The 144,179-nt window shown below is 37.1% G+C and overlaps 5 protein-coding genes and 1 long non-coding RNA gene across 6 annotated transcripts in view; 5 read left to right on the forward strand and 1 right to left on the reverse strand.

The window, feature by feature from the left end:
* Positions 1–2,729: 2,729 nt before the first annotated feature.
* Positions 2,730–13,259, forward strand: LOC141435070 (carboxypeptidase B-like). The gene is made up of 7 exons (XM_074097611.1): positions 2,730–2,863; positions 8,015–8,066; positions 9,293–9,505; positions 10,346–10,427; positions 11,318–11,468; positions 11,989–12,152; positions 12,530–13,259. Exons 1-7 carry the CDS (start codon positions 2,836–2,838, stop codon positions 13,100–13,102), a joined length of 1,263 nt encoding a protein of 420 aa, XP_073953712.1. The 5' UTR covers positions 2,730–2,835; the 3' UTR covers positions 13,103–13,259.
* A 1,051-nt stretch (positions 13,260–14,310) lies between these two features.
* On the forward strand, positions 14,311–21,596 carry LOC141434628 (carboxypeptidase B-like). Its single transcript, XM_074097054.1, has 7 exons — positions 14,311–14,417; positions 14,724–14,775; positions 15,770–15,982; positions 16,286–16,358; positions 17,498–17,648; positions 19,291–19,454; positions 20,607–21,596. Exons 1-7 carry the CDS (start codon positions 14,390–14,392, stop codon positions 21,177–21,179), a joined length of 1,254 nt encoding a protein of 417 aa, XP_073953155.1. The 5' UTR covers positions 14,311–14,389; the 3' UTR covers positions 21,180–21,596.
* Positions 21,597–22,444: 848 nt separating this feature from the next.
* On the forward strand, positions 22,445–29,821 carry LOC141435079 (carboxypeptidase B-like). The gene is made up of 7 exons (XM_074097626.1): positions 22,445–22,508; positions 22,987–23,038; positions 25,201–25,413; positions 26,456–26,531; positions 27,117–27,267; positions 27,595–27,758; positions 29,084–29,821. Exons 1-7 carry the CDS (start codon positions 22,481–22,483, stop codon positions 29,654–29,656), a joined length of 1,257 nt encoding a protein of 418 aa, XP_073953727.1. The 5' UTR covers positions 22,445–22,480; the 3' UTR covers positions 29,657–29,821.
* A 36-nt stretch (positions 29,822–29,857) lies between these two features.
* Positions 29,858–35,884, forward strand: LOC141435080 (carboxypeptidase B1-like). Its single transcript, XM_074097627.1, has 6 exons — positions 29,858–29,946; positions 30,033–30,066; positions 33,173–33,272; positions 33,915–34,010; positions 34,555–34,770; positions 35,245–35,884. The coding sequence occupies exons 1-6, from the start codon at positions 29,907–29,909 to the stop codon at positions 35,863–35,865; spliced, it is 1,107 nt and encodes a 368-aa protein (XP_073953728.1). The 5' UTR covers positions 29,858–29,906; the 3' UTR covers positions 35,866–35,884.
* A 288-nt stretch (positions 35,885–36,172) lies between these two features.
* LOC141435086 (uncharacterized) lies at positions 36,173–109,646 on the forward strand. Its single transcript, XR_012452111.1, has 3 exons — positions 36,173–36,535; positions 76,192–76,259; positions 109,554–109,646. It is a non-coding gene; the product is annotated as an uncharacterized lncRNA (long non-coding RNA).
* Positions 109,647–124,248: 14,602 nt separating this feature from the next.
* Positions 124,249–144,179, reverse strand: part of LOC141434980 (membralin-like) — a 131,127-nt gene continuing 111,196 nt past the window's right edge. Inside the window, exons 7-8 of the mRNA XM_074097475.1 lie at positions 134,241–134,340; positions 124,249–126,094 (exon numbers count right to left, since the gene is read on the reverse strand). Of these exons, the coding sequence (XP_073953576.1) occupies positions 125,354–126,094; positions 134,241–134,340 (841 nt within the window). The 3' untranslated portion in view covers positions 124,249–125,353. The remainder of the gene's footprint in view (positions 126,095–134,240; positions 134,341–144,179) is intronic.

Consider the following 144,179-nt stretch of genomic DNA (forward strand, 5'->3'; position numbering starts at 1 on the left):
GTAAAGAAATAAAGAAATCATTTATTCTTGACAACATATAAAAAATAATAAGTAAATATTTATGTATGTCACGAAATGGTCCCAAATGACCGTTTGATCATCATACATACCCATGTTGTCCTTCACCGTACAGCTCGTGGTAAATTTCAATCTAATATCGCATAAGAATTTTTAAAAATTTAAAGGTGCGTGCCCGGATTAGATAGAGCCCATAATCCACTGGTTGAGAGGCCATAGGTTAAACCACGACGCTGCCACGGCTTTTTCATCAAAGCTAACATAAAAGCTGGTAAAATCTTTAATGAATACAAGTGTCATATTGTATCGCACTGCGCTATATGGCCCTAAGTCACGTGGTAAGAAAGTAGGTGAAGATTACCAATGACTCAGTAGTTCTACATACAAACAAAGACGAAATCTTCCGCGACTTAATTTCAAATGACATTGACCCAGAGACGTTTCGATAACGGCTCTAGGAGGCTTATTCTCAGTTTGGAGGTATCGTTAGCTTGAGATATTTACATTGCTATAAATGTAAGATTTACCGTCTCTATTTTAATGAACACGCTCTCAGTGGTGTGAGACAAGCCAGTATGAAGACGAGACTTTGGCGATATATCGCCATTGGGCGTCATATCGATATAGGGCTATAGCCTTCTGTGGTTAGAGAACCTGACTATGAAACTTGATGTCCCGGGTCCAAACCCCAGTCGTGGCAGACATTACACGTAAAAAAATACGAATGTTTGTTCTTGTTCTTAAGTCTTGAGTGTTTAATATGTATTTAAGTATGTTTATCCGTTGCCCACCCATAACATGCTTTGCTTGCTTTGGGACTAGCTCAATTTATGTGAAGTGTCCCATGGTATTTATTATTTATGCGTATTAATCGTGAGATACAGTTTGTCATGTTTTACAAAAACAAAAAGTTACATTTTGAGGTAAAAATAAAAAATCAATCGGAATCGGCATGAGCTGCTTTTATATTTTCAACCGACTTCAAAAAAGGAGACAATTCGTCTATGTTTTTTTTTGTGTGTTTGTTACGCGATAACTCGCCAATTGCGGGCCAAATTTCAAAATTCTTTTTGTTCTAAAGGATATAGGTACTTCCGAGGTGGTCCTATTGACACCAAGTTAGGATCTGATGATGGGATCTTAGAAAAATCGAGGACAACCCTCGAATTCTTTAAGCACACTTACAGCGATTTTGGCATTTTTAACACCAAGTCAAGTATTCAGAAAGTATCATTTAGTGAACTGGGAAAAGAAGACCGTAGAAACCGGTACTCTGTTATGAAATAATATAACTATGCCATGTTTGAGCTTAATGGAATCCTTGTGGGATGTACTTTGGCTACAAATTACTAAAAACCAAGAATAACAAATTTAAACTAAAACATGGACCCGACTTCGAAAAACCTTGAAAATAATTTTCTACTAGTTTGAAGTCGGTGCCTCAGCACGAGCCAGCAGGAGTGATTGAAGCCCAATATACTCGTATAGTTGTAGGTGAGGTGGACGATTATAGGTCCACTCCTGCTAGGTCGTGCTAAGGCACCGACTTCAGACTGGTAGAAAATTATTTTCATGGTTTTTGTAGTCGGTTCTATTATTTGTTATAGTTTTTTTTTGTTTTAAAGAAGTCGAAAAGTAAAGTACCGTAACCATTTAGGTTACATTACTATTTGCTTGCCTTTCTGACCATACTAGTACAAGAATATTCCGCTATCATAATACCAACTTGAAAAATTGGCAACGGAATCCTTTGACCCGACTTTGACCTAAATGTATCAAAGTAAATGCGATGATAACTATCAAAGTCAAGATTTCTATGATACAAGTACAGTCACCGTTAATCGTTATCATACATGCCATTAGCGATAAATAAATAAGTCCCATTTAACCGAGTCGAACCCATAAAAGTGCAAGGCTATTAAAAAATTGCATGCTAATTACCTAAACATGGAAACCAAAGTCGATAAAAATATGATTTCGGTTTCTTCGGTTTAATTAAACGATTTGCTACGCATTTTAACACGATATGCCCTGAACTACGTTCTGACTATCGAACAACTTGTTCCTACCTTGTATTTAATTTGTCTGAACATTTTCGGATCGAGAAACAGACGATAAACGTGTGAACGTTGATGACTTTGTTCTTTAGAAAATGATAATGCATGCTCTAAATTTACTATGGACGTTTCTGTCATTATGGCAATGGCTGAGGTTGACGTTATTTTTTTCAACCTGATCTTTCAGACAAGCCAGGAGATGCGAGACAAATTAGAAAAAGTTAAAGACTTGTAGGCGCATCTATTGATGCCCGTTCCAATCTTTATCATTGGGAATGAAGTTATTGCCGGCATTAATTCCGGAAGTCAATTCAAAACCACAGAGAATCACCGCAACATAAAAACTGGCGAAATAATTGCATCAAAAGACTTTTAATCGGATAAATTTAAGGTCTGGGCAAATCCAGGAAACGTTAGGCTCATACCACTATATTTTCTTAGGTCTGCCTTTATTCGTTTGGTCATCCCCCGAAACCCACTGGGCAACATGGGCCAATACTTGGCCTATAAAAAAAAAAACGAAATCAATTCATAATTGGAACATAGGCTCGTCTACAGATTATCCGATCCGAGTGATCCGACAACCGTCCTCGTTCGTTCCTTACGGTTGTTTGTGGGCCGGTTGCGTGCGCTCGCGCAGTCCGCACCGGTACTGCGCGCGCGCCGCACGCCTCTCCTGCGCACGTAATCGACTATAAACGGTTAATTCGATTTTTAAATCGATTTACGTGCATTTGGCGGTTTAATTGGCAAATTTGTAATGGCGAGGTGGCTCGTGATCGCGATTGGTGAGTGTGTATGAATTGATTGCTTTAAATTTAAATAGGTGTTGTAAATACTTACATTAACTTTTCAACAAGCTCAAGAGATAGAGCAACGAGCATGTAGATATCTCACTGTTTGTAAGTTTTGTTTGTTTATTTATTTTTATACAAAAGTTTACATCCATACGTGTACACTCACCAGCACGAATATGTGACACAATAAAGAGTGAATAAATATCTGATACGATTCAATTACGGTAGATCGTGTCAGATATTTTGGCACTCTTCGTAGTGTCAGATGTTAATGCAAGTGACTGTAAATAGCAATGCAAAAACGCGACCACAAGGGATGTGGTCTAATTTAATTTGTATTATATACGAGGAGTGTGAAATTAATACTGGAATAAAAATATCACCCTTGATAGTATTAATAAGTAAACAAAACAAGAAGTGTACGGTCACAAAAGAAGTTGGAAAACTTTGCTTGCGTATTTTTGGCACTATTTATAAGGGTTTTACCAGAAGAAAAACATTAAGAGCATATTTTACCATAAATTTTACCATTACCATTAATTCCAACTATTATTGTTTTATAGGATTACCGCAGTTTTGAAATTTTAAAAACCTAAATGCAATCATTATTTCCTCGTATACCACTGTGTACTTTATAAAGTTATATGCCTCGAATGGAATAAATAAATCAAAAGTGTTATTTTTTGAGATACCTATTACCTTAAGTGGACAGTGTCGTCAATATTTGTACATATTCTTAACAAATATCATTTTATGTGAGTGAGTCTCACGGTAGTTTTATGTTCAAAATTCTTAACAAAGTCTAAAGACTCTATAACGAAATCACTTTATCAATTAGTCCAATGAATTTTTGTACTTATTGTGTATGCAGTATGTTGGTTGACTTATGCTCATCCAGCAAGGAAGTACGGTCAGTATAACCAACACTGGTAAGGCAACACCATGGATTAGCGTTTATTTATGCTCTCTGATTCAGCCACATTGAGTCAGGGTGTTTACACCAACAACATCCTGCTTTCACTACGTACAGACTTGGAAGAAGTTCTCAGAATTTTAAGAAATGACTCTCGCTGTTTGTCTTTTAATTTTAAGTTTTCACTGTATTTGTTAGTGTAATTTATCTACTGGATTTTGTACTGGAAATTATCGTACCGCATTGTAGTACAGATGTTTGAATAAATATATACCTATGCATATAATTAATCAAGTGGATGCTAGTGGCGAGTTGTCTTTCACGTAGAGTTTGTGCGGATTGGCCTTTCACAACATGGAATTTCCGGCTGATGATGATGATGAAATTAATGAAGTGAAAATCCTTGGAATTTTTGTAATTCGCCGATTCAAAAAAGAGTGGAGTGTTTGTGCTTGATGACGATTATAACATTTTTTATCAATATGTTAAATTTTAATATGGAACTTAGTGGAAGTGTCAAGTTTGGGGGGGGTTCCCGACTTTTAGTGGTTGGTTATTTACTTTTTTATTGCAAGTTTGACGCTATGTGTATCGCGATGGTTCTTAGAGACATAGGTGCTTTGGTGGCATAAGTGCTTTGGTGTCAGCCGTGGTGGCCGAGTGGTTTGACCTATGGCCTCTCAAGCAGAGGATCGTGGGTTCAAACCCCGGCCAACCTCTGAGTTTCTTCGAAATTCATGTGCGAAATTACATTTGAAATTTACCACGAGCTTTACGGTGAAGGAAAACATCGTGAGGAAACCTGCACAAACCTGCGAAGCAATTCAATGGTGTGTGTGAAGTTCCCAATCCGCACTGAGCCGCGTGGGAACTACGGCCCAAGCCCTCTCATTCGGAGAGGAGGCCTGTGCCCAGCAGTGGGACGTATATAGGCTGGGAATGAGGTGCTTAGATTAATTTGGAATGTAGAACCACCAAAAATGTTGTGTTGAAAAATAAAATTTATTTCAAGCTTGATTTTTATAATGTTAATAACAGTACACTTCTAATATTTAAATAGATTATAGTGTTTACTAGCCTATTACCCGCGACTCCGTCCGCGTACAATTCGGTTTTCACTATCCGCTGGAACTATGAAATTTTCCGGGATAAAAGCTATCCTTTGTCCTCCCCCGGGACTCAAACTATCTGGTATACTAAATTTCATCTAAATCAGTTCAGCGGTTTAGACGTGATAAAGTAAAGAACAAACAAACAAACAAACAAACAGACTTACAAACTTTCGCATTTATTATATTTGTGGGATTATAAATTACAACAGCAGTATTCCATCTAGTTAGTATCTAGTTTCTTGCGGCGCATTTTCTTAGTAATTTTATTAATATGAAGACGTATGTTTTGAGTTTTCAATTAGATTATTAGACGAAGAAATCCGACACGGACTATGACACCATATGCCGTAACGGCCATAGGAAATATATAGCTATTACATTTCTCTAGAAAAGACATGGAACGCAAACTTTATTTTTCAACAGATATTGATGATTATTACGTTTTTTTTTTCTAGTTTTGAATCACGTTAAAGTATATAAAAGGAAATTTCAGTTTGAGTGGAAACTTAGTAAACGATAGTATCTAAGTCATTCATAAAGCAGAACTGTCACAATCATCGTATATAATGAGTACCGACGCATAACTGCGTGTTTATAGTCGACAAATGATTACCTACTAATAACAATTCAGTTCATGATGTAAAACGATTATGATGACAATAATGTGAACATTTCAATGCCTCCTCTCTCATCAATTTCATCATACGCTATGGAAAGTGTGAATTCAGTAGCACTTTCGAAATATCACTCAAAAAAGTATGAAAATAGCACTTGTGCTTATTTTGCGGCAAAACGAAGTTAATTGTGACTTAGGTATCTCATGCTTTAGTGATCATGATTTGAACTATATTTGTCAGCTGCATTGATGATTTAGAATTTTGCAAGGAATTTTAACTAAAGACCTGGGAGACGTATTTTCAATTTTTTTTCTTACTTTCCTTATCCAAAAATTTTAAGACCATGATTCCGCGTTTGAGCCACAACTAATATCTATTGAAAACATTTCGATATTATGATTAAATAATCATAAATCCGTTTGAGATGGGTCGATCAAAGGGAGTTGTAACATCAATCACGGAATTGGTCCAGAGTGAAGCCGCATCCAGATTGCGTTGGCTGTAAAAGAGCTTGGGCTGTGTCACAGTGTTACGAGTGCAGTAGAACCGTCTGTTTTTGTTAATATTATTAACAACGGATGTTAATATATAAACTGTATTCGAAAACGTGCGCAATCAGTGACAGTAACTATTTAAGGACACTATCAACGTAATTTTATTACTTGGTTTATTAATATGGGGACCCTGACTTTTCGCCGAAAATATTTTTCCCAAATGATTGAAATGGACGAACGTTTTTTTCTAAAACTGTAAACTATTCAAGATTTACTTGAGGACTATCCTGCAGAATCCTATAGGTTAGGTTTGGTTAGTTTCATAAAATGCCTCGTTGAGTTTCTTGCCGGATTCTTCTCAGCAGAGGTTTTTCCAAACCGGTGGTAGATTTTTTTTTGACATTCATAAGTGCTTGTTATAGCCTAAATTGAATAAAGATATTTTGACTTTGACTTTGACTTTGAAAAATCCTCAAGTACTTTACAATTTCAAAAAAAATAATCTTTCATATGAAACAGTTGGGATTTTTTTTTGACAATTCTCAGCCCGGACTCCGGTCGTTCAGTTCATCTTAATTCAGTTATTATATTTTTTTGTATCTTCTTACTTGCCTAGTCTTGACCATAGGATAATGTTTATAAATCCCAATACGATGCTTGAGATCTCGGCTTCGATCCGTGGTTGTGGCAGATGTTATGTATAGTAATACAGGATATTATATCCTTTCTATGGTACCTATATTAGTACAAACTTTGCTTGCTTTGAAACTAGTCCGATGGGTGTCTCAACTGTCTCAAAATACCTATTTTGTATGTAATTAGGTATAATAAATCTAAACATGCAATCCAACGAGTAGATATGATAGGAAATGTAATAAAATTAAATTTTAAGTAGGTACTGTCTTTGCTTAAAACAAATCTGTGAGAAAATACTGAAGCTCTCAGTATGTATGTAAGTAAGGAGCATTGGTTGGTTGAATAATAGGTAAAGGTATACCGTAGGTGACAGGCTAGCAACCTGTCACTATTGTACCGTTTTTGTCAAACTTAAAACCTTAAATAGCTAAAAGTGGCTCCGAAACGCAAACGTTTCGTGTGCTCTGCCTACCCCATTTGGGAATACAGGCGTGATGTTTGTGTGTGTGTGTAAGAAGCATTGGTGAGCGTTTTTAAAGAAAGATGGGGAAATAATTACATCAATAAACTTTCCTTCACTATTATTTTTTCCCTTCAAATGAAGTCGAACGCGTCACTCAAGAGCGCCGCCATAACCAATTACAAACCTAACCCTCTGCTTTATTTGCCTTACGGCAGGGCTGTTCAATTACGTGAAGCCAGGCAAACACGATGAATGTCGCCACAAATTAAAAACTCGTTTGCCACAAACAATCTGTCCCGGCTGCGGCACAAATATCGTGGCTCGACGTTTAATGGAAGCCCTTAAATGTTACTACCCCGCTTCTTAGCCGAGCAATGCTGGTCGCCAATCAAACATGGTTTTAGGGTATCAGTGGCAAAAGTTAGGTACTTGAGAGACGGACTCTTCAAAATCAATTTGTTGCCCAATCGCGGTTGTCTGTCAATTTAAAGTTATAAGAAAATATCGAACTTATATAAGGGAATTTACGGGATTGTCACAAGAAGAGAGCAGCTTAGTAAACGACTGTTATTAAGCAATCTATAGGTGTGAATGGTGTGATAGATACACATGGCGATCCGAGTAAAAAATGTTGTACGTTATGTGCGTAATTTTTATGTTTAAATACCGTATAATGGGGTACTAGATGACATGACATGGGATAACACGTTTCTTTTTTTTCTACTTTTACTAATATATTTTTTTTCTCATCTACATATACGGAACCCATTTATATACATCGTCATTTTTCCAGTAATTTTATAATAGGAAAAAATACTGCCTCACCATTTCATCTCCATACTTTACTTTACTTAAGTAGGCTTTTTTTTTGTATAAATTGCTCAATTGAATTGTTATTATTTTTTAGGTCTTCTTGGACTGTGCTGGCCAATTGGTTGCGGGGACAGCAAATATGATAAGTAAGTGTATGACATCATTACACGAGTTTGTGAGTACGAGTACAAAACCAACGCCACGTGGAAAAGACACTTTTTCTTTTATTCTGAGTGATCGATTTGTAACTAAAGATTACCCTTTTTTGTGAAATACCTAAGGTGAAAAAATCAATATTTACAGAAATATACTTAAGTAATAGTTGCAGTATAGGTAGAATTGTGCGTTGTGAATCTCCTGAATAATAACATTCGCACCTTTGATAGTACAAGGGCATAATTGTCTTCCTTTTTTATTATTAGAGGGAGGAAAACGAGCAAGTGGGTCATCTGATGGGAGAGTCATTGGTCCGTTGCCGGCCCTTAAGAAAGCATAAGCTCTTTTCTTGAAAGCCCCGATGTCATAGATGTCAGGAAACACTGCTGACGGAACTGTCTCGAAATTGAACTATATTATAGCGTCAGAATCATTTACTATGATGATGATGACGTTTGTTTCTTCGTGTCAAATCTGACAAGTCGAATTCCACCCATAATAAGCTGATCAGATCTTGAAATTAAGCACAATTATGTAGTTTGGATGACAATACAAGTACTGTCAACAAAAAGCTTGTTTATTTTTTTTTCAGTTTCAGTCATTCTGCATACTTACTTACGTATTATTCTAAATTTAAAATGACGTTTCCTTTAGTCCTATTATCATCGTGGCCTTGCATATAAGTACCTACCTGTACGATATTCCTACGGCTCCAAACGACTTACCGCTACTGTCCATCCACCGCCTCGGGTTCTAAGGGCTTAGCAAAAGGTCCAGGGGCTGTCTTCGGGCTGAATATAGCGTACACAGGGGTCCAAGGGCTCTGGTAAACGTATCGTCCAAGGGGAAAGAGTCCTCACAACGCACACACGGCACAGGAATATTTTTTATGTGTTTGCCACGCTTGCAGCCATTACTTTCGAAGCAAAAACACAACTCTCTCCGTATATTCGCCGGGGGGCGCTGAAGGCGCGCTGGTATTGCCATCCCCAGAGGAATGACGGCTTCCGAAAGGAAGCAGAAAATCGCTAAAAGACCGTAGGGATACCATACACAAAAAAAAGAACGATCTTCCAACTTGTGTTGTTTCATCACATAAACTTATACATACATAAAAATACTAACAAAAAAAATTGTGTTCCGGTACGGAACAGTACCTATCTGATTGTTGAACACGGGTGTACTTAATGTATTAAGCTTTTGTTTTTTCTTACAGCTACACTCTTATGCGAATCGTTCCACACAACACACAGCATTTAGAAGAATTAGCTAGATTACATGATGACCCTGAAGGTGTCGAGATCTTGAAGAGGAGTCATGGCTTGAACGACACTACAGATGTGTTGGTGTCGCCGAACAAAAGCGTGTTCCTGGAGGAACTAGTGGCCAAAAGTGGGATGCCAGTTCAATATAAATATAATTATGGCAGGTATGAAAATAACAATAATAAAATATAAATTTTTGTCACCAATACGTGATAGTTTAGCGTTCAAAAGTGAATGAACATTTAAAACAATGCAGTGCTGTAAGCACTTGATTTTGAGCCATCTCTTGCCAGTTCACTCACTCACAACTTTTACTCCAGATTAGGGAAGAGAATCGTTAGTATAAGTACTCAACTCACTAAGGTAGAGCATTTACAATTAACATTTTTACAAGGATTATAGCTTCGTCACTGGTAATGAAAAGAGGGAATGTGGGAGGAAACATAAAATTACAAGAGCGTGTATTTGTGAAATAGAAACTAAAGTGGTTTTAAAAAAATAAGTGATTGTTCTTAATTCTTACTTGGAATTTAATTTTTCCTTATAATTAATTACATCGAATCACTTATTGTATTGTACTAAGTAGCATTTTAGATCCTCTTGAAATTATATTAATGAGCTTTCAAAATTCGACTGGCATTAAAACATTAAGTCGGTACCTACCAAAAACAATGTTGAGAATGCTTATTTTCGCTGATATAATTTTATATGTTTGAAAAGCAATACTTAATTGAAGACTCTTACGGGAAAAGTAGATTTTATGTAGGTTTCTCGCGAAATTTGATAATTGTTTTCAAGAATACATAATCCTTATTCTACAAATACTTGATTATTTTATAAGTAGTAAGAGTTTTTAAGTTTTATTCGATAAATAATTATCTAAACAAAGATACGGGCTACAGTCTATATTAATATTATTATGTTTATAGTTTGACTGAAGCTAGGAATATCATGCATGTTTAACTGAATTAAGTTCTAAAACAGCATCAAATTAATATTTTCAGAGCCTTTGAATCTGTGGAACGCGTGCCCAGAAGACGGACAATGCGTGGCTTCAACCTTTATGGATTTAACTCCTTTGATACTGTACGTATAATAAAATTCATCATCATCATCATGTCAGCCGAAAGACGTCCACTGCTGGACATAGGCCTCCCCCAAGGCTCTCCACTCAGACCGGTCTTGTGCTTTCCGCATCCAACGCCATAAAATTGCTCGACTATATTTTTAAGACGCCCATTACTATTTAACAAGACCCTGTTTTTTTTATTCGACTGGATGGCAAACGAGCAAGTGGGTCTCCTGATGGTAAGAGATCACCACCGCCCATAAACATCTGCAACACCAGGGGGTTACTACTTAACAAGAGTTTACCGGCAGCCTAAAATGAGTTTTTATTATAAAAGTTACATAATTATTTTTTTCTGACTGTACTTGCACGTCATCTTACTTACGTACCAACAATGTTTTTTTTCGTTCTTCCTTTTTACTCTATAATATTGTTTAAGGTTATCTTATTGTTGTGTGTAGGTAGGTACTACCCGTGTGGTGTCGGGTTAGAATTACACCTCTCCATTTCTTCCGTGGATGTCGTTAGAGGCGACTGAGGATATAGGTTTAGGCATATCGTAGGCGATAGGCTAGCAACCTGTCACTATTGTACCGTTTTTGTCAAACTTAAAACCTAAAATTGCTAAAAGTGGCTCCGAAGCGGTAACGATTCGTGTGCTCTGCCTACCCCATTTGGGAATACAGGCATGATGTTTGTGTTGTGTGTGTATCTTATTGTTTTTAATATTGTAATTTATTTTTCTTCGTGTGCTGAATTTTGGCATTTCATTTATTTATTTAATTTTTTTTTTCATTCTTCCTTTTCAAATGTCAAATCAGTTCAGGCACTGAAAATGGGGCGATGTTTGGAATTAGCTGAAGCACTCAGTTTCGATAAGTTTAAAGTGATATACTTATTTTTTTAGATAACAAATTATATAAATGAATTAGGCACGAGAGCGCCCGACATGGTGACAGTTCAAAATGTGGGACAAAGCTACAACGGTCGAAAAATGCAACTTGTTAAGATCTCCACCAACCCGAGAGGTCGGAACCCAGTTATTTTTATAGATGCAGGTAAAGTATTACAAAATGGAAATAATTTATTCCTCATATTATTGAATAAAAATTACTAGACACAAATTAGCCTACTGTCTCATACAATAATATTCAATGAATCGATCCGGACTGACTAAAAAGAACACTTTCTACAGATTGCCTAAGTATTCGAGAAAGCTAGGCATTTAAGTGTAACTAATGACATATGAATTACTAATGGCAAATACCTAATAGTAACTGAAATATACTCAGCGGGAATTTGGCCCTCTCTTCATATAAAATTACCTACAGGTACTGCATACATTTGAGGACTAGATTTTTTGCCGCTCAGTATATTTGATGCATACCGACTAAATGAACGTAAGGATGTTTTTTAAGTTCCCATAGATATCTTAAAATGTTACGTAATTGTGTAATATTTATATTATGCAATGCGCAACAGGCCTCGCCAAAATGCTTAAATGAATTTACTAATTATCATATCTGCGACTGTGTTGTTGCATAAGTATTATATTTACAATTAGCTTTAAATCTTAAGGTATCCACGCACGAGAATGGGTGGCGCCTGCCATGGCGATGTACCTCATCCACAGACTAACGAATGACCCGAAGGCTCGGCAGAGAGAGCTCAACGGCGTCGACTGGTACATATTACCCGTAGTCAACCCTGATGGCTACGAATTCTCGCGCTCTGGAGGATCGGTGAGTATGATCGAACTCCCATTGTTTAAAAAAAAGTAGGTAAGTATAGATAAAAAGCTTAAGAAGATACCTAACCTGCTGTATTTAGTAGTGCACAGAATTGGTATCGGACTGAAGCCATTTTTCGAATATGGGACGTCGACTTATCTATACAGACACGTTACTACTACATAGAACAGGTGATTTTCTCAAGTTTTGTACCTATATATGTGCCTAAAGAGTGCGTCAAGAGGTATTATACCTACAAAAGTAGTTTGTTTTATCGTAGCGAAAATTCTAACCAAATAAATGCTATCTTAATTTTTATTTTCAAATATGTTGAAATTGTAAAGTGGGAACCGTAGATTCGGTGATTGGTCAATGTCTCTGTGTTACAGAACCGTCTTTGGAGAAAAACCAGATCAAAATCTTCACCAAATAATTGCTTTGGAGTTGACGGGAATCGTAATTATGGCTTCAAGTGGGGTGTGAGCGGAGTCTCCAATAATCCTTGCGACCCAGAGACCTATGCAGGATCCCAGCCGTTTTCTGAAGTAGAAACACAGATAGTTCGAAATATAATGATGGAAAACCAACAACGATTAAAACTGTACGTGTCTCTACATTCTTACGGGCAGTACTTGGTATACCCTTGGGGTTACACCGCTGATGTTTTGCCGAGAGATTGGAAGAAGCTACATAATCTCGCGCGTATGGTTTCTGACTCTGTGGTGAGAGCAGGAGGACGCCCGTTTAACGTGATGAGTGCAGGACAGTGGTATCCCGCGGCGGGAGGTAGTGACGACTTTGCATTCGGTGTCGTGGGAGTCCCGTACTCTTATACCATGGAGTTGACGGACGGTTACGAATTCACCTTCCCGGACAAACTTCTACGCGTTGTTCTGCCTCAGTTTTACGACGGTTTTATAACATTTTCTGCACAGATTAAGCGGGAATTTGGTCAATCATGACAAGCCACACAATCCAGCAAGCAAGCGTAGTTGCCGTGATCAGTTAAGAATTAGTGTGCATTTAAATTCAAAAGTCAGACATTTTTTTTTAAATCGTCATAATTCTGAACTGATACGAACAGCAAAGTGAAATCCGAAATAAATGAAAGACTCGAAACATTTTTGTTTTAATTATTAGTATTAAGTCATCCCTTAAATTACCATTGCGAGGTTCGCTTTTGCGAGGTTTTGGCAATAAACAGAAAATGGTGTGAAAACCCCGGACACCCAGTTTTCCTTAGCTTCCAAAATTAGACTTGTAGGTTCGCCCTTCGTGATCATATATTTTTTTATATTCAACTGGATGGCAAACGAGCAAGTGGGTCTCCTGATGGTAAGAGATCTTCACATCCCATAAACATCTGCAGATGCGAGCCAACCTAGAAGCCTAAGATGGGATACCTCAAGTGCCAGTAATTTCACCGGCTGTCTTACTCTCCACGCCATCATATGTCATATGTCATCTGTGTGTAAATATGATCATATGTCTGCAAAACAACCTTATTTTATTTATAATTTGCAACAAATGTTTGCTCCCAACGTCATCCGCGTTGAACAAGAACTTTACATTGTTCTGGAATAAAAAGAAGCTATGCCCGAAGTCGAATTGATTAGATGCTATTAAGACAAAATAGGTTGATGAAATTAAAATGCAAGCAGCTTGAGTTAATGCTATATTAGACTTTAAAATATTGTGAGGACATAATTTATATTTTTCTTTTATGCTACATACTTTTCGTAATATACCAATTAAATCAAGTTTTTTTTTAAATTATGACTATGATGAAAAAGAGGCGGCCAAGAGCGTGCCCGACACGCCTAGTATATGGTTCCGCAACCGAATCACTGTATCAAAAAAAAGTATTCCAACCCCGTAATAAGACCATATCAATGAAATGTATATATGAATAATAATACATATGTACCTATGTATTTATTATTATTAATTTTGCTACAAAAGGTGTAAGTCAATAACAGGTAACTTAATATATTATAGTCGTTCTTTGGTTTTTGCCAATAGGTATTACCTGATAGATGATATTATGGTGTCACTTCGATTGCTAAAATAAAATTGAAGTTGACAAAGAACTGCTGAAAATATTGTAATATTGAATAATAGCTACCTACCTATGAAATTACTTTTCATTATTGGAGTCAGATAACTCTTTGTGGTTATCGTATAAGCTGTTAATTCGACATTTTAATTGATTTACGCACATATTTGGTCTTTTAATAAGCAAATTTGGGATGGCGAGGTGGCTGGTGATCGTATTTTGTAAGTGCGATTGTTTTTTTCCTAATTTCTTAATACAAATATACAAATAACTACAAAACAACAACATATAACATGTATAATAGGTGGGTATATTAAAATCTTACTTGCTGAATTGATTGAACCTTTCAACTGATCAATGATCATTTGTGTTGCTTATGTCAGGATTTATGGATGTACCTACTTACATACCTACACATAATTGCACTTATTTGACGTATAATATAAATATTATTAGTATTATATTATATATCTTTTTAAAATAATAGTTTTAGTGACAGTAAGTTTACCAATTGATTTATTTTTTAGGTTTTGTTGGGATCTATCGGACAATTAATTGCGAGGACAATAAATATGATAAGTATGTTTTTGAAAGTTTACTACAAGACAGTGCAAATTTGGTGAAGTTTGGTATTTCGATGGGTTCTACGTATAAGGGCTTAAGTGTAAAATCGTTACTTTACAGGACGGCCTTTCAAAGTCAAAAACTGTCGTAACTCAGAGATGGTGTATCCGAGACTTAAAATTTGCCACACTTACTAATAGTACTCTGTCCTTCAATCACAAAGAATAAATTTTAATAAAATATTTCTTCATTAAAAGTTATTGTACAAACGCCCATATACGTGAATTTCCGGGAAAATAAACTTGTGTACAAAAATACAGTAAAAAGATCTATGTGGTACTTTGGCTCATATACGTGTACAACTTTAAAATCTTTGGTAAAAAATACGTTACCCAAGATACTTGGGGAAATAAAAAAAAGGAATACAATCACATTAAGATGTAGCATTGAAGTAGCCGCGTTCCGCTTGACGTAAAAGTACCTAAAAATGGTAGTTATGCCCACGAATTAAAAAAAAACACCCGGGGTTTACCGCGTAAAAGTATCAAACGTACGTTTAGCCCTTTTACGTTAAAATTGCATCTAGTTCGGCCGTTTTACTTCAATGATAACACGAAAAATAATTGAATAACATTTTTTTTTAATCCACTATATAAATATATATAGTTTATAGATACCGATAACGCACAAAACCCAAAATTGAAAAAAAACACTGGCCCTTATACATAGGACCCATCGATTTCATGATCTTGATTGGTATTTCATAACCTTCTTGGCTGGCGACCCAGATTATAAATATAATTGAAGCCCTAACCCTAAAACTACCGCTGAAATTGGCGTCATTATAAGATATATATAAAAAAAGCTTTTATTAACATATTTTATAACTAGAGGATTCTCGCGATCTATCTAATACCGCCAGCGACCCGAATTTGGGAACTGGAAAGTTGTAAAGTTTTTTAAAATTCATCACAGTGGCAGAATTCTTAATGCTTTGATTTGTTTTAAGCTACACACTCATGAAAATCGCTCCGCAAAGCTATCATCAACTGGCGAAGTTGGTCAAATTAAAACATGACCCTGAAGGAATTGAGATTCTAAAGAGGAGTCGTGGGCTAAATCGCACTACGGACGTACTGGTTGCCCCGCACAAGCGACGGTTTCTGGAACAATTTGTTAGCAAGCATGGCATGCCAGTGCAATATAAATATAATTATGGCAGGTAATTTAGTTTTTGTAGCAATTTAGTATTTACAAAGAAACTTACTGCATTGCTCGATGTCACTTAGATATCGAAATACGCTCATTCTGGCGTCAGTTCAGTTCATAATTCTGGTATTCTGTCATTCAAAATGAATTGTCTTGTCTGCACTTCAATATCATGTGAGAATCATCTACATTGCTGGTCAATTTTGAATACAAATTACACTTCTTTTGTCATTCTTTTTTTAGATATACCTACTTGAAATCTGTAGTCTGTTTAGAGTTTGATTTTAAATTAATCAAAACTATTAAAAACTTTCAGACATTTTGAGTCTGTACCCAAAAGTAGCCTAAGGAGTGGCTTCAACGTTTATGGCTTCAATTCCTACGATGACGTACGTATTTTATGCATAACTACTACCATTCACGGGATTTAATCATACAGCAAAATACGTTCTAAAATTAGCTCTACGTTTCAGTCATACTGTAGCGGCCGGTATCAAGTTCGTTTAGCCGTGCAAACTACCCGCACTTAATCTGGATTTTGTACCGACATCCTATCATCACGATTTTATTTAAACAGTATTAAGTTGTGTGATTAAGTCCCTTTTTAACTCTTTCAATTAACCTTTGTCTAAGTCACCGCAATAAAGCAGGTACCTACTTAATCGGGAGGAGCTCGGATTGGAATAGAGTCGGACTGGCGGCGCACTGAGGAAAAATAAATATAAATACCCATATACATATGTATTTATATCCATATACATTTATAAATGTACCAATTAAAATATACACTACAAATTAGCTGAGCCCTGATTAAGCAAAAAGTGTGAAGTGTGAGGGCATTTTATATTGATTGGTTCTTGATTACACATTTTCCATAAATTTCGGCTGTCTTCTGTTCTCGAGGTACCTAATAGCCCTGTGATAGACAGATAGATAGACGGACAGTGTATTGACATTAATAGGTTTCCGTTTATTAAACTTCGGGTACAGAACCATGAAAACATATTGTCCTGTAAATTACAGTTCTAAGACTACAAATATCCTCCTCTTTTATAAAGGACTTATTGTAATTTTAAATCAAACTCTATTATAAATGACTAAGTTTTATGATCATAAATAGAAAATTTGAGTTGGGCGTTAGGAGGATCCTTCGTGATAATGATACGTATCCTTAGTGATAAGGAAAAAATAATCCTTTGTACATATATTTCTAATTCACTATGGCTACTTTAATGCATAGGTACACATTGTACTAAGAGTAAGAATAATTTTTATTTATCTAAAAATGATCACTATTACTATATACCAGATGTATCTGGTGAGTACCAAACTAGGCTGAGCCAGTATCTTGGCACAAAACTGAGTTAGTTTACAATTTTCTCAATTTTATTTATATACACATATATAGCCATCTATAAGTCTTAAAACTTACTTGCAAACATTACTAATGTAAATAAAACAAAAAGTAAAGAAACGCAAGCAGACGAACATTACAAGTAACTGATAGTTAATTCTTTTGATTTTCAAGATAACGTCCCGTATTCATATGTTGGCCGCTAAGATGCCCCAGCTCATCTCGATCCAGTTCGTGGGACATTCCTACGAGAAACGAAAGATGAACCTCGTCAAGATCTCGACTAACCCAAGTGGTCGTAACCCTATCATTTTCATTGACGCAGGTTTGTAAATAACGATATGACATATAACATGGGCAATATAAAGTTTGAGGCCAAAAGAAGACCTCAAAGCTAATTTTTGTACATAAACGTTCCTTGGAGTCACAGAAGTCTCTTGTCTGTTCGCGTCTTCCTCTACCCCCTCAAATACATAGTTTTTTTTTATTTAAAAGATTAGCATTACATAAAAATAGTTAAATACGAATATAGAAGTGGTTAATTAAATGATACGAGGCCAATTAGAGGCATGTAGAAGACAGTGGACAATGAACCGAAAGTAAGATAACTCTTGTCTTGCTAGAAGTGAAAAAAAAACAAATCGTCTCCGAAGATACTCGAAATGTCTAAAAAACTAATCTACTGACAGATTTTACATTACATTACAACGTTTTCAAAAGAGTTATATAAGTACCTTTACAAAGTCGTTTAAGATTCCTTTAGCACAATTTTTTCCACCAATTGAATTATCTAAGTACTAGAATTGAGTGCATACCGTATTTAATACTCAATCATTTACAATAATTTCATCTTTTAAACTTTCGTGATTCTCACTCATAGTCAAAAATACCATAAACGGAACATATCACGCTATTTTTCACGAGTAATATTTACCTCGACGTTTCGGCAACATTACAGTTGCCGTGGTCACGAGTAGACTGAAGTGTGGGGTGTCAAGTCTGCCTAGCAGCGCGAGTTCTTCGAACTACCCGCACTTGATCACTAATAGTACCGGCACTCGTATCACGAACTACCCGCACTTGGTCACTTTTATCCCACACTTCAGTCTACTCGTGACCACGGCAACTGTAACGTTGCTGAAACGTCGAGGTAAATATTACTCGTGTAAAAATAGCGTGATAAGTTCCGTTTATGGTATTTTTGACTATGAATATTAATTTCATCATTGAAATGATGGATGATAGTTAGGTAGCGTTACCACCAGAGATGTGCGAGGATACTTTACGAGGAATTTTGTCATGAACCAGTTGAATTGCATCATTTACATTTACTTAGGTATTCTCGCTCCACCGACGTGTTTCCATTAGAGATGCGCTGAGCGAATAAATTAAGCGTTTCTATTGGTTCACATCAAACGAAATGCAGCCTTAAACATTTTTTTGTAGAATGTTCATGGCTTGATTATTCCAGTTTATATAATAGTAGGAAAGATTAGGAATAACAGTTCAGAGAGGTAATGCTGCCAGTGTCTTGGGGTCAATGCCTGTTCACGTCGCAATAAAATAACAAATCAACTAATTAACAAGATTTAAGTAGTTATAAGAAAACTAACCCAAACATAAACCTAATGAGATAATTCTCAACAACTAGTTGCACAGTGATCCGATAGATGGCGCTGTGCGTCAGTTAAATCGCGCAAGTGTTATGCTAACCTGCAATCTATAAGTGGTTCGCCTGTTGTTGAATAAATTGTACTCTGGCAAGCAACCTTTCTAGTGGTTTGATTTACACCCAAACACTACGAGGCCGCCTTATGAAGAGTACGAACGTGTACAATGCCTGAGGCAGAAAATTTGGATGACGTTTTTATTGTGTAACATAGTTTAGTTTATAAATAGTTTTAGTTTTGGATGTTAGATAGTATTTATTGTTTATATAATTACCTTGTATTCATTGTATCCGGTAGGTATCCACGCTCGAGAATGGGTGGCACCAGCCATGGCTGTCTACATTATCCATAGGCTCATAAAAGATCCCAAGGCTTTGAAGAGAGAGCTCAACGGCGTCGACTGGTACATCTTACCCGTAGTCAATCCTGATGGCTACGAGTTTTCTCGTGGTAAAAAATCTGTAAGTATGAACATTACAAAGTTCTTACTGTGATTTATCTCTTTATATTTATTTACCTAGAATGATAGGTAGGTATTGTAATCCCAGCAAAACTGTTGATAGGTTGCTAGCATGTAATAATTTGAAGTATTGAATTAAGCTATTGCTCCATATAAAATCAATAACATTAGGAGCCTCACCTACCCTTTCCTTTAATAAACACCAGACACTTAAGGGATAGTGGCAAATATGTTGCTATCTTCATTTTTTTTAATTATCAAATAACTACTAATAATTCTCAAGCAAACTTAGCAGTTATAGTTTTCCTTAGAAAGTTTGATATACTTACTTTTTAATTTTTAAACTCACTTTTTGTCTGTCCCTGACTGAATGCTCCTCTCATCCACTCAAAGGTTGACTGGTAGAGATCCCTTAAAGGGATAAGTTCGCCTTTGTACATGTATTTCATTGTTTGTCATCTGTGTTTGTTTACTTATTTTGTACAATAAAGAGTTTACATACATACTTACTAACATCCTGATTTCAATGATTTTAATGAAAATTTGCACTTTAAAGTTGAATATTTCGCAAAAAACAATAAATCGAAAAATCGTCTTAGCGAACCCCTAATGGTTTTAAAAGACCTATCCAACGATACCCCACACTATAGGGTTGGATGAGAAAAAAAAACACCCCGCTTTACGTCTATGGTAGCCTAAAAACATTTTTTTAAATTTTTTATTGTACCATTTTGTTGGCATAGTTTACATATATATCCGTGCAAAATTACAGCTTTCTAGCATTGATAGTCCCTGAGCAAAGCCGCGGACGGACGGACAGACAGACAGACAGACATGGCGAAACTATAGGGGTTCCGTTTTTGCCATTATGGCGCCGGAACCCTAAAAATAAAATGTCTGAGTGGTACGGCGGCAAATATCTTGCCGTTACCCACTAAAGGGTTAAAGAGTATGATTAAAACTCCGTTTTTAGGGTATGATAGTCCCAAATAGTAATGTTCTAACCATTGGCGTGCAGAGAGGGTGGGCAGCGCTAACAGCTGCCCCCGCACGGCACGCACCCGCCTCCATTAGCTGCCCCAGATTTGAAGTAACGTCCACCTACGTTATGGTCTCCTTGAACACCAATGCAACTAAAAATATTTGTCTTTAGAACCGTCTATGGAGAAAAACGAGATCAAAACATACAAAAAAAGATTGCTATGGAGTGGACGGCAACCGCAACTACGGATTTGAGTGGGGCGGCAAAGGGACATCCAAAGATCCTTGTGACCAGGAAATCTACGCAGGGCCCAAAGCTTTCTCTGAAAACGAAACGCAGGCAGTAGCAAAAATTATGAACGCGTACAAAGAACGGATCAAACTCTACGTGTCCATACATTCATATGGGGCTTACTTGGTGTACCCTTGGGGTTTCACGGCTGATATTTTGCCAGAAAATTGGATAAGGATGCATAACTTAGCGCGTATGGTATCTGACTCTGTGGTGAGAGCGGGAGGTCCCGCGTTCGAAGTTATGAGCGCTGGTCAGTGGTACCCCGCAGCAGGAGGTAGTGACGATTACGCGTTGGCTGTGATGGGGATCCCCTACTCCTATACCATGGAGTTGACAAAAAATTTCGAGTTCACCTTCCCAGAGGAACTACTAGAAACCGTCCTGCCTCAATACTACGACGGTTTCATTACATTCTCCATACAAATCAAAAGGGAATTTGGTTCAAATTAAGAGTACAAAACAGTTTAACACGGTCAATAAGTCACAGTTGCGGAGAGAATTAAATTTATGGTTGTTTAAATTTATTTATGTTTTGATATTAAATCAAAATTTGACAGCCTTTCTATAACATTAAAATTAAATGTAAAATTTTAGTTTTGATTAAAATATGGTACAATTCACAACGTAAAAAATATTTCTCACTATTCATGGTTATGAACCACAATACAAATAAAAATTAAGATATTTTGACAGTTAAAGTTCCTAATTTAACTAGTAGCTTAAAGTAAATGATTTCATTTCACATATAAAAATAGTTCTATTTCATATTCGACCTACTTTAAGCTTTTTACGTTAACGCCATAGACAAAGCAACAACGTGTTCTGATGATACATGAAAACGCAATAAATAAATAAATAATCTTGATGTAATTATCAAACAACAAAGCATGTCAACAATTATAATTATAATATTATAATATCTATTACAGCAATCAATTGTCCTTTGTTTTTTTTTTGTCATGTGGTCTTCAATTCAAAGTACTCGTATTTTTGGTGATGTTAAGTAACACTATATGTTTGAAGGTTTAAAAAATCAACTTAATCCCAATAGCAGCGACTTGGGTGATATTTGTAAATATAGATTTTTAGGATTAGAGTAAGTTAGTTTTAGTTCTATTTTTATTTATTTTTGTTAATTATTGGATATATTACGTGTTATTTATTAAATTTGGTAAGTATATCATCACTTAATAGAAAACAGCATAAAATCATAGCAGGCATTAAAATAATAAGCATAAATTAAAATCTCGAGGAGGTCACTTTGGTCTAACTGTCGTATTTTTGACGGAAAATGGTTCAAAATTACCAAAAATGTAAAATTTGAGTTTCTTTTTCTTTAGTTTCACTGAGCTGACTTATCTACATAGTAAAATGATAAAAATCAAACCACTAAACAAATCCGGTGAAATTAAAATCGAGTTGCCTTTTTTGGCCAATTGCGTCATTTCACTAAACAGATTCAGGGATTTGATCAAATTACTGATTTTTCTAGGCAAATGACAAAAGTATTCGCCTTTTTAACATCCCGCGTGATTTAGTCACATCCCTTAGAGATTTGTTCATGTTTTGGTCATTATAAAAAAAAACAATGATACCTATTTCTTGGTCTTACAAATTAATTATGATTTTCGAGTTGTTTTGATTTTCCAGAAAATGAGCTGTTACCTACTTGGTGTTGTTGCCGTCTAAGATTTTAATTCGACTTGTTAATTGATTCAAATTCATTTAGAGGTTTAATAAGCAGATTTGGAATGGCGAGGTGGGTTGTAATCGTGTTCGGTAAGTGTAAATTATTACAAAGTACATCTATTTTTTGAATAATTTAAGTTACTCGTAGATAATTTAGAAACTTACATTTTAAAGTAGGTACTCGTACTTAATCGGGATATATGGATTTTATAAATTCTATCACGTTTAATTAAATGCATAAAATAAGTCTTTATTTGATAGAAGGTAGGTATTGAATAAATTATTATCTGATTTTGTTAAGAATGAAACTAAAAAAAATCATTCCGCATAATGTCCAAACAAAAGAGAGTGAAATAAAATTAGTTTCCTAAGTAATCATCAATCTCGTTTTTTAATTGTTTGAGAACGAAGTACCTATTGTCACTATTTAATTTCAAACGTTCAAAGGTATAAACAATAAAATTAACGGAAATTCCTTCGAAACAATTATGTACAAATTTCCTCGTAACATAAAATTTTGACGCAGTTAGGATTTGAAAATGGAAGTTTAAAATTATGCTTTTTTTAGGTCTTCTTCAAATCTGTTGGCCAGCTGCTTGCGAGGAAAACAAATATGCCAAGTTCGTACCTACAGTAAACATTTTTTTTTATTTTTTTTTCAGTAAAAGCAAGTTAAGGTTAAATTATATTTGTTTACCTACTCTTTTTATAATATTATCAATAAAATTGGAATACATACGTGAAAAAAAGAACTCACTATAACTTATCCTAAACAAAAAAAACTTATATTTAATAGTAGGTACGATCTGATTGCAAATCGTTTTTTTTTTCTTTTTCCCTGCGTACTCGTACCTACGAAGATTAGGTAAATTAAATAACATAAAAAAATAAAACAGCTGCATTGCCTCAATCTTTAAGACGACGTCTGACGAAAAAGTATTTAACATGCACCTCTTAGATTAATGATGGTCTCGCGCGCTCGCTCGACTAGATACCGCCGGCGTACTTGTCAAATGCGGCAACAAATAGTACGCCGAATTCGGCGTACCCGATAGACATGGGTAATCTCAACTCCGCGAAGTGATCTGACTCACTAGATCCAGCTCCGGTGTCGGTACCGAATCCGCTTATTGAATCCGACTCCTTTATTGACTCCGGTTCTTTCGAGCGATTATTAATTTATCTATGGCCGATCCGCCCCGGCTCGGTTCGGTCGGTCGGTGTCGGTACGGTACTGCGGTGACCGAACTGAAGTACAGATTCGTGAGAGAGAAAGATTCGTTCGTTAGTCCAAGTCCGAGTACCGAACCGAACCGACCAACCAAACATAGATAATAAGATCCAAGTCCAAGATCCGATCCGCAGGGCTACTACGAACCGAACCGAACCGAACCGGCCAACCAAACATAGATAATAAGATCTAGGGGTGGGTAAATCCGGATCTGAAGATTCAAAAGAGTCAGATCCTCAAGCGGATCCGAATCCCTTAATGACTCCTTTCAAATCTTATTGACTCCGGAGTTACTAACTCCGACTGGATCGAGCGGCTCGCCTCGCTCGTGATCGCCGTCACGCTCACTCACACTGACTCGCTCCGTCCGCCTGCTTTCGCTCTCGCTCGGCTCGGATCGGATCGGCAGGGCTACTACGAAACTCGAAGTTCGTATCGTACCGTCCCTCTCGCTCTCGTATTAAATAGTATAAGTGTCAGAGGGACCGCACGACACGAACTTCGATTTTGGAGTTTCGTAGTAGCCCTGCGGATCGGATCTTGGACTAGAGATGCACCTCTTCAAAAAAATTTGCTCCATCTCAGTCCACACCTTTGCTTTACTATCAGGCACGACGCAAGCCTATTTTTGTATCAAAAATATTGTTAATTGTCCCCTGTGGCATTCGATGACATAAGAAAACTTGCAATCAGATCCGGTACTACATATAATACTTTTCGAGTAGCTTGGGTACGGTGACATTTGCTTTTTTTCCATTCCACGCCATGAATGTTTCAGGCCAATATTTTATAATACTTGAATCTCGAAAGAACAAAAAAATAAATATCTCCATGTACCTAGCTTAAAAAATTTCGTAGGTAATAATACGAGTAAACACAAATCACTTAAAAATATATTATTTTGTTGTAAAACTAATAAGATACAATATTGTAATCTCGTTAAAAAATATCGTCGCGTAAAACGGAACTCAATTACAATAGAGCTTGACTTTGCTTATCGACCGAATCGATTCTACAATCTTGTCAAATCGTTTGACTCGCGTCATCTGTCAATTAGTACGAGAGCTACTTAAGCTTTTCTCTTCTTTGTTTTGAGTGTTTCGTATTGTTTGATGTTATGAACTGTTACTTTGTTATTCAATTTTGTTGTTACGGTTTTTGTTAATTTTTTTACCGTTATTAGTTTAGATATAGTGCCAAAAAAGACCGCATGGTTTGTGAGATCCCGATAGACAAGCAAAAACACTTGCTACGCGGGTGAAGCTGAGGGCAAAAACTGGTTAAAAATATAAACTATCACTACTAAAATCCATTACACACCTTTAGCATATTTAATCGAAAATCGCAAAAAATCGATTCGAATTTACATTGTCACAACCCTTTAATTGCTTAATGACATGTATCACCGTACCCAAGCTATTTGGAAAGGATTATAAAAATATATAAGACTGGCTGCGTTTACTCATCGAATGTCATCGTTGCCTAAGGAAAGGACAAGCGGTGTGGGCCGGATTTAGTATTTTTTATACATATTATTCGCTTCGGTTTCAGCTATACGCTTATGAAGATCACTCCACAAAACGGGGAACATTTAGAAGAACTGTCCAAATTACAACATGTTCCCGAAAGCATTGAAATCCTTAAGCGGAGTCGTGGTCTAAACCGCTCCACGGACATTTTGGTGGCCCCACACAAACGAGCGTTTCTAGACGAGTTTGTTAGCCGACTTCGGATACCAGTGCAGTACAAATTAAACTATGGCTGGTTTGTCTAGATAATTATGCTTTATTTTTATACTAGACTAGTGTATAGCCGTGGCTTCGTAAGCGTAAACCACCAGAACTAGCAGTTGAATCGAACTCCCAGGATTTTCAGCTGCATCAGCAGTTAATAATAATAATAATCATTTTTATTTTCGACCAACTTGGATCATTGAGTTAGTAATACAGTTGAAAAAACTTACGCTGGTGTAACATACAGAAGGACAACTACAAAACAAAACATCACTAACACAACATTTAGGTATTGTGTCGCACGTGAAGTTGATAACAGTGGTTCACGTACGGACAATCCAGTCTGTCCGCTATCATGCGCAGGACACTGTTGGCGCTAGCCCGGACTCTATGCGGCCAGTTCTGCGTTAGTTAAGTTTTCAGGATTTTATTCCCATCCCATAGGAATGTCGGGATAAAAAGTAGCCTAAGTGTTATTCCAGATGTCCAGCTATCTACTTACCAAATTTCATCCAAATCCGTCGAGTCGTTTGAGTGTGAAGGAGTAACAAACATACAAACACATTCTTCTTCTTCTGAAAGTGCCACTCCATTACTGGAGGTTGGCCGTTAGCTCTGAAAATTTCTCCCTATCCTATACAAACACACATACTCACAAACTATCGCATTTTTTATATATGTAGGATAATAGCGGCTCCATCCTCATCAGCTAGTTCCTTTATCTCATGGGAGTTTCGAAAAATCCCTTCTTACTTAGAGCATCTCTCAGTAGGAACTCAAAGCGTCGTACGCACGCGAACCTGTGCTGGCTTCATAAGTTAAACGCACTTCATATTACAATCGCTTTCACCTCTTTTTTTCCTTGAAACAGTACATTATAAGGGGAGAAAGAGACAGTGAATGCGAACGTGAGGTCTCACGGGGTTCCACCTACCTATCTAAACTTAAGGAGATCGTTTTCTCGACCGATCGTTTCTATATAGTTTCAAGTTAGCCTGAGTTCCTCAGAAGCTTGCCATTTCTGCCTCCTTCAGCACTTTATTGATGTGAACTAAAACCTATGCCATTTTCAGGTTCTTTCAGGAGGCGTCGAGCCAAGCAATCAAAAAAGATGACTACAATGTTTTTGCGTACAATGCCTACGAAGACGTATGTATTGTAGAAATATGATTTCAAAATTCAAATTCAAATCATTTATTCTATAAATAGGCCGCAATGGGCACTTTTACACGTCATTTTTTTTTAACTACCAGCGCTATCGGAAATACCATCATTGCCAAGAACAATGCGCCGCAAAAAACTTGGCAGAAAGTCATTATTTCAAAATAAATAATTACAAATAAAATACTTAAAAACTACAGTATAAAATTTAAGAAAAAAATACATGAAATAAATAATAATACAGGGATGTATTAGGTATTATTTTATGGGTAAAGGCGCCGCCATACATTCAATTCTCGTCTCGCCTCGCCGGTGGAAAGTCGCCTTAACGCACTTGGAGTCATAATCGTATTCACCACTTCTTTCTGTCACACGATATGGAATGATGGCAGAAAGAGATAATTAATGCAATCGCGGAGCTCGCGAGTTAGACAATACGGCTTCATGCTACATTTTCATTGACAGAAAAGCGTTGTAAAACTACAATTAAGTAGTCTTTTAAACGAGGCAATTTTTTCCACGTCACAAATGTGGTTAATGCTATAACTTTGTTACACTTAATTCTGATTCTAGATGCTGGCTTTTATAAATAATTTGACTATACAATTTTCCAACGTGGTAACGGTGCAGAATGTGGGACAAAGTTACGAAGGTCGCAAGATGGTGCTTGTTAAACTGTCAACTAACCCGAATGGTAGCAATCCTATCATTTTTATTGACGCAGGTAAATCCAAATACTCATGGGACTTCATTTTATATCAAAAACTAGTACATTGTTCACTTGGTGATGTAGTCTAGCAAGGGTTAGTTTATCTAGCAAGGGTTAGTATATCTAGCAAATGTTAATTTATCTAAAAATAGAGTCGTATCGGATCGCAATCGGCGGGATCGCGGTGGATGCGGAAAGCATAAGACCGGTTTGAGTGGAGAGCCATGGGGGGCCTTCAGCAGTGGACGTCGATGAGAGTCGCATCAGATATTTATATATGTAGGTACGCTTTGTTGTATCAGATATTGGTGATGGTAATTATAACTATTGGTTTCTTACAAGGTGTCCATGCACGGGAATGGGCAGCGTCTGCAATGGCGATGTACCTCATACGCAGGCTAGGGAGAAGCCCTAGGGCTCGGAAGAGAGAACTTAGAGGTATCGACTGGTACATCCTACCCTTGGTCAACCCTGATGGCTACGAATTCTCTCGGTCTGGAAAATCGGTATGGTCATTTAGCTAAAGTGTTCTTGAATTCTGAAACTGGCCGCCTTTTTGACTCGGAGAACAGACGGAGCCACAATCTGTCTGCTTTTACAAAAAGTGAATAAATTACTTAACTGATAGATACCTAATAGTAACTATATATTTTTGTCAAAAAACTACGTAAAATTTCAAGTCGATGCCATTAACTGTTCAAAAGTTCCGTCCTGCGGAGACGATCCTGGCCGGACTACCAGGATGTCACTTTCAGATTATTGTATTGTCATGCAACTTACATAAGTATGCCAAATTTCAAGTCAATCCGACTACTGGAAGTTGGTCGAACTTATACTTGCAAGATTTGGCTACAGACAGTCAGGCAGACAACGGGACAGATTAATCTAAATAAAAGCTTGTTAAATAGTAGGTACCTATGTTGTATATAACAAAAGCGATACTGGCATTTGGCAGCCGCTATTTCATTTCGTCACTACTCGTAAAAATTGACCTTTGAAATAATGTTCATTCATTAAGTTCACTCAGAAAATTATCGATTTTGAGGTACGAGTTTTTTTAAAGTAGTGATGATCTACCAGCCGGCTCACCGCCAACGGTGTTAAAAACAAGACACGGCATATCACGACAAGACGCGACACACCACAACAGTCTGACAGTATGCCAAGACCAAGTAGAAAACGTGTAATCTGATACAGATTTTTCATCACATAAACAGTGTCGTAACATGCAGGCTACCTTGGTTGCAACCCCCCAAATAAAACCCTCGGCCGTAATGTGCTTCTCATGAAACCCGTGGTCGGTAAATGAGTCATTGCCTGTACTAATTTTCATGTCATGAAGCCCAAGGTCGGTAAATGAGTTTGTTACTGCATGGCGTGCTGCTGCTCCGTGCGCGCGCTGCACACGCACGCCATGCACATGCTGCGGAGGGGGAGGGCAGCGGGGAGCTGGCGCTGCCAAGAGCGCAATTCAGCGGTATTGGCAATTTTGTTTGTTTGTTTGTTTGTTTATACTCTTTATTGTACAAAAAGGAAAAACAAAAAGGTTACATAAATAAAAGTTGTGTTAAGTACAAAGGCGGACTTATTAGGCGGAATTTTTGTAAAAATATTTGTTTTTCTTTCACACATACACAATTTTACTCGCAAATATGATGAAAAACATTGTTTGTCGCACGGGCGGTACTATAATTACGAACATCGATCGTAATTCCTTATTTACCGCCCTTAAGACACAATGTACTATTACATACTTATATATAAATCTGTAGGTTTTTTTATATATTTGTTTGATTATGTGTATATTTTAGCTGAGTTCTTTGTACTACAGAATCGTTTATGGAGGAAAACAAGATCAAAACATACAGGACATGATTGCTACGGCGTCGATGGGAATCGCAACTACGGCTTTCGGTGGGGCGAAAAAGGAATCTCTAAAGATCCTTGCAACCCTGAAATCTATGCTGGGCCCAAAGAATTCTCTGAACCAGAAACACAGATAGTCGCTACAATTATGCAAACGTATAAGGATCGGATTAAACTTTACGTGTCTTTGCACACTTACGGGCCCTATATGGTGTACCCTTGGGGTTTCACTGACTATATAGCCCCAGAAAAATGGGAGAGGTTACATAATCTCGCGCGTATGGTATCTGATTCTGTGGTAAGAGCTGGTGGACATAGATTCGAGGTTATGAGCTCTGGGCAGTGGTACCCAGCAGCAGGAGGTAGCTGCGACTACGCTTACGGTGTTATAGGGATCCCATATGCATACTCCATGGAACTGACGGAGAACTTCGAGTTCATCTTCCCAGAGGAACTGTTAGAAGTTGTTTTGCCACAATTCTTTGAAGGTTTTACAACATTTTCTATACATATCAGAAGAGAATTTGGTAAAAAATAAAGCCAGTGAAATAATTCAAAAATTTGCAAAAAAAGGTTACAAAAAGATACTAGAAGTACAAGTTCCAATTTTTAATTTTTAATTTTAGGAGTTTTTGCAACATTGTGGCTAAATTCTGATCGCAACAACAATACTAAGTTCAAAATAAATAGAAAATGTGTTAAATTTATTGTTTTATTTTATGGCTAGACTGTTAAAAACATGGCGCGTAATCGAATTGTTAACATTGTTCGATGTAGCATAACACGAAATGAAAGTGTATTTTAAGTTATTTAGTCTACTTTTTATAGGTAAATGGGTGTTTATTTTTAAAATATGTTACGTCTACGTCTACGCAATTAGACTAACAATAATAAACGTTGTTAATTACTTACAGTTCAAACACGTCATGTCAGTGCTGCAGAGTGCGGGTGAGATCTTAATGTGAAGTAAAAATTAACATTGAACATTGAAAAAAAAAACGATTAGCTATTGATTTTCTTTTTGAGGTCTACCTATTCTAACTATAGGTGTGTAACTAGGCAAATTCATGACAAATACAGAAAAATAGATTTTATATTAAAAAAAACATTTTTAGTACAATTATTTTTGAGAACTTTTTTTTCTCCTTACTAAGCCAATCCGATTACTAAAAGTAGATGAGTTTTGACGTGCAAAATTTAATTTTAATCTAAGCTAACTAAGGTAACGGCGCCTATTACCGTGGTACTTAAGGAAGTTTTCAAATGAGTCCCAAAAATTAAGGGTATCAAAGCTCCTTAACAAACGAGAATATTTTTTTTATTTAAGAGCGTTTATTGAACTTTCAGTGTCTTGACTTTTTGGGCTCGTTTTAGTTATTAGTATTTGATAAAATAATTATTGAAATCAAAATACCCAAATCTTCTATTACCGTGGTAATGGACAGGCTGTGATTCCATTACCGCGAATTGAGCTTCTATTATCGAGGGTATAAAAAAACGGCAATTTTCTACATCGGTAAAAGGAACCCGACACATGTTTTGGAACTTAATACCGAGGATTAAAAAAAGGGTAATGGCTTTGGTTCTGTATAATATATTGTACATCAATATTTTTTTGAGAAAATTTAAATAAAAACTAAAGTATGATTCGAATAGTGTATCCAGCTATTGTATTTTATTATGCTCATGCCACCAGTTATAGTTTGATGTATGCATGCTGAGTAAAAGTCACAACTTTATCAAAAAATCTGCACTTACGGTACCCCAAATGTGAATTATTTTAACAGAAAAATAAAATGTCACTCGGTAATAGGGACTTCTTTAAGAACCTATTACCGACCCAAAGACAATTGAATGGGTCGGCAATAGATTCCCAAACATTCTATTACCGGGGTTATGCGATCATACCATCGTTAATTGGCTTAATTTGGAGTATTGCAAAATCTAATTCCGACCTATAAAAACTATAGGATAGAGTTGTGTTTGAATTACAAATCAAATATACTTATTACATTCTTGGCATATAACCAAAATTACATAACTGGTAAGTAAATATAAATTTCATCGCAATATTTAAAACAACTTGGCAAAATAACGGTTTCTATAGAAACTACAAATTCAGTATTGAAGTTTTTGCTAAAAATTAAGAGTTTGTTAATACTTTTCATACCACGGAAATAGTTTTTTAAAAGCGTGAATAGATCAAGATTGGAATAACTGTAACAAATTATATAAACGATAATTTATACCAAAAATAAAGCTTGAAGAACCAAAACTACCACTTTAACTATTACCGTGATATACCACGGTATTACAATCAAAAGTTAAAAATGGCGCCTATCGCCGCTGTATTTTATTTTCCATTTTAATCGTATTTCCGGGCCCAAAAATGTACAAAAAGTATTCAGAACTTGTACAAAAATCTATAAAAAGCCATTTAAAAACCATAACATTAGTTCAATTGCCATAAATATTTTGTAAAACACTAAATAAGATTCGAGTCTGCTTGTATGTGGTGTCACGCGTTAGTATGGCAAATCCTCTTCCGTCGGTGCCATTTCGGAAAATCACGAATTGCGAGATGTTTGATTCATTCACATACACTAGCGCTAATAGATACGTGAGTCGACTAAATAAGCAAATACAGTAAAATAGATTTTTTATTAAGAAATCTATCGGTTTGGTATAAAATGCGTATTTTAAATTGCCCGGTGATGGCCGTCGATTTCGATACCCCCGGTAATAGGTGCCGTTACCTTAACATACATCCGTGACAGTCGCAAAACCATTTTGCTATCGACCTCCAATGAGCGTTTTAAATTAAGCATTAATATGCATGGAGTACTGTTCTCACCTCTGGGCTGGGGCACCCAAGTACCAAATTCTTCCATTTGACCGCATCCAACGTAGAGCTGCTCGATTTGTCGATAATCAGGCGCTCTCTGGCCTACTCGTTCCTTTGGCTTTGCGGAGGGATGTGGCGTCTCTCTGCATATTATACCATATCTATCATGGGGAGTGTTCTGACGAACTTTTCTTTGCGGCAACATTCCCGTAGCGTTATAACTTAGGGATCTTTAAAAAACGAGCCTACCAATTCCTACAAAAGGGTCGGCAACGCACCTGTGATTCCCCTCGTGTTGCGGGTGTCCATGGGCGACGGTGATCGCTCTCCATCAGGTGAGCCGTCTGCTCGTTTGCCCCCTCTTATATAAAAAAAAACGAAATTTTAATCGATTAAAAAAGGAGAAGCTTCTGAATTTGGGTGAAGTTTTTTACCTATGAATTCCGATAGCGATATATTCGATATGGTCTAATTTAAATTTAAATAATAAACACCACACCCAAGGCATTTCTATGAAATTAGTTGTTCGTTTAAATTATTATTATTGTTGGTATGGAATCCATATCGAGCCATATGGAGACCAAAGCCAACACGATAAGCCTTTGTTAAAATATAAAATCAAAATAGGCGCAGTTATCCCTTCTCTATATATCCCTTAATACTCGTACCCCATGAGGATGTGCTAGCAGACAATCGTCCACAGTTGCCAATGAGGATGTACTAGCAAACAATCATCCGAAATTGCCTATTGCTAGGCAGGAAGCTACATGGTATTCTACTAAGTAGGAGGTGAATGGGCCCCTTAAACGAGGTGGCACCATTGGTGTGAAAAGCTAAAGGTGGAGAGGTGTTCCTAGACTTTAAACTTCGAAGTGCCAACTCGCCACTTACGGAGACTCTTCTATCGTTCGAGAATTTACGGGCAAACTAGAGCCGGGGTGGGTGCGTTGTAGTGTGTGCATGTGTAACCCGGAGGTCTCAGGTTCGTGTGTTGCTACTAACCAATGGCTCACCATAAGCCGCCCCGCGATGACTGACTGCGCTGGTGCCACTACAACACAAAAACAACAGTGATGGGATCGTATTATTGTTGTACTTGAGATTTGTTGTGTTTAAATCTTTCTTCCTTTCTTATTTAAGATGGAGATGGGATTAAAACTACAAAAAATATTTTAGTTAAACTTGTTTTTATTTTCTACATGTGGCCAGATGCAAAACATTCAGGACATGCTACAAGGAGATGGTTAACGCTCTTCAGGATAAAGACGAAGAGACGTGCATAGAAAATGCTTCTGTGGGCGCCAGTACTGTAAGACATCACAACTCAGACAATATACTACATCGTCGTCATCATCAGTAGTCATCATTCCAGCCTATATGTCCCACTGCTAGGCACAGGCCTCCTCTCAGAATTAAAGTCGTTTCCTTGCGGGCGCACTTCAGATTGGTAACTTCACACACATCATTGAATTGTTTCCAACCAATTTGGAACGTAATCGAAACGTATGATAGTTGTGATGGATGGCAACACATGCTAGGTTCATCCAAGTGATCAAGATTTCGGATGATTGGTGGAGTTCCCAGTTGGTGTAGTTGGTACGACACCTTATAGAGGTTTGGGTTCGGATCTGCTACTTTTGCTTTTTTTAACACAACACAAACAAAAACATTGCTTTTTTTCTATTGTTCTTTTGTGTGTTTGTAGAGTCGCAGTGCAAGTTAAAACTTGTATTGTATTTGTTGTATGTGTAGCATTCTTTTGTTTATAAATAAAGATTTTTTTACTTACTTTTACTCACTTACTAAAAAATAAATGATCGTTTTCTACTTAAATACTACAAACAAATGCGTAGTGACAATTGGCATTTGCTACAGTTCAAGGTCGGACTCACTATTGCGAATAGTTCAAATAGTCCTGAGTATCTACGTAAATGATCTTATATTCTTTCAGATGATAGTCTACTTTACAGCACTGAAGCAGTACTGCTCCGATGTGGTTGAAGTTATTAACGGGGGTGTAACTTATGATGGAAGACATCTTTATGAAGTGAGAGCTCGTTTATTTTTATAATTACTAATTAATTTATCGTCTAAAAATTGCACCACGCACACAAGTTTGGGATAAAATCTTATAATTTTTCATCATGAGTACGAATATCCTCTTAATTAGTAAATAAATGATTTTGATTCAGATGGTCATAACGAAATCCAATATTTTTTACCTCTACACTCCTTTCGAGTACACTCGTACAATGCGTAATTATTGGTAAAATTAACAATAGTACCGTTATATTATTTAATATATAGATTGCATTCTTTGTAAATATTCATGTTTCCCTAGTCCATCAAAGAATTTACTTCATGATCCTTCAATCAAGATGCATAAAGTAGTTAGTGTAATTTAGCAATTAAAAATATTGTGCCTTTTAAACTTTTGTTAACCTTTCAAAATCAATTAAAACATGTATCAGGCTGCCTCTCAAGTTAACACCTCGGTTTGAATGAAATAAGTTTCAAACGAAATAGATACTGAATTTTGAGTTCTACGAGCTTGTTAGACTACAGTTTTATTAATGAAAAGAGATTTACAGGTAATCATTCATAGTCAAGCTGTTGGGAGAGAAGATGAAGTTGTACCAGTGATGATGCTGGAGGCAGGGCAAGAGGCAGGACAGCAGTCAGTAGAACTAGCATTGTTCATCATAGAACAACTAGTGGCTTGCCAGGAACATAATGAAATGATCGAGAAGATCCGATGGGTGATCCTGCCCTGTACTAACCCTGATGGGATGGAGTATAGCCGTTATGTGAGTAATGGTTCATGAGATCACAAGTGCCTTGATACTAACTTTGATTTACCAGATATTATACGTATAATATATGACGTTACTACTAGGACTAATGGGATTAATGATAAAGTTTTTAAAGTTGTTGTTGAAAATCACAAACCCACAGATAGTTTATAATCAAGATTACCCCATAGGGCATATTTTATCTAAGAAAATTAGTAGTGTTGTTCCCGTAGAATAGCGGTAAGTGAATCAACAGTTAAAGTCGCTGGTAACAGCTAGTACTTAGTCTTGTAGGTACAGTTTTGGTGTGAATGAAAAAAATCACATACTGTAAGTACTAAAATAAATATGCACATTATAAAGTTCTTACTTTTCTATATTTAAAATGCAAATGATAAGACGTAAACACATTAGTAATATTACATGTAATGACGATGCACACATAACAGGCAGTTTGAGTAATTTACGCTAACAAGTCGTCAATTACAGGATCGACCCCTGTGGAGGAAGAACACCAAAGCAGCACAAGATGGGTTAAGTTTCGGCGTAGACGTGTCAAGAAATTTCGAAACGCAATGGGGCGCGTGTGAAAGAGTCACTAACGGCTATTCCGCAGTCTATCCTGGAGTGGCGGCCGTCTCCGAGAACGAAACGATATTTGTAAAGAACGCGTTATTAAAATACAAAAAAGATATGAAGGCTTATTTATCAATCAGACGAAACGGCCATGCCATAATGTACCCATACGCTTATGCTGAGACAGGTGGGCCTCCTCAGACTGCGAGGATAGTTCAAGTTGCAGGGAATATTGCCAAGAAAATCAATCAGCGTGGATCAAGTATCCAAGTGTTCCTAAATGATAGTATATACAACGTCAACGGAGAGGCCCGATGTGGGCACAGTGTAGACTACACGTTTGACCTGGGCGTCCCACTAACATTCGAAATGCGGGTGTACCACGGTGCGGATCTCGACATTATTTCCAAGTTCCAGCCTCTGCCGACCGGATATCTATATTCTCTCAGGCACAGTTACTTCAGCGGAATCAGGGAACTATACAGCGCCGTCATTGAAGAATTGAAGACCATAAAAGAGAATAAAATATTCTAAACAGAATAAAATCATTTTCATGCTAGCAAACAGGCCCATTTTCATAAATATTTTAGTGTGTTTTCAAAACGAAATTAAAGAGATTGAGCGACGAATCACGACCCGCAATCTCAGTTAGGCTCTAAGGAATTCTGTTTTTCAAATCGAGCATAACATCATAAATTGAGCTAATATTATTTACTTAGTCCAACATCTATTACGGTACAATATTTATTTAGTACATAATGGTGTATCTACGTTGGAGGAGTCACTTTTCCACTTTTGGGTAGGATGTCGGTCATGCGCCTTGGGCGGCGGACAGCGCGCCTGCGCCAGGGGTGGGGCCCGTGGCCGTTCGGCCCGCTGCCACTCTGTAGTCGGCAGCGGCAGCGGCGCCGCGCGCGGCTACCTCGCACCTTCACCTTCAGTACCACTCTCGATAACTTAGCCGCCCGCGCCGATCGCGCAAACAAACTCCTTTTACTCCTTCGTTCCTTCATTTCCATTTCGACTATGATTTCTGGTTGAACATTTATTTGCGTAGTGATTTTATATTTTTAAGTTGATTTTCTAAAAAAAAACGCAAAATGAAAAACCAGTTACGATTGTTTTTTGTAATTAATTTTGTGTACATTAAAAACGAAGCTGTCGTCGCTTGCGCAGAGCATCGGCAGAGAGAGGAAATCACTGGGTGAGTATGGGTCTCGTAGTTAGTCCTGGAGTCGCCGAAGGAAGTGAGAGTGGAGCAGTCGGGTGAGTCGTTTCCGGAAAGCTGGCGCGGCGATGGGCGGAAGGCGTTCCGTCGGCAACAGGTTGGCGCGGAGAGCCGCCCGCCGGCTCCGCGATTCTATTAACTGCTAATAAACACCTCAGATACCAGCCTTTCTCGTTAATTACCCAGAGGAGCTTAAATTATCAAATTTTCTTACCTCCTTCAGCGAAAATCCCGCTGAAAATGACATTTTTACTCGACAAGGACGTAAATTTAAATTTATAAGGTAAATCATGGTTAGGTGGGCTCATAACTTTTTATTTGCGTAATTAAAATGTCGGGGGATCGTTCTTTTTAAACACACCTAAGTAATAAATATTGCTCTCCAGTCTGTTTAATAAAATACAAGGTAACAAAATTAGTTATTGAACTCCAGAAGAGATCTTTAAGTTCTTTCTTTAGAAAGGCTTCAATTGTAAAACAGTAAATATTACCTTCAAACAAAACCTCTCATTTTCCGGTTAATTGCAAACTATTCTCTTTCTATTTTTTTTAAAAGGCAAATCAAGCTCTCTTAGTGAAATATTCAAGGCCATCATCTAATTTTACTTTACATTAAAAAATAGCAGTTAGGGATTAGAATAATGCAAAGGTTTAATGTTTATAGAACCTAATAAACGAAAGTAGAATTGAAAACTTTGAATTGAAGTTTTTTCGTTTATTTTCGATTCCGTGGCGTCTTTTTATGCCTGGGTTATTACTTTTGCAAACAGTTGAAGTATTTTTTTAAATCTTTATGGTCTTATTTGAAATAAATATTGAGACTTCATGAATAAGGTAAATAAAAAATACAATAAAAAAAAGAGAAAGATATTTGAGAATGGTTTGTTGTAACCAAAAAATACTTTCATTACATGGAAAAATTGTGGAACAATTTTTGTTTTCCAATCCAATACTCATAGTAGACATATTTCGTCTCACATTTTGCTTTGAGTCATAGGTACTTTGGCCGAACAGTCTTTGTCCTCTCATCAGAAATCCGATTGTGCAGGCCATTTTTTCCTATTTCTTAAGAAGTAGTTCTCTATGTTATTCTGTGGTATTATAATTTAACAGGACGGACCGAAACTTAGTCTTTTTGGGCATAATTGAATTTTCCGAAAACCAATCAGTCGAATATAGCCACGAAGTTGGATTTAATAGAAAGCGAAAATGATGAAAATGATGAGTTCTTTCAATTTCCATTAATTCAGTCAGATATGGCGGCAGACAAAATGTAGTATTTTCGACAAAATTGTGCTAAAGAAGTTTTCAGAAAATGATACACTCGGTACTTGCGTCATCCAAGAGTACTTTAAAAAAGGCTGTGTTTAATAATTTCTGTCCCAAAAACCAACCCACCGTTTCATACGCAAAATAATCGCAGGAGGTTACCTTCATAAGTAAAGTTTGGAGTACTGATAACGGTATCGATCGTTCTCATTACTAGTCGCATATCGTTGCGATAAGCACTATGCGGGTGCTTAGGGTTCGCCCACATCACGGAAAACTGTTTAGGGGACGCCGTTGCAAACTTTATTATAACTAACCCGGTAGATCCACCGCTGTTATTTTAAGGTGTCACAGCAAGATAAGTAATTCAGGAAGTAGAGAACCGTGTAATATGTTAAATTCAGTTATAACGCTGTCCTTCGCCATGCCTGGTTTTTTTTTCAAATTAACCACGGTTAAAACATTCGGAACAGTAAATATTATAAAGAGAAAAAATACGTACTTATTTTTTTTATGTATATGTTTTTCTGCTAATAGTTTATGTAATTTTACTTAGAATTAATAAAAACTCTAATAGGTACTGAGGCTTTTTCATGATACGGCTCATAATTTTTTGCGACGCTTTTACATTGTATAAATAAAGAAATGCTTTAAGAATATATAAGGTTCAGTAATAAATTTAGGATAATATTGATCGGCATTAATACTTTTTTTTTCAAATAATTGATGCATTTTCTTTTGTTTTTTCTTATAAATTTTAATTTTACTTATTCTTACCTACATCAAGCGCCATTTATATTGGTCCCAGTTTGGGCGCCACCTATAGTAGTTAACTTGGATGTCGATAACTGTACATATTTACAATTGATTCAATGAGTAAACCAAAAAGACTTGAATATTATATTTTTTAATTCATTGATTCCTATTGGAACTTTCTTATTTGTATAGGGGGTATTGAGAATATGCAAGATTTATATGTCTCCGGATATTCTTCAAATTCAAATAAGGCTTCGAAATTGGTTCGCCAAAGTTTGAAATACTTCAGTTAATTATAATATACGGCTACCTTTCTAACAGTACAGTTCCTAATAAAGTGGAAATTAAGTTTTCAAATATAGATCACGACCACTATATCGATTATGGGGGTCTCGGTTCGGCCGGGAAAAGTTTAGAGGAATTAATTGAGTGCCACTTTTGCTATTTAAGCTTGATATTAGAAGCTACTTGTTACAATGAATTTTGTGTTAAAGCTTACTATTTTACCTATCTTCTTAGCAAATCTCTTCACGTCTAGTTAATTTGATGGTCAAGTACGAAATTACGACTGGAGAATTATGATACCTATTTTATATTTATTTTATTAAGTATACATATTTTATTTCACGAGAGGTGGGGGCTTAAATCTTGTCAAGTAATCTGGAAAACTTTTTTGTCTTAACAAAATCTAATTACTTAATTATTTTATTTTACACATTATCATCTGAAATATTATGGAATGAGTTACTAAGAACAAGTTTTTTTCTTAATTTAAAGGGGCTTAGGCGTAATAAGCACCTTTTGGGCCCCATGTCGATCAGACATCTCATATACCAAGACATATTTATAAATGTAAGTGTGTAAAGCGAGTGGTAGCTAAAAAAATATAATTCAGAAAAACTTCAGTCTGTTTCAGCTCCGGTTTCATTGCGACCTATTATTTTTGGGAGACCCTGTAGAAGAGTAAATATGTAGGTAGTTTTAAGAATAAGAGCCTGCTGTTTGCGAGCGTCCAGTTTCGATTTCGAGAGTAGGGACACAAATTTGAATAGGAAATTGAACTTTCATTTATTCAAATACTTTAACTGTTAGATCTTATGTAGCTATCTCGCGTCTATGCTAAGATGAAAAATAAAGATATCAAAACCAATCAGCTTCAAAAAAAATGTTAACCGACTGGCGGTTATGTTTTTCGAACGTATATAATGCATAGGTATATAGTTATGTACTCGTATGTCCATTTCTTTGGTCCTCGCTGCAGCCTAAATAGCTGGACGGATTTTAACAATGAATGCCAATTTTTAGATTCGTCATAACTGTCGGAGTTCCATAGAATATAATAATAATACTTCTATATGGCTTCCGCAAGAAAAAATATGACGGGGGAGTTAAAAAACATTATGTATTATAACAATATGGGTATCCTTCTTTAGATCTTTGGCCAGGGTTTTCTTTTAGAACTTTCACATACGCGCGTATAGATCAAATGACTGTAAAAGTGTGTAGAAGTGGTCATTACAATAAGTTCTCACACTGACCAATAAACCTGAACAATTGGAGTATAACAAATGAGTTTCCCGCCTCACCAATGAATAGACACGACTCACGGCACTCGTATTATGAGGACAGTTCAAAAGCCAGACAAACAGCAATCGGAGTTCATTTTACGTGAAGTTAGAACGGATATTGGATTTCTAACTCCACAGGTACGTACTGTTACGAATTCCATACGGCCAATTTAGTATTAAGCCGTGTCCGCGGCGAACCGGGAAAGGGGAGTATTAAAATTTGAAGCGCTCAAACTTGCCTCCTTTTAGTGTTCATTACGTCGGAAAGTTGGTGAAAATTCATACAAGTCTAAGTTCTAATGAACACCCGGCGGTGAAGTTGTGCGGTGTAGCGATCGCTCATGCCGCGCTCGTGTGCCTTTTTGTACGCCGCAAAGTGCTGGACGCTTTGTTTCGCCAAATTAAAATAATTAGAGAGTTCGGAGCGTGTATCGATTTTGTTCAGTTATCTGCGTTAGCTATCGGTGCGATTACGGTTTGAGTCGGTTGAGCGTTGGTGATTGTTGCACTCTAAGTTACTTTAAAGGTTAATAAAACACTCGCCTCGATTAAGAGATTGTGTATTTAGGTATAATTTAACCAAACTGTCTTTTATTTAAGACAAAGAACGGAGCCTGATTAAAGCAACATAAACACTAAAATATTACTCAATCCTTTCCGTATGCACACGACGACATAACTTTTAATAGCACTAAATGCAATCCTCCCTCGGTTTGCGGCAGACGCAGACTGAAATTCACACTTAGCTCAAACAGAATCCGGAGTTCAATCAAAACTTGTAAAACTTATTTTCGTGTTGAAGTTTTGAATGCCTTTTATCCAAGGATGTTAAATGCACGGCTCTAAAACAACTCGCACGTACGTCTCCTGGGACATCAACAATTTGCCAACTTAAAGGCACTCCAAACTAATTTCACTCCATAAGCCGGGAAAATTTGTTTTTGCCAACATCGCGTTTAACTTCGTCAAGTGTTTTGAGGACAGTTTGAGATGTTTAATTTCTTTAGTGTAAATACAGGTTGATAAAAACGTGGAATAGGTACAAAAAAACGTATGCATGACGAGCATTGCCTTCAGTTGATTTTAACAATACAATTTTTGTCATAAATATCTTAGGGACTGAAGAGTACCTTTAGATACGTAGGTAAGAACGACTAATTTTTATTCAGTTTTTCACAAAAATTTGTAGTGTTGTTGTTTCATCTAGTCATTATACTGGAATAAGATGAAAATAAATAAATATACCAGAATTGCACATTAAAAAGTATCTTTTAGATACACGTTTTACGTAAATACTTAGGATTGCGTCAAAAATACGATAGTTCGGTACGATTAAGTGACGCTCATACCTTATTTATTTCTGCTCTTTATTGTTGACATGTTTTACGACTATAATTGTATGAACCAGATGTCATAACTAACAAACATCAATACCAAAGAGTAGTGTAGGCATTATCTTTCTAAAATAACAAAGGGAAACAAGTTTCTTTAGATTAAAATTCTACAAATCTGTTTCTACTTGCTATTACTAACCACCAATTAAAACTTTCACATCCAAAAGCACTTAAGCGAATCTTGGCAATACTTCAGAGCTGCGGTGCCTTGCTATGCCTAGGGAATGTCTAAAGGGTGTCTTCATGCTGTGGTACGTGGAGAGAGAATTTACAATAATAACTATAGATATTTACACTGTGTAATAATTGACGATTATTCTCTATTCTTATAAATGTTCGCAAGAAATAAACAATTTTTTTGCTTCACGATTTTAATATTTTTAAAGATAAATAAATATACAATAAATAAAATAACCTACTACGAAAGAAATTGCGCTTTGACAAATAAGAGTGGCATAATATTTACGACTTTGGGCGCATGTAACACCATAGAATACAATAAAATACAAATATTCTTTATTGCACACCACAAATCAGTAGTTTTGACCAAAAAACTAATAATTTTGAAGCCATTTCTAATGAGACCTCATATGAATTGTTAAGGTAGGCCAGCATCAGTTAAAAATATGATAATAGGTAGGTATAATGATTTTATTCGCAAAAAAAATCTTTGTCACCGTAATGACTCTCAATTTATCAATCAAATTGGATTTCCTTTATCAAAACGAATGAGTAATTTCAATGCTACGTTGAAATAATGAACAGAAAAATAACATACGTAAACTTCTATAATACTTCTACCCCCCTCCCCCTAACTCATTGCTTTTTGAATACAGAAAAAACCTTGGAACATGCAAAACGATTGCTTATTTATCGATATCCTTATGCCGTAGCGCCAGGACACCCCGTAACATGCCTCCGCGAGACAATAAGAAGCTTCCTCTCCAGACATTAGCCCCGTTGTTATTCTAAGTGGATTAGGGGCAGCGCATTTCAGATCTGGTTAAGCCTGAAACCAGCATTAAGTCTGACAGAAAGCTTTCTCAGCAGCGGTTGCACTTTGTACCGCAATCCGGTTTTAAGCATTTTTTTAAGTCCCATTTTCACGAGCTACTTACCTAAATGGAAGTGTCACTCTGAAATCTTTGTGACCCTGTAAAGGCTGATGACATACTTGCTAACTCACGATGTAAAAGAAGTACTGTGTCTACTCTTTAATAATAGTAGATTGCATAACAAGTGCATGAAACGCGTCATTTTAGCCAGTATACGACATCGCCTGTCATTCGACTAATTTATAAAATGTTGTAGAAATATAACAAAAACGAATTATTTTAAAAGTCGCTAAATTAATGTCACTCAAATTGATAAATATACGATGTTGTTATGTTTTATTTTTTTACTTCTATTGAAGGCCGCAAACTGTATAGGCCAATATGATCAACATGGAACCCGTGCATTTAACGATGATTATTAAATTAAATAGCGCAATAATGGACTTTGATAAATTTTGTAGGTTAAGCACTTCTCCTACACAACACGTGGGTGGGCGTTAATTTCCGGGTAACTCATGCGTGGTACCGGTGACGAATATTTGACTGGGTCATTTCAGCTTCCAGATAATATTTCATGTAGGAAGAAGATATCGGACTGAATGTCTTCAAATTATAATTTAATCCACCTCTAGTGATCGAATTGTCTAAATAGGAATTTGGTAACGATTAAACCATTAACGATTTAACGACAATGCACGTAGAGTCAGTAAAAAATCTTCAACTAAAAATGAAATTAGTATGACTCAGAATTTAAATAATTAAAGAAAATCGGTCGTCTATACCCTACGCATAAAGTGTGAATGATTTTTTCCTTATCTTGTATAGTGTCATTCGATAGCTTTTTCAAAAATATTGCAAGAAAGTCATCTTTGGAACCCGGAATTGTCTTGCAAAATACCTATTAAACTTTTAAGTTACTCGTACTAGTACATACCGGAGGCTTCGTCCCCTTACAGAAATAAAAATAAAAGTCCCCATTACGTGGAAATTTTGAAAATTCCTTTAAGAAGGGATGCGCTAAGGCGCAACTTAACGATCCTCAAGGAACATGCTGCAACTCTAAGCTCCAGTAGTTTAGGCGTTGTGTGTCATTCAGTCAACCAGTTAGTCTAGTCAACCTGCCAGCCACATTATTATTCAATAAGTATAGATTACCCATATATTACCCGTGCCACGAACCCTCGTAATTAATTAACAGCCAGTATTACGAGACTTTAAAAGAGTTGTAAAGCGACACCATAACCCTTGCTGTCGTTGACAAACGTTGTGATGCCTTGTTACGTCGGCAGCGGATAAGGGGAATATTGGAGGGAACGAAAAAATTCCAATCAAAACTCCATTAGACCATTTCTTAATAACGATACATTATAACTTCTTGGTGCGCCCGATTAATTCATCAAGAGTTGTCGAAGAGCCGCGCCCCGCAAACACCTCATCAATACGTTGGGGCGCGTTCCACAAACTCATTAGATAAATGAAAGAGTTCACAAAACACGATCATCGGCCGCTGTCACGCCGGCGCCGCGCTGTGATGGATCGACCCACGAATATAACTTTGCGAGGGTAGTTATTGAATCAGGGTAGGACGGATATAGAATACTAGTATGCTATACCGCGACTACATCTGCGAAGAATTGGTTTATCGCTATCTCGCGGGAACAATGCAATTATTCGGGATTATTAATACTATCTTGCGTCCTTTCTAGGGTCTTAAACTAGCTTTAATACCCAGTTTCATTTAAATCAGTGAAACGGCTTAAGGTTGAAGAGGTAACAAACAGGCAGACAGGGAGAGTCGCTTTCGCGATTATAATTCTAGCAAGCATAGATTTGTTGAGTCCTTCGTCTATGTTGCCATATCGGCTGCTGACTGTACAGTCACCTGCATTAATATCTGTCACAGCGGAACGTGCAAAAATATCTGACACGTCCGTCTATGCCGGCTCTATGTCTAGACATAGAGTTGTATCGCATATTTATGCACGGTTTGTTGTGTCAGATATTGGTGCTGCTGACTGTACGCACGCACAAGGCGTCAGTGTCATATTACCCATTTATTCACTTACGATGAGTGTTTGAGTAGAAACGGGATCTCGATGAACAAAATTAGTCGCTCGCTGTTCGAAAGTGTCAGGTGGCGCCGGATTCGCTCGCTGATCGAGAGCCGCTCGATTTTAAAAGACGGCTGTGGAGATATTTCGTTACATTCAGTTTGATTATTGATTTGTTTTGTCGCCTTTTATCAAGTTTTTAGGGTTCTCTAGGACCCCTTAGACGTAGACCCCTTAGGAGGACAAGGGACCGGTGGTAGATTTTTTTTGACATTCATAAGTGCTTGTTATAGCCTAAATTGAATAAAGATATTTTGACTTTGACTTTGACACTTTGAAGGAACCCGCATAGATACGCCATGTCCGTCTGTCCATGGCTTAACTTAACTCTGAGATTATTAGTAAGTAGGTAGTAGAATATTTAACTTTGACATGGATGTACCATCAGCCAAATAAGTGGTCTATCAATTTTTAAACAAGTTCCTATCAAATGAATATGTCGCTAAAGTCGAATTTTCAAGTTGACAGACACGTCTATTGGCATTATTGTTTTATGACATGCAGACGATTATCAACTTTAGGTTGGTAGACCATATATTTAGCTGATGGCACATATATTGAACTAGCTTTTACCCTTGATTTTGCCTACCAAGTATTACGTTTATCGCGCGTTCGCGGGAACTATGCAATATTCAGGGATTAAAAATAATCTGTTTCTTTCCCTGGGCGTCAAACTATCCCATACGTGAAGATTAACTGATAATAGATAGACAGGTAGACAGACCGGCCGACAGACACTACTTATAAAAGGGTTAAGCTAGGTTTATAGGAAAAAATATTTCAGACTAATTAAATATGTTCATCGTGAGGAACCTGCACAAACCTGCGAAGCAATTCAATGGTGCGTGTGAAGTTCCAAATCCGCAATGGGCCCGCGTGGGAACCATGGCCCAAACCCTGTTCTGAGAGGCCTGTGCCCAGCAGTGGGACGTATATAGGCTGGGAAGGAAGGAGGAAGGAAATATGTCAAGTCATGAATCAGATTTATAGGAATTAAATTTTATCACAGCATAAATTACATTGATATAAAAAATCCTGTAGCGTTCCATCCTTCAGCTTTCCTTAAAACAATCTATAATCAGGGTAAATTTAAAAGTGACTTACCCTTTAAAAAAACACAGGCTGATCCGAAAACACGTTACTTTCATATTTAAATTATTTGGTCCCGCGTTAGCATGTTCATAGGGGCCCGTCGCCATTGTCGACGACGTATTCTATGTTATCGTAGCGTGTTGTTACAAAACCCTTGTAGGCATGGATACATTATCAAAATACATTCTGGTTACGCCAAGAAACGTACATTTTTTCGATACTTTATTTTTTCAACTTAAAAAATATAAGACCACGATGTCAACCACGCCACTAACTGAAAACGAATATTTTTTTTAAATTCACTCAAACTCAAGAACTATGTTTCGAGCTCAATTATTACGATGAGCAGACCGACGGTACCCTAAACTACCTCTTAATAAAATGTCAAGAATGTCCATCGTATCCCAATAATGCGTGTATCTTGAGATTTCATTTTTTACCCCGAAACGTGGGGTAAAACTACGCTTCACTCATGTCCTCGGGCTCTTGTGTTGCCCGCTCACAATAAAACTTGAACCTCTCGAAAACAAAGTCAACAGGCATACAGATCTATTTCGAAATAACGTCGTGGGCAATTCGGGACGGGAATAGACATATATTTTAAAGCAAAAATTCTGGAATTCGATTCCGGGAACCTGCCCACGATTTTTTGCTTTATAGTAAATATGTAAGCAGTATTTAATTAGGATGTTAAATATTTTCTAATTTTGTTGAACTCACACACATTCGCCAAAGAAATCTAGGTACTCTGAACGTAATTAATTCATAATCAACGCATTATATAGTTTTCAGCCAGTATGATTCGTCTAGTACGGAAATAACTATAAATAGATGGAATACCTCAATCATGATCTAGAACTTTATTTTTTTTTCATTCTAATTTTTTATTTAAAAGTTTTTGTTTTTATTTGGCCCAAATATTTTTGGATAAAGAATGAAATAAGTTGAGCTACAACCTTAAGCCACACAAGACTTTAAAAATGAATAATATTGGCATTAAAATTCACTCTCACAAAACCAACTATGTGGAAGAGTACACATACAAGTATGTATCATTGTAGAATCTGGTATGTTGTACGGCGTAGCACCGAGTATCTTGATCGTTACTTTGGATGCAAGAAGATACGTGTTCATGATCATACAACAAACTGTTTCTGATTTAAGCGTTCCAACTCACTATCATTATAATAAATATTATACCAAACTTAATAAAACTTGAATTATAGGCACTAGAGAACAGATAATCGTAGGTTCTTATATAGGTGAATACATACTTAGATACATATTCGTTTTTAAAGATTCACAATTATTCACCCGTAAATTGAGTCTACCGTCATTATCAGAGAGCGGAATTTTGATGGCATTTTTGAGTGTGGTAAGCATTAGACGACCTTAAGTTAAAGAGCGATCTCTACCAATTAACTTTCGAGCAGTTGAAAATGTGAAATAGATATATGAACAATGAATGGATAACAATTTTTAATGAAAAAAATCTGTTCAGTTTTTTTTTTCAATTTTATGTTGAAATTCATCTGTTTTAATGTTATCAAGTGTTTTATTAATGTCTCTATAAAAGAAATAGATGTTTTTTTTCATATTTTCTGGTTTTAAACTACTTCTTTTACAGTCCATTTGTATGCGGGAAAAAAACGCCATAACATGATAAATTTACGACAATCTAATTTAAAGTCTAATATATCGACATCATTTAGGTAGAGTCAATAAGTGAGATGTCACTATGACAGGTCAAAAAATGCCATGAAAATTCCGCTCTCTGGTCATTAAGGTTCATAAGCATCCTTTAAAAAACATATCAAGTATAGAAAAAGAAGAAGTTAACAAAAACAAACCTTGATGCTACGGGGCGTTATGATACGCTAAAATTATACAAAATTTGAACCAACCTAAGGTTGCATTTCCACCAGAGATATGCGAGGATGTACTGCGAGAAATGTGTTTTTTATGAAACAATAGAAACACTTTATTAACCTGTCCTCAACTCCTCACACAGCACAGTTCTAGTGAAAACAGATGAGCGGAGCGAGGAGAGGTAAATGAAGCGTTTCTATTGGTTCATGAAAAACACATTCCTCGCAGTACAACCTCGCACATCTCTGGTGGAAACGCAGCCTAAGACTTTCAAATATCAAAAACTCTCAGCAGGGCTACTACGAAACTTGAAACTCGAAGTTCGTGAAGTGCGGTCCCTCTCGCTCTCGTATTGAATAGTATAAGTGTCAGAGGGACCGCACGACATGAAGTTCGAGTTTCGAGATTCGTAGTAGCCCTGCAGGCACTGAGACAGTACTTATATACGGGCGTCGGAAATGGAGTGCGCGCGACCGGATATCGGCAGGCCGTGTCCCGTCCTCGGTCGGCAACAGGCAATATTCGCAACAAGATTGCAACAAGATGGATTCGGGTGTATTCAGCTGTTTAATACGGAAAGTGGTTCCAATTCTAGATTGTTCGGGGAATAACTAGTGTTTTGTATTACGTGGACCGGCTTTGAACTGATTATACTACTAAACCAGACTTTCCTAAGATGAAAAATAGTTATATATGTACTATATCCATGTATAAATAAAAATTAATTGACGAAATGTTTGTTTACGCATCGCTTTAGAATAGCTACACTTATTTATTTAATTACTAGCTCCGCCCGCGTGGAATTCGGTTATCGCGAGCTGTTCCCTCGGGAACCGTGTATTTTTCCGGGATAAAAAGTAGCCCATGTCACTTCCTGGCCCATAAACTACCTCTATGCCAAAAATCACGTCGATCCATTGCTCCGTTTCGACGTAAAAGACGGGCAAACATACAAACACACGAACACGCACTTTCGCATTTATAATATTAGTATGGATTTTTTGTTTTGTTTGTTAATTATTAGGAAAAATGAAAATATTGGATTGAATTGCATATAAAAATTGAGCGAGTGGGACGGAAGCTTTGGTCTCATTATCTTCACTAGTACATACCGCTAGTTTTAATGAATGAGACTTGTAACCAAGAAACACATTTTGACATCTTTATTATTGTTTACTTCTTACAAACTAACGAAAACCCAGTGGTAAGTTTCTCCAAACGTGTCCCGTAAAGAAACTCTTACTGGAATTGACATAAAACTTGTAAATAAACCAGTAACGTCTGTAAGCAATAAAAGCAAGCGGCAATCTGCACTACCGACGGCTTTAAAAAGCCGTGAAATAATTCAAAAGAGCACTCGTTAAAGCGCTGCAGCTGCTGGAATTTACTAACCAAGGCTTTATCACCTGGACTCAGCTGCTTTATAGCGTATCTGCGGGCGCGGGCATAAACTCAGCTCCGCATAAACGCGCACTTTCGCTGACATGGAAAATAGTTTACAGGCCGCCTCTATACGTTACAGACACTGTTTATCTCTTTTACTACCCGATACCACCGCTCTTCTAATCTCACGAATAAAACTTTATACTTCATTTTTAGGGAGCTTTTTATGACTAATACTTTGTAGACAGAATTAAATCTTAAATGTTTAATGAGTTGTTTGCGAACGAAGCTATTAAAAAGTTTTAAGACTGGTTTTTGTTAATCGCCAACTGGAATCAATGCTAACGGTGCAAACAGTACTCTTCAACTCCTCACGTAAAAGCACACGTCTCTGTTTTTCCATTGCAAAGATAAAACAATTTAAACAGAACACGTCTTCGTAACTGAAACAGATGACTGATAGTTAGAAGTAATTTTCTGTGAGGAGTCCATGATACGAGGTACAATATCGCTAAAATAACAATAGAGCGGGTACATAGGTACGATATGAGTTTATTCGCCCTCGGTAGAACTCAATAATCGCAGTTTCTAAGTGACTTAACGTGAACGAGGCGGTACGCCGCGCTGAGAGCCGCCGACAGTTTGCCTCACGCGGATTCCAATCGCATGATACCGAATAAACGTTCGATATAAGCAATATCGGCCGTTTATGCTCCCCTGTCGGCGGAAACCCCTTATTGTACAATAAAAATGTTATGAGGTAACTCTATTCAATGAACTCGTCTGTTATTGAAATCGGCGTTTTGGTTAAAGTAGACTTTCTTATGGAACGCGAATAATAAACAGCGGAGTTTCGTCTGTATCGTCCTTTGTTGCTGGTTTGATTGCTTTTATGGCGCTTTTTGAGACGGAACACAATGCGGTTCCGCTCGCCATTTGTGCGGCTACGGCTGCGGCAGGCCAATCGATATCTACGAATTAGACTTTCAATGTTGGAAAAACGTTTCGGTTGAGCTCCGTAATGTGATCACCACGGGTGCAATGAACTACGTTAAACAAGCTCTTCGTGATCAAAAGTCATAAAGACGGGATACCTCGTAGCTACTTTTCCAACCGGCGATATTGAAAACATTTTTCTTTCTAAGTAACTTATTAAAATTGTTGCTAAGACACACATCAAATATCTTTATATAATTTACTGAATTTAACGTCACTTTGGGTAAATAAAAACAAATTTCAAAGTCATTCTAGTACTCTAAGCCAGCAAAATATACCTACTAACGTCGCTATCTCATGTGTGTCGCTGAGTAGCAAGGCAGTCGGTTTTAGTTCATAAATACTTTAAGGTCAAATTTTAAAAGCAATTACGTGCCGTCAAAGCTGTAGTCCCCTCCAGAACGTAAACTATGTGTATCGGCGCTATTCCCGAAAGGCTGCGTGCCTCTATTTCCCTGTCTGTGTGCGGAGTCAATATGTCGTCGGAGATGAGTTATTTTTCCATAATTCTGACGCGTCGGCCGACGGCGGCGCGCCCGGAGAATTTCCCAAATAAATAATAAATACATCAACCTGCGCGAACATAGAGCACAGAGTAGCTGATACATGCTTTTATTTGTTTTGAGTCTATTCTACTCAGGTTAGTTTCAATATGGGTTTAGGATAAATTTATTTCAATAAACAAAATATACACTGAATTTGGCTAGTTATTTCTGCTTGTTTATAAAACAGAAAGTGTATAAGAAACGTGAAGATTTTAGACCCAAAATCTCCATGTAAGAAAGTGAGTAATTGAGAACTACAGAGACTTGTTCTGATTTTGTTCATTGGTAACATACAGTCTGAAGCCACGCCGCGGACAGATAGTTTTTGAGTAAAAGTTTTTTCCGAAAATTTTACTTCATGAAAATTTAATGTTTGTATTGTACCAAGAAACTTAACCCGGCCACTGGATTACACTTATAATAAGAAATATAGACAACGTATTCAAATACACACTAACCTCGTGAGTAAAAGCTTGTAAAACAAATGTGCCAATCTACAGGTTCTCCTAGTGGTTGTGTAACTATATTGAAAATTTGGCCGATCGATAGGTAGTCGATTACTTTTTTTTTCGCTTGCAGCATATCTATAACAAATACACACTAATTACTAACAGTTTAGAAGTGACTTATCACATATCTCCTAATTATAAACTAAGCCTTCTTTTAGTTTCTGAATTCAATTCATAGGTACATGATGTTAAAAGAGTCCTGTTCAATATTTTAACCAACATTTAAGGCTACTGGTTACTATAATACGATACAAATAAAAAACTATTTTAATAAAAGAAATGTATGGGAGTTGAGTCACAAGCAAATTAACATCATATATTTTATTTATTTTGGAATTTCAATGTTTTTCACTTCTATCGTAGTCAGGTGGGGTAAACGTACACAGTGGGTAAGTGTACGCAATAACATACATTTCGGAATGAAATGTATGGGATTGCGTACATTTATCCACGCCGTACCTACTTTTACCCCACATGACTCTATTAATAATGTATAGCAGTGTAAATGTAGGTTAAATTATTGTATAGGATTTTCTAAATACCATGTAGTTATAAAAAAAAAACTAAAGATGTTTTTTACTGGTGCAGTGGCACGCTCTGTGCGTTTAAGCTCTTGGGAGGCCTCACATAACTCCAGTCGATGAAGATAACCGGCCACACGTCGCACCCGCCTTCTGGGAGCGCACTTCGCTCCAAACTTTCACATTTTAAGATGTTATTTAGTTTCGCGGTGAATCCAGGGGGAGAATGCTGTTAAATTATTAAATTTGCTCACAGAGCAGGGAAGCCCAAGTTTGTGGATGCGCTCGTTTGTTGCCGTTTTGGTTTCCCGAAGCAAAGGTTTTATTGACTTAGTTATTTATAGAAAACTTTGAAGTCTTAACGTATTTATATTATTATGATGACATGGTTTTCAGTGTTATTAGGACTTTTCGAATACGTCCATAGATCTCGTTCTTTGCAAAATGGTTTTAGAATCAATTCTCAAAAAGTTTGTGCATTTCATTTTCGAGTACGATTTGCAAAAATATGCAGGCAGGCTGGTATTGAAACTGGGCCTACTTAACATAATAATATATTATGTAGACTTAAGATTTAACATAATTATCTAAGTGTCTTAACCACTCACATGCTTTGAATTTTGAGTTGAACTCAGGCAACTAGAGTTGCCAAAGGCATGTGAGTGGTTTTTGTTTTTATGAAAACTTAATTTTTTGTTATGAAAATTCTTTAATTTTTCATAGTAAATTATCCATAGAATAATAGTTGTAAAATCTGAGTTATCTTATCAATTGATATATCAAAGTAGTATATGAAAACATAAAGTTCCTCATCAAGAAATCAAGTTGTTTCTCCTAATTAAAATATACAGATTTTTATAGAGAATAAATTTCTTACAGTACCTAAGCAAGTACCTATTAAACGGGTAATAGTTTGGCGATAACAAAATTTATTGTATAAGCATGTGCCGTTTGATTAAATAAATAATAAATAAATAAATATAATAACTTTATCATTGTTTGACACATTATACTCGTAGTAGTCATAGTTGACATACCTATTTACATGCGATTAAAAATAAACCGGAGCTTGATTATACAAATAAATATTTAACTTGACACTTGAATGAACAAAAATAATGTCTAGTCTTCACAAAGTTCATGTTTTCCGTTCGGAAATAGTTATCTTCTTTCTCTACATGTACTTCATTCGAGGAAACCGATTCTGTAGCTAGCACAGTGTTCCATTGAATGGCCGGCCACTAAGCCTGCCCAGGCTAATGGTGATTGTGTCTGCTCCCTTTGCCGCATGCCGTGCTGTGACACCGAGGGCTTCCAAATTTTTGTTGTTGTTGATGGAAAAACTAATTATTAAAAGTTGACTTTATAACAGAGGGTAAGTTGATAACATGTTTTTTTATTAAAGTTAGGTAACTATTTGTGATTAAAAGTACTATTGCAGAGCGAGACAAATGGGACTTTTACTCATAATTAAATACCATAAACGGAACTTTATCACATTAAACACACGAGTAATATTTACCTCGTTTCGACCATATTACAGTGGCCGTGGTCATGAGGAGATTCGTCAACTCGTAGTGATCTAAACGTGACCACGGTCAATGTAATGTGTTCGAAACGTCGAGGTAAATATTACTGGTGTGTTTTCAAAATTCAAATTCAAATTCAAAATGTTTAGCGAGATAAGTCTCGTTTATGGTACTATAGAGGATGCCTTCATATTATTCCAGAATATTAAGTAGGTCTGTAGGTCATAGGGTTACCTTGACTGCATACCCCTGTAAAATCACCTGTTCCAGAAAATTTTGAATACACCTTGTACTCGTATTTAACCTTGTTATTTTTTTAATTCTGTATTTCCCAAACAGAAACCAGATTTCGTGGCCTTCATACATAAACGCCTGTCAATAATTGAGTCAATATTTGTGGTTTGTCTTCCTCACAACCGTTACTCTCACCTATAAAACCCAACAAAAAGCAGAAGAAAATGCCGGCCCCAAATGAGTGAATGATATAAATTAACCACGAATTCCCGTGCCATTCCTTGGCAGTGCAAATTACAGCGCCCCATTCACCCGCCTACCCGCATTCAGCGCGTACAATTTGGGCCGGACGCGCTCATTCGTGAACGGGTGCCCGGCGCGGCACCACGTGTACTTTAGTGCTCTGCGTTTTATATGGCATTATTAGCCTAGTTGTCGGGATAATAGTTTCGGACAGGCTGCTTGAATGGTGGCATTTGCTTTCATTTGATTGTCGTCGGCTTACTGGATTGGATTGGGCTTACTTAATGGGCTTGTGAATCGCCTGAATGTATAGATAGCAGACCACAGGTTTAAATTGGTCTAATAACTAATAAAATTAAGTTTCAAAACGACTGTTTACCTCAATCAGTAGCTATTAAACCAACAGAATTATGAGCTACTCCGGAACCTTTCCAGAGTAAAAGTCATAGTGACTTACATTGCTTGACAAGAGAATTCGTCTTGAACTTGACTTGACTGTGAACTGGATCAGTTGTCTTATTGTCTAAAGTAGTTGGAATCGTAATCGTTTTCATCACTTCTTTCTGTCAATAGGTATAGGATGAGGTCAGGAAGAGATAGTGAATGCGATCACAAGTACCTGGGCGTATCCAGGTACAGCTACAGGAATCGAATGCAAATTAATCCGTAAAGTAACGTCAGAATCAGCAATTTTTAATTATTAAAGTTTTATTTTAAAGCAAGTCATCTCCTAAGTTCTCAAAGTCAAAGTCAAAATATCTTTATTCAATTTAGGCTATAACGAGCACTTATGAATGTAAAAAAAAATCTACCACACCGGTTCGGAAAAACCTCTATTGAGAAGAATCCGGCAAGAAACTCAACGAGGTATATTTTTTTAAACAGATTTACAATATTATTAAATGATATCTAGTTCCTGCTTAGTTTTGCTACAAAACAATTGACCAATCCCTAATGAAATCACAAGACTTATTCTTACACCAATTACAGTATGGCTCGAGGCAACATATTTTTTATGAAGTCTCATCCCGGGTGGGGGGAATTAAAGATTGTCAACAAGTTTATTATTCGCTCCAGCGAGCACGGCCCCTCGAGGAGAGATATTATCGAGCACATAAACTGGCGAGTAGTTCTTACGATATCGAGGCGAACCTTGACTTGGGCTGTTTCATTAATCGTGACCCTTTGGCATTTCGGTCACTTCTGATTTAGTACAACCCTGTCCTTTAATGAAAAAGACGTAAAGGTTTAAAATAAGATTAATCTAGTTTTAATTTTTGTGCACTTAAATGTTTAGTTAAGTCCAAATGTAAGGACCTTTTAAGCTTTACCAGGTCACATGACTAATTTTTATTGGTTTACCAGGCCAAATTACTATGACTAAGCCACAACCATTGCATTCTGATTTTATGATTGTTTTCATGAAATGTATAAATAATATCTTGTTTGAAATTGGCACACGGCACTGAATAATAAATTCTTACAGATAAAAATTAAATAATTAGAATGATTATGAGTGATGGGTTTTTAATCATTAGACTTAATTATCTTCTTGGAGTTAATACAGATACATTTTACGTTTATGTGTTCCTTACTTTTCAAAAGCATGGCCCAAATCCTAATCAACTTTTAACACGTAATTAAATAAATAATGTATCTCTAATAAAATCCGAGTGTTCATCAAACAAATTAAAAATGCAACCGGATAAGAGCGGGATCTTCTCAATTACAATTAGGCAGTGTTAACAAACCGGCGGCGTGTCGCTCGCCATCAAACTACAGATTTCATGTTCGCTGGTCGTGTGTGCCACTAATAGGGTATTATGAACTTCCGCTAAGAACTTAAGGGCTGAGGGTTCTCTAGGGGAACCGTGAAGGGTGCGCGGGGGGACAGGGCGGTATTTGAGGTATCTCCTTAGAAGTAAGCAAGGAGGGCGAGCGAGATTACAGATGGCAAGATAAGCCTCGAATTAGATACAACGAATTTTGTATGAAGTTGTAAAGATATTAAGCGCCTTGTATCTTTGCTTTGAGAATAAAATATTAGGTTTATTTTACAAAACCCTTAAGCGAGCATTATGGCATTATTGCGCTTCATTTATTAATTGCTCATCGCGCTGTTTAACTGGCCATGTTGAAATTTGGGGAGCGGAACGTTTCTTCGCGAAATTTTATGGAATATTAATGTTCGCGAACATAATTTCTTAATCTTAGAACGACGTGTTTGATTTTGGCTTCTTGATTAAAGAAGAAAAACTTTCAATAATTTGAAATAAGGAAAGTCCGTACTGAAGCTGTACCTTTGGAAAAATTGCTTAGTAGGGTTAGTTTTAAGTTTGATTAAACAATCTTTGGTTTGGTTGTAAGAGGTTCTCAGTCAAAATAAACTGCTGAAATATAACAGATTAATTTGAAAATAACTAACGTAAAATATAACTTTCAAGGAGAAAATAACATTCTACAACCGGTTACGTTTAGGCGCAAATGATATACTCTATCTTAAAACTCGTTATATATATTGAAACGCTACGTTGTGGCACTTTTCGTAGCACGGATCTGCGTCACAACATTAAAGTTCAACAAAATCTTCACCAACTGAAGATGATAGGCGTCAATGACCTTCAGCAGCACCTCTCCACACATACCGCCTGTAAATGAAAGAGATGTAACGATGCCGCAGCAGTGCCGTTTGTACAGAAAATCACACTAATACTAACTAATTATAATGAAAAAGTACAATATACGAGTACGACCGTATACCTAATATGAATTATTTCTATTTTGCGTATGAATGTATTTTTGCTATGAATTATATACACCTCACCTCAGTTACGAGAGTAAAAATTAAGGACTGCTTGAAGAAGATTTTAGACATAACTTCACATTTTTTTTGATGTAACCGATTACCTCAAATCGTGTATTGAATCGTGTATACAATACATATGACTAGAAAATATGATTGTACACCAGAAATAGTAAGCGATATAGAAAACAGGTAGGTAGGTAAGCAGGAAGAAAATTACAAGAGTGTATCTACATAATTGACAATATTATTATAATGATAATTTTTTCCACTTTTCGAAATCAAGTGTTGTTTGTTTTAAAACTGATTAAATAAAGTCAATTTAGGTGTGCTAACCACATCTAAATTAAGTCACTTAAAGAGTTCTTGAAGCAATCTTAAGTTTTGTCAACCTGAAGCATACTACAGATAAATAGATAATATATTTAAGCAAAGACGCCACGTAACTGGCATAGGGGTGTTTGCGGTGTCCCCACTGCTAAATAATGCTATTAGAGTAAACTAGCTTTTCTCGCCACAGCTTTGCGTCGTGGTTTGTTGTAACATTTTTATCCTTTTTCCCGTAAAACAACTACATTTGCGTTTTCGTGGGGGAGAAAATAACTCTTCTTAAATTGTGAAAATAAACTGAATCTCTGGAACTATTAAGAGGCAATGATCATGATCCTAAGTAATTAAGTTTGAGGGCGCGAAACATATTGTGCGACTTACACTGCAGGGCGCGCGGTTATCTTATGGAAACGCGAAAGTGCGTGTATTGTTATGTCATTGCGCTAAAACGGCTTTGTACTAGACACATGAAAATTTGCGCTGGTGTTTATCCTACAACGTAAATGATGACCACATTTTTTTTAAGTCCCAGAAATTCAATTAGAATTAATGGTTTATGGATTTGTAAGGTGGTCGATCATCGCAAGCAGTATCCCGTACAAATCATTATGACGCTTAAAGCATCACGTAAATGAGGCTTTACAGCGGGATTAAATTTCCAAAGACTTCAGTTTGACCTTTAACAGGGCAAAGCCTTGGTAAAATATAAACCTAGGACACCACGCACAGGACTTATCACGCTAATACCTACACACGAGTAATATTTACCTCGACGTTTCGGCAACATTACAGTGGCCGTGGTCACGAATAGACTGTAATGTTGCCGAAACGTCGAGGTAAATATTACTCGTGTGTGCTGGCGTGATAAGCCCTGTGCGTGGTATTTTGACTATGAGTGAAAATCACGAAAGTTTAAAACATTATATGAACATAGGAATCATTGAAATGCAGACAAGGCACCATTACGGGGTGATACTACAATTCTCCGGGTTTAGTAGGCCAGGCTTGCGAGCGCATCGCCGGCGGGTTCTATTCACGAAAACATCTCACCCTCCGGCTGTTCTTAAATCTCAATTAAGGTTAAAACCGTGTCTCGGGGCCGCACGTACACTGAATTAAATTAATGGCTCCACATATTGCAACTGCGGCGGCCGTCCCTGAATTAATTGCTTCTTTTTTCGTCTTACTTTCTTAAATGTTTTATTAGTGATGTATATTCGTTTGTTTAGACGGGGCATTACGGGGCTGTTTAATCTACCCGGCCCATTTGTTTCTGTTCGATTGATTTATTGCGTCAATATTTGTATTACATTGGGAGGAATACTGTTTGGAGGTTTATTCGGAATTTGAAGGAAGACTCTTTTAGTTACAACGATTATTTATTCGGTTCTTACTCTGTTCATTTACGATGTATTTTGGAAGATTGAAAAACAAATTGATAGAAAATACACCAAAAAAAATTACATTCTTGTTCAAAACGAATTTGCATCGCATAATTATTTTCATAATTTTACGTGTCAGTCACGAATCTGAATATTGTTGAACCACTTGCCACTCTGTGAAAGTAATGCTATTCTGGTTTATTAATTACAATATTTAACAGTGGCAAGTGGCTCAACAATCCCTGCTTGCGATGTACTTGGTCTACTCCAAAACAGGCACTATTTTTGAGACTTGCCTTAACCTTTCAGGCTTTATAGTACCCCTAAGCAACGGTCTACAAAAAAAGCTTTCAAACCTCACCCCTAATACAAGCATGCAGGCTCCTAAATCAAGTCATAAACTTGTCTGCTGACATTACACGACGCAGCGCTGTATAACAACTTATGTAACAACTTAAACTATTTACCTACTGAACAAGTTTCGCGTGCCGACCGGATGCCTCCGGCAAATTACGGATTATCTACGTACTGGAGAGGATAACAGCGGATCATGGGCGTAGTGTTGGTCTGTTACCCCGTGGACAACTAAATGAAAATGATCGAAGAATTAACTTCAACCCCTCGCGTGCTAGGTACGTACTCGTACCGTGTACTTGACATTATACCACTTCCCATCTCAGTTACTAATCTACTGCTAAATACTAGTCTGTTTTGTTTGTTTGTTACCTCTTCGCATCTTTTAGACGACCAGATGGCCTAGTGGTTAGAGAACCTGACTACTAAGCTTGAGGTCCCGGGTTCGATTCCTGTGTCGGGGCAGATATTTGAATGAAAAATACGAATGTTTGTTCTCGGGTCTTGGGTGTTTAATATGTATTTAAGTATGTATCTATATCTATATAATTATATTTATCCGTTGCTTAGTACCCATAACACAAGCTTTGCTAAGCTTACTTTGGGACTAGGTCAATTGGTGTGAATTGTCAATTGGTGTCAATGATATTTATTGATTTATTTATCTAAACTGCTGAACCGATTTAGATGAAATTCGGTACGCAGATAGTTTGAGTTCCGGGGAAGGACATAGGATAGTTTTTATCCCGAAAAATTGCATACTTTCCTCGGGATAGCGATAAACGTATTCTACGCTAACGGAGTCGCGTACAGCAGCTAGTACAGTCACCAGCACCAATATCTGACACAACAAGCGTGCATAAATATCTGATACGACTCTATTTCTAGGGCCGGTTGGACATGTCAGATATTTTTGCACGCTCCGCTGTGGCAGATATTAATGCCGGTGACTGTACCGTATAAATATTTATGACCTTAACTGTAAATAATCCATGGGTCATCGCAGGTAATTCAGAAAACAAAGATTATGTAAACGTATACCTTATTGGGAACATCGTAATTTACAATTGCTGTGTCAATTTGTACAACCAGAGTCTTTATTGTCTAACACACTTGAAATTACAATAGTTTTCACTGTTTCTTTCTGTTACACAGTATAACACGAGGGTAGAAAGAGATGATGAATGCGATCGCGAACGTCAGAGCGTTAGACGATACGGCCTCAGGACGTTAATATGTCGCTCGGGACTCGTTGTTTTTTATAGTTTTCCTGAAGATTCAAATAAGAAAGAACAAGAAAACCGATCTTTTGTTTTGAGTTCCAAACGACATTAGCAAACTAGTTTTAGCGTATTACGTGCAAGATGGGAAATCCTTAATATTTCCTTAATCCTTAACAAACCTACTGTTCAGTACACTGTACCATCCCCCGTCATATTTCGTCAAACCGGGAAGCCAGGGTTGCCAGGCAACGCCGCAAACCCTCGAGAGCTACGAATTATGACGTGTTGAAACAAGGCAGCTTGACTATAAAGCCTAAAGGTTAGTCAAAGTAGTTTTGGGCTCAAAGGCATCAAGTCGAGTACAAAGAGGTCAAATGCCTAATATTGGTTTAAATTTTTTGTAACTAATTATTGTCAAAGAATATCTTGTATTAGGTACTTTAAGTGAGAAATCATTACTAAAAAGTAACTAGTAACTAAAATAATAGCATTACGGGGTATGGAAAAGATGCTATACTGTATAGCAAGTGCGAGGAATTGCCTAATATTGTAACAATTAAGTATGTAATTGTATGTAAACTCTTTATTGTACAAAAGAAAAGAAACAAAAATACAATTGGTAGAATTGTCTAATGGCCCATTTTTACTTTAAATAAATGGGGCAATATTTTTTTCAGAATTAGGTAATCCTGGATTCTTCTTACTCAGTATCACGAGCACTATTGATACTATACAATACAATACAAATATTCTTTATTGTCATAAATCAGCACAAAAAACTTATAATATAAACCCTTAGATTCAGGGTAGACAATATATAGGGTATATGTAGGGTATTGATTTCGGGAGGGGGGGGGGCAAAATTCCATAATAAATAATACTGAGTAATATATATAATATCTAGATAATAATATATTTTACAGTTTTGTCGCCTACGATTCGGACCGATTAGAATAAGCCCGAAATTTTAAAAGGGGAATCTCCTTTTTAAAATAATGAAATGTTAGTTTTTTTTAAAACCTAAACAATAGGGCGGCAATTTTTTTCCGCCCCGTACGGCTAATGCACGCTACACCACTGTGTAGCTGTGTGTGTAATCATTCACTTCAACTCTCGTGGCACTACCTATACCAATAGCCATCCTATAAAGCAGTACGTGTGGCCGAATATGTAATTTTGTGCGCAGGCCGCATAGCTATGTGGTCAGCGCATTCCATCCTGCATCTATAATCTAGATATGACGGAAATTAAACGCTTCATTATGTCGCCTAGCCAGCCATATGACGTCATACAACGTACCTACATAATTATAGTTACACTAGCTGTTACCCACGACTCCGTCCACGTAACACATATATCTTACAATTTCCCGGGATAGAAGTTATCATGTTCTTCCCCGGGACTCAAACTATCTGTATACAGAATTTCATCTAAATCGCTTCAGCGGTATAGGCGTAAAAAGGTAGAAAACAGACAACCAAACATAGGTAAAGTGTTACAAACTTTCGCGGCTCCCGGAAACATAACACTTCAATAACAATAACTATAAGTAAGGTACGAAGAAAAGTACGTATCCATACTAATATGTGAAATTGTGTGTGTTTGTATGTCCGTCTTTCACGTCGAAACGGAGCGACGGATCGAAGTGATTTTTGGCATAGAGATAGTTTATGGGCCAGAGGGAACAGCGCGCGATACCCGAATACCATGCAGGCGAAGCTGCGGGCAAAAGCTAGTTGTTTTGTAAAACCATTTTTTACGCAAGGAATGTTTTTAAGTATTTTCGTTTCTCCTGTGAAACTCAGTGGCCCCCAATTTTTTTGGGTTCGTAGTACGGTATTAATAATTAGAGTTAATATAAATGTACAAGCTTTTAATTATCATAACTTCGTATATTAATTTATTTGCTTCAATACTTGCAAGTTAATTTTGATTTACGTCTAGTGGTAGGATGGAGTAACTTAGAAGATATGCAAGTACGGTCGGCAAAAAGTACAGACAACAAAAGAGCTTATATAAAAAAAATGTTCTTTGAACTTATTTTTGTTCTCATGGGTTATTAATGAAAATCAAATCTTTCTTTACAAACTACAATCTCTGCAATAACTCAATATCTGATCAATGAATAGGTAGGTACGTTTCAGACAGAGTAAGGAAAGTAAACGAAAAAGTAAGGAAAAAACACTGGGCTAGACTCTCACAGCACTGAATCAAAAATGTTGCCTGCTTTGCTAGAAACTGTTAAATTTATAGTGAACAAACTGATTCATGTACTAGGATGGAACCATTTAATAATTGATTTCACTATGATTTCCTTGATAAAAGTATGGGATGTCAGCATAATAATATGGCATTAGTAGCACAAAGGTTCCACCACAGGTTTGTTCGATTGTACTACTTAGTATTCTTGCGGTCAAAAAGACTTCATAATAGATATCGAAATGAGAATATAACTTCGCAAATTGGAAATATAAAGCAAACACGAATAATCGATTATTTTAAACAGCGAAATAAATATTCGGCATTCGTTTCCATACTTTGGCGGGTGAATTTTAAAAGGCTTATTATTGGATGTCACGCCTTGATATACGAGTAGTGGCCTCTCGTAATCAACTATCGATTTACGTTTCCATCATTATTCGTTAAATGTACTCGGCACTACAGTGCTTTCATTATAGCATGGTGCGGGTGACACTTGATGCACCGGTTCATTTCACTCAAACAAAGTTGCTACGGTCTAAATAAATAGAAGTGTATTTCAGTTGTAGCCTGAATATGACTGGCGTAAAATATTTGAATATAAAGAAAGTTATACAAAATAAATATAAGCTATCAGATTTATATAATCAATTAATTAAATTTAAAGCACAATTAAGTGAAGAAACGTAATATGCATGTAACGAAACCGTTTAGTTATGGGAACTATGGATCTTGAGTTATATCGGTAGGTAAGTAAAATAATATTTCAAGATAAAATTTCACTAATGTTCTCATAAGAATTAGCGTACTAATCGGATTAATGATGACTTAATTATGATTAAGATTTTAAATTATTAGTTTTATCGACTCAAATTTCGACACTTTGACTCTCTAGTCTTGTTATTGACAGCTGTCACCCGCATTATGCTACAATGAAAGTACTGTAGTGACTGAGTTTTTAGTGAATTCTAAATTAAGTCAAACTCTTTAAAACGTTAAGGCCTTTTCCAGCAGTGGACGTCTTTCGGCTGATGATGATGATGATGATGAAATTTAGTCAAATTATTTTTTGAATCAGGCGTTACTTAGCGGAGATCCATATAAATGAACTATCAACTATTACGTTGCTCGCGACCTTACGATAGCTAAACTATTAATAATAACAATAAACTATTAATATATCTAATCTAAACTATATTGCAAATGAAACCTGCAAATATTTTTTTGCCAACTGATGATGATTCTATGAAATAAATGGGTACCATATAAACTATTTTTATGGAATTTTAGATTTTTAATTCCGTTTTACAAATTTAATGATTATCAGTTAAGTATTAATAAATTAATACTTAGCTGTTGCCCATAACTTTGTGAAGAATTCGTTCTTAGTTATTTCGCGGGAATTATGCAATTTCTTGGAATAAAAAGTAGGTACAGTCTAGTTCATAAACTTGTGAGCAAAGATTTGATCAAAAATATCTGATCACGACTCTATTGTTAACGGCGCAGAAGCGTGTTCAGATATTTATCATCAAATTTTTGCTCACAAGTTTACGAACTCGACTGTACCTATCCTATGTCTTAATCTGGGTTATATTATAAATTATCTTTGTGATTAAGTTACAAGCATCCAAACTTTCTCATTTTATTAGTGGCGTAAGGAGAATTATTTACAGTTTTAACCGTTTATCGTGGGTAGGTACTTTACTATATTATAGCATTTTTCCACTTAAAACATTTTAAATCACCAAATTTATTGGTGGAGCTCGAAAAACTAATTGAATTGAGTTCGTGCTGCCCCGACATAGCGCCAGTTTTGTAAATTAAATTGTATGACTACCGCCGAGCGAAATGCGGCTATCCTATTACTTACCCATACAGGCAGTAAAGGGGTCTTTAAATATGTGCTCCTAACGGCAAATGCCGCATTTGTGTGTAAAAGTGCGCAAGTGACTAGCTTTATTGGAATGCTTTTATTACAGCACTTACTCCGGCACTCGTACAGAGAACATCGCGGAAGTACAGATATTGTTGTTCGTGACAATAAATAAGACGTAAAATGTTATTTTACAGCTGTAAACGAAAGAAGCTAACGAAATTACATTCAATTACGGGACTGCGTCGTGGCATTCCTGCGCCGCAATAAAGGCCGCAGAGCAACGTTCTTCGCGTAAATTTTTCGGACATAAAACTCTGTAAAAGTGAAGTTAGTGAGATGTAGAGCGACAATAAATGTTTATAGAGGCGGCGCTCGGAGGTGGGCCGATGCGCGAGTCCCTCGCCCCACTCAATTAAGTTTTCGCAAAAGTAAAATAAAAATTCTCCATTCCTCATTCGCAGAGCAAACACGAATAAGGCAAATTAAGTGAGCAAAATAAGGTTCCCCTAAAATTAGGTCACGCAACCAAAGTGAGACTTGGAGGGCTCTTGCGTCTCGTTATAGAAATGAAACATCACCGCCGTAGTTAATGTAATTAAATTTTGAATTTTTAAATTTTGTGGCGTTCTTTGATACCGAAGAACGCAGCGGTATTTTAATTCTTTTAATTTTGTTCAGGAACGGGTTCGCAAAAAATACTAAGGACATGTAACTTTCAGTTATTTTTAATTCCCTTTGCCTCTTATTTTATTTCAGATGTTGCAGCTTTCTGCTTTTCTATTACTTCATAAAGAGTTTGATCTATTTTATAGGAACCCAAAAATAAAATTAAACCCAATATTAAACAGAAAGAAGCAGTTGCATATTATAACAAAAGTGAAAAATATTGACTAAGTAGGTACTACTGGAAATACTTATATTCAAACAAATCGTCACTACTTTGAAAAAATCTCGTATCTCAAATCAATACGTCAACAAAATTGACCTTTGAATTAATGTTCCCAAAGTTCACTTACAAAAGTATGAATTTTGAGGTACGAGCTTTTTTCAAAGTAGTGACGAAATTCATACTAACAAATTTCATTTTCTCGCCGTGCTCGTCTACCCGTGTGAATGTCAAAATCCGCATAGCAGACGCTCACCATAATTACCTCGATAGATCGTAGATATAAAATCCTTCATAATCCCCATTCCAGGATGCTGGAATTACCCACTAACGTAACCAATTTTCTTACCTTTGACAAAATCACGGCTGCTCTCTTACCTATTACGTAACATTACCCAAAGGACGCACGCGGAGCGAATACGGCCAACCCTAAACATGTGGTGTATCATCCGTGCGTTTTTGAATCATATTAATAAGTGTTAAAGTACATTTTGGTGCGCAAGGTACTTTGTTGAACTCGCGGCTGAGAAAGGCGTTTACAAGACGTTGTATTGAGTGCTCTATGGCAGGGTATTAAGGCTGTACGAGCTCGCGTGTCGGGCAATCTTCCAACCGCATGTGCTTGCGGCTCCCGTATCCTCGTAAAAGGAGTCGAGACGAGCGAGCAAATTAGAAAATCTTTTGGAGAATAATTTAAGAAGTAAGCCTGCCGCGGTTGCCGCTAAGTTTGTTTCGTCTCCGCGGGGCGCAGGGCGATCAAAGCCCGCCGAATGTTCATTTTGACTTGTTTAATTTGAAAGTGCAGTGGTGTTGTAAATTGACAAGATTACGTGGAACTTTGTTGATTTGCTTGTGCTTCTGGTAAAGGATTGCATGTACATATAAATTTGTGCCGCTTGTTGCACATTAGCTCAAACCTAATTATGTACTTTTTATAGACCAGTTGTATACGTGTTTTCTAGTCCCTTTATTCAAAACAACATATCCGCGCTTAAAATTTTACTCGTACGTTTCTATTCACTTCATTCATTCTAAACCTACAACATGGTTACAAGTACAGTTAAATCATTCACTCATTGGTTGATCCTATAGTGTCTGGGTGCTCAATGTAGCTCGATGGATGACGCATCATTAGCGGAGCCGGTCAATATTATTTGTCAACACTCCCAGACAGACGACTATCCACAGCGTTGTTCAAATTTGCCACCACAATGAAAACATTTAAACGTGATCTGTCATCGGATTAACCCTTGACGATGGAATAAATGTATATACTAACCTTTTTTTTTCAGCATCAAGTAAGCATTTATGTCTTTTACACAGGCCTATATGTAGGAGAGAGATAATTTGCTTCGTGTCCGTTTCTCGAAACAAATGTTAGCGTGTTAAGTGTTACGTATTAGAACACGATGTCATAATTATGTCATGTCATTAATGTTTTTAATCTAGAGGAAGTTTTGGCTAAGCTTAGATTAGATACCCTATAAATCATAGATTATGGTATCTTTATTCTTAGGCACAATATCTCACATATCTCATAGCATATCCGACATAGCTAGAAGAATACACAAGTTGAAGTAGCAATGAGGGGGCCACATCAATCGAAGAACAGATAACTGAGATTATCATTAGTGAAGAAAAGTCCTCGAGTGGCGACCACGAACCAAGAAGGAGCATTAGCAGGCCTCCCGCTAGACAGACTGACGACATCGTGAGAGTTGCGGGCAACCAGTGACTGCAAGGGGAAAGCCTTTATTCAGCAGTGGACGTCTTTGGGCTGACGATGTGGCATAATATCGTAACGATGCTTCCAACGGTTTACCGCAGTTTTCTCAGATCTATCAGCCATTCCATTTACATCTGCAATAGTTGGAGTAATTACCACAATTGAAAAACAACCGTTAATTAAAACGCAGCAACCCTGCGTCGTGCGCCGGCGGCGAGCTGCCGCAATTTCTTTGTCTTACACCCTTTCACATATTTAATTAACCACCGGTAGCAACTCCTTGCGGGTGACGCCACGTTATTTACGAGAACAGCCCTAAATACGTAAACTGAGCTGCTGAGCTTTGTTTCGTACAAGCGTATAATTGAAAGGTGTGTTTCGATGTTTTAAAACACCGTGATTACGCGCTCCGAAGATGTTTTGTTTTACGCTCTTCCGCTTTAATTCCGAATGCGGGAGCGGAGTTACGCATTGCGTAATAAGGGACTTATTTTAGTTAGCAGCTCGAAAATTATATGAGAATGCATGGTGTTTTTTAGTATGTAGTCCGCAATATTAGTACCTAATTACAAGTTATTCAAAATTAATACGTAATATTTTAGCTGGTAAATAGTTGGGTTAATTTGATTGAAGACCGCTGTAAATGTTATTTTAGCAATTTTAAATGATGGCTGACAAAAATGTCGTCATACATTTGAATTTCTAGTCGTAGTGTACAGCGGCAAAAGCGACACAAAATTTTGTAATCAAAAATTCAAACTAGTCAAAAAAACTTAAGAAACTAATTAAACCAACTTCTGAAATATTTCAGATTAATTTTAAAATACTTTGTAGAAGACGTTAAAAGTTATTCATTTTGTCAAGATAAACTTTCCTAGAGTAACAAGATTTATTTACATTTCGTTCAGAATTCATCTGAGATTGTTGAAGCTTCGTCGTTTAAGGCATATCGATGATGTTGGCAGGCGCCCCGCTATTCATATCACAAACCTATCTAAACATTTCAAACATTGGCAAAACTTCCTCCCGAAAAGTTTCTTCCGCGGCGATCATACGGCCGTATTTTTCTTCCTCGTAGCAAGGAAGAAAAATACGGCCGTCAAGCGTACAGCATTAAAATATATTCCATAAATCACGATACACTTATATGAATTTCGAACAAGAAGGCCTAACAAAAATACTTACTTAACAACTTGTTCGGAAACTCGACAACGATTAGCAAATGTACTCGCGGCCGTTAACATCCTGGGAAGTCTTATAAATTAACAAAGTTTAAGATTGCACGCGAACCATGTAATGTATAACTGCTCGACATAATGTACTGGAGGTATGGGGTGGCCATCCGGCATCCTAGTAAAATATTGACACAAATCCCTTAACTTATAAAATCGAGCTTCCGTCCCCGATGTAGGCAATATGGGATTTCCGTCGTCATTTTGCTGTAGGCCCCGGGCGGCGCGGGAGCGGGCCGGCGCGCGGCGGGCGGTGTTTGCGCGGGGGACACCTGGCTACTTACTTCTTGCGGCCTACAGAATTGTTTGCTGATCGATATGTGCCGCTTTCTGAATCTATGCTCTCACTATGACAACTTATTTTGACCGTTGCTGAATTTTGCTTCAAAATGATTTTATTATGACATGATGAATTTTAATCTTCTTTTTTCAATAAAAACAATAGTTCAATCGTTGTCTTTATTGCATTGTTCGTCTGTTTATACAGGTATTAGTCAGTCCGGAAGTTGTCCCTCTTGTAGAACAATAATAACCGTGCGCATTGAGCTCGATCGCTAATATGAAGTTACGAGGCAGTACTTTAATATAAGTTCGATTATTAACCGGCACTCAGAACGACCAATAACAAAAAGATAAAAGTGTTGCGAGCATAAACACGCTCTTAATCCTCGATTTGGGGAGGGTCTGTGTTGAAATGGAAAAATATTTGTCTGGCAACTCTCGGCAGCCGGTGGCACGTACGCTTTTATTTTACGTCGGTTAAGACAACTGCAGGTTTTCTGCTTGCACACGTTTTATTCGCTGTACGTTTGGATCACGTAGCGCTAAAACACGAGCCACTTTCAATTTATTCGTTTTTCGGTTGTTAAAAACCATTGAACTGTCTATTTGCGCTAATCCAATGTGCCGCGACCGGGCGAGACTTTTATAGCTAATGTTTCCATTGCGAGCTTTCTCTTTAGATAAAACTTTAACTTAGTCTTGTGCTTGTCTCTTGTTTGATTGCAAATATAAAAGGAATTAGGGTACACTTCTAATAAATAAAGATACCAGTGTATATTTCTAATAATTATATTTCCGTCTACATTCCTTTAATGATTTGCAACATGGCTAAATATTTACAAGTACCTACATTATGTTCGCATTTCAAAGAATTGAGTCATCTAAATTTTGCCTCACTGGTGACACTCACACTTTTCCGCTAAGAATGTTTTCGTTTCGTTTTCGCTAAAATTTTCGGTTAACCATAATTAGCGGTCTCTCGACACCGAAGAAGCTTAGATAACAAAATATTACTAGGTACTTACATATATTGAACTTAAAGGGCCAATCCATACTCCCATCCATACTAATGCATACTAATATTATAAACGCAAAAGTAACTGCTCTGTCTGTTACCTTTTCACGCCTAAACCATTCAACCAATTTTAGATTAGATAGATTATGGACCTTAGGCTAATAACTACACAGACTAATTTTGCGGGAAATCTGTATAGTTCTCGCGGGATAGTGATAAACGAATTCTTCGCAGATGAAGTCGTAGGCAACAGCTGGTGCATAATTATTTTTTTACTTTTTAGTTGTCTTTTTTGGCGGCGTTTTACTGTCGGCGTTTTTTTTGTGTCGGGGATTTTTTAATTTTATTTTTTTTACCTAGCTGATTTCATGCACAATAACTACGTCACTGTCGTTATAAAAAATAATATTGACCTAGCAAAATCCTAGAATCCAGATAGTAATAGCATAAAGTTAGTAAACAGGTTCTAACTTAAGTCGATATACCTACCTAAGCCACGTTTGTGTAAGCGTCCGGTTCATTTTGCAACTTTTCAAATATCTGCTTGAACTTGCTCTTATGGCTTTATGCAAACTAAACGGGATGATATCGTTATTGGAATATTATCATGGCCTTTTAGTGCTGAGTGGTGTAAGGGACGAGATTTTGCGATTGGGAGTGAGTAAAAAGCTAAGCTTTTGAATTTACTTACTATAGGACTGGAGCGACACTGTACCGATGCATGTATATCTTTCGTATTGTATAAGCTTACACTAGGTACACAGACGTGATTTTGTTTATTTTTGTTTTTTTTTTCTTGCTAGTTTTCATAGTCAAATAAGATTAAGTATATTTAAATTGATTAGAAGACATTATTTTCTCCCATATTTCTCAGGAAATTGATAAAATTACTAAAAATTTTAAGGTATCTAGTTACGGAAATATGAACACTTCCAGAAAAATTTAACGTAAGTATCTATTTAGTATATAAATACTTATAGCAAAAGGTACAAGAATTTCATGGTATTTATTTAAAGGTTTATGAATTTTAGAGAAAATTTTGCAAGCAACCATTTTAAAATGGGGTCTTAAAATCTCGTAATTTATTTAGGCAACTCGGCAAGGCTAATGAATGACCTAATCTCTCTACCCTACTTTAAGAAGCCATATTATATAACGAGTGTATAAAATACTATAGGAAACTTTATGATATTCCGCCATACTTCTATACATGCTACTCTTTACCTAAACATAAAATAACCAACTCACTAACTGACATAAATAGGTATACACACGAATCGTAACTTGGAATAATTTACTGAAACAGGCGTTACTTTGCAGAGGTACATATCAATGAACAAAAAACAACTTGCTCACGCTCGGCTCGATCTTATTTATGTATTTACTTTAACAAACAAATACCTACTTGCGGACCCAAACAATCCAAGCATATCTTAGACCAACGCATCCGACTAAACCACACGCCCCGAGCTGCGTTTAACTACCGGCTTTACGCCGTGTACGACTCCGTCCGGCATTTAACCGGATCGCTTTACACATCAATTCCATTTCAAACAGCTGCTCTAATAGGTATCTAATGGCCGTGTAAATAAAATGGTGCTTTCGCGTTTAATGTCTTCCGTGTAATATCTGCACATTACATTTATTTTATGAGTATTACTTCGGAGAGTACTTTCATGCGCTAAAAATGGACATAAATCTGTGTCCATACATTTAAATTATTATTACCAGCTTTAGTTAGTTTCACCTGTCCCGTTGTCTGTCTGTCTGTAGTCAAATCTTGCAAGTTAAATTAGACCATCTTCCAGTAGTTGGATTAACTTGAAATTTGGTACACTTATGTAAATTGCGTGACAATACAATAATATGGTAGTGACATCCTGGTAGTCCGGACAAGATCGTCTCCACAGGACGGAACTCTTCAACGGTTAATGGCATCGACTTGAAATTTGGTATGCAAATGTAGTTTGGGTGACAATACAAGTACAGTCAACAAAAAGTACAGTCAGAAAAAAAAACCTTGTATTAAAAATGTTATTTTTACCAAAAAACTTATTTTAACTGTCCATTGGTTCAAAACTTACTAAGTATACAGCGGGTTAAGTTAAATAAGTATGATTTATTGCGTCAGTAAATATACGTATTTCATGAAAATTAAGTGTTTATAAAACCCGTGGGTTTGTAAAAGTAGGCATACCTAACGGATAATAGCCGTGAAGTATAAGACGGTTAAAAAAAACTGGCCAAGAGCGTGTCGGACACGCCCAAAATAGGGTTCCGTAGCCATTACGAAAAAATTAAGTAACACTTTTCTGAGGATTTCGTATTTTATACGGAATTTCTAATCTATCTTCCAAGTTATATTTATTTATTAGTTAGGTATATTTTATACATTAGGCTGCTATTTACTCATAAACTACTAATAATTCTCAAGCAAACTTAGCCGTTATAGTTTTCTTTGAAAGTTTGATATACTTACTCAGTATTTACTACCATTTCAAATTTTTTCAAATTTTTCCAACCACCGGTTTAGATTTTAGAGGGGGGGGGACGCTCGATTTTAATGAAAATTTGCACTTTAAAGTTGAATATTTCGCAAACAAATCACTGAATCAAAAAATCGTCTTAGCAAACCCCTAATGGTTTTAAAAGACCAATCCAACGATACCCCACATTATAGGATTGGATGAGAAAAAAAAAACACGCCAACTTTACGTCTATGGGAGGAACCATAAAAAAATTTTTTTTTGTATTTTAAATTGTACTATATTGTCGGCATAGTTTACTTATATATCAGTGTAAAATTACAGCTTTCTAGCATTGATAGTCCTTGAGCAAAGCCGCGGACGGACAGACAGACAGACAGACACAGACAGACAGACATGGCGAAACTATAACTCCGGAACCCTAAAAATGCGGCGTAGCGTACCGTACGTGTATTTACTTTGATTTAAAATTATAATTTGTTGTTGCATACAAAGCATATTTTTTCAATCGAGTCACAAAGTAAATTAAAAATAACACTGTTTATATTTAGCCACTGTCCATCAGTAACAAAAAAAATTACTTCATTGAAACAATTTTTCACCAACGAAATATTTACAAAGGCGGCAGACCACGGCACTAAACTCGGGCATAAAATGAGCGTGCAATATCGAGTTAGCGAGTTCAGACCAAACAAGAGTTCTGGCTTCCGGGCGTAAACTACTTAAATCTTGACTTGTTTGTCTGCGGCGAACTTGGCCGCGACGCGGAGACTTGGCCGTCAGTCGCCGAGACTTGGCGCGTGCGGTGCAGTGACGCGTCATTGCGGACACTTCGCGCGCCGTATAAATGTAAATAGACTTTAAATCAACTGGGTTTGTACCATAAATATACTTACAAATATATTATTTTTATTACACACCACACAAAACAGTAGGTGATTAAAGAATTTAGGTATGAACAATTCACACATTACTTTTTAAATTAAAATAAATAGACAGATTAAAATTAAAAGTTTTAAAGTTAAATAACAACACCTAACTCCAGTACAATAAATAAATAAAAAATAAATAAAATTACCTGTTACTATATATAAATTTACCTATTATAACCGTACCTACTACTTAGCATAATTTTATGTTCGCTGAATGTTTGGTAAAATAAATGTCCTGTGTTGTTATTTTACCAAAATTACTATACTTACACTATGATATCAACGTCAATCTGTCATAACTCACATTAGTCTTAAAAGATAAAGAGGGACCGAATACATCTTCATTCCAGCCCAGATGTTGCAAGTATTTCCCCCGGGAGTCGCACTATGCACAAAATATGGCGACATTGTTTGTTTCCTGTCGCTTGTCCGAACTGTGATTTGGTAAACACGTCGAGATGTAGGTAATGAAATACGCGATAGGAGTTAAGATTTTTTGCTTGAAATTTCACTGTGTAAATATAGGAGGTGTTTTGTAACATTATGTATTAAGTGTTTTTCCCAAATAAATAAAATATAAATAACTGAAAAACTCAGACACTAAAAACATTTTTTTGTTTTTAGTTAGTTTATTGTATTTATTTTCGTATAACTTCATTATTAAAAAAAGATATTCGTACGTTTTGTTTAGTCAGTAATTTTATTTACTGTACCTGAAGGGTCCACAGAAAGAACATGTCTAGTCACCTAAGCAACTTTTTTACGTTAGTCACCACGAAACATTACTGTGGTTACCATTTATTTAAAAGTAAAAAATATATAATATAATATGTTAAGGAACAAAAAACGGCTCAAGCGATAGAAAACAATCGTACCTTGCGTCCAGTCAGGTGTAGGGTGTTGCCTTCAGGAATTCAGTACTTATCAGAGGCTTCCCACGTTGAGCGGCGCCGCTTGTCTTCAGGATGTAATGGTTTTTGTGGTACACCTTGTCCGTCAGTTTATACGTCACAAATTTGATTAACATATATCAAAAAAAATGCAGAAGGCAGACAGAACTCACAAGAACTCGGGAAAAATATAAAAAAAATTGGAAAGGTTTAGCACAACGTGCTAGGAGGTACTTCAGGAGAGAGAGAGTAAAAAAGTCCATCTGAACTGAACGAATGAAACAAAATTAAGGGATGTACGAGTGAGTTACTGTATGAGAGATTGGCCGATGTTGCCAGACTAAATTAACAATAATTCCTAAACAATATACCTAATGTTTTCAGATTTTTTTATTTAATGGTAAGTCATAGTTACATTGCGAGCTCTACATTTTAAGATTTAAAAATAAGGTGACTACGCACGTTCTATCCGTGGCAAAATCAAGCTAACACCATAATGGCCAGTATTGATAAATTATCTAAATAGTATGCACCTCGCTAAAATATTTATTCGGTGTACTCGTATGCAATCGTGACATTTAGACTGTGCACAATAAAAACGGATTTAAAAACGCAGACACAACCTGTTGGATAACATATGTAGTGTAATCAAATCACACACAGAATCGGTACATTGTGGGTAATAATAATATTGTGTATTATTATAGGTACGTTGATGATTTAATTCTACGTTGGAGGGGAAGTATGAGACAGCTCGATTTGTTTGTGAATGGTTTGAATAACAATCATGTTAAAATAAAATTCAAAAAAGAATTAGAAGAAAATTTTTCGTTAAAATTTTTGGATTTGACAATTACTAGATAAACACCAATTCAAAATTTACCGAAAGCCCACGTACACAGATGCCGTGATACCAGCATCATCTAATCACCCGTGGCAGCATAAATTAGCAGCTTTTCATTGTTATGTACTTTGTATTGTTAACTGTACCTCTTTCTAGGGAACATTTTGATTTAGAGTTAAATACTATTTGTCAGATAGCGTTGTCAAATGGTTATACTAAATCAATGGTAAATAGTTTGGTTCAGAAGAAGCAGGCACGGATAGTGAATAGCATGCTTTACGCCGTGTTGCCTTCGCAGTCTTCTAACAAATATAGGTGTAGCATTTCATACGTTGGTCGTTTGTCTGATAGAATTTATGGTATTTTAAAATCAAACAATGTTAAGGTAGCCTTTAAGACTAACAACTCTTTGTACTCTAAACTTTGTAACCACAAAGAGAAGGTAGATAAAGGAACTAGATCGGGTGTGTACAAGCTCACTTGTAATGACTGCAGTAAAGTATATGTTGGTCAGACAGGTCGCAGTTTTAATAAAACATGCCTTGACAGTAAATAAATAAAAATCAAGTTAGTTTTGAAGAACGGTTAAAATTTATTAAAAAATTGTGGGTAGTTTTGTTTTGTTTCATAAAATATATGTGGGTACTTGGGGAGTTATAGTGACAAATTAAAACGGTGGTTGTGGTTCGTTAGTCTGACAACTGGTAGCATGGTGTACGGTTGTGTCACTCTGAATATGAGCTCTGGTTGAGTTCGGAACACGTCAGTGTAGTGTGGTGGTGGTGGTGATAGATGGGTTTGTGTGATTTGTGTGTGTTCTTACAGTGTGGAGGTGGAGGAACTGCATGAACACGCATATTTTGCATAAGCTTAGCTATCGTAAGGTCGCGGGTGAGCAAGGAAATTCTTTTAGTTCACTAACTAACTCGCCCGTGAAACTGAATCTGAATATAATTAAAATAAACACGAGCTGCTTTTCACAACACAAATTAAACAAAGTTTCGTATTTAAGCTTAATTGTGCTATTTCGTTTATTAACTAACAATTTGTAAAATTACAGAGGTACACTATGTATATAACATTCATAATTGAATACTCGAATTTTTATAAAATGGAGCTCTACTTTTATTAAAACTATTTTTATTAGAAATGTGAATAAAATGAAAAGACTTGGTTGAAGGGTGAACTATTCCGAGGTTAATAAAAAAAAGAGTGCTTGTCGAACTTGTTTGGAGAAGGTTCCGTACGATGGAATATTTTAATATTTATGTTTTTGTTATTTTGGTTTTTCAGTAATTAAGATCTACAGAACTATTTTCTGCGCAGTATGAAAATTATCTTTCACCAAATCTACAGTTTCCTCATTAAAGGTGGACTACTCATTCGATTAACTCAGTCATGAAACTAACTACCACCATTAATTACATTATCTTTAGATTTAACGTCCGATCTAGGCTCTAAAGAAAATTACTTGGTGCTTTAATATCACAAAAGAGCTGTTTAGCACCTATTCTGTCACAGCGCCGGTTGCCCCACAAGCGCCACCAAACGCCAATTAGGTACATTCAATTGGCAAAAGAACCCACCTGTTGACTTCAGCCTCAAAGCGCATAAAATGTTCTCGAAAAAGATTTTATTGGCAGAAAATGTTGGCTCGACAGATGTTCTGCGGGAGATTTGCTTTCAACTCGCCGGAAAGTTCTTTTTGAGGACGCTTTTCAACTTACTGAATATTGTTTCCTTCTACAAGCACTTTATCTTATTCCTTTTGTGATAGTTAACTTTCCTGGAGGTTTTTGACTCAGTCGTTTTACCTGTTGAAAAATGTTTCCTCCGAGATTTTGTGTAAACTCTGGGAGTTTTAAAACTGTGCTTTTTAATTGTCTGGACGGGGAGGCAAATGTACAAGTAGATACCGTAATATTGTCTTTGTTTTAATGAAACTGGAATGCCCGACAGGTTTTAAATATAAATAAGCTGAAATGGTTTCTCCACCCGTGTATTCTCAAGCAATATTTTAATTTAAGCTCTTTCATTTATTGTATCTGTGCAAAACGAGTACTTTATTTAAACAGAGAATTGTTTCATCATTTAGGTGCCGGTCGAAGATGAGGTGACTTGGAGATGCTCGGGACCTGAACTCTACAACAGCCATCTTAAAAGGTTTGTTATTATTTTATTTACATATTGATATTATAAGGGTCTGAGCATTAACAAGAGCAAAAATCGAGCCGATCGTTTCGCCAAATATTTCAGCAAGTCATCAATTTGCTTTGATCTACTTTTCGAATGTATTTCATTGTCACTCCACTGCTCAATTTCTCTATAATGCTCATCAAAAGAGTCGTTTTTTTACTTTGCAGCCAAATATTTATTCCCTTAAACTAGTAAGATCGACTCAGACATAGCCTTTACTAAAAAACCATCTCGGCTTTTTAATTACCAAAGTCAACGAAAACTTCCGCGTAATCAAAATTACTCGTAATTGATACGTCAAATTCACACAAAAAGTATTTCATAAGCCGAGCCGGAGGCGCGACTCACACGGCCCAATTACCTAAAACACACAAGCAGTTAACCTCGAACCACTAATGAACGGGCGCGCCTTATCGTCTATCAGCAGCTTATAGCTTTCGTCCGTCCGCAATTAACGTATGCTATAATTCCGTGAGGTGAGGACCCACCGAACTGGCGAACTTTATTATGGGACAACCTTCCTTGATATCGTGATTTTTCAATTGAACCATCCGCATTTGATTTGTGTATTTTACGTTGTCGAAAAATACCTAATCACTGTGCAATAAGTAAAATAGTCACCACTTCTTATGCAATATCAAACTTGTATAAGTGGCTTAATTCCCTTAATACTTTGTCATTGTTGCTATTTAATATTTTTCAAACAAACTTGTATTACGAAATGTTTTCCATTCTAACGTAGATTATTTTTATTTTTAGATTGAATTAAATAATATCTGTAGTTCTTATGTAATGAAAACATCGTGTTGTCAATTTGTACCCTCCCAAAATCTTTTAAGAAAACTCAGTATCCAATTATCACTCGTCGACACAACATTGACATCCCACTAATATCCTGCAACAACCATATTTAAAAAGCCACACAAACCTAACAAACAATCGAGTGGCTACATTTTAATATCAACGGCAGTATCATTGAATCTTTATGATGTACCAACATTAGCTAAATGCTACGAGATCCAAATTAAATGAAACCGCAAACAAATGTAGAGGGGTAAGAGAGGCCGATCCAATTTATGGCCCCGCGCCCCACCGGTCTGTATCGGTGTCGTTTGCATCTGAAATCTTTCGAGGCAGGACTATATTAGAGAGGGGAATTGGCTGGATCTTAATTTATCGAAGTTTTTATGGTTTAATTAACGGAATTCACTTAGCCACGGGAGGGGCCGCCGGTCGCCCGCCGCCGACAGCGCGACGCATCGCGGTTAGCGCTTTATTTTATACTAATAGATGTCCTCCCTGTGCTATAATTAGCACCAGGACGCCATTGAAAGTTTTAATTGAAAAGGCTTTGTGCAGTTTTATAGTCCGTGAACAATGTTACACGGTATTTCATGCAGCCGCCGGCGCGCTTAATCTTGACACCTCCGCTTTGTCCCTGCGCCGCGATGAGCAAGCCATTGAGCGGTGACTCTCCTAAATAAGCAACTCTCACATTCCTTTACTCTTGAATGTTACATTTAATTACACTTTACGAATCCTAAAATAAAACAAGAAAGATTGAACGTCAAAATACTCAATTGAGGGTCTACAAAACAAATGTAACGATCTGTGTCTCTTGGAAGGAGCTTTTTCAATCGCCCCGAAAGTATCAAATAAATAATTAAATTGTACAAATTTGTTGATAGGCCGAATAAACTTTTCATTGTGTTATTATTGCGTTGTACTTGAAATTAATTCACCCTTCCGAAATTTGGTATTCTAAACTGTAAATTGTAGCCTCTTGCCCCAATTATTATAACATTTATTCTTTATGGGGTAAACAGATCCCTATTTATTAGGGTTCATTATTCGAATTAATTTGTTTGTGTTATGTTGTGGGCTCGGGATGAGATAGACGGGGCTAACCGCGCGTAAAGAGGCTGTTTTGATATTTAAATGAGGGTAGAGGCTTGATTGTAGCCATTCACCTCTTAGGCGCGCGCCGGCCACACGTGGCTGCTACGCGCGGCTCGGCTCCGCCACTTCCCTACTTCGCGAATATTAATTACTTATTACTATTCATGACCTTTAGCGGAGTAATTATTCTAATGTGGTCCGAAATACTTGTGGGATTTTATGTCATATAATTAACAAAGAAAAACTATTTTTTTCTTGTCGTAGAACTTTTTAATGCACTTTATAGTTATTGGAATAGTATCGTACTTAAATATGTGGTGACGTATCCAATTGCCTTTTATAGATAAGAGTATATCAGTTACATTTATTAAGTCATCTATTCTTTCACATAATTGAAATACAATGCTTAATAAAAACGTGATCATGTAGCAGATAATTGAACTAAATATCCGATATTGAGTATTCAAGAGAATTTTGTAAGTGTGCCGGTAGCAACAGAGTTTAATTTACTGATTACGAGGGTTGCGGGGCTTGGGTTACCGAGTTAATTACAAGTGTCGTTACAAGTCTCCTTCCCCCTGTACAGAGTTTTTAATCCCGACTTTTGAACCACCAACGGAAACTGAATTCAGACAGTCATTGTATTAAAATTGAGTACCTCTTTTAACCTAGTACATACTCGGACATCCTGACCTAACGCTTTACAACAGACAGTGCTGTCAGAATTGCCAGTTTGATGATTATGGAAATTATTTCAACACCTAGTAGGTACATTCAGCAGATATTCTAACATTTGACTAGTAGATAAAAAACCTCAGCTATGACTTACGAGGTTATAATCTATGCTAAACAGAAAAGTCCTAAAAGTATTAAAAAATATTGAAATTGCAAAATGTATGAATCAAAATATGATATGATATAAAATGTATTCAAATTCAAATCATTTATTTCATATAAGCAAAGACACATAATATATTAGTAAATACATTTAAGAAGGAGTTAGTAACTTAAGGGGTTATTATGATGAAATAACACTTTTGTAGTTATTAACAAATAATTTATCTTATAATCTGTTATCTTATGTTATATTAATTATCCCTAACACATTTCAGTCGTCGAGTTGAAAGGAATTCTAACACGTAGTTGAGTTCTCCTTATTTAGTCGTTTGGACTTGTGCTAGCAGTGATATTCATATTAATGATTTCTCCGTGGATTTCTCTAACTTTAGCATTTTTAATTAATTTCTAGCCAATTACTAGCAACAGTCATATGTAACTTTTTAGGCTACGTAGGCACCTATTACGTACCCTGTGAAATTTCTCCTTGTAGCAGCTGACCGTACTTGCGTTTTCTGTTTTCCTTACTATGTGGTGTTTAATAAATATTAAGTTATAATTGTATTGTGAAATTAAATTCTAGCAAACTTTAATACAGTTTCTTTTGTTTTTATTAGCACAACATTGTATTTTTGTACCGTTGTATTTTTTTGTTTAAAAAACATGTCTTTCTAATACTTTTACAACTTACTTGAACGGTACACAAGTGCATACAGAAAAAGTCGAAAACAAGTATTGACACAAGCTCTTAAACTTTTCTCTAAATGTAAACATAAAAGTACATCGTGCGAGCGCAGACGGGAATCGGATATTCAAACAAACGTCAAGCATTCGACAACCGGAAGAATGAATGAATGCAAATCTCTCGCCATTCAGCCGCGCCTCGTTACACGACAACTCGGCAATACATTCAGAACATATTTATTGGCTGGAAAGAAATTTCCGGCCAGTACTTTTGCAAAAACGTCTCACGGCTTATTAAGGGATACGGGTCCCATTCACGCTCGTAATGTAGTTACGTTTTGGGAACCGAGTTCTCAACTCGATAAGTTTTTAATAAAAGTGAGATTACGGTGTCGGCTCGGCGCTTTCATTTCTAGTAGGTACGAAGAATGTCATATAAGGCATAGCGCGCTCGGATACATTTCACGTCTCGCTTCACGCTTACCCTAAATCTGTTGTCATTTCAGAGCGATCCCGTGGAAATAGGGGCAGGAATCCCTCGGATAGTCGCGAGATATTTGGAGCTATTTCTCACACGAGTGCCCCCCTCCAGCTTACACCTCCACAAAGGCGATTTCACCGTTTAAATATTTTAGCATGTAAAAAGTGAAACTGTGTAATCTTGTTACCTGTAGCACCCTTGACTATCTACGGGGTGTGTTATAGTCATTTATTTATTTCGAAGGACTTTTGAATCAGTCATGATGGAGGGGGGCGGGGAATTTTTAGGTTAGTTTAAGTTCTGTTTTTCTTAAATATATACCTAGATATATTTTAAAATATACTGACTAAACAAGAGACAGCTTGAAGTCTTTGGGTGCTTCCAACCGATTATTATAATTTACAATAGCATTTTTATGCACATATTATCTTTTCATTTTCATCGTACTTTAAAATAATTAGGAAGTAGTATTGATTGCTCACTTATATAGATCGTCAAAGCAGCGGCATAAGAAATAGATGAAGTTCCAAAAATTTGGACCATCTGAACCAGACAATGCATAAAAAACCTGAAACTGGAAATACTTTTAACTGTGGCAATGTCAGGTGTATTACACCGGAAATTTATCAGTGACCATTGATGCCAGTGATGGAGCATTACAATCACTAAAATAAATGAGCTCGAGCATCCTTGATAGCGATTGTTTACTACAAACGTAAATTTAATATAAAATTTAATAATTTTATGAAGGAGCATACGACAGGCGGTTGCCAGGCAACCGCACGCGGTCCAAGCGACCGTGCCGCTATCGCTTACATAGCCTGTGTTCGATTAACAGAGAGCTTAACCCGGCTCCGCGCCATTTGTGTTTTCCCGGGCAGACAAATCGGTAACAATAAAACGCGGGCCTCCTCACAATGCCCGCACGCATGGCCTGCTTTTAATTTGCCCAACGTATATCGAGCCGGCCCGTGCCGGGACTTAAAAACACTCCCGGCAAATCCCGCGGCTCGCAGCCTCCATTTAAGGCGCTTGTCAGGTTTAATGCCTCCCGTGCGCGAGCAAACCCAACATCCACGTGCTGTTCAAACAGACGCCGGCCGCAATTACAGCTCGATCGATTACCTACTCAAATCTCATCGGATTTTAAGATGATACCGGTAAAGAGAGTAGAAAGTAATTAGAGGAGCGCAGGCTCTCAGGCGTACGATGTTTTGTTGATAATTCAATAATCCGCCCTCCGGAGGCTCTCTTCACAACGCTCCCCTCCCGCTTTGCTTTTCGCTTCCCTCCGATTCCGATACCATTCTTACACAATCAGTTAGCGTATTCCCTGATAACTTAAGCATTTTTTTATACCGAACACAATATTTAAGGACGACAAAGTACTTCGGAAAAAGTTACATCGAGTTCCAGATATTAGGCCGATACAAATAAAGTTAAATTGGCAAAGTTGCCTTCGGAGAGGTAAAAGCTACAGGTGGCACCAATACGACTCTAAAATGATTTTATAAAAACAAATTAGTTGGTATGATCGCTAAGGAGAGGTTCGCGGCAACTTCCTGGCATCGTTCGCTGCGAGTTTGTTTTATTTAGCGGCAATTCCTCCTTTATGAGCACGTTAGTGAAGCCGAGTAATAACGCAGCCAATTTGTTGGGTTCTGATGTAAGTGAAAAATACTGTTGTTAGCGGCGGCAGGTGAGCAAGGGCGCGGCGCGGGCGTGTAGTGTGTGCACACTATATGGGGAAACGGGACAATTAATTAAATTAGCACTTAAATGTATGCTTACATTTACCGCGGCGCAGCGAGCCGCGCGGCCACGCAAGCTCTTTATTAAAACTATTCATCTTTTAAATTGTGTATGGACTTAGACAAAAAGCTATTTTATTTTATTTTTATTTATTTTGTTATAAAGTTATTTGATAACAAAGTTTTATAAAGAAGTTTAATTACAGCTCCAGCTTTAGTTACCTGAAACGAATTAAATTTAATCGTAAAAAAAGCTTTAACTGCCGGCTTAGTGGCACTAAATAATAGAGCGGTTGGTCGTTTTTACTCGTCGAATAGGTATAAATTCATTATTATTCGACTGGTTCTGTCGATTTAAAAGTTTAATTATAGTCTAAAATAATTAAAAATGTCTACCTTTGGAACGATTTTTACTTTTATTACTTTAACTGACGAAATGGTCAACTACAGGCATACATAGGACTAGGGTATTTATTACAATTAAGTGGGGGGTATCATACGCACTATAATTTTCCATTCCATCATTTTAACACTGCAATGCTGCAAATATGCATGCCAACTATGTTAATTGCATGTTCTATTGTTTATTTATTTCTATGTAAGTATAATGTAAAAAAATTCAACCTTTTATCCTAATTGATTCTGTAATGCAAATATTTTAAAGGATAAACAGTAATGTAATGTGTTATGATACATGAGTACCTACTTACTTAACCTTTTTCTTTAATAACTCATGTGTGACTTACTAAATTAAGTCCCTGTATAAATAAAGATCCCTTCCAACTATCCCACTAATATTACAAGTGCGAAAGTTTGTAAGTCTGTTTGTTTTCCTGTTACTTCATCACGTCTACACTGCTGAACCGATTTAGATGAAATTCGGTATACAGATAGTTTGAGTCCCGGAGAAGGACATAGGATAGTTTTTATCCCGGAAAATTGCATAGTTCGCGCGGGATAGCTATAAAAGAATTCTGCGCGGACGGAGTCGTGGGTAACGGCTAGTAAGTTTTTTATATTTTGCTAGGAACTGTCAAGCGACTCCGCAGGATGGCAACCGTCTGCGCAAGCCTGATGTCACTTGGCAACCGGTTCTCAGTGACAGCGTGTATATATTTCAAATTAAATTTAAAAATGAAAAAAAAAGCATGATGATGATCATGAAGATGTGATGTCATTTCAGCTTGAACTAAAATGCTTTTGTATACAGGTGGTATTCCTCCATGTATTGTCCATTCAGTTTTTGGCAATTTTTCAAAATTGTTTAGCCGTGGGGTTAAAAGCGCAATAGAAAGACTTGCAAAGTCTAAGCTCACACAGTCACTAGTCTTACTCAGCCATAGATACCTACAGATAACATAAGGTGTCCTCAGCTCACCTTACTCCTCATAACTCACCCCATCCACTTACTAGCTTCGATTTGCAGCCGCACCCGCACATTTATCATACTCTATGAAGCAATATCAACCGTCCTAACACCAATCAAACTTACACCTTACACAGTCTACGTTGAGCCCTAAGTCCTTCGGGTCTGGAAGTCATCCATTCACTAACTAATGTGTTAATGGATCTTTCGTTCTCAGGACGGTTCATTAGGCGATTGCTGTTGTAAATAAATTAAGGTGAATTGTAGTTTTTGTGGTGTAATTAAACAAAACGATCGTAATGTTTAATGTTAAGTAGAGTTTTATTTATCACGCTCGTGTGACGATGTATGTTTAGTAATTGTGTTAAGGGTGTATAGAAATTGCTGCAGTCATCAGCACCAATACTTGACATAATAAAGCGTGCATAAACGACACGACTCTACAAGTAGGCCGGTAGGACGTGTCAGATATTTTTACAGGCTCCACTGTGGCAAATATTAATGCAGGTGACTGTCCATATTTGTTATATTTTTTTTTATAAATGGCCCTCTGGCCATCTGGCCGATGAAAAACAAACAAAAATTTGCAGTTAGGTTTTATTGTTCTAGTTGTAGTAAAATGTCAACTTAATGTGTAAGTAGTTTTGGAGAGTTATTGTGTAATGTACTCGTCACATTTTGTCATGTACCACATGGATACAAGTGTAGTGTAAATATTTAGCCAAGACGATAGGTTCTACTTCATTCCATGAAGTTAAAATTAAATGAGAAAAAAATATCCGTGGTCACCCAGACATTTCACCTATGGCTTCTCAATCAGATTATAGATAGGCACAAGCCCAGGCTCACACATCTTAGTTTTTGAAATCTATGTGTAAATAAAATTTATTTTATTATGGTTGGTAAGCCGTGGTGGCCTAGTGGTTTGACCCATCGCCTCTCAAGCAGAGGGTCGTGGGTTCAAACCCCGGCTCGCACCTCTGAGTTTTTCGAAATTCATGTGCGGAGTTACATTTGAAATTTACCACGAGCTTTGCGGTGAAGGAAAACATCGTGAGGAAACCTTCACAAACCTGCGAAGCAATTCAATGGTGTGTGTGAAGTTCCCAATCCACACTGGGCCCGCGTGGGAACTATGGCCCAAGCCCTCTCATTCTGAGGGGAGGCCTCTGCCCTGCAGTGGGACGTATATAGGCTGGGATGATGATGGTTTTACGATAATAGTCATGTAAACTGTTACCAAAAGGTAAAACACAGCGCAGTGGATGGAATCGAAAGCTTAAAATAAAACATGGCGCGGCAAGGTTTTAGGGCTGCCTACTCGTATAAGACTAGATGTTATATGTTTGCACCCCATCGGTATTATTATCGTGAAAATAATTATACGCTTGATCTGCAAAAGAGTTTATATTTTTCAAAATTAAAAAAAAAAACATTAATTATATATCGCTGGCCGCACTATTTTCATTTGATCGAATTAAGTAAGGAATTAAATGTTCTATTAAAATTAAAAGAAAAAAGTCAAAACATTTCTTGTTTTCCACTGTACTGACTGATTCCTTATTTTTCTTATATTTTTATACATACATATATATATTAACTGGAAACCGACCTCCACAGGGGTTTTGTTTTTTGCCTCATAGTTTCCATAGACTTTCATAACATTTAAATGGGACTCCTGTGGTTATTTCCAAAACGTATTATTTTTCGTATTGTTTCACAAGGTAGCGAATTTACTTTCAATATATTATTAAGTCTTTGATGAAAATAACGAAATTTGGGACTTCCTTCGTTTATTTTATCGCAGTTATAAAAATAAACATCCCCCCCCCGCACTTTTCTTCATTCCGGGGGCAAAGGTGCCGTCATATTTACAACGCTGACGCGTTGCACGGTGGATGACCGGTTTTTTTTTTTCAATTTCTAAACCTTAGCACTTATAAATAATTGTAAACATCTGGCAACCCTAGCAATCGCACTGAAAGCTTAACGAGAAGGGACCTATTTTCAGGCTCAATCATCCACTCGAGACGCTACCGTTGTCTGCCGCTTGCTCTCGAAATCGCCAGAATCGACCACCGTAATAGATTGCTTGAAAGAACTCTAAAATGAAGTTTTCCATTGCATTGCATTGAAGATTGCCATTTCGTTTATTTCAAACTAACTGATGTCCGCGATTTTGTTTGCGTTCGCGGAATCTATACACTTTTTTGTAATTCAATTCAATTCAGTTCAAAAATATTTATTTTGGATCTATCACATCATCCATAGGTGTTAGTAAATTAAAGTCGATAATATGTAACGGATGGGGCCTGTAATACGAGCAAATAATTAAAACATAGATTGTACTCGTCAAACTGAACAACATTAATTCAGCGACTTTTAAAAATAATTCGTTTATTATTTATACTACACTTTAATTAAAGTTTATTCGAAGAAGCAATGTAAAGTAAATTGCTTGATGTTTGTAACATGACAGGCGACGTCAGTTGGGTTCTATATGGTATTCCGATCCAATTTATGACAAGCGTAAACAAAGACGCCATTAACCCGACCATAGACATTTAGTGATGTTAAAACCTAGAACCCATTGCAAAATAATTTAATCTGTTCAGTAAATCGATTATTTATTAATTGAATGGATCAACGTATTTTATTATTTACAATACTTGATTTAATTCCAAAGACTGATTATTCAATTATAAAAGCAGTAACTTTTTTAATTTTAAGGAAAGTAAATAAAAATCGCTTATTGTGTGTGCAACTCTTTATTGTAGGTACATTAAAACGCATGAAATTAACAGATCACAAGATAATAAGATGTACAAAGGTGAATTTATCTCTTAAAGGGATCTCTTCAAGTTAATCTTTGAACGATTGACAGGATATCAGAATAAAAGTAGACACTACAATCATATAGGGGGGGGGGTGCCCACCCCAGTATGGTCCAGTGCCCACTCCAGGATGGTTTTCTAAATTCTGTAATACTGATATCTTCACACAAAAATCATGCAAGTCAGGGGCCAGCCCCCCCCCCCCTGAAAAATAACTAGATACGCCAATGACTACAATGAAAAGATTTGAAGAAGCGAAATTCATATTTATCTTTATTCTTTACACTTAATTTACTAATTCCGGACATTATAATGTTCGTGCAATCAAAAAAATATATACTTACATCTAAATTCTATTAGTTCACAGATATTCGACTAAACCTCATGAGCCTGCATTTTTTGGTCGTTTCTTAGGTGGTCGTTCTTAGGTGGTACTATTTCATGGCGAACTTTCCCTGCAAGACTACAAGTTCTTTATTTATGAACTAGTAAAGAAAATAAAATACTTGTTCAAGACGCAAAATTTGTTTAGTGACTTTTATAGTGTGGAGCTACGACGTAGACCCTTCTACGGGATCGCGCTACGTGGCGTAGCACTAACTAATACTACTCTAACATAATCTTAACATGATGTTCCTTTGAGCAAGAAATGTAGGTTATTTCGTGACATACATTTTTTTGTTATTTCGTACTTTGTCACGAATAAATGATTTATTTATTTCTTTCTTTCTTACTAGTGAAAAATTAAATAAACTGCCTGGCAATACTCCACGGACTACGAATATTTTTTTCCAACAAATATCAGAGGTTGAAATTCCAGAAAAACAACAAATCGAATAACATCGTTTAAAAACCATGCCCGAGAAAAATACAAACGGAACTCGTAAAGCAAATATTTACCTATACGAGTGTATTATTACAATGAATATTATATTTCACTATCAAAACAAAGAAATCTGTGAATACGATTTTATTGAGCAAATATTTTTTGTTTAATATATTTCTTGAGTGTGTGCATGTTTATGATTTGTCGACAATATTTTTACATTTAATCCAATTAAAAAAAAGCGAGTTAAAAAAGAGCCCTCTAAGTATGTAATACCCACGTAATGAAAGTATTTGGTGTATACTTTTTACTCCTAGGCTTTTTTATTTTATTTGTAAAATTTGCATCCATTTGTTTGTTTTAGTACAAGTTAATTTTGACCCATTTTCAGTAGTCGAATTGACTTGAAATTTTGTATACGTACTCGTAAGTAGGCTGGATGACGATTTAAGTAGAGCCAACAAAAAGAACAGTTGAGTAAAAAAAAGCAACAGTACAGAATAATTATTGTCACATCTGATCTATTTTTCAATTTATGATATAAAAAGAAAGCTTTTCTAACTGTTATAAGTCATTTTAAATGATAACATAACGGATAACTCACGTTTGAAATCGAATTTAGCGAGACATGTTTCGGGCTTATCCGTATGTCAAGCTAAACTCGATTTCAGACGTGAGTTATCCGTTACGTTATCACTAGCCATTACCCGCGACTTCGTCCGCGTACAATTCGGCTATCGCTGTCCCACGGGAACTTTGCAATTTTCTGAGATGAAAACTATCCTATGTCCTTCCCCGGGACTTAAACTATATGTATACCGAATTTCATCTAAATCGGTTCAGCGAAGTAGACGTGATCATATCAAACAAACAGACAAACTAACAAACATACTTACAAACTTTCGCATTTATAATATTAATGGGATGGGATTTAAAATGAGTCAGTCTCACGGTAGTTTCATGTTCAAAATTGTTATAAGTCAACCAATATTGTTTGATATTGACGAAATTTTAATGCAACATACCTATGGGATGTGGTACAATTGCCATAAAATTAAAACCTCGTATGTATCGTTTGTCATAATTTTGATTTGATTTAAAGCATTTTATTTCTAAACATTTTTTTTCAGATTTATTCTTAAATTAACCAAACATAACAGCACCGAAACCGGACTATCAAAATTAAGTACAACAAGTTTATGCATACTTAACCAGGGTTCCCAAATTGGAAGCCATAATCATCATTATCAGCTACAGCAGACCATTGCTGGAAATAGGCCTCCTCAATGATCGGTGGTTCAGTGGTAGATTGCTTCGAGACTCTAAGTACCTTCCAATAAAAACCAAACCGTTTGAAAGGCTAAAAGTTGGCTATTACTTAAAAAAATGTAAACATACGAATTAAGAACATCCTCTCCGTGAGTTTCCTGTTCAGTTGTTAAGCGTCGAGTTTCCCCTATTGATTACCCAAAAAGCGGAAAATAAAATCTTCCTGTAGTACTCTGAAACGTAATACTGCGGCCTACGAGGCCGAGCCTGCGTCGGTTCGTTGTAAGGGGTATTGCCACTTTAATGAATTGAAATAAAGTTTATTTTTGTATTAATCGATTTATAAAGTTTGTGCCTATTTACGGTCACGGTAAAAGAAGACAATACTAGCTTTTGCCCGCAGCTTTGCTCGCGTAAATCGTTCAGTTTGGCAGTTGAATTGAAACGAGGTTTTATGGAATTCTTGTGGGGTTTGTGCAAATTACACCGTGGTTTTCATTTAAGTACGTTATAACTCCACAAACACCACAAATTTAAAGTTGCTCAACGTGCTATGGAAATGGCTATGCTCGGAGTTTCTCTGAAAGATCGAATTCGTAACGAAGTGATCCGACAGAGAACCAAAGTTATCGACATAGCCCACCGCATTAGCACGCTGAAGTGGAGTGGAGTTCTTCAGTGGAGACCATGGATCGGCAAATGTAGCGTAGGACGTCCTCAGACTCGGTGGAGCGATGATCTTCGCAGGGCGGCTGGCAAGAGCTGGATGAGAGTGGCCGAAGATCGTGCTCAGTGGCGTGCCATGGGAGAGGCCTATGTCCAGCAGTGGACGAACATAGGCTGATGATTAAGACGTTATAACTAAAATAAAACACACCCGTGCAAAACTCATGTTTTTAAATTTAGCGGTTGATATTTTGGAATTTAGCGTGCATGCATATTTCTGATGCTGTGCGAGTGAGTATTTACCGAGATAGTAGTGAGATATGCGTTATTATAGAGATTCAGCTATCTGTATGCAAGCACGTACAAACTTTCGAATTTATAATGGGTGTTAGTAGAATGCACTTGTATTAAGATAAAATGGCGATGTTAAGGCTGCACGCGTATTCTTCATTTGTCACGCTTATGTCACTTATCGGGCGCCACATTGTTGTTAGAGCACGTTGATCGTTAAGAGGGCGTCTGCAGGCGTACAGCTGAATTCTAGAGTAGAGCCAGGTCTACCTAATAGAGGACTCAGTTTCTGGTGTATTGCTTTTATTGCGCAATGTACAAAGTGTGGTACTATATTTTTGTTTTTATCTTATTTCATATCCTTAAACATGTGTTTTCGAGTTTTTGTAAATTTTTCTTGAGACTATATTTCACGCGCAATAACATTAGTAATTTCGAAAGCAATCAGCTGGAGGTCTAGGATTCAAACCTAGGTCGGACGCATTTCATTTTTTTTTAAATATTTCTACTTAGTTTACGTAACCATTACTGTTAAAGCTAAATTAATAATAATATGTAGATTATTTTCGTTCCTTTCATTTGTCAATCTACTATGTATTACAACATTGTGAGACCACAAAATGTAGAACGTGATGGCGTAGCGTATGCCACATAAGCTACTTGGTCTCTCAGAAGAATAACAGTTCTACCTACGGTCTTGAAACTGAGTTATTATCGTCTTATAATATAACACGAATAAAATGCGTAAAATACTTCATAACCTACTGCCTCGTAAACTTAGTTAGCAATTTATATTCCTCTTTTCTGACGATCACAAGAGCCTGCTGTCACAGACTAGAGAAAAGAATAGACGCGGAATATTAAACCAAAATCTGTTTTAAAGTTAGCAACAACATTTTGCATCTATATTTCAGTTTGTATTTTCGATAATGGGTTTTACGGGATGACTGTAAAAGTAACAAAAATTTGGAATTGAAATAAAAGATACAAAAAGATTCCAAAAAAACAATCTTAACATTTTATAAATAAATTTAAGGCACTATAGCTCTACAGGTAGAGTTTAAATTATTACAAAAGAAAGCCGTCCTTCTGTTTTTTTTGAAGTTCATTAAAGATCGTTAAGTTTACTAAACATTTAACAGAAGCTGCCTATCTGCTGTTGTGTTTAGTCTGTGTTCATTCCCGAAGCGGTGCAGCCGAAGCGGCGTATTCGGCTAACTTCGCCGCAATCTTTATCGAATAAAGCAGTTTACAAGCCGCTTCGAACGCCCGCCACCCTTTATTATCCATTTATGAAGAAATTTAAATGAACAGAATTGCCTCCTGAGACTGCGCGAAGATTCGTTTAGGGACGCTTCAGGAAATGAACGGTTAGTTTAAACGTAGTTTAGTTTCAGCTTAGGTATAGTTGAGATGCTTGTGAGATTTAGATATTTAATTTGAAAGGATATAGAACGTAGTACAAGGTTTTTTCTTGGAAAATTAACGGCCACATGAATAATATTTTTTTTATCCATTATTGAAATTATTGAAGTTGTTCCAAATAAGCCCCACAAAATTAACTTCCTCGGTACATATAAAGTTTTTGACAGGGTATCCTTTTAATTATAGGTAATATCGTTTTAAAAACACAAAAAAACCGTTAAAGTTTACGTTAAAGCAATACAAAACACCATTATCTGAGCATTTTACACATCCCAGATCCAATATCCGATATAACCTTGTACTTTAAAGAAATATTTCATAGTTCCCCATATGAGGGCGCATGTTCATAATAATAGGTACGCCGGGGGAGCCGGGGGATTTATTCGGTTTTTATTACTATTTTACGGGGCGGGCTACGGTACACCCCGCTAACTGAGTGTTATGTTACGACCGTCACATATCTGATACCCCGTATACTGGTTTTATTATTATTTGTCAAAGAAAGTGACAAATTCAGGTATGAAAAATGAGAGATTTGGAACAGATGTGGGGGAGGCTTCAAATAAGGAAGTTGCTGAGTGCTGACACGTTTTGTGTGAAGTTTAGGCTAATAAATGTTAGTTATTGGATGACGTAAAATTTGAAAGATGAAAATCGCTTTTATCCTAAATGTTCTTGTAGCTTTATGTGTTAACAATATGGTTCGTCGTTCACTAGAATAATATGTCAGTGATACGACGTGTACGCAACATGGCAGCACGAGTCAGTGCATCTGATTGGTGAAAGTTTGGTTAATAGATATTAAATAGTTAATTTAGGCGTTACTTTTCAGAGTTTTATATGTAGGTATCTACCTATTTATGAAGTAGGTATTGGCCACGACTTCATGTGATCTACGCATTTTTACGGAATATAAAGTATACTAAATATTAACCGAGTTATAAATTATCTGCCCAGAAAATTTTGCCAAAATCCGTTCAGTAGTTTTAGGTGAAAGAATAACAAACAGTCATTTATAAAATAAAATATCATGGGACAATTGTCACCAATTGACCTAGTCCCATACTAAGCAAAGCTTGTATTATGGATACTAGGCAACTGATAAACACTTCTATAGATAAATATATACTTAAATACATATTCATACATTTTTAACACCCTTTTACAAACTTTAACGTTTATGATATGTGAGTAAGAAGTAAAATAATATTGAAATACCTAATGATTATTGCTTTTTCATAAAAACACTTAGTACAGTGCAGTGGAGAAAATAACTTGGTAATCTCGTAGTGCCAGCCTTTCTCATCAAACCTAATTAAAACAATAATATCAAACACCTATATATTTCTTTAATGCAATTCCCGAGACGTCTCCTGTGCAGAACAGCCTGAACAACAAACAAACTATAGCTGTAAACCGCTGTGTAAAAGTAATACGCGCCCAATGGCCGGAACGAGCCGCGAGTGTTTGCATTCGATAAGATTGCCGAGGGTTCGCTCATGTCAAGTCTATTGTTTCTCGCTGATTTTTCATTTTCACCTAATCTTTGGGGTGCGTCGGAGCTTTAGTCGAGTGAGAATGAAGAAAAATTTCGTAAAACGCGCAACAGAATGACGGACAAGGTTTCGTGCGAAATGGTTACTGAATTTTGCATACAATTGCTGTACGTGATGCTAGTGATGCACAGGTTGGCTTGCTGTGCGATGTGTTTTTGTCTTGAGTGCCTTTGAAGGTTGCGTTTTGTCCAATGTGGGTAGGTATAGGCCACAATAGAGAATTCGCTATCTAGTCCGATGATATACATAGATACCTAGCCTGGTAATCCTGGCCTCCTGCCTGGCAATGGTTTGGTAACTCTGGAAAACTATGCTAGCACATTCTCAATGGTTTATCAGCGTAATAATCAGCGTCAACTAAATCACATAATTTTTCAAGTAGGTAATGTGCTATAGAAAGCTTAAGTAGCATTCTTTTCTTCTTAAGTTAATAGGTACAGTTCAATATTAGTTTGCATTATTAATGCAAAGGGCTGCGACCGGCCAAAGGACATCACACTCTGCAAAAAGACCAAAACCGAAACACAATTTAAAAGAGAATTCTTAAATAGCGAAGATGCGCTGTGCGGCAAAAAGATAATTTGCTCCGTCTGCGCCCGGGGCCCGCGTTTGTCTTTGCTATTGTGAACTTTTATTTCGCTTACTTTTATGAATTATTTTCAGTTGTTTTTATCACCGGTAAATTCAAATGGAAGCTCCGGGCTAAGTTCTTTTATGTCCCGACAGCGGCGTTCGGATTTTGTTTAAACAGGGACCCTTTCATACCGAAATTGCGTCGATGCGGTTTGGCTGCGGCCACGTGCTCCGATTGCAATACCCAAAATGTACATGAGGTCGCAATTAATTCGTACGAGTATCAAAGTTCAAATTAGGCATTCGTTTGTGTGAGGAGGTTGGCATCTAGTTAGCGGGCTTGTCATGCTAATACGGCCTTGTCTAGCTCTCCCGCCTCAGTCGCTCTTAAATTAGGCAATACTCGCGTATAATTAGCGAGTTTGCTGCTATTCACACCACTAATTGGTTTGACTATAAACGCGTAAGCCAGTAATTGCATATTTCGAGACTGTTTGCCTCTGAACTAGCAATTGATTTGTTAGTGCGTATTGTAGTGTGGCATTAACTCGTCCTTTGACTCGGGTGCTGTTATAACCCGAGAAGGATAATGCTTTAATGAAAAGCCGGTTCAAAGAGCCGGCGAAGACGAGACAGCAAATAACGACTGCGCTGACAACTGCAAATACGTATTTGAATAAAGGAAGGCGCGATGGGGAAAAAGAATGCAAGGAACATTGCTGAGCTTAAAAATTTACACGCATAGTGAGCGCGCGGCCGCGCGAAAGGAATGCCTTTAGCGACGGACAAACAGACACGCGGGGCACCGACGAAACGAAGGCAAGCAAAGCCTCTCCAGTCTCAAATCCAACAAACGTAAAAGAGATTACCCTCGCTCCAAGTGCTCCCAACTTGTATAAACAAAAAAGCTCAATTTGTCTGCTTTAGAACAAAACGAAATTGCCATAGAGCGAGTAAAGACGGTCGAGGAATATTAAAAACGCTTTAAAAAGACAACAGAGAGCGAGTGCAAGTTATTTGAATTTTCATCGTGACAAGTGACGGTGCGGGCGAAATACCCCGAAACGCTCGGGACAAAAAATGGGTAGCGTTGATTCTTCATTTTTCTTATTTATAAACACTAACACACAACAAGGCCTAAGTAACCGTTTAAAATCTTCTTAAAAAACGTGATCAACACTAGTGAGTTTCAAACTGTAAATTCATTTTATAGAAACTATTTGCTGACTGTATTTATTGTTAACTGTACTTGCATTGTCATCCGTTCTACATATCCGTACCAATTTCAAGTCAATCCGATCACTAGAAGCGAATGAAAATCGACTTACCTATAGGGCTTTAAAACAGTTTATTTACCTACGTACGTATACATACATACTAACAATGCAAGTTAAAAAAACCGGCCAAGAGCGTGTCGGACACGCCCAAAATAGGGTTCCGTAGCCATTACGAAAAAATACAGTAATATTTTTCTAAGGATTTCGTATTTTATACGAAATCTTTCAAGTTTAGGTATATTTTATACCTTAGGCTGCTATTTACTCATAAACTACTAATAATTCTCAAGCAAACTTAGCCGTTATAGTTTTCCTTGAAAGTTTGTTAAACTTACTAGCATCCTGATTTTTTTAATTTTTTTCCACCCACCGGTTTAGATATTTTAGAGGGGGGGGGGGACAAATCACTGAATCGAAAAATCATTTTAGCAACCCCCTAAAGACCTATCCAACAATAACCCACACTATAGGGTTGGATGAGAAAAAAAAATCACACCCACTTTACGCCTATGGGAGGAAACCTAAAATTTTTTTTTTTTTTTATTGTACCATTTTGTCGGCATAGTTTACTTATATATCCGTGCAAAATTACAGCTTTCTTGCATTGATAGTCCCTGAGCAAAGCCGCGGACGGACAGACAGACAGACAGACATGGCGAAACTATAAGGGTTCCGTTTTTGCCATTTTGGCTCCGGAACCCTAAAAACGTGTAATAATAATAAGGATACTAATACATACTCGCATTTTATCAGTCCTTTTTATTCCCTCCAATAATAGAATGCACCGTTCACAAATCAGATTGTGGGTTTATAACGGTAATTACATTGAATGCATAACTCCATTCACATATCATTTCCCCCAATATACCTACGTCTCATAACCGGGATACAGAGTATTTTTGTGGTAAACGCCCCCTGGTGATTACACACAAATTGATACAAATTTAATTTTAAACCTCCGCCTTCTGAACACAGCGCGCGGGCAAGACGAGGAAAGGGTTATTTATATACTACAATATGGTAGGGTTGACACCATTATCAGCGCTGTTTGCTGACGATAATGATTGAATTTTTTTAAAATTTTGTATGTAAACTTTTTATGACGATAATTGATGCTAATGTAGTCAATGACTACGTGATCATTATTTAATTTAGTGAGTCTCAAGTAATACTGACAAGTTATGCTTTCTTTAGGGATCCTTGAGGAGCAATCATTTATACACAGTTAAACGGTCGCAGTCGAGGATGATATCATTTTACAGTTTATCTCGTACGCAGGCAGACAAGTCCGATTTTAGAAGTAAAAAAACCATCGCGGTCCGTTTCTACTTGAGTTCATTAAATAAGCAAATGTTATTTAGAATAAACCTAACCATAAAAAAATAATTTTAAATACAAGCTTTTTTCTGACTGTACTTTTTATTGACTGTACTTGCATTGTCACCCAAACTACATTTGCATAGGTACCAAATTTCAAGTCGATGCTATTAACCGTTGAAGAGTTCCGTCCTGCGGAGACGATCCTGGCCGGACTACCAGGATGTCACTACTAGATTATTGTATTGTCACGCGATTTACATAAGTATTCCAAATTTCAAAACAATCTGACTACTGGAAGTTGGTCAAATTTAACTTGCAAGATTTGATTACAGACAGACAGACAGACAGACAATGGGACAGGTGAAACTAAATAAAAGCTTGTAATAAAAAGTAACAAGGACTTTTTTTACATATCAATGTGAATTATTATATATTTACTCAATAATACAAGTTATAAACTACTATTTACTTATGGTCTGCACAAAATAGGCTGCCGGTTCGTCATTTGGTACTGTAACAGCGTAAAGACATCTTTGACCTCGACTGTATACGTACATACTTTGAACAACTCAAACGAAGTAGACTTACTTTTTGTTGAAAAATACTTTCGCAAAATAAGTTATAGTTAATACTTTAAATAACTGATATATACGAGTAGTTATTAATACTGATGTAGTTTCACATGTACAGTCAAACAAACTGATTTATGTATTTCAATTTCACTGTGATTTCCTTGACAAAAGTATGGGATGTCAACATGACATTAGTTGCACAAAGGGACCTTGGGACACGATTCAGTTTATTCTACTTTACTAAGTAGTCCTTGATTTTTAAAAAGCAAAAGAGACGTGTCAAATTTGTTTAACTTATTGCTAAAAAAGAGGAATATGTGTGTATTTTTCATACTACCACAAAGTTTAAAGGCAGTTAGTGAAGGCCTTAGTGAAGGATTATTTTCCTTACAAAATTAATTAGCACGCAATGTGTCACTACGCGATACTACCTACTTTGTTTTTATTCAAAACGTCGCACTTGTTGATATGACAGCTGTCACAGAACGCTTCTCTCTCGTATCAAATTATTGTACGCATTAATTGCTGTTCGAAAATAATTCAATAATTAATTACGCTCTGGTAGTTAATTCTAAATTAACAATTTGCTTTGATATCGGTTCACAGAATTTAAATCTTCGTCTGGTGTCTGGTTACAGTTTGGGGTAGTATCAAAAATACACGCTGTATAACGTACACTTCGATAGAGTTTACGGACAAATGAAACGTGCATGGCTATTAAAAATTAAACTTTTAGAATTTGAAGGAAAAAATACGTATTTAGTAGCTTCGCAGTCATTTGTTTTTATACTTTGGAAGCCTCAGTAGGTAGTAGAATAGAATAGAATAGAATAAGCCTTTATTAACACACTTAGAGCAACAGATATGATATTATGGAGAAACGGAAGATATTTTCCACATTAAACTTATAACTATAACAAAACTAAGTGCTAACTAAGTGGATAAATAGATTGGGCTCAGCGTATGCTGTGGACGCACACAAAAGTGCGCATGCACACAGCGCTGATTTACAGCCCAACCCTCTACACTTGCACTTGCTTTAGTAGTCACTGGTTACAGTAGTAGCCGTATTGTATAACACCAGAGCGCCCGCAATCGCATTCGCCAATTCCTTTTTCCCTCATTCTAGGTATACCGTGTAAGAAAGAGGTGGTGATAAAGATTGTGTTTTCGAGTACGTTAGTCTATAAGGCCTCTGTTCTAACGGCATATCGATACCATCAATGAGGTTATATTTACTAGGAGGATATAATGTATTACTAAAATTATTGAAGTTTCGACAACTCTATGTAGTCGAAGCGTCGAGATAATTTTGGCGATGTATCGTCCAGAGGCCTTATTGTCTAACGCACTTGGAATCATGATCGTTTTCCCCACTTCTTTCTGTCACACGGGTGATGATAGAATGAGATGGTGAATGCGATCACGAGCGCTAGAGCATTAAATAAGCCGAGTTTAGATTTGCAAGAAAAATCGTGCATTGCGACGCTTCAAACTCGTTGGCTTTACGGCCTCGCAATGTTTTGCAACTTGCTCGATTTTTCTTGCTAGTCTAAACTCGGCTCTAGACAATACGACCACTTGCATAAGTTAAGAGCAGTATTACTTAACTTAAAGTGATATTAAATCGAAACGTCACAAGTTTTAGGTGATTAATTTCGTTTTGTAAATAAGAATGCAAAATGAGTGTTTTCCGGCCCTGCGCTGTAATGGCAGCTATGATTTCATGCCTAAAGCGGTTCAAATTAAATCGCCCTCGTCACTCTCACTTAACGCCTTTATTTCTTTGCTACATTTCACATAATGCTGTAGCGGCAAGTTGGATTAAGCCTTTAGTCTTTTAAGAATAATAAAAGTCTGTGTATTAAGGGTTGTGTTTCAAATATGAATGTTCAAGGCCATAGTTATGTAATGCATATTCACGATGTAGTAGAACAGCTAAAGATATTTCTAAACTGCGTTTTCACCTAGTGCTCAGAGCATAATTTTTGCTCTGACCATAATTGTTTGCTGTTCTGCCGAACCTTGCTCGAAACAGAAAACATCTGTTGTTATATGAGGAAACGAACAAACGTTTAGAACAAAAAATTGCACCAAACAGCTCGCTGGCGGAGTCGCGCTAAGACCAATGTTCAGGAAAAAGATCGGAGACCCATCTCTCCTGCTCCGAGTCGCCGAGCGAATGCACTGAACATCTGTTCCAGTCCAGCCGATCATCACTGAACGAACACGTTTAACGCGCAAGTGTTTTCATCTACCGCAAGAGCGAACGATTGCTCGCTCAGTGCCCTTAGTGTAAGTTTTCGGTTATAAAATACGTCTCGATCGCGTTCGCGTTAAAATCTCAATTTGTATGAAAAACACGAACATCGCAAACGTTCCGCTTCCTCCGTCCGTCCTTCCGTCGTGTTTCCTTATAAATTGAGATTTTTATCGCGAACGCGATCGAGACGTATTTTGTAACCGAAAACTTACACTAAGGGCACAGAACTGTTCAGAACACTAAGTGAAAACGCAACTTTAGAAATATTGTCCGACTTGTGTATGTAATCGTAACATTAAAATTACAATTGTTTATGGTAATGCGGAAATCTAACCTAAGACTAGCTTTGTCAGAAGGCAATGATACTTACCTAAGTTACCTACCTACTTAATAGGCTGCGTCTCTACATAGGATAACAACGCACAGGCTAGTACCTCTGCTAAGTCAATTAATCAATTTATCGTGACACAAGATTCCGGGCACAAAGCGGTCCACGCGGCGCGATAACATCTCCAGCCGTGTTGACGCAATCTAATCGAGTCAGGAGCTCAGACAAAACCTAAACGCGACGCGTAACCGGCAGGTCTAAGTGTAAATTAGTGGGTATAGCCCAACGGCGGCCGACCGCGATTCTATTGCATTAGTGCGGGAAGCCAGCCTTTATTGCTCAATTTGACTTTATTTAACGCAATTCGCAGGCGGCCGGGGACCCCGTCTCCCTCCCAACCCCCTCGTCTCGGCGGCTGACGGCGAACAGATGAGGTCCCACTTCAATCCACTTAGCACGCGGCAAGCCAGTAGATGATCGCAATCTACCGACTAACTCTCGGAACGCGTCTGAACACGTCCCCGGTGCACCACAATGGGAATTTCCGCGTATCCACTGTTTGCGAAATGGCCCAACAAAGTCCTGTAAGATATGAAGTGCTGACCGAAGTTCCGAGGCAATCCCACAGTGAGTCGCAGGCTACTTAGCACAACTTCACGAAACAGCTAACTTATCTTCCCGAGTCTCGGCACAAATGACTTCAACAGTCGTACGTCCATGCGAGGGTTTCCCGAGATTACGCGTACCTGCATACAAAGTTGAGCCTCTAACTTCGCGACTATCCAAATTTAATTAGAACAACCGGCGCGCCGCCCGCGTCTCGAGAACGCGCCCTACTATGTTTATTTTGGTTAATTCATGAACAAGTTTGTACTACAAAGTAATCTCCTTAACCACAATGTTTATTATCCGGTTGAGATACGGTATCGAGTCGTCCGTAAGCTGGAGGCTTACAGGGGGCGGGGCGGAGGCTCGGTGTCATTTTCACGCGGCATATTGCCGCGGCGGCAGCTCATAATTGAATCATAAAATTGTTGCGAATTTCGGCACTGAGCTCTTTGATTCCCTGCGTTTGACAGGATCGTACTCTTTAATTGCATTTTATTTAGTACTGAGGTAATAAATATGTACCTATACGATAAAATAGAACACCTTGCTGGATCACTTTAACATGTTATTTTAATATTTAAGAGAAATATTACACTCGTGCACAATCACGGCGAGATGGTGTCTGACAGGAATTTTATTAAGCTTTACGTGTTGTGTATTGTAAAGGCAAGACGAGCCGATCCCAGCGACCTTTATGCGTAATTCACGAGTTGGCAAATTATACCTCTCTACCTTAATTTTACGCCACTGAATACTAAAGGCAAATTTCCATCAACCGGATTCTGTTTACAGCGCATTTCTTTTTCATCAAACGAGATTTATTTTCTTCAAAAATATGTAAAGTTGACGGGTCGCGAGACGGCAGCGGGCAGATAGCGGAGGGGGTTGCTAAAATTAAAATGATATCTCAGTATTCGAGTCACGCGAAACATTAAGTTCACCCCGCAATAAACCGCGCCTTAAGCTCCAGTCAGAATTAAAATTTGCCGGCTGATCTCTCCGGAGTGACATTTACTGATGGATTACGGAATTAGGTGTTTTGTTAATTTCAGCCGAAGACGACAATGATGCCGAGCCTTCCAATTACTCTTCCGCGACGCCCGCGCTCTCGCAAACAAATGAGCGCGACAACTTACAACTTTTGTTTCATTGACTTTGACACGCGTTACATATTAACGAAACAAATCAGTTTACCGGTACAATTTATAACTTTCTTTGTTGACATGAAATCAAATTTATTAAAACACCACGCGATAAACTTATGTTATTAACAAAATTTATCTGATACGCGGATTAAATATAATTACTATGTCTGCATTTTGATTCACCAATAGAAATTCAACGCCCGCAACAGATTGAACGTCATAACTAAGTACGTCGTAAAAGCGCACGACCTGAGGTAAAATAATGAATATAAAATGCAGTAAACGAGTTAGTGGAAGAAGAGAGGGGTTTTTAAAATCATTTGTAAGTAGCAGGCACTTGGTATGCAGGAGTGGCTGGCGGGGCCGACACGCATATATTTTGAATTTATTACAAGTGACGCCGATGGTTCAGGCTGCAGGCCTGCACAATGCACGCACGTACAGCGTACGCGGTTCGCACGGGTGCAGCGGATGACACGATAATGACGTTAAAGCCGTCTATGTTCTAAGTAGAATTCCCGCACGTGCTAGTCATTTGTATTATTTGATCTCATGTCTTATAAATGCCATGCCACGTGTAGGAAGATCGTCAAAGAGGATATTGATGGTGCGAATAAAAAGCGAATAGCCTAGGGCATGGGATGTCAATGAATTTGCCTTTGTGAAGTGCCGTTTTGTAGTCATGGTAAATCGCCTGGTGATAGGCTTTACCTAATTTGCACTAACTAGAAGCAAACATTTGTAGTACAGTCAACGTCATAAATAAGTGATCACTTTTGTACCTTGTCGCTTTCAGCCGGTAAACAATTTTGAATGGCTTTATAAACATGACGTTAAAATGACAAGGTACGAAAATGATCACTTATATAAGACGTTGACTGTACCTACTTACTAACTTAAAATAGGATGAATGTATTTGTAGAGACGTAAGAAATCGTGCTGGCCTAGGGTTTGACCTATGACCTCGCAAGAAGAGGGTCGTGGGATCGAACCGAGCTTGCGCCTTGTATAAAAGTTTTTCGGAATTTACGAGTATGTGTGAAATTATACAGTGTATTACAAAGTTTTTTTTTAAAGGAGGTAAGTAACGTATTCAATTAATAAACTAAAATTCAGACTTTGTTAACTTTGTAACAAAATTATAATTGCCAGCAATGTACAGCAAAGTAAATTGACAAGTAATAATCAAAGATCTGTCGGCTGTCATTTACGCTTACTTGTTTGCTGGCAATTATAATATTGTTTGAAAGTTAATAAAGTCTGAATTTTAGTTTATTAATTTAATTACCTAATGACATGGTTAAGATATAGAAATACGTTACTTTAACCTCCCTTTAAAAAAGCCTGGCTGCCGGTAACACACTGTATTTGAAATTTATCAGGAGCTTTGCGGTGAAGGAAAATATCGTGAAAAACCTGAGCATATCTTCGAAAAATTCAATGATGTGTGAAGTTTCCAATCTGCACTGGGCCCGCGTGGGTACTACGGCCCAAGTCTTCTGACAGTATTCTGATAGGGAGGACCTGTGCTCAGCAGCTGGACGTATATAGGTCGAGATGATGATGAATTTGTGAGGATTTGAGTGTTGAATATAAATTACTGATTGGTTATAAATTACTGATTTTGTTATAATTTCCGTAGACAGTAAAGTCTGGTACATGATCGGTTGCATGTAACTGGGCTTTTTCACTTAAAGTCTATCTACCAATTACTTGCTTCCAAGGAAATTTTGGATTTTTAATATGTACTTATTCAGAATTACAAGCACAATTTTTTTTTATTAGAAAGTTTTTTATTTGTTGCTCAGTTTTGCGCTTTTTTTCGCAGTTTATTTGGCTCGATACAAATATACACATAAAAATGTTATGGAAAAACAAGAAAACTTCTTCTGTGTAAAACTAATTCTGAATGAGGAAAAACGAAAAAAAAATCACTTGGATATAAGTTTAAAGTTCCCATTTAATAAGGTAACCTAGTGGGTAACTAATCGTGCATGGCAGATCACGATTAGTAGCTTTTTTTTGCATGAAACTGACGGTGATTGACCCCTATATCACCTGATGTTAAGTGCAGATTGAGGCCAACGATGCTGAACTAATAACGTTCAACAGACAAGTTCATAATATATAGATAAAGAACAATCTGAGCTATCCGCAAATATCGAGAAATATCCGAAGAATATCATAAGCAAAGTTGATGGAATCAATCATCCGATAATGAGACAATCAAACAATGGCCCTCAATAATATCATAACATCGCGCCGTGTTGGCACAAGAAATTTGCCGGGGCGATATCGGGGGAATCCCTTTGAGGGAATCACCAATTTTACCGTAAATCGATGGGGATAATTATGTTTGAAGTTAGTTATTAGGGAAAGTCAACATGGGAGATTTTCTGCAACGCTGTTGCCCCAGATGGAATACTATTATCTGGAATCGTGAAAAGTTATTTTAGGAATTTTGAAATAACTCATCATCATCCCAGCCAGTCATAAATGTCCCACAGCTGGGCACAGGCCTCCTTTCAGAATGAGAGGGCATTTGAAATAACTACTCGGCCATTTTAGACTCAATCCTTTCGTTAATAAGAATAGAATCGGTCAATATTTTTTTTTTTTTTAGTAGCCTGTAAAGGTGTCCCACTGCTGGACAAAGGCCTCCCCCTATGTCCTCCACTCCATGTTACACTTTACAAAGTTAAAACTTTTCTACACCCGTTTATATTCGGAAGGGGTTGGTTCGAAACATGTCGGACTTTTTTTTTATTCGACTGGCTGGCACACGAGCAAGTGGGTCTCCTGATGGTAAGAGATCACCACCGCCCATAAAAATCTGCAACACCAGGGGTATTGCAGATGCGTTGCCAACCTAGAGGCCTAAGATGGGATACCTCAAGTGTCAGTAATTTCACCGGCTGTCTTACCTAAACTACGTATAAATAAAATAAAAATGAAAAAAATTACCTAGTCCCAAACTAAGTTAAGCTTGTACTATGGATACTAGGCAACGGATAAACATACTTATTAGGTACTCATACAAATATCTGCCCCGGCCGGGGCCGAACCCGGGACTTCAAGCTTCGTAGTCAGGTTCTCTAACCAATTCGCCATCCGGTCGTCAACATACAAACAACAACATACGTCACCTGTGTTTCTATTTTAATAAATAAACATGTACGTACGAGCCGACCTCTATTTTAAAGTTAACACGTTACCACGTTCGTATGGTATTTTGTTGGTGGTGGTTTCAACACACAAAAGACAACTTTTTATATTTGAAAAGTAAAGTGTAAAGTTGTTAAAGTAGGGTACTTTGTTAATCCCTGTGTTTTAATGCGAATTTCCCCAAAGTTATAATATAACGAACCTAAAAAATGCCGTGACTCATAGCTGAATCTCACGTCACATTTTTTTAAATTCAGTTTAAAACACCTGAATTAGGTCAAACCACCCGCCGCGGGGACTTAATCATTATTAAGTTTACTTACACATGTAGGTATAATTTTCACGCAATATTACTAAAAGGTGTAAGCTGATAGACGGAGGCCTTAGGAATGGGTTTAATTTGTTGATAGCTAATTTACGTGTCTCCCCGGGGGTATTCGGGAGCGAATCAACACTAGTGTAATTAAGGAATTCATTTAAAGTTATCGCCGGAATATTTGTGAGCCCTTCTCGACTCACTTTGATGTGTATAAGTGATCGCACGTCAAGTTGCTACGAGACTGCAAACAAGGTCGTTAGACACTTTGTTTATACTTTAATTCAGTGGTCTTTTAGTTAGAATGTGAAGTAAAAGTGCTACTTTGAGTCAGCCATAGGACTTTAGTATTTACAAGGCATCACGACATTGATCTAGTTCGTCCACTGTCACTATTTCAAACTACTATTTTGAGGGAATTCCCACGGGATTTCAAATTCGTTGAATTTCAATGCAACAGCTAGATCTATGGTTTACGCGTGTGAAGCTGCGGTTAAACGCTAGTATTTTATATTTCGTCGATGATACTTCGATGGTGCGTAATCAGCAATGGCTAATGCCGCGTATATAACCTACAAAAAGTAGGAAATTGAGATTTCGCGTCCGGTAGGTATATTTAAACACAATAGCAGATTGTTCAATAAGGGATGTTGTGTGTCAAACATCCTGGTAGCATGGTGTACGGTTGTGTTGCTCTGACGATGAGCTCTGGTTGAGCTCGAAACGCGTCAGTGTAGTGTGGTGGTGGTGATAGATGGGTTTGTGTGATTTGTGTGTGTTCTTACAGTGTGGAGGTGGAGGATCTGCATGAACACGCATACTTTGCATAAACTTCGCTATCATAAGGTCGCGGGTGAGCAAAGAATTCTTTTAGTTCATTGCAAATGGACCTCCGCAAAGTAACGTCTGATTCAATAAATTATTTAAAGTAACATTTTAAGAGTATGAGAAGTGAAAAGATGGTATTTTAACTTTAACGCTCTCCTGCAAAAATTGTCTCTAATCAGATACGCGTCATTGCGGTATCATCGCCGCTTTGTCTCGTCTTGATGCCGCTGCCTCGATGTTGCGCTATAAGAAAATTCCCGTTTCCGCGATGCGTTCCCGAGTCCGCCTCCAGTGTCCTCGCAGGAAGGCAGGCAGGGTTGTCTCTCGCTTCATTAGCATATTAATTACCTGTCGCGCGCCAGACGCAGCCCTCGGCACCTGCGCCCAGGCCTTTGCCCAAGACTCGCTTGTTTGACAATTATGCATATTTTTGTTTAAATTCGAACAACTTGCGAATTTGGTTGCACAAATTAGAATCCCATGAACATTCATTAATATAAGGGTAGCTAACTCTGTTTTTTGTTTGAAAGTGTTTATTGGGAACGATCCGACTAGTTTCGCTCTTTTCCAAAAACCATTTTCAGGACGAGTGCGCGTTAAAGAAACTGATTAAGTAAGTTTTAGTTTTTTTTTCATATATTATGTACCTATGCCCCAAGAGATATTAAATTATTTGGTATAATGTTTACTAGTCACCTTCAGTACAAAGTCTGATTGCTACATGAACTATATCTTATAACAAGTAATCGATACTTACTCATCTCCGCTCAGGTACCTGGGAATCCATAACAGTGAGCTAGAGTTGATTTATTAAAGTTGCTCATAGTAGCGCTCGAAGACTGCTTTGTTCCCGGCGAGATTGGCAGTTCGATTATCCGCGGCTCTTGCAAAAAGGCATGCAAAAATGAGTCTGTACTGTCCCAGACTGCTTAAGCGCTCCGCGGGGAGCGGCTGCGCTCCGTAAATTAAACCGTCTGAAATAAGAACCGTGCTGCGCCTTAAAGAAATATTTCCCAGCTTATTAACGTACTTGTAACTGGATCACATCCGAGCCGCCTTAGTGTCTTATTCAGAAGGCCATTATTAAACCTCTTGGGTCAGTAAATATTCCAAATATACAGCAGATGAAACAAACACTCCACTAAATATAACAAGCGCCCAAAGGAGGGTTGGAACTGTTTATAGAATATGTGTCGGCGGCATTTGAGTCAATCACGTTCGTTTTATTATTTTTAAGTCCTTTGGAGAGCTCCCGCTCCAAACTTTCTCGTCCCCCAGTTGCGGCTGAAAGTTAATTTCTTTTCGTGTATTTTAAAATTAATTTAGCTTTTGTAGCGACCGAACGCCTCGGGACGAATTGTAAGCGCCCGATGTTAAAAGGTTTCTGTTGCGTATAATGGCGCATAAAAACCAGGAAAATATTAATGCTTTTTAACAAATGCGTGAGCACGCACGGGCTAAAATGCGGTATTTAATTCAGAGTAGGTAACCTTTATCTAAATATTGTTTTGGTTCGTCTGATTCGTTTAGGCCGCATTTTTGGATCTCAAGTGATGACCGGATAGCCTAGTATGTACTGATTTTGACTATAAAATGAAAGGTTCCGCGTTGAAATCCCATTGCTGAAAGATTATTTATAAATTACTAGCATGTTGGCCGCGAAACGTTTATCGCCATCCCGCGGGAACTATGCAATTTTCCGAGATAAAAACTATCCTATGTCCTTGACCACGACTCAAACTATCTGTATAGCAAATTTCATCTAAATCGGTTCAGGGCTTTAGACGTGATTGAGTAACAAACATCCAAACATCTTCACAAACTTTCACATTTGTAATATTAGGTAGGATATCAACAATCAGGCTGTTACAGGAGGTCGATCCAAAAGCCAGCTGGAGCAAAAATCAGATCGGTATTTAAAAAAAAACTGTTCTCGGAAAAAAATAATACATAATGCGAGCAAATAGTTTTATGGGCACTGAATACGCGCTGTGACTAGCAATATTTTAGTGAGACCAATAAAATCAATGGCATGCACATTGCCTGCATGCCGTGCACAATGCTCCACATTTTGCATCGCCACATATTATGTAGGTACATAGGAGCTTGACAAATTTGATTGAACGATGAAAAAACAGATAAGTACCTATACATATACATACTAATTGATAAATTAAAATTTAAATTATCCTCCTCCTTACATGTTCAATAATTTAAACGTATCTATTTAAGAAATTCCCTATGTGGTTATATATATTTTTTAGCCATTTAAGTTCTATCTCCGTTTTTAGCTCTATTGACATTTTTATTTCTCGTATGATTAGTTTTGTGGTCTAGTTAATAGGTAGGTATGTATATACTTTTTCATTATTGAACTTAAGTGTGAGATTAGTTTAAAAACTTAATTAAGTGAATCATCATCCCATCCCAGCCTATATACGTCCCACTGATGGGCACAGGCCTCCTCTCAGAACAAGTGAATAATTGTAATAAAATATTCTGTTTTCTATAGTTTATTTTTTAAAGGTCTTTTTTCAGCACTGAGGATTCACGACCACCCGTGACTACCTTGTTACAACCCCTCAGAAGGGGATCGCGACCCACTCGTAGAAAAACACTGATTTAACCTACTTAAAAACGTAGCAAGATTCTCGATAAACTACCAAGAAACCAACCATTGTAAATATGGGGCTCGAACTTTCAGAAATACCGCGATACGAGTACGACTTATCTAGTAGTTCAAAGTAGAGTAAGAGACTAAGCTCTAGCAAGCAGGTCTGCTCCATTCCACAGGTGGCCGCCAGACGGGCCATCTAATTGTTCTGCATATTTATGAGACAGGCTTTTTGCTCGTCTGCAGCTGCATTCACATTTAAATCGTTTTACATCCGAGCTCTAAGTAAATGGGAGTTTAACTTTTCAACGTTTTATTCGCAGCGTTTCATTTGCAGTGATTTTGTAGTGTTTGCTGTACCGTTTAAAATGGTCAAATAGACGAGAGCAAGAGATGCGCTGGGGAGGATATTTACGGAACATAGAACAGGATTGGTTATTTTGAGCGATCTGATTTCTACGATTTATGGAAAAGAAAACCTTTTCTAGTTTTGCCATGCCTATCTAGCTTAGAGACTCTTAGTTCTAATAACGGTATAATTTGGCAAAGCAGTTTCATAATATCTTGAGAAAATAACCCTACGCGTAAAGTGAGGATGATTTTTTGATGATAGTATTGGGTATCATTGGATGGGTCTTATAGAGCAGTATTATTATTAATATTATTATAAACAACAAACAACCGTTTTAACATAAAACAAATGTATTTGAGACATTGTCCGTGAAATTATAATTTACGGATTGAGTACACGAGTTGAAAAAAAATTAAAGTCTATTTGTCTGTACGTCCGTCTGTCACACATTTTTGCTCCAAAACTATTATTATTTCGACTAGGTCAGATTATGTCACGGAATGCATTGGAATGAAATTAGTTACACTAAACTTCTGTAGGCACATCCAATTTAACATACTTTTACTGAAATTTGAATAAATCCTAAAATCCTAAACACCCCATATGAATACCTAAGGATCAAAACCCCTTGGACTTTGCATTAAATAATCAATTCATAAATCTATCCGGAAATTGGACGATTATGAACCTCTAAATAATTTTCTTAATAATTACACACTGTATCAATTTTAAAGAGGATAATTTTATAAATTCTTAATGGGATGGATAAGAAATTTACTTTCATATCTTTATGTTATTAAATAAAACAAATTTATTCAAGAAATTTTAAGTCACTTATACATGCAGGAGTTTTTTTTGCGGTTGTTAATAATTAATTTTACGTAGGAAGACATTACCTAGCAAGGAGGGAGGTGATTTCTCGTTCCGATTTATTTCGTTAAAGTTCTTACTACAGTTCTTAAAAGCAAAGAAAAACTACCATATTCCAATTAACGGTGATATGATAACAGTTGCTATCATCAAAACGTTAAAAAATACTGAACAATATTTTTATGTCGTCATTCAAAACAAAATTTAAACGTTTTGTCTTTATCAAAGCTGATAATTGCAGAAATTAAATTTATAAAAAAAGGAAAAACCGGCCAAGAGCGTGTCGGACACGCCCGAAATAGGGTTCCGTAGCCATTACGAAAAAATTAAGTACCTAATATTTTTCTAAGGATTTCGTATTTTGTACGGAATATTCCAAGTTTAGGTATATTTTATACCTTAGGCTGCTATTTATTCTTAGACTACTAATAATTCTCAAGAAAACTGATTCGTTATAGTTTTCCTTGTAAGTTTGATATACCTACCTACTTACTACCATTCTGATATTTTTCAAAATTTTCCACCGACCGGTTTAGATTTTAGAGGGGGGGGGGACGCTCGATTTTAATGAAAATTTGTACTTTAAAGTTGAATATATTTCAAACACATCACTAAATGGAATAATCGTTTTAGCAATCCCCTAATGGTTTTAAAAGACCTATCCAACGATACCCACACTACATGGTTGGATGAAAAAAAACACCCCCACTTTACGTCTATGGAAGGTGCCTACTCTAAAAAAAATTGTGTTTGAATTTTTTACTGTACCATTTTGTCGGCATAGTTTACATATATACTCGTGCAAAATTACAGCTTTCTAGCATTGATATTCCCTGATCAAAGCCATGGACGGACAGACAGACAGACATGGCGAAACTATAAGGGTTCCGTTTTTGCCATTTTGGCTACGGAATCCTAAAAAGCTATTTGGAAATTGGAATCGGATAAGGTTAGGTGATTTAAACAGTTTTCGTCGTTTGTCCGAAAAATCGTAAATTATTTTACACAATATTATTACGTGCCTGTTTACCAAATGCAAATAAATAGAATAAGTGTGCTAATGCCAAGAAAAAAGCGACAATGTGTTATTCAAACGATTGTACCTTTGCCAATAGTGTCCATACAATGTCTTAATCGTCAACAGGCTTGTTCGACGCCGGGTGAGCCGGGAGCCTCCAGCGACAAAGGGCTGCGGCCTTTCAAAGCCTTGGATCAAAGCAAGATAGCAGATAAAACCTCTGACAGGTAAGCGCTTGATACGATTGTAGGTTAGAGATCGCACCCTAACAAATACTGAAAAGGTTACATTTAGAAAGCGTAAGCTGTTATCCGATCGAGGGTCTTTAAGAAGTTTGAGATGTTTCCTGTATTTCAATGCATTCAAAGAGACATTGATGTTTTTAATATACTGTAGTACTCGGTGTTTTGCCCGGTTTGGCATATTCGAACGTTTTAAGCGTTCGGATCAAACATCCTTGTCCCCTCGATTATTACCACAAAGGAAGGACAGACAACTTCAGTTTTGATCTATCTAGACTAGACTCAGTTTCATTCCTACGTTTTCATAAACAGTTAATTGTAATTTTCTGAGATGATTATGTTTAAAATATCCGTTATTTCAAAAAAACTATTATTGCAATGTTACCTATTTTTAAATAAAAAGCCCACTTTGCTTAACTTACTTCTATTATTTACTAAAAAAAGCGAAGTGTAGACGACGACGTTACAGAACTAATTACAACTAAGTACTCTTTCTTGGAACCAGAAACATAAAATCAAAAACAAAAATGCGAATGGCCATCGGTAAACAATACCACTCTTTGCAGTCGGGTAAAAAGTAGTACTGTAATTGGGTCATAATCGCTAAACTCGTATCTGTTATACTCTGAAAAGGGCCAATCACATATGAAAAATATGTATGTATGCGCATGCGACCTTTGAACGCGTATCGATTGGCGATTACACGGGAGCATGCCCTAATTGGCTTCATGACGCTTTTGACGCTCGGCGCTGCCCTTTACATAACCGCTGCCAGCTACATGACAGGCTTTGGTTATATAGACAATATATTTAACAAAGACAAATCCCACCAATACACTTTTTGAGTGGACAGTGAACAGTTTCAATATTGTTGTTGGTTTCAATATATCGAGGGTATACTTGCAAAACAGAATAAGTGTATTTTTTTTAAATAATTACATACATAGGCATACTAAATTTTTTCTGCTTTATTTATCTAGCAAAACCGTGTAAGTAAATAAATATTGTGCACTTATCCGGTTCTGCCAGATAAGGGCCTCCGGGTCATAACCTCAATTCAATCATTAAAAAAAACCAAGTGAAGGACAAACACTTTTTTTGACCTGAAATTTTCGGAGCAAACCTGGATACATCTTCAAAGCAATTCAATGGTGCGTAAGAAGTCAATATGCACTGGGTATGCGTGGAAAATACAAGCCCATTTTAATTTAATACTAGTGTGCCCACTAGTGGATGGAACAGGTATTGGCCAGAAATTAACTCTATACTTAATTGTAGTAAACCGTTAAAAATGCTTGTGGGTGTATTTGGTTAAGAGATCTAGGTATACAAAAAATTAAATACTCGCATACCTGTACCAGCAGGTTTGGCAAACATCATCAAATCTCTCTAAAATACTCGAGCCCATAACCGTTTAATCTCGACAATCAGCCGTCTGTTTCATTCCGCAGTTAAACCCTGCGTACGGTGCCGGGTATCCCCGGGTATTCCGTGTTCTGTCCGGATTACGGCAGCGTCCGGATGTGCACGGGCGTGCTCGAGCACTCGCGCCGGCGATTAGTCCCACTGCCCTTCTTGCCGGTCCGGGTTCTGCCCGGATTGCGTCGGAAATAGATAAGTAGAAACAAATATTGAGTGAGTCTGTTTAGATTATTTTCCTTCTTCGTGTCATTGGATTATCATAATCTATTTTCTTCTAGGTTCGACAGATTGAGGCGAGCAAGTTGCCTAAAAAAAGTGAATGACACGAGGGTATTGCAACATTTTATGTCACACTTTTGACCTCTTGTACACTCAAATTAGCTTGCTAATGCTTTTCAGAACACGAAACAAAAGATTGAAGATCTTTTCTTTCTTATTTGAATCTTTAGGAAAATTAAGAAAATCAACGCGTCCTGAGCAACATTAAACATTCTAGTTGCAGTATACACCTTATCGTCTTACTTATACTTAGCCTATCCAAGCTTCTAGTCACTAAAAAACAAAATACGTCATCATATCAGGCTACTATGTCTAAAGCCTGGTCAGTTCGAACCACTTCCGTGAACCTGTTAAACTACGTACCGTACCTCAGATAATTGCCAGAACGTTCTCCTTGCAAATAGTGTTTGGAGGATGAATTGCCAACGTAATTTATCAAAATTATTTATTAAAAAATGGCAAACACTGCAATCTTTATATTATGTTACGCCACTTATTATTTTACAATCGCGTAGGTATAGATTTAAGTTTACATTTGACACTACGAGTGTGTTTCATTATCTTAGGTAATTGTATTAGTGTACTGGTAACTAATTTCAAAGCCTATCGGAATCTGCTCTCATTGATTTTTTTGCTTTTCAAAGTAGTTAAGTTTTTAACTAACTTCAAAAAAGGAATTTATCCTTTCGGTACTATAGTTTTATTATTTAGGTACTCAAAAGACAAACGGTACCACAGTATTCCGACTGGTGTAAACAAAACGGCCGGTCCCTTTAATCAATCCATAAATAGTTTTCATTAGGGACAGTTTACAGTTTTTACAGATTCACGGTTAATAACACTATTTTCAACGAGATGACATTTCAATAAGCTCTCGATATTTCGACGTTTCGACCTGCGTCTTGATACGGGCAGCACCAACGATTACCTTTTAACGCATTTTCTTTATCAAAATGTTATTGTTGATAAGGAAAACTATCCGTGGATTGATTACCGATACCGGTCGTAAGTAGTTATGATAACATCAGACGAGATCTTATAACTCAATAATAGTAAATAAGTGTCCAAATTCTTCCTTGTGTATTTTGAAAATAATCATTATTACGCAGGTATATTTTGTCATGATTGGATACGTACAATGAACACTATTTGCAGTACCGAATCTTTAATCGTCGTTGAAGAAGTATCTAGTGCTGACGTGTACTGTCAGGTCCCTCGACAGTGCAGGTCATCTCATCACTCCGCTTGCCCAAGATCTTACAGCACTGCATCTACTTCACACCTGGGAGCGCTAGAAGAAACCAATTGGATATAATCTGACTTGGAGGTCACGCGTATTCTTGGGGAATTAACACACATTATGAGCTGTTATTGCTTGAGAATACACGTAGCTGACAAGGAGAAATTCATCAGATGGAGAGCGCTCTGCATCGAGAAACAACGTGGAAATGTTAAAAACTCAATTTGAAATGTTTTTAGTGTTGCGCCAAAGATAACTTGACATATTTCGTCTATTCGGAATATTGCGGAAGTTAACATCCGGGGGGACGAAGTCTTTGACGCAATTCTAAAAGTACGACCTCCTGGTCATGTACCTATTGTCGCACCACCTAGTAGTGATCGTGGAATCTTTCACAGAAAACTTGATAGTGACATCGCACTGCCTGACAAATAAAATCACTATGACGCTTACTGTGGAAACGTTCTACGGTGGTTCAGGAGTCCAATGGTTCGGTAGTAGGTACCTGTCCGTAATATTATGTATGTTCTGTGTAGGTAAACTTAAATGACTTTTTTATGTTGAAATTCCAGGTAAAAGGTCAAGGTTTTCAATTTTACCTTATGATTACAGAAGCAGAGCATCTCACTGAATACCGAAAATCGGCAATCGCCAACTTTAGTGATTTAACATTAATATTCTGAGAAAAGTAGTAACTAAACTTTAATGTTATATTTTTACTGTCAATATAGTGTAATAGTTATGTAATACATATTAAATAAAAAATATTCAACGTAAAAATGTATATTTATTTTCTTTTCTTTAACTTTAACTTTAAATAGTAGGTATTTTATTTTTTATTGGCTGTATTATACTTTATTGGTGCATGGTAACAGTGAGAGTTCAGTAAGAAACCAAGCATTAGTTGATCATGTAAACGGTCGTTTGTATGCAAAAATAAATAAATAATGATGAGAAAAGCATTTTTTATTTCTAGGTGAGTTATCTTACAAAAGTTATAAGTATTCTATGCAGTTTACATAAGTAGGTTATAGGTAGATACTTCCAACGATTAAAAAAATATAATCATTATGATTGTTTTAATTATTTCCACTAATTTTGTAATATGTGATGCAATCTCTGTTTATTCAGATAAAACAAACAGAGATGGCATCACAGATATCTGGCACATAAAACTAAATGAATAAAAAAAGAATATTAAAATTTGACAATGAGTGGTGAAACAGGACCTTTATCTTAATTTCTTATTTTAGACTTACCAAATTCCAAGCCGATAAGCCGCCCACTGGAAATGGATCAAAAATAAGTATTTGTAAACTAACACCCACTGACTCCAGGACAGATGAAACTAAATAAAAGCTTGTAATAGGTACTTATATAAAGATATTAACGAAGTGTTAGATAAGGGAGTTCAACGGATGAGCAGATGTTAAACACAATTCACATGACGCTTAACTCCATTACGCCATTTTCTTTCAAGCAACGAAGGTGAAGCATCAACATTCACCAGTAGCAGAATAGTCTACCAGTGTCCAATAAATGTTATGTGGTTAGGACCTTAACACACTTGCGATTTGCGGGCGAGCGCGCAGCGAGTTCGCCGCGTTTAGAGCTGGGACGCCATGCTGATTTTCCCGCGAGTATGCAGCGGACTTTGTTGCGCGATTGCGACGAAATCGTTACGCGCTCGCAGCGAACTTGTTGCGCGCTCGCCTCGTTTTCAACTCGCCCGCAAGTCGGAAGTGTGATGAGGCCCTATCTAGCTGTGATATGGGTAAGGTACTCGTATGTGTTAAAGTAAGAGAGACAGAGCAGGAACTATCGAATTTCCTGTATCAGTCAGTTTTGTACCGAAATGCATTTAACCGATTTTATTCAGCTGCTGATCTATTGTTACTATGCGTCTATATGAACTGGAAAGTAATAAAACGATCAATAATAATGATAAACATACAAAAAGAGTGATTTGAGTAAATGATTGACTGACAGACAACTCGCAGAAACTTGAAATTTGGCAGACATAATTCCTTGAGGATGAAAGAGGTGCACTGAAAAGAGATTTCTCAAAATTAACATAGATACCTAATGTGATTCAATGATAGACTGAATCATAAGGAGAACAAACAGCCTAAACCACTTAAAATTTAGCAGAGTAATTCATTAGAGTTTTTTTCAAAATTCCGACGAGTTAGCCAGTTTTTAGGATTCCGTAGTCAATTAGGAACCCTTATAGTCTCGCCATGTCTGTCCGTCTGTTTGTCTGTCTGACTATCCGTCAGCGGCTATATAAGCTCAGGGACTGTTAGTACTAGAAAGCTGTAATTTGGTATGAATATATTTATATCTGTTTGCGAAATATTACACTTTTTTGCACTTTTTTGTAAAAGTGCAAATTTTCATTAAAATTGAGCGTCTCCCCCCCCCTCTAAAATCTAAACTGTTGGGTGAAAAATTTTGAAAAAAATCAGGATGGTAGTAAGTACCTACATCCAATTTACAAGGAAAATTAATAACGGCTAAGATTGCTTGAGAATTATTAGTAGTTCAAGAGTAAATAGCAGCCTAAGCTTTAAAATATACTTACCTAAGCTTGGAAGATTCCGTACACAATACGAAATCCTTAGAAAAATATTAGTACATAATATTTGATTTTTTCGTAATGGCTACGGAACACTGTCTTGGGCGTGTCCGACACGCTCTTGGCCGGTTTTTTTATTCTTTCATTGGAGCAAAACCACGGGATCAATATAAGTATTACAATATAAACAAAGTAGGTATAGTTATGAAAACAAATGATCATACAGCCACTGGGTCTGCCACCGCACCGACAAGGACGCAGTATGATTTATAAGTAAGTATACTATTATTATAAAAAATATCGAGTAGCTTTAACTTAAGGAATGTAGGAAGGAACGCACGACTAAAATATGGAACCAGCTTCCTGGGACAATGTTTCCGGAGCGGTACAGCTTAGGGATCTTTAAAAAACTCGCCTATCAGTCTCTCAAAGGGCCGACAACGCACCTGTGATACCCCTCGTGTTGACAGGTGTCCATGGGCGGCGGTGATTGCTTCCTATTAGGATAAAAAAAGGTTAACGGAGAAGGTAGGTAGCTTTAAGTTGCTAATGGTAGTTGAATGCTGGAGGCCATCAGTTCAATCTGAAAGAGTATAGCATTTACGAGTATATCTCGTGCCTATTCTCTCACAGAGGGCTCGGCTTGTTGTACCCGCGCGAGCCCAGTGCTTATTTGGAACTTCACACTTAAGCCACTTCGCAAGTAGGTATATAATGCAGGTTTCCTCACGATGTCTTTCTATACCGAGAAGTTCATGAATGCGAGCCCGGGATCGAACCCACGATACTTTACCTATATACTTCGTTTTTTTAGCACTAGAAAGAAGGTAAGCAATCTTGACGTGTCTTAAAAAGAAGATATATCTTAAAAAGACACGTCAAGATTGAAAAACACTTTAGAAAAATAAGTCACAGCAAATCTGTAACAATTAGCAAATATGTGATAATTTTACATTATTTTGGTACTTATCATATCATAAATAATAGTTACTAATTTTTTTTAAACGGTTTTCAATAAAAAGACTCGTCAAGGTTGTTTACCTTTTTTCTAATGCTAAAAAAACGAAGTATATAACGGCTAAGCGGATTTGGATGAAAGTTGGTATGAAATTAGCTGTCTTCAGATAGACATAGGAATAACATATGCTTTTTTCCCCATGACATTGGGATAAAATTTCGAAACCTCATCCGCTGGGTAGAGTCATGAAATTTGGCACTGTTTGTTTATAAAACAACGTCCAAGTATCTTAAAAGTCGAGAGAGAGAGAGTTTGTAGAAAGATAAAAATAAGTGAATTCAATTTCGTGGCAGATTTTAAAATTCTTGCAATAATAGAAAGCTACATTGTCTTAGATTGACAAATTGAGGATTTTAAAATAGAATTTCTCGGGATAAACGTAGCCTATGACAATTAAAAACAGTGTAGCTTTCTATTAGTTTGACCAGTCGGTGTCTGTGTGTGTGTGTGTGTGTCTGTCTGTCTGTGGCACCGTAGCTCTTAAACGGGTGGACCGGACCGATTTAAATGCGTTTTTTTTTTTGATAGTAGGTTTTCTAGCGATGGTTCTTAGACAGGTTTTATTAAAATCAGTCCAGCCGTTTTTGAGATATTGAACTCTGAAGTCACTTATTTAATTAGTCCTAATGTAGGAGTCACTTATTTCTATCTCCAGGGAATTTCGCATTTTCCCGAGGAAAAATAGGTAGGCAATGTCAGTCATAAAAGTAGCTTTCTATTAGTGCAAGTGTTTTTTTTAAATTGATCGAAAGGGTCATATCTATACCGCGGGAACTATGCGATTTCCCGGGATAAAATAAGCCTGTTTCAATTCAATCAGGGACAGGGTAGCTTTCTATAGAATTCACGTACCTATTCTTATCCCGCGGCAATTATCCTATATCGTGTAGGGGAGAGCGAGGAGAGTTGTGACAGAGGAGAGTAAGTAGTGACAACTTCGATTTCTTGCAACTTATTAACTGCTAGCAAAAGCGCGCGTTTTTTATTTCAAGTCTATCAAACGTGTGCTACTGCAAGCTCGCTTTACAAGTAGTTAGTAAGTTTAGTTAATAAGTTCTTAAAAATCGGCGTTGTCACTACTCTCTTCTGTCACAACTCTCCTCGGTCTCCCTTACGAAGTTGCGGGCAAAAGAAACACATATATACATTAACGTTTTCTGGAATTCCACCCCTGAATATGTTAAACAGGAGTTCAAAGTTTGTACGAATTATGATTATTTGGCTCAATTTTTGAATTCCAATAATTTGCACCATCTGTCTAAAACAACGACTGTCTGTATCCGCCACATAATCCTCCGAAAAATCAATCAAAACAGAAAAAAAAAGGATCGTAAATAGAAAGTAAATCTATGTTACCCCAAAATTTAACGCGAGCTACGCCGCGGGCAAAAGCTAGTTACTTCATAAAAGGTTACACTCAAATTTCAATGAAAATTGAGAACAAATGAATGAGCAGCATTATACGGAATTACCGCTCCAAACGTCTTACAAATTACAAATCTTGAAAGTTGTTTAGATAGAAATCGCGAAGATTAACTTTTAATGAACGTTCAAATTTACCCTTGCTCATAAACGTCAGTTGTTTTGCAACTCGGAAAAATGGTTGAAGTATAGTCGAGTTCCCTGATACATACACAGAAAAATATCCTACTAAAATATTTGTAAATGAAAAAGTTTGCAAGTGTACGCGAGTGCGTTTGTTTGTTACCCTTTCAGTCTAAACAAAGTAATCGGATTTATGTGATATATGGTATGCAAGCTGGATCTTGGGAACAATATAGGCTACTTTTTATTCTAAGCTGATGGTACGGTAGAAGTATAGTGGTACGGTCAAGGGCTTTAATTCATGAGCACCCATGGAACCATTTCACGGTAAACGTCATAGTAGTGACATCGCATTAATTAATAAGTAAAAACGTAATAACTTTTCCTTTGAAAAGGTTCGAAAGTGGCTCACGACTTAAAGTCCTTGACCGTACGCATATAAAATACCAGAATCAACTTTCTAATATTGAAAGCCACTCGTTAAAATTTTCATGTTTGTATGACTTATCTTACGAGTACGTTGGGTCTGTGCGCTTGCAGTGGCACATACTTACATAGGCTGAGACGATGATGATGATGATGTAATCTTTGGTGATTCCTGTAGGAACTGGGTAAAACCCTGGAACTTCAATTCAACCTCCGGGCTTAAAAGTTCACGCGAGCGAAGCTATGGGTAAAAGTTATTAATAAGTTTTTGTAAAAAAACACTACTAGATTTTTTGCTTACTGTACTTTTTCTTGACTGTAAATGCATTGTCATTTAACCTACATTTTGTAGACCCAATTTCAAGTCAATACGTCCACTAAGACGTACGTGAGGACGTAGTGGACGGATTGACTTGAAACTCTAATGGCTACTTGCTGGAAACACATAAATCTCGAGTTTGCGTTAAAATGTATGGAACTGTCAAGCTTAAGCCAGGTTTAACGGCTAAATCTAGATTTATTTTTTCCTGCAAGACGGCCTAAAGCAAAGGCAACGAGACGAAATAAATTATATCATGAGACAGAAAGGGAACAAAATACTAATAATGACGTTTAAAGTAAAGCCAAAGAGACGAGATATACTATAAATTGTGAGATACATAGACATTGGAGTCTTTGACTTACTTCAATGACAAGCTAATACAGTATTTTTTGGACATGAAACTAACAATAATAATGGTAACGGATAACTCACGTCTTAATTCGAGTTTAGCTCATGTTATTGGGTCGCGCGAGCAGAGCGGTGGCGCGCAGTGCGCGTTTTGCGGCAGCCGCCGAGTCGCGTTGCTCCTACTAAGAAGGGCTACGAATTAGCCCGAAACATGTCAAGCTAAACTCGCTTTAAGACGTGATTTATAGTTACAATATTATTTAATACTTACAGATATCATCATATCATAAATAAGATTGACAATGCATATTATCGAACAGAAAAACAATTTTTAAGCTTTTTTTTTTTCATATAGCAGAGTTGTAAAGGTTTGAAATTCAAGATTTGACAGCGAAAGCCTTACTTGCACGTGACGTCACACGCAAGTAGCGCCATACTTGCTGCATAGAGAAGAGTTTTAGAAAGAGACAGATATATAGATTTTTCAAATAAACACTGTAAAACAAATTTTCAACAGAATTATTTTTTCTCTTCGCTAAACATTGTCTGTATATCTTTTTACTCCGTTTTGCTCCGTTACGGCGTGAAAGGCGGACAAACATACAAACACACTTGCGCATTTATAATATTATAAGTATGGATACAGAATATGGCAAATTCAGGAGGTGTCAAATACTTTGTGATTGGTCAGATAACTAAATGAGCCTAACGTTAAATGAACCTCTTGGTACTGGAGTCTCTTAGAGCCTATTTAGGGCCGAAACTTGCACTCTTTCAACGAAGGAAGCCACTTCACCCAGGGGTACCTATAGGTAAACTGAGTTGATTCAGGAAGCACGAGCAGCCATTGTGCAGGGGGCAGGGGAGGGGGGAATGTGGCTCCGCCGCGCTCCACTCTAAGCTCAATAGGTATCTTTGTAAATAAAGTAACTGCATCGTGTTTGGTATCATTTTCGGATAACTAAAACGAGATTTTTGAAAAAATATGAAAATATGGTTTCTCTTTTTTTTCAAAAACCTTGTATAATACAAAAACTGCCAGTTAAAACTCTATGAAAAAAATATGTATGGATAGCCAGTTTATTCAGGATTATAAAAATATACTTTAGCGCGCGATCAGTGGCCGGAAGATCGTGCTAGGAAGTGGCAGTGGGACGATATTAGGTGTAAGCAAACTAGTGCGAGTTTGTTGAGCGATGCTTCAGGCTCCAATATTGCGCGAATCAAGGCCGTCTCCCCACCTTGGCACTTTGTTGGATAACGACTCTCTCCGGATAGCTGTTACACATAGGCTGGGATGCAAAGTTTCCGAGCAGCATCGTTGCATATGCGGGGCGATGGTGGAGGAGGATGGTCACCACGGACTTAGTTGTCAAAGGTGTGCTGGCCGGTTTTCGAGGCATCACTCAATTAATGACCTGATCAGGGCAATGGGTGCAGCTAACGGGCCTTGTATGTTGGAGCCTCCGGGATTGAGCCGTAGCGACCGCAAGAGGCCTGATGGGCTGACGTTGGTTCCCTGGCAGAGAGGGCGGTGTCTCTTGTGGGATGCAACGTGCGTAAGTACCTTTGCGGCATCACACCTGAGTCACACGTCGAGGGCAGCTGGTTTCGCGGCTGAAAATGCCGCGCGGTCGAAGCGCCTAAAATACTCAGCCTTGGAACCGACGTACGACTTTGTGCCATTTGCGGTCGAGACGGCTGGCCCTTGGGGGGTGGACGCCAGGTCGTTGGTTTGGGAGTTGGGGCGCAGGATGAGGGACAGAGGAGGTGACCCCCGTTCCGGGTCTTACTTGGTCCAGCGGGTCTCGTTGGCCATACAACGGGGCAATGCCGCTGGGGTGATGGGTACGTTTGGGCCAACTACTATTCGGATGGGTCTTGAGTAGTTTTTATTTTATTATTATTATAATTTTTCCTCGATTAGGTTTTTTTGATATTTTGTGTTTATTTTAGTGTTATCTCTATATATATAAAAGAAGAACTGACTGACTGACTTATAGATCAACGCACAGCCCAAACCGCTGGGCCTAGAAACTTGAAATTTGGTATAGGGGTTCTTTTTATGATGTAAGTGAGCACTAAGAAAGGATTTTTAGAAATTCATCCCCTAAGGGGGTGAAATAGGGGGGTGAAGTTTATATAGATTTTTCTCATTTCTGGACTTAGAAGTATGAAAATAGGTGTATAAGTTCTCGATTACAATTAAAAATTATCTGTGTAAGTGAAATGGATAACATTCCCCCTAAGGGGTATGGGGGGGAAAGTTTGTATGGAAATTTTCTCATTTCTGGACTTAGAAGTATAAAATAGGTGTATAAGTTCTCGATTACAATAAAAATTATCTGTGTAAGTGAAATGGATAAATTCCCCCCTGAAGTTTATGGAAATTTCTCATTTCTGGGAAGTATAAAATAGGTGTATAAGTTCTCGATTACAATTAAAAATTATCTTGTAAATGAAATGGATAAAATTCCCCCTAAAGGGTAAAATGGGGGGGGAAAGTTTGTATGGAAATTTTCTCATTTCTGGACTTAGAAGTATGAAAATAGGTAGGTATATAAGTTCTCGATTACAATCAAAACTTATCTGTGTAGGTGAAATGGATACAATTCCTTCCTGGGGGGGTAAGAGGGTGAAGTTAATATGGAATTTTCTCATTTCTGGACTAAGAAGTATGAAAATAGGTGTATAAGTTCTCGATTACAATTAAAAATTATGTCTAGGTAAAATACATTTAATTCCCCCTAAAAGGGGTATAATGGGAGGGGGGGGGGTTAGAGTTAGTCTGGAAATTTAAAATGATCCGTACAGTGTTGGCGATTTCAATAGGTGAGGGGGTTTTACATACAAAATGTTCGCATAAAATGTGCAAATTAATTGATACTTAATTAAAATGATGTGTGAAATAAATTTGCAAATAATTATGCAGTAGGTACCTAACTTAAAAATTACTCATTGGGTTGTGCATAATAGAATCAATACCTAATATTAACATAAGTGTAATTTTTGTGTGATTATCCGTTCTTATTTATCTTTTACCTAATTTCGAATATATACTTCGGGTTCTAGAGTAAGATTTAGTTCTCGCCGAAAGCACACGAGATAATTAATTTACTCTCGAGCTTTGCATAAAACTTTTCATAAACTAGCTTCAAAACGGATAAAAATGTTGTTTATAGCAAAGTACTTTACTAAACTGTAACCTATCGTATTTACGGCAGTACTTCGCTATGCACACAGATAAAATTTAATGTCACAATTATAACGGGGGTTAATTAAAACATATGCCCTGATAACTAAAGTACACGCGACGAAGTCGCGGGCAAAAGCTAGTTTATTATAATTTAATTAATTTTGATATAATTGAGAACATTTATATAGGTTTAAGTTGTTTTTTATTGTATTTTTTTTTATTTGAGAGGCGAGTGTGGACGTAGTACTTAATAGTTAGTATTCTTATTCTTCGAACTACCCGCACTTGATTACAAATAGTACCGGCACTCGTATCACGAACTACCCGAACTTTTCATTTTTATTTGTCACCCCATCACACCGACACACAGTCACACGCAGTATTAACAACGTCCGACCGTCCCTCAGAACATTCTTCCCGACGCCGACACTTCTTAAGGTATTTATAACAGGATTCCACGAAGATGAGAAAGCTTATATCCATCGTCTCGGTTGAAATTCTTATGTTTTTTTATTTCAACTGCTTCACGTACCATTCTTGAGTAGAAATGACGTTCCGTGGAGAGAATTCTCGCGCTGCTAGGCAGAGCTGACACCCCACACTTCAGTCTACTCGTGACCACGGCCACTGTCATGTGGCCGAAACGTCGAGATAAATATTACTCGTGTGTGTCAGCGTGATAAGTCCCGTTGGTGGTATTTTGACTATATTTTTTTGACTAAATCGTAATGAAATACACGTATCGGTTTATACACTTAAAAATACTATTAAATAGCCTATACTATTATATATATATACTTTAATGGTATTATTATCTACCATAAACTTATAAGAAAATAGGCAAAAAATCTGGCCCTCAAATGTATGCAGAAATAGAGGTAATTTTGTATGAAGAATAGGCCAAATTTTGTGCCGCTGAGTATATTTATTGCCGCGCGACAAACATGCGCAGGAGTACTTTGCGCTCTGAGCTTGATAATTGCTTACATTGAAAATGAAATTAATACTGTTAGAAAGGGTAAAGAGGATTTCTTTATACGTCAATTTGGCCAAAAAATATCGGTAAATAAATAAACATACAGTTTAGTATTGTACTTCATACTTTATAAAAAAAAATGAATTTGTTTACTAAAGAAATGAGAAGAAGCAATTGTAGTAACTAAAAATGCCAAATTTATTTACTTTGAAATCACAACAACATACTAAAATTGTTTTTATCAGGTTGATTTTACAATAATATATTGGTATAATTATCATATTAAAAATGAATTCGGCATGCTTAACCCGTCGAGCGATTTAGGCACACACGTGTGTGCCTAAGGAAACCTGTCCGAAAATGCGCTAGGTGCACTCAGTGAGTGTGTCTATCGCAGTTCCGGACAAATTTCGCTAGGCGCTTTTTGCACCCCCAAATCGCTCGACGGGTTAAAGTACCCGAAAATGATACCAAGCACAACGTAGTTACTTTATGTTTATGGCCATCTAGCAATATTTCGCTGGTCAAGGAACCCTCATTCGCGCCAAATAAGTTTGCGTCAGTAAAGTTAGTTCCAAGAGCAATTGAGCAGGTTTTCGCGCGAAAGCTTCCCATGGAGTGACATCTAAAAGCCGGTACTCGTAGCTAACTTCACAAACGCAAATTTAAATAGTGGGAAATGTAAAATTGCTTCTTCTCTATCTCTCTCTCTCACACGATTCGCCACCAAAGTGCGGTTGTACAAGGACTTGTTGTACGAGGAAGGTGTCAAGGACTTTAATTCTGAGCCACCATTGAACCATTTCAGATACCTAAACGTCATAGTGATCATCACATTAATTAACAAGGAAAATCGTACTAATGACTTTTCCTTTGAAAAGGCTCTATGGCGGCTCATGACATGAATGAAAGTCCTTGACCGTACTACAACTACCACGGATTACACAATGACAATAGATTCGACGCTCTTGTCGGGCAGCCGCAGGAGGTACATTTTTGAGTGACCACTAACAAAAAGAATAAAATCACTACGGTATCAACGATAGCGGTGGCAAAGTACCTACCTACTATATTGTATGAAATGACATGACTGAACACAGCTGACTTCAACAGATTATTTTTAGTTTTCATTGTTATATAATTTAATTGTTTGAACAAGTAAAGTAAGTATTATTTTTTTTAGAAATTAACTAGAAATTAATGAGGAAATTTCAATAAAAATGCGCAAATATGACAGAAAATATTTTATTGCAATAAACTAAATCACTGATAAGAGTATGCCAACTTCCAGCGCCATCCACTAAGCATGTACAAATTAACAAACGGAGTTAACAAAAATAAGATCCTAATAAATATTTTATCGACATCAAATTATTTACATATTTGCCTTAGTGGCATTACATCGTCTTACTTACTACAATCACCTTTCTGAACATATGATATACTACAAAAAAATCACTAACAAGTTTTTAAGAATAACGCTCTCGAGAACAGGTATGTACAGCCAGCATTGAAAGTAGCAGATCACTTTTTGGTTTGTCGCAATAACAAAATCTTGTATGGCGTTACTTACGTAGCTATGAAGGCGTTAGTATCACTTCGTTCGCTGGTCTAAGTAAAGTGATCTAAAAAGCAACTGGTAAACCCGTTCACGTTCGTGTCGGAGACTGAAAAAGAGCTAGTTGCGTTAAGGCCCGTCAGCCACCGGAATAGGAGCTACGCGAAGCGGAGATCCGTCGAATTTGAGTCATAGAATTAACGATGAAAGGACCAAACATTCGGGAAACTTTTTAGAACACTTGCTACTTAGACCAGTTGCTTCTTAGACCACTTGCTCCATAGACCACCTGCTTTTTAGACAAAATGATTCTAACCCCTGCAAAGTGAAAAGGACAAAAGTGTGCAGCGATTTTGATACTGACTGTACTTGTTAAGCAGTCTTCAATAGTGGACATTTTATACCTTCTTTTTTTGTAGATGAGAGTCTAAGATGCAAAAAAATGTTCACGTATTCAGCTAAAACGTAGATAAACTATAACATATAATGTTGTATTAATAAACACATTAATGTTAATAACGTTCTTAACAACGCTCTAAATGTAGTAGCTAACATTATCCAAAACTTAAAGCTCTCATCATAAATAAAAAACGAAGTGTACTTAGTTAGAAAACAAAACACTCTGTTAAATTACAAAAGTTCACGTAGTATCAATTCTACTACTCGTATGAAAATCATCATTAAAGTCATAATAAAATCATCAAGTAAGCTGATCGATTAATGGACACTGAATATGTGCATTGCAAAGTTGACAAGTATAAGGAATAATAATAAGATTAGTCTAGGTCGTCAGGCTCTGAAGGAATCCTAAGAGCCCTTCTCTCAGTACCTATGTCTTCGTCAGACGTCGAGAGCAAGGGGGGATCGACGTCGGCCAGGGCGCTGCTACCCCGTCGTCGACGGTCCAAAGTCGACGTTTCATCCTGACCGTTCTTAATAGCCTTCTTAGCGGCAGCATTTGGAGTATTGTTTAAGTCATTGTTCCGATCAGTAGTAGTAACGTTACTACTACTCAAAACTTTATCTCCATCGCGCGAGTTCTTTCTCGCGATCTCTTCTATTTTGATATCATTTTCACCACTAGGACTGATAGACTTTATTATGTTAGAGACCTTTGTAGACTTAGTGTCAGCTGATAAGTTTCTTTCTACATTCTCGCTAACGATACCTGTGTTGGTACCGGTGGCAGTGGTTTCGGCAGCTACCGTTCTTGATGACGTCACGTCGCCTGTATGGGTTGTATTCGTTTGTGCAGTCGAGACCGAAGGTGTAGTTTGTGTGGTGGACTGCGCAGTATTTTGCACGGTTTGCGTTGTAGACTGTGTAGTTGGGGGAGTGGCTTGGGTACCGGTGCCAGGAGCGTCGTGGTACGCGGCCCCACTGGCCAGCGCCGCGATGCCTGCCAGACCTACCATCCCACCCATGCCATGGTGAGTACGGAGAAGCAACTGCTGCAGCTGAGCCTGTTGTAGTATCACAGGCAGTTCATAGTGATGGAAGAAGTACAACATCGAATGCTGGAACAAAAACATTGCGTTATTACATTCGATACAAGTTAAGTAGGTAAATATGTGCACTCTGGGAAGGTAAGAGGACACGCCGCACATGTAACAATAAATAAACGGTAAAGAGATAAGCTGCAAGTAGGAGACACCCCGGCGCAGCTAAGCGGCGCGTCGATATTTACTTGAGACGTCCCGAGCAGCTGGGCTACTACGAAACTGGAAACTCGAAGTTCGTGTCATGCGGTCCCTCGGACACTTATACTATTTAATACGAGAGCGTGAGGGACGGTACGATACGAACTTCGAGTTTCGAGTTTCGTAGTAGCCCAGCAGAGTAGATTATGAGGCACGTCCGTCGAACTGAGCAAAACTCCTTTGGACAAATAAATGAGCGACTCGTGACACCACCGAGAGTATCCCCGTTTCTATTTATTTATTTCTGGGTCAAAGTTCCCTCCCCTCGCGACGTCCGACGTAAGTTTTAATTAAGAAACTTGTGACCGCTCCGCAGTGAACTTTTATTTGAAATTATATTTTGTGATCCTCTCGTTTTGATTTTTTTCCGTGTTGCCGGTGTAACGGGTTAGCGGCGGTGGCAGCAGCGGCGAGGATAAGTTGCGACGCCTTTGTGATTTGTGTTTATTGTTGGAAGAGCACGCCGTGCCATTGCAAACGATATCTCCAGTGCCACTTCTTTTGATTACCATCTATAATTGAAATATTAGGTGAGAGTTCAGCATTCAATTGGTCCACTAATGTATTTGTAGTTGTGGCGCATTTTAAGCAGGGCTTCTAATACCGGTAAAAAGGTGGTAACGTTACCTCTGTCAAAGAGATTTAACGTTAAATCCTAATTAACGTTAAACGATGTACCGTTACTTTTTAAATTTTTACCAGTATAAAAAATTTAACGTTATAAGCTGTTCACTTCCTGATTACTTCTCACTTTTACATTATAGCGGCGTCCCTGGTCATCATTCTGCTAAATCAGAACATTTGTTTATGCTATTAAATCTACTCTACAACTATATCGACACCTCCTACGTATACTGGTACAAGTGCATAATCATAAATTTACAGGAAAGCTGTTCAAAGGTTCCAAAACTTGTAACTTTCTCATTTGATGATATAACTTTTCAAAATTTTGCATTGGTTCCAAAGAAAATATTTGCTTTCTACCTGTATTCATGGAATTTTGAAATTTCTTATAGTTTTTGAGAAAATTGCAGATACACTACTATACGCGTATTTTACATCTTGTAGTTGTGCGGTATACTGAGCTAATTACCACTTGCTCCAGTATACGGCGTAATGCGTAGATTACTGATCTAACGATATTTTTATATTGTATATGAATTTTTAGATGAAATACTTATATGGCTTGCAATGAACAATAAAACAGATGCTCTTTTACCTTCATCTATTGATTTATAAACGTTTTTATCACTTGCATCAATATACGCTAACATTAGCATGCCACTTGTACCAATATACCGCTAGTAATGTTTTAAACTTGCTATACAAAATACAGAAATATACCTTTATAAGAAACCTCACTTGAAATATAAATGGTTTTATTAAGAAAAGTAATTGTATTAAGTGCTTTAAATTAATGGAAGCACATTCAATGGATTCGTATTCCTGTTCAAATGTGTACTCGTATTTTATTGTGAAAGGTTCCTCATGTGATACATATATCGCATCGCACCCATTTGTACATAACGGTTTAGCTTTTTGTGCCTCTTCAGGGTTCCGTACCCAAAGGGTATAAACGGAAACCCTACTTCTATATACTACTTCGCCGTCCGTCGTCTGTCACCAGGCTGTATCTCATGAACCATGATAGTTAGACAGTTGAAATTTTCACAGATTATGTATAACTGTAGTCGATATAATATATATATAAAAAAATAGAACAGAATAAATATTTAAGGGGGCCCCCATACAACAAATGTATTTTTTTGCCATTTTTTTCTAATCCTAATGAAGTTGTATAGATGGTATGGAACCCTTCGTGCGCGAGTCTGATTAGCACTTTGCTTAAGCCAAGCTTTGACATGAAATATTGAGTCAAAGTCAAAATATCTTTATTCAATTTAGATTGTAACAAGCACTTATGAATGTCAAAAAAATCTACCACCGGTTCGAAAAAACCTCTGTTGAGAAGAGTCTGGCAATAAACCTAGGTATATTTTGTAAACAGATTTACAATCATATTTTAGTGATATCTATACATCACAAGTATTTAACACAACTACATATTTAAAAATTCTCAATTCGCTATTTGGAGTAAGCACTCGCCAATGCGGATCGGAATTATTTCAAATTTCCCTATTCATGATATAATCATTAATTTTAATAATACGCCTTATATATTAATGTCTTCTTGACAATAGATTTAAATTTTGTGTCTGTTTCTGAGTCTTGGGAAACTTCTATAACTTCATACGGTTTACCCGTTTTCGCCATATACATAGCCAGGTACCATTTCTTAGGTGTGTATAAAAAAATGTGTATAGGGGGTTATTAAAACCTGTACTATACTTGAAACCACATTAGGGCTACTAATTACTAATATGATCCAAGTAGAAAAATACTGTGATTCGAAAAAAAAAAGTTTTGCATGGAAGTGGAGTCGCAAGAAGACTTTCTAATTTCGATGTTTTCCCACTTATATCGTATAGTAATCAGTAGCCCTAATATGGGTTACAGTATAGTACAGGATTTTTTTTATCAACCTGTAGGTATATTGAAATTTACTGTTATCATTTAATTAAAGCATGCATGCCTTCGCCTTCTTTTTGGGGATGCTCAACTACCAGAATGCAATGTAATACTGCAATGTTATATTTATAGCACGCGTACATGTAGGTATAGCCGAGGAAATGAATCACGTACTGGTACTGGGTGGAACCGTTGTACTGTTATGTTGTAATGTTACTACCATGTTATGGTGTTATGTTGTACTGTTGTGTTGTGCTGTGTTGTTGTAATGTTATGTTGACATCCCATATATTTGCCAAAGAAATCATAGCGAAATAGATCACGAAAAGGTTTCACATTGGATTTAGTTTCCATGACTGTCTATGAGAAATACGGCAATTGTGGTCTTGCCCTCCGCAATTGTCAGACCAAAACATGTTTTTTTTTATATATACTATCAAATTATGTGTTCATAGAACAGTTTAAACGGTCCGCACGCAGCGACGGCTAGCGCGTACACTGAGGCAACTGCCAGTTACACTGGACTTCCCCGGCCCCGCGACAATATCGGTGCCGCGTATAGTGGTGCATGTCGGTTGCCTCAGTATACGTTGTACCGATTAGCAAAACGGTGTTAGATGCATTCATATACGTCACTTTATTTCCAAAACTAATAGGAATATCCGTGCAAATTTTTGTGGTAGGTAAATAAGGAAATTTTAATCACAAAATTGCAAAAAACTAAAAATCAGAAATTTGTCACTTGTACCAGTATACGTAGGAGGTGTCGATATGTATGTGCTTTTATGTAATCCGTATCAAAAAATAATTAAGAATTGCATTTTTTTACGGATTATAATATGCATTCACGATTATAATTTTGATCCCGACGTTTTGAGTCCATTTCAAGTCTCATGGTCACGGAAAAACTAAAAACAAAAATTACCGATTGAAGTAATGTTACTTTTTTAACGCTATAATAATGTGAATTGGGTAACGTTAAAAAGCCCTACTATTAATACTATGTAAAGGAAATTTACCGTTACAGAGTAACGTTATAATTTAATACCGGTACAAGGTATTTTTACGATTTTACCGTTTACGTAACGTTACTTATATAGGTAATGCGAATTTGGTAACGTTAACAAGCCCTGACTTTAAGCGATAACGAGGTCATTGCATTCAACATTCGTTTGTATACTTATGCAGCGTGTATTTTTTATACAATCACAAATAGCAACCAGACGTTGGTTTTATTCGCATTAACTACCAAATCGTAGTTAATTTATGTTTTTTTTTTTTTCGAGCAGCCATGTTTTGCGTGTGTACAATAATTATGACACGAGAGAGAAACGGATCTGTGACAGTTGTCTTGTCGCATCAGTAAGTGCAATGTTTCGAATAAAACGATAGTAGCGATCATGGTCATGGACTGATACATTGCGTGCTATTTTATTGTATGGAAAAAAGTATTATTTTTATTAAAACATAAATATTAAAGTATGTTTATTAGGTCCTTTACTAACTACCCTTGAAGTTTGTGGCAACAAAAATACACGCTGCCGTTACCCTCGTACGTATAGACAGGTACATTGCCCTTTTACAGGACAACTTCACATTGCATGACCTTAATTGAAGCGACCCGCCCCAATCACATGTCGGATCACCGCCGCAACAGATTTGAAAAAAGGATCAAACATTTAAAAGGTATTTAATGGACAGAGATGATTCCCTTTTATACGTCCATTAACATCAGCCGCTTTGAGATTTACCGCTCGTGTCTGCTACAAAACATCTATATTAACTACGGAACATAATGAACATTTTTCGATTGTTAACACTTCGTTAACGTGGGTAGGTATGATATTTTTCCTAGGTATTTTTTGTATTTTTAATTGTTTGTAGGTCTTAATGGAAGGTATTTCTATTTAAAAAAAAAATACGTGATAACAGTCTCAGCGCCAGATGCAACACGCCTTAGACCTTTGAGCTTAGAGCACGCACTTTATGATAGTAGTTGCAATCGTGAACAGCGGCAGGGAACTGAACACCTCTCAACAGCCGACTTAACACATCAAAGGAAAGCGAAAGCTCTTTGTGATGATATTTTTTCTGCCGCAAAATTGTCTTAAACACTTTACAGCTGGCGCGTTGATTATGCCGAGACGGTGGAAAACTCTTGACGAAAATAAAGTTATTTTGATTTAAAATGCAAAGAAAAAACAGCGGACGGCGAACTGCGTGGCACGAGGGGCATTCGGAAAAGAAGAAAAAATCCCTTTTCATTTAACTAATCCTGCAGCTAACGGAAAGGAATCACGAATTAGAAGCGAAGACATTGAATTAAATATAAATACAAAACAAACGGCTCTATGCACAACGTATACCCACACGTACACGCAACGTGTACGTCTGCTTAATACCTGCAAATCTTGATGATATGGATATTATTACGTGATTATTTATTTATTTTATTTGGAAACCCAACAGCTTAAATTAAATATTACGGGTTATTAAAAAAACATGTAACAATAAAGCCAATTAAAGGTTTCCACATATACTACGCATAAATATTTGTTCATGTATATGAAAAGGGAACACTGTCTAATTTACACACATTTCTCATTCAATGAATAGCTTTTTAATCATTAGGTAAGTAATATTGTTATATATTTATTTCGCTTTCATGATCCACGTACCTACCTACTCTAGCGATCGTGATGTATTTTGGTGTCGAAATAATTTGAGACCCTGAGTAGGACACAAGATAGTTTTTATCCCGGAAAACCGTAAGTTCCCGAGGCAGCACAATAAACGAATTCTTTGAAAAAAACAAAGTCGCGACATTTGATATGTAGATGTATTCAATACGAGTACACCTATTAAAAACAATGGTAAAGGTTAGAGAACTGTTTGATTTAAGTTCAACTATAATTAGTGCGAGATAGAGTGCGAGATCTGTAAGATTACCGCTCTAAACCGCGCCCCTGTAATGGCGGACGTCGGTTGTTTATTTAGGACTTGACAGGAATTAGGCCAAAGCGTGCCTATTATTATCTTGAATGGATCCCTTTTACAAAAACGAAAAATAGTATACCAAACTAAGACGAGGTGACAAATTGAATATTGTCGTCGGCGAGTCAGTGTGATATAAACACGGATTCTAGTTTGAGCTTGTTGTCAACAAGTTGCGACGGTTTAAATTAATGTAACGGACGGTCCCGCGTTGGGCGCCATCAATGTTATGCGCGCCGCGTCCCGACCGGGGAGGCGACCTCGTGAAATATGATTTTTAATAAGTTGACACGCTCGATGATTATAAGATAAGCCCTCACTTTGCATTCCGAAGGGGCTTCTTGTTTTTCGACGTCGGCCCTTCCCGCGCTGTAATCCAGCAGAGCCTACCGCGCCAGCTCGAGGCGTCCTCGTTTTGCATAACGGAGCATGTACATTTACCTTGTTGTTCTATCTCGATTAATACGTTATTTCATATTCAATCAATACCAGCTTTACACACTGATATCACAGCATAGGCAATACCTATATGCTGGATTTTCTTTTAAGAGTTTCATATAAAACAAAGAATGGATACTTTTAGGACAACGTTTTATGATAGTTAATCTATAATGCTCGCTCATAAAGCCCAGTTTAGATCTGCAATAACAAGCATGCAAGTTGCATTACATTGCGGCGCTCGATGGGTCACTTTAAAGTCGTTCGCTTTAAGGAATCTCAATGTAAGGCAACTTGCACGATTTTTCTTGGTAATCTAAACTGGGCTTGAGACAAATCCATACTTTGCGGAAATTTAGGTAGGCACTTTATGCCCAGTCTTGGCAGGCTAATGGCTGCCTTCCATATTATATTCAATATTATTACCCATAACTTCAGCGCAGCTATCGAGCATTAACTCTCGAGATTTTCACTTAAACGCTTTTTAAGGTAAGTTGGTACGCGATATTAACACATTTCATAACCGTTCGATCATGAAATGCTCATTAGATACAATAAAGAGGTAAACAAAAATTAATATAAAATTAATCGAAGTTCACAGTAAGTATACCGGAATTCAGTTACACTAACATTTTGTCAGATTCTCAGAGTTGAAAATGATTTTGAAGTAAGCACGTACGTACGTACTCCCAAAGATTTAAGTAAAGATACGTTATATGGTCACAAAACAACCGATGAACAGTTTCGAGCGCAGCTACAGCATACACACACACGCATTATTTCCACTTTGCTCCCGATATGAAAAACATATCTGCAGTTGTCCTTTTCTTCGACGCCATGTCAGTCAGCAGAGACCACCACTTTTCCCTTTTATACGCTTCATTTTCGTTGTGTTCATAAGCTATATTATTATCTATCTACCTATTTGACTTACGGACATAATATACTTAATGGCACAAAATTTGCCCCACTGCATATAAAATTACCTATTATTGCATACATTTGACGGTCAGATTTTTGCCGTTCAGTATATTAATTATTAGTACCCATTCAAAAACTTCTATAAAATAAGGTCAGGAACTTCCGCGACCTTTCAAATGACGTTGTTTAAATGCGTCATCTCGGGGCCCCGGCCGCGCGAGAAACATTACACGCACGGTTGTTATTTGGAAGTTGTCCCGGAAAACATTTGACAAAACTTTGACGCGGCAGCGACGTCCATCGCGCCAGCTAGACCGACAGATAAACGACGGCCAACGCATAACTTTTATTTCCACGACGTTATGGTTACAATTTGTAGCGCAACGCGGCGAAGTGTATGACTCTGTCACAATAACGTATGGGGACGTGATTTGTTGACAAATGTTTGCGGGTCGACCCAGCATTTTTAGAGCCGGCTAAGTCGGTTTTCGCTCCTCGTACTTAAAAATAATAACTGGAAGGTTCAACTGTGCCAAGATGATAAAATATTGCGGGTGCGTGTGCGTGAAATCAGAACTCGAGGGGCACACCTCGTGATCCGCGGAATAATGACGTGAGCACAATAAACTTTCATTTCGTTGCTTGTTAAAGTAACCATATCAAAATGCATGCGTTCATCATAACATAGGTACACAAACATTTGAATAGCATTGAAAGGGAGGTCCGAGATTTAATAACGAGTACGGGCAACGGGATGTTAATATCGCTTTAGACAAACAGCTAATCTGCTGATTCTTCGTGCGGGCACACACGCAACCGGCGCCCGCGGCCGTCAACATCAAAGTGTGCTTCACAAACAAACGACATCGCCCACTGATGTTATACAGACGCAGGTATCTAATCAGAATAAGCTAAATCCAGCGATGACCCCCTACAGGCAGACCTTAACGTTTATTTAGTTGACATGATGAAAATGTCAAGTGTTACTTGACTCAACTTGACCGCAAAGGGTTATGCGGAAAATTAAATACAACATAACGCAAACGTGTTAATGTTCATTAAATATTTCTGAAGTAATTACCTGTATAAAAAGCCACGACGTGACAAGCGCGAGGCTGCTGTACTGCCCGTTAAACCGGTAGTGGTATGCGTAGAACGAGAAATGATACAGATAGAAAAATCTGTGGACAAAAGAGAAAAAGTATTAATAACATCGATAAAAACTAATTATCCAAACATGCACATAGAATGAAAGAAGCTTATTTCGATAACAGTATTAATGCAACGCCACACGTCTCGGTAACAAGAACACACAACACAAATAACTGCGAGACCGTCTTTAAAACGTCAATTATTTTGACACACTAGAAGTACGAGTAGCTATACTTCAATTGCATTTCAACAAAAGACGTCCATTCAGAAGGAGCCAATCGTTGGGTGTCATATATTTCACTCGGTGGCGCTACCATTAGCTTCGTTATCTGCTTATTTCGGTGGATAAATTCCCAATGTGAGACGCGAGCGACAAACGGGTCCCGGAAAAGGGGAAAATGTCGCCTCGTTATCTGAAAAGGTTGCAATTTTATTTGAAATCGATATTCACTCTGATATACATTTTTCTCGTGGTGCGGTCTGTCGTTTTGTAAGGCGATGCCACATGTTGCTCTTTGTTGGTGTTTATATTTCAGTCGCGGCGGTTATTGTCGTCTCTTTTAATAAGTAAGAATACGGATTTTGTAATGTTGATAGAAAACAAACTCCTCCGTCGGCCATCTTCAAATTTATGGCAGCCATTTTGAATAATAGGTATAATATATCCAATATCTCGAGTTCTAAATATCTTAGAGTCACGAATTGGTGTCTAAATACAGTTTACGGAGGATACCAAACAGAACCCTGTTACGAAGCCTCCGCTGTCTGTCCATCTAACTGCGTGTCAGTAATAGCTATACTTCATTCAGGATAACATTGGACTCTAGAAGATCACAGAAGAAGGGGTTCTAAACATTTTTTGTGAAATCGTAATTATGATGATGATGAATAAAAGAATAAGATGAAGTCATAATTGTTGTTTATTTTGTAAGTAGAATAATACGTAATGTACTTACAAAATAACACATTACTATTGCGTAATTCGCTACGTAATATTAATTCAATTTATATTTATACATTTATTTAATAATTGTGTTTCGTGGACTCATCCGCTCTTATTCCCTGTTTAAAAATATTTTACTCGTAGGTCCTGCTATGAAGTTCAAGCTTTTTCCATTCCAAATTTCATAAAATTTGGAGCAGTGCTTCAGTTGTGAAAAGTTAACTATTGTATATGATTAAAGGTCCGTCACATTTAGATTCAAACTGTCGATTAAAAACTATAAAATAATGTACAAAATATTTCTTGAATTCTTTAGGTATTTTATAGGAACACGTTTCTGTTTTTAGCAAAATAGGATAAGTTTTTTTTATCGTTTTTAAATTATGATACGAAAAATAGCAAAGTTAATCTCACTAATATTAATATAAATGCGAAAGTTTGTAAGTCTGTATGTTTGTTTGTTACCTACCTCTTCACGTCTTATCCGTTGAAACGATTTAGATGAAATTCGGTATACAGATAGTACAAGTCCCGGGGAAGGACATAGAATAGTTTTAATTCCAGAGAATTGCATAGTTCCCGCGGGATAGCAACAAACGAACTCTACGTGAACGGAGTCGTGGCCAACAACTAGTTGATGAATAAATGAAACTAACATTTACGTCGTCGATATTATAATTAGAATTAAGTTTGGACCGTACACTAAAAAAATAAATTTATTAAATGACTTCCTAAAGCGTGCACTATAAAGAGCCTATTTTCCTTCGGTCCATTCCTATATTGAACAGACTGCAGACAGTTAAAATTTTCACAGAGTTTGTGTTTCTATAGGTACCTACTATAACAAAAATAAAATAAATCAAAAATTAAACAGTGCTCCCATATATGAAACGTAAGTTTATGACGTTTTTTGCCCACCCTTAGAAATCGATCTATCTCTAAAACCGTAATAGGTAGACACTTGAAACTTTCACAGATTATGTATTACTTGAGCCGCTATTATAACAAATAATAGAAATATAATTGTTAATTTACAACACATGTTAATTTACAATTGGTTTTTAACACAACTTTAGGAACAATGATGTTTAAGTTTGATTTTGATACCACTGTCTTCCAAGAATGGATTATTTTATTTATTTACAACATTATTTTTGGACGCGAAAAAATCAGCGTGGAAGACGTGGAATCGTTATCCCCAAGTGACACATTACCGGGCCTTTACCGACCAGGCGCTTCACCCATACGCAAAAATTGAATTTCACAATGTAAATTTTAAAGTAATAAAAAGAGTCTACATGGTGAGAAAAAATGTGAGTGAGACGATGGGAAGCAGCAATAAATGTCGCTATTGCCATATCATACGGTACTCGCTAAAAGGTACAGTAAATGATCACGTAACTCAAGCAATGAAACAGTGAATACATGCGTTAAGTGGAATGCGATTAGCATGTAATATGAGCACAACACTCTCTAATTAGCAGCTCCAGGTTTAATCCGACTTAGCTGCGGATATACACGCACTTATGATTAAATTAATTCGGTAGCAACTCCAAATGTGGCTTACCAATGTCAAAAAGCCAAGGCTACTGTAAAAGCTTAATCGTAACAAACAATTTTATCTAATTTTATACAGAATGAAACAGCAGTTACAGATAACGTCTTTTGAGCGAAAGCAATTTGAAAACAAAATTGAAACAAATGCTATTCACAATAAAGGACAGTAAACATCGAATTCAATAAAAGGTTGTTTGTAAAACGTCTAGTTCAAAGACAAAGAGCGATGCGTCGATTAAGTTCTTAAGTAACAATTTCACGGGTAGATCGCTCCCGGGATGAATTAAAGAGGGGCAAAGCGGAGAGGCAATTCCCGTGTCCACTGCTAAGCGGCTTCGCAGGCGTCGACTTTGAGCGACATCAAACGACCAAGATTAAGCATTAAACATACATGTTAGTGGATTTACAAGAAATAAGCGGCGTTTTCTTAATGTTACTTCGGACATAAATATTTTATAGACCGCCCGGGGCGCTCGGCGGTAATGGAAAGATGTAAATGACGTAGCAACTGACCTATGGTACTTACAGGCTTTTCTTGGCGCTATTTTTTTTTTACTTTATTGGAGAACCAACAGAGATAGAATCATACAAAAACATATTATGCTACAGGTACTCTGAAAAAATAAATAAAAGTAAAAATAAATTCAATTCACTAATTTTTTAAAATTTAGTATAGGTAATATTAGATTTCTTTTAAATATTTAATCTAAATAACCCTCCTTCAGGCAGTTCGGGTAAAAAATAAGCTCCTATGAATGTGAGTGTAATGTTATACAAAGTTTGTTCGACAATTTGTATGGGCAAATAACCCGTAAGCTCGATGTATAAATATTTCGATAACAACAACACATGGTACATAGAACCCAAGATAGAACCACACAGGTCTGATTAAACCTTTTAATACTATCATTCAAAAGAAATAACCAACATGAAATGCTACTTTTTTAACGTACTGTGAAGTCAAATTAATTAATCGGAATGTAAATAATAAAATTGACAGGTTTATGTTTACATTCAAACACCGGAAACAAAGCAATCGACAAGCAAACAGCGCCAAGTTATACAGAAGCACTTTGAGCTGACAAACGCTAAACAGGGGCAGGGGAGTCACGTGCACCGATTCACATCATTATAATAACACAACGTACAAACAGTAGAGTTCAGCGCTTCAGCTTGTTTAAAATATCAAAAGTCGAATGCCCATTTACAATTTCCCTTATTAGGTACATCAAAATTATTTAGAAGCCGAGTATGAGGAGGGGTGAAACTGAATCTTGTTGAACTAACTCAGTGCGAAATCACTTTTGCCTTGGCCTTTGATGTCGAGTGCGCCAAAGGAATGTTATTCAGTAAAAACATGCAAATTCGATAAAGTATAACACAATATTACGGCGCGCAGCTGCCGTGCCCGGCCGGCGCGACGCCGCTACAATACGCCGCGCATCGGAAAATGCTTTGAATATTATTTATCTGCTTCCGAACCCTGCCGCCTCCGGTCCGCCCCGGTCAAATAACTACCATTTTATTAACTCACCAGATGGGCGATAACTTGGAGAAAACTCAGTTTGAAATGATAACACTTCAACTGAACTAGCGAATCCTAAAAGATATAAAATAAAGAGTGCTTGCTTTAGATTTCCAAGTCCATTTCAGATGTGGTAATAGATTTAGACATCGAAATTCATTGACCACAGAAGGATCAACAATCAAGGAAGCAAATTTTTCAGAGTAACCTGAAAGTCATAATATTATGAGTCAGTGAAACACCGACAAAGATCTCCACATATGTAGATATGATAAAAGTCAAATTTCCGCAAGCCCAGTCGTGGCGCGTCACTAACGAAATGAAATTCCACAGAGCATTCCGCGTGGACGCGGCGCGGGCGCGCGACCGCGACTTGACACAATGCCGACTATCCAATAACTATTGCTAAACCGATCGCACTCAGAAATAGGTGAGAGTTTATTTTGCAAATCGACAATATGGTTGGATGATAAAAAAGCAAGTATTTTTTTACAAGGATACAGGTATAGTTAATAATCAGATCAAATTTTATCAATTTCTTCTTATAAATGGTCGCGAAGCGTCTTTCTTTCACCCAGGCCGCCCAGAAATATTCATTGGCCCTTTCTGTAATTTGATTGACAGTATTAGACTGTCGACGCAACTTAATAAGTATAATTATGTTTAAAATAAAATCGTATTTACATCATCATCAAAAGTTCATGCACTTATTTGAAACCTGAATAGCAAATTCCGGAGATGCAGTGAGAGTTGGTGTCGATGCTAATCGAGAGTAGAAGTTACGATCGACTCCGGCAAATGCGGTTCAACACACAAACTTGCTCCTGCCGAGTTCGCTGCAAATCGGGGAAGCCTCTAGGTAGTCTCAATACACCTACCTATACGCACCGATGCTGACATCGTTGATTTACAAAGATATCTATGCGAAGTATGTATATACGTTTACGTTGAAACGGCAAGCAATGCATAGGTACTTATGTAAAGGAAAATATAAACTATCGTTGCTAAGAGCTATTCTGAAACTATAAAAGCAGATTAACAACTGTTGCGAGAGTATGAATCTGCGGTAGGGTTCAAATTAGCCATAAACCGTCATCATAATTAACAGGCGCCGGCAACAAATCAGGAAGGCAACACGAGAAGTCATGTCGTGGCCTTCCGCTCGGCTTGTCAAAGGCGTCTCGATCCATTACAAAGATATTATACCCAAGTCGGGAGTTCCCGGTTGTACACGTTCTATTTTAGTGAGTTCGGAAGGACGAAGTTACGACTGCTAACAGTTCGAATCGCTGCGGATTGTCAGCTTCATCCGACCCCTGCTAAAGGTTTAAAGCCAACCAAACTCAACTTGCGAAATTTCAAACTTTTTGAATTTATTTCGAGCTTTCGCAATTGAAGCTTTGAAATATTTAAGTTTCAATAAATACCAGCTGTAATTATTTGACGACGACGCAAAATACGCAAATCATAGGAAATGACGATTCGCACCTGAACAACCTCAATAGTTTCAGTACTTAATGCTCAATCAAAGTTACTGCCTGTTCAAACCATCCTATTCTAGTTTTACATTAAATCACAAGCAAAAAACATCAAGGGTCGAAACAAAACTCAAGTTTTCTATACGTAATTGAATGCGAAATCATTATAAATTATTGAAATTAATGTTACGGCTTTTGGGTATCATTAGAGGCGGCAGGGCGCGAGCCGGCAGCGATTTGTCGCTGTCGGCGGGCCGCCTATTAAATTAACTTATTGTCGGCACTTCGGGCTTCGTGGCGCAGCTCTTACACGCGCTGCAAGCTAGGTCACGTACTACGGAACATTTTAAGCGCATTTCCGCTTTTTGAGTCGTTCGAGCCACGTTAAAAATTCTTAAGTCCTGACAGATTTACTATTCCGAGCCGCACCTTTGAATCAGTTTTGTTCTGTTACTGAGCTATTCTAAAATATGTTATCATAATATATTTGGCTTGCTAACAGAATGATGGATCTTCCATAATAGTGCTGTCACAGGAACACTATTGGTCATCTGCGTATGATGGATACGTAAGTTCGCAGCTAAGATAAAAATAAGCCATCTTAGAGCGCATGAGCTAACAACTAGGAGTCAAGAACAAACTAGGAGTCGAAGTGGACGCCATGACCAGAATCGGTCGGACATCATCATCATTATGATGGATTATATTAAAAACTAGCCGCTTGTCCCGACTCCGGGCGGTGGGTAGACCAGACCTGTATACTATAATAACGAAAATGAGACTAAATCTACCAAGCAAGGATCTTCTGTCCCACTCACTCACAAATTTTATTGAATGAAGATTTTTAAATCCATTTTTTTTACCCTTACATACATATTTTTCAAAAAAAATCTTGAATACACATTGTTCTGAACCGATGCGCGTATATACGTACTTTAATTTGTTTTTATTTTTGTACTTACTGTACTGACACATGCCAAAATTTTAAACTTTCAGATTTACCTAGTCACGCGAAAAGTTCACAATAGTCTTCGCAAAAGTGACTACCTACGCCCAAACGACGAGGTAATTTTAACGATATTTTAGCGTAATTCATGCCCGATAGTTGTTGCCGTGTAGATTTTCATATGGTTATTTTGAAGCTACGTTAAAAAATGTTAACAATCGTAGTTGCACATTTTCACTAAGAACTCAGTTCAGTTTTTATTATTAGAATATTAAATACTTAAATAGTCGTGCAAAATATAAAACACCAGATATTAGAAGGTCGGGCCCGTGGGCACCAAGAGCGTCGCTGTTTATTTGCCCTGAGACGTGTGTCGTTGGTGTTATTAAATTCCCGTCTTTTTTCCCTAATCCCGTTGTCGACACGGCCCGCGGGCCCTCATCGGAAATGGCATTATTTCCCAGCCGGAGCCCGCAGCGGGCACCGGATACTCCCCGCTGCCGATCCTCCAGCCCTCCAAACATGTTTGGGAACTTCCAGTCATTTCCTTAACGTCCACTTTGATATTGCTCTTTCTAGAAAAGTAATAACAATTTTAAGTTTAGTTGCCGATACTTTTTTTATTAGTCTGCGTCTGCGAAAAAGCCTAAAAGGAGGGTTGTATTTGACCTCTACTTAAGTTTGTGTGTCCGTTCTTATGTCCGCTCCGCTCGCAACTAGGTACCTACTCAACCGGTTTTAATAATGATAGCACTAGTGTTACTGTGGTTGTTTAGTAAAACTAAATAAATCCTAACGGCAGATTTTACGTCTTAATGTGATAGATAAAAAAATATTTTATTATTCTCATAACCCTTGCTAACTGTAACTTATTTAAAGGACTTTAAAAGTGGAGTAGGAAAATATATACAGTCTATATAAATAAATACCTAAATAAAAACTTACTTTTGCTTATACCTAGCTGTACACAATAAGTGTACCAATTTGCTTTATTGACAGTATTTTTTGAAATAAAATAGTAGGTGGCGGGGGCCATATAAAAGGAACATACATACCTACTTTAAAACCAAACCGCGTAACAAATGTTTACTGATTATAGCATAAACTGTATACCTACCTAAATGTAAGCATACCTACTTTGTGGTTTTTATTTATATCTATCATTCATTATAAATATTGTATTTTTTAACAAATTACATCACTAGGTACATAGTCATATCCGTTTTAATAAAAAAAATATAACATTTTGCTCATTAGCTAAATCCAATAAATTTCCTCATTAAAAGTCGTGGTCAAAATAAAACCACTTAAAATAAGCTCCGTGATAATGATAACATGCAAATAATTTAATCTCATTAAAGGCAGCGCTAATGAAGTGAACCGACATAAGTCAGCCGCTAATGAAATGAAACACAATCCTTATTTACTTTCGCCATTCAACCAGGCATTTTGTTCGCAGGATGGTTTGTATTGCGTTGCCTAACGGTTATCGCAATATTTTGTACCGCCGCAGGTATTCTGGTTATAAGAACATTTGGTATACCTGCAATATGAAAACATATAAGCTTTGCTTAGTTTGGGACTAGGTCAATTGGTGTCAAGTAGTGTGCTATGATATTTATTTATTTATTTAATATGAAAACAAATTATGCATAAACCTAGCGCGATTACGTAAAAACAAAACAACCAAAGCTAAGACATCAAATGCATGTAGGTGTCGACCGACTGATACCAATAGAAGCTTTAGTTAAAATTTTCATTTTTAATACAAAGCAAACCTTTTTTGCTGACTTTACCATCTGTTGATATCACTTGCATTATCATCGACATAATCATAATGGAAGTGGGTTTCATTTGCGAGATTTGGCCGTAACTAAACTAGCTTCAGCTAATACTAATAATTTAAATTTTTTCTGAATATTTAATTCATTGAGTGTCAATCAATTAACTTTCAAACATTTTATTTTATTTCTATCATATTTCTAGCTTGAAAAATATTAATAATTAATTATATGGTCATATTAAGTTTTGTTTTTGAGACTTGAGAATTTTTCAAACAATTATTCCGGCATTGATCATATGATGTTAATAAACCAGTAGAGATTAAAACAACCCTGTTTTCTGTGTATAATAAAAGAAAAGCGTGATTTAGATCGCTTATATACAAAACATGTTATTTCAAATTTCCGTTAAATCAAATGAAATAGTATCCTAAATCATACGTCTGAAAAATAATAAAGAATTAAGAAAATTAATTATCCACGATTAAACAGTCCACAACTAAAAATATATTTATAATTCATACATATTTAAGAAGGTTACGAAAGTGAATTTTTTGATGTCTCTATTATGTGTTATTCGATTTGGTCAAAAAGTTAATTACCAGGTAATTTCTATCAATGAGCCAAAACGTCTGTCGAAGTTAACAGAAATCAAGGAAAAAAACAGTGTATACTCAAAACAAACGCTAAAGATATCAAAGAGTCACAAAGAGCTTCTTAAAACGGGAGTATTGTGAAGTTGTTTCACGAACACTTTGAACATTTCTCACGTTCCCGATATTTGTCGCATTGGTCGCATTGTATGGAAAGTTGAGCCCGCCACCTGCGAGAGCTTATAAGGACTCTGTCCGAGGCCATTGTTCCACAACTTCCACCGTGCAACTTCTGCCTTCACTTATTGTGCGAACTCATCTCTTTCATTTTTAAATTTCTAAGTATCAGAACGTGTTGAAGATATTAGCGTCTCAAGTGCTGCTACAGGAAAATAAAAACCATTGTTTTTGGAACATTATATTTTTGAAACAAATACTCCTATTTGATTAACCGGGCCGTCTGTCAGTGTCACCGGTGACACAAGGCATAGGTAACGCTTTTACATCATTATTAAAACATGAATAGGTTAATGGTAGCGACGAAATACGGCGGTGATACTTCGTTTTGTGAATGCGAGTACCGTGTACCGACTTGGGGATCGCACTCGGATTTCATGCAGTTATGATGATGAAGCATTGCTTACGCTATTCTAGTTTATACTATAGTGCTTTTCTCCGGCGAGCCATTGTTATTTCGTGCGGAAGTGTTGAAATATTGTGGCGGAGTGTTTTCAAAGTGGAGCCGGAGTGTACGAAAATCATCTTTACGGCGTGTGTTATAAAGAAAGCAAGAGATTGTTCATTTAGGATTTAGTTTTTGAGCGGTCAGGGTGGGAGTTTGTGAAGAGAACTGTTCGCGTATGGAGTATGGTTGTGTTTCGTGTATCGGCGGGGGCGCAGGTGCCGGCAATCCCGCAGCCGTCGCCGAGTGAATCACGGTCGGTGCAGCGCGCCGCATACATCTTAGCTCACTCAGTGTCACACCTTGTTGCTCTTTACAAATTTACTTGCAACGTCATACACTACGATTAAGACGACTATGCAC

The sequence above is a fragment of the Choristoneura fumiferana genome, chromosome 14, assembly GCF_025370935.1.
Source record: "Choristoneura fumiferana chromosome 14, NRCan_CFum_1, whole genome shotgun sequence".
Classification (NCBI taxonomy): domain Eukaryota; kingdom Metazoa; phylum Arthropoda; class Insecta; order Lepidoptera; family Tortricidae; genus Choristoneura; species Choristoneura fumiferana.

Bases quoted from the DNA above. Each gene is read 5' to 3' on its own strand.
- LOC141435070 (XM_074097611.1), top strand. From the start codon at position 2,836: ATGGCGAGGTGGCTCGTGATCGCGATTG. The intron at 2,864-8,014 runs GTGAGTGTGTAT...ATTATTTTTTAG, and splicing joins GTGGCTCGTGATCGCGATTG to GTCTTCTTGGACTGTGCTGG. The intron at 8,067-9,292 runs GTAAGTGTATGA...TTTTTCTTACAG, and splicing joins GGGGACAGCAAATATGATAA to CTACACTCTTATGCGAATCG.
- LOC141434628 (XM_074097054.1), top strand. From the start codon at position 14,390: ATGGCGAGGTGGCTGGTGATCGTATTTT. The intron at 17,649-19,290 runs GTTTGTAAATAA...TGTATCCGGTAG, and splicing joins TATCATTTTCATTGACGCAG to GTATCCACGCTCGAGAATGG. The intron at 19,455-20,606 runs GTAAGTATGAAC...ATTTGTCTTTAG, and splicing joins TTTCTCGTGGTAAAAAATCT to AACCGTCTATGGAGAAAAAC.
- LOC141435079 (XM_074097626.1), top strand. From the start codon at position 22,481: ATGGCGAGGTGGGTTGTAATCGTGTTCG. The intron at 22,509-22,986 runs GTAAGTGTAAAT...TGCTTTTTTTAG, and splicing joins GTGGGTTGTAATCGTGTTCG to GTCTTCTTCAAATCTGTTGG. The intron at 23,039-25,200 runs GTTCGTACCTAC...CTTCGGTTTCAG, and splicing joins GAGGAAAACAAATATGCCAA to CTATACGCTTATGAAGATCA.
- LOC141435080 (XM_074097627.1), top strand. From the start codon at position 29,907: ATGAAAGTGTATTTTAAGTTATTTAGTCTACTTTTTATAG. The intron at 29,947-30,032 runs GTAAATGGGTGT...AATTACTTACAG, and splicing joins ATTTAGTCTACTTTTTATAG to TTCAAACACGTCATGTCAGT. The intron at 33,273-33,914 runs GTAAGACATCAC...ATATTCTTTCAG, and splicing joins CTTCTGTGGGCGCCAGTACT to ATGATAGTCTACTTTACAGC.